The sequence below is a fragment of the Pseudophryne corroboree genome, chromosome 10 (assembly GCF_028390025.1).
Source record: "Pseudophryne corroboree isolate aPseCor3 chromosome 10, aPseCor3.hap2, whole genome shotgun sequence".
Lineage (NCBI taxonomy): Eukaryota > Metazoa > Chordata > Amphibia > Anura > Myobatrachidae > Pseudophryne > Pseudophryne corroboree.
The window spans coordinates 57,653,338-57,797,516 of NC_086453.1; the positions used below are offsets into that span (position 1 = coordinate 57,653,338).

Below are 144,179 nucleotides of genomic sequence, written 5' to 3' on the forward strand. Positions count from 1 at the left end.
ACCACGGTTAGGTGGTATATACAATTATGGACGGGCTGCCGAGTGCCGACACAGAGGTAGCCACAGCCGTGAACTACCGCACTGTACTGTGTCTGCTGCTAATATATAGACTGGTTGATAAAGAGATAGTATACTCGTAACTAGTATGTATGTATAAAGAAAGAAAAAAAAACCACGGTTAGGTGGTATATACAATTATGGACGGGCTGCCGAGTGCCGACACAGAGGTAGCCACAGCCGTGAACTACCGCACTGTACTGTGTCTGCTGCTAATATAGACTGGTTGATAAAGAGATAGTATACTCGTAACTAGTATGTATGTATAAAGAAAGAAAAAAAAACCACGGTTAGGTGGTATATACAATTATGGACGGGCTGCCGAGTGCCGACACAGAGGTAGCCACAGCCGTGAACTACCGCACTGTACTGTGTCTGCTGCTAATATATAGACTGGTTGATAAAGAGATAGTATACTCGTAACTAGTATGTATGTATAAAGAAAGAAAAAAAAACCACGGTTAGGTGGTATATACAATTATGGACGGGCTGCCGAGTGCCGACACAGAGGTAGCCACAGCCGTGAACTACCGCACTGTACTGTGTCTGCTGCTAATATAGACTGGTTGATAAAGAGATAGTATACTACTAATATTATATATACTGGTGGTCAGGTCACTGGTCACTAGTCACACTGGCAGTGGCACTCCTGCAGCAAAAGTGTGCACTGTTTAATTTTAATATAATATTATGTACTCCTGGCTCCTGCTATAACCTATAACTGGCACTGCAGTGCTCCCCAGTCTCCCCCACAATTATAAGCTGTGTGAGCTGAGCACAGTCAGATATATATATACATTGATGCAGCACACTGGGCTGAGCAGTGCACACAGATATGGTATGTGACTGAGTCACTGTGTGTATCGTTTTTTTCAGGCAGAGAACGGATATATTAAATAAAAAAACAACTGCACTGTCTGGTGGTCACTGTGGTCGTCAGTCACTAAACTCTGCACTCTCTTCTACAGTATCACAGCCTCAGGTCAATCTCTCTCTCTCTCTCTCTCTCTCTCAACCCTAATCTAAATGGAGAGGACGCCAGCCACGTCCTCTCCCTATCAATCTCAATGCACGTGTGAAAATGGCGGCGACGCGCGGCTCCTTATATAGAATCCGAGTCTCGCGAGAATCCGACAGCGTCATGATGACGTTCGGGCGCGCTCGGGTTAACCGAGCAAGGCGGGAGGATCCGAGTCTGCTCGGACCCGTGAAAAAAACATGAAGTTCGTGCGGGTTCGGATTCAGAGAAACCGAACCCGCTCATCTCTAACATCCACCTAGTGAAAGTGAGGATCCCCCAGCCCACCTGGATTCCCTGTGCTCCCATCACAAGTCACAATCAAGAGATTGCAGCTTGTGATTGGTTCCCCGGTTCAGCTACTGTCCGCCACCAATTAAAAGACTTTGGGGTCTATTCATGAAGCAGTGAAAAGAGTGGAGAAGTGAGCCTGTGGAGAGGTTGCCCACTTCTCCACACTTTTCACTGCTTCATGAATAGACCCCTATAAAGTGGGATCAGTACGAAATCCCGCTGGACGGGATCCCGGCGGTCGAAATACCGACACCGGAATCCCGACCAGCACAATCCCGACAGGGGTGGCGAGCGGAACACAGCCCCTTCCAAGCTCGCTGCGCTCGCCACGCTGCGGGCACGGTGCCTCGCTACGCTCAGCACACTATTTCTCTGACGTCCTAGTGGATGCTGGGACTCCGTAAGGACCATGGGGAATAGCGGCTCCGCAGGAGACAGGGCACAAGAATAAAAGCTTTTGGATCAGGTGGTGTGCACTGGCTCCTCCCCCTATGACCCTCCTCCAAGCCTCAGTTAGATTTTTGTGCCCGAACGAGAAGGGTGCAGGCTAGGTGGCTCTCCTGAGCTGCTTAGAATAAAAGTATATTTTAGGTTTTTTATTTTCAGTGAGTCCTGCTGGCAACAGGCTCACTGCATCGTGGGACTAAGGGGAGAGGAAACGGACTCACCTGCGTGCAGAGTGGATCGGGTTTCTTAGGCTACTGGACATTAGCTCCAGAGGGACGATCACAGGTTCAGCCTGGATGGGTCCCGGAGCCGCGCCGCCGGCCCCCTTACAGAGCCAGAAGAGCGAAGAGGTCCGGTGAAATCGGCGGCAGAAGACGATCCTGTCTTCAGACTAAGGTAGCGCACAGCACCGCAGCTGTGCGCCATTGCTCTCAGCACACTTCACACTCCGGTCACTGAGGGTGCAGGGCGCTGGGGGGGAGCGCCCTGAGACGCAATATAACAGATAATACCTTAGGTTGGCTAAAGAATACATCACATATAGCTCTTGGGCTATATGGATGTATTTTAACCCCTGCCATTTTTTACAGAAAAAGCGGGAGATAAGGACGTCGTGAAGGGGCGGAGCCTATCTCCTCAGCACACAAGCGCCATTTTCCCTCACAGCTCCGCTGGAAGGACGGCTCCCTGACTCTCCCCTGCAGACTTGCTACTGAATCAGGGTAAAAAAGAGAAGGGGGGGCACTATTGGCAGCTAAAAACTATATAAACAGCAGCTATAAGGGAATAACACTTATATAAGGTTATCCCTGTATATATATATAGCGCTTGGTGTGTGCTGGCAGACTCTCCCTCTGTCTCTCCAAAGGGCTTGTGGGGTCCTGTCCTTTATCAGAGCATTCCCGGTGTGTGTGCTGTGTGTCGGTACGTGTGTGTCGACATGTATGAGGAGGAAAATGATGTGGAGGCGGAGCAATTGCCTGGGTTAGTGATGTCATCTCCTAGGGAGTCGACACCTGACTGGATGATCGTATTTAAAGAATTAAGTGATAATGTCAGCACTTTGCAAAGAACGGTTGATGACATGAGACAGCCGGCAAATCAATTAGTGCCTGTCCAGGCGTCTCAGACACCGTCAGGGGCCCTAAAACGCCCGTTACCTCAGTGGGTCGACACAGACCCAGACACAGATACTGAGTCTAGTGTCGACGGTGAGGAGACAAACGTAATGTCCAGTAGGGCCACACGTTACATGATCACGGCAATGAAGGAAGCATTGAACATTTCTGACACTACAAGTACCACAAAGAAGGGTATTATGTGGGGTGTGAAAAAACTACCAATAGTTTTCCCTGAGTCAGATGAGTTAAATGAGGTGTGTGATAAAGCGTGGGTTTCCCCAGACAAAAAACTGCTAATTTCTAAAAAATTATTGGCACTATATCCTTTCCCGTTAGAGGTTAGGACACGTTGGGAAACACCCCCTAGGGTAGATAAGGCGCTCACACGTTTATCTAAACAAGTAGCGTTACCGTCTCCTGATACGGCCACCCTCAAAGAACCAGCAGATAGAAGGCTGGAAAATATTCTTAAAAGTATATACACACATACTGGTGTTATACTGCGACCAGCAATCGCTTCAGCCTGGATGTGCAGTGCTGGCGTCGCGTGGTCGGATTCCCTGACTGAAAATATTGATACCCTGGATAGGGACAATATACTGTTAACTATAGAGCATTTGAAGGATGCATTACTATATATGCGTGATGCACAGAGGGATATTTGCACCCTGGCATCAAGAGTAAGTGCTATGTCCATTTCTGCCAGAAGAGCGTTATGGACGCGACAGTGGTCAGGCGATGCGGATTCCAAACGACATATGGAAGTATTGCCGTATAAAGGGGAGGAGTTATTTGGGGCTGGTCTATCGGACCTGGTGGCCACGGCAACGGCTGGAAAATCCACCTTTTTACCCCAGGTCACTTCACATCAGCAGAAAAAGACACCGTCTTTTCAAACTCAGTCCTTTCGTTCCCATAAGTACAAGCGAGCTAAAGGCCATTCCTTCCTGCCCCGGGGCAGAGGAAGGGGAAAAAGACTGCACCATGCAGCCGCTTCCCAGGAGCAGAAGCCCTCCCCTGCTTCTGCCAAGTCTTCAGCATGACGCTGGGGCTTTACAAGCAGACTCAGACATGGTGGGGGCCCGTCTCAAGAATTTCAACGCGCAGTGGGCTCACTCGCAAGTGGACCCCTGGATTCTACAGGTGGTATCGCAGGGGTACAAACTGGAATTCGAGGCGTTTCCCCCTCGCCGGTTCCTGAAGTCTGCTCTACCAAAGTCTCCCTCCGACAGGGAGGCAGTTTTGGAAGCCATTCACAAGCTGTATTCCCAGCAGGTGATAATCAAGGTACCCCTCCTACAACAGGGAAAGGGGTATTATTCCACGCTGTTTGTGGTACCGAAGCCGGACGGCTCGGTGAGACCAATTTTAAATCTGAAATCCCTGAACACTTACATAAAGAGGTTCAAATTCAAGATGGAATCACTCAGAGCGGTGATAGCAAACCTGGAAGAAGGGGACTATTTGGTGTCTCTGGACATCAAGGATGCTTATCTCCACGTCCCAATCTACCCGTCTCACCAAGGGTACCTCAGGTTTGTAGTACAAAACTGTCATTATCAGTTTCAGACGCTGCCGTTTGGGTTGTCCACGGCACCTCGGGTCTTTACCAAGGTAATGGCCGAAATGATGATTCTTCTTCGAAGAAAAGGCATCTTAATTATCCCTTACTTGGACGATCTCCTGATAAGGGCAAGGTCCAGGGAACAGTTAGAAGTCGGAGTAGCACTATCTCAGGTAGTGTTACGTCAGCACGGGTGGATCCTAAATATTCCAAAATCGCAGCTGATTCCAACGACACGTCTACTGTTCCTAGGAATGATTCTGGACACAGTCCAGAAAAAGGTGTTTCTCCCGGAGGAGAAGGCCAGGGAGTTATCCGAGCTAGTCAGGAACCTCCTAAAACCAGGCCAGGTGTCAGTGCATCAGTGCACGAGGGTCCTGGGAAAAATGGTGGCTTCTTACGAAGCAATTCCATTCGGAAGATTCCATGCAAGAACGTTTCAGTGGGATCTACTGGACAAATGGTCCGGATCGCATCTTCAGATGCATCAGCGGATAACCCTGTCGACAAGGACAAGGGTGTCTCTTCTGTGGTGGCTGCAGAGTGCTCATCTACTAGAGGGCCGCAGATTTGGCATTCAGGATTGGGTCCTGGTGACCACGGACGCCAGCCTGAGAGGCTGGGGGGCAGTCACACAGGGAAAAAATTTCCAGGGCTTGTGGTCAAGCATGGAAACATCTCTTCATATAAACATTCTGGAACTAAGGGCCATTTACAATGCCCTAAGTCAAGCGAAACCCCTGCTTCAGGGTCAGGCGGTATTGATCCAATCGGACAACATCACGTCAGTCGCCCACGTAAACAGACAGGGCGGCACGAGAAGCAGGAGGGCAATGGCAGAAGCTGCAAGGATTCTTCGCTGGGCGGAAAATCATGTGATAGCTCTGTCAGCAGTGTTCATTCCGGGAGTGGACAACTGGGAAGCAGACTTCCTCAGCAGACACGACCTTCACCCGGGAGAGTGGGGACTTCACCCAGAAGTCTTCCACCTGATTGTAAACCGTTGGGAAAAACCAAAGGTGGACATGATGGCGTCACGTCTAAACAAAAAACTAGACAGATATTGCGCCAGGTCAAGGGACCCTCAGGCAATAGCGGTGGACGCTCTGGTGACACCGTGGGTGTACCAGTCAGTGTATGTGTTCCCTCCTCTGCCTCTCATACCAAAAGTACTGAGAATCATAAGAAGGAGAGGAGTAAGAACGATACTCGTGGTTCCGGATTGGCCAAGAAGGACTTGGTACCCGGAACTTCAAGAGATGCTCACGGAAGACCCGTGGCCTCTACCTCTAAGAAAGGACCTGCTCCAGCAGGGGCCTTGTCTGTTCCAAGACTTACCGCGGCTGCGTTTGACGGCATGGCGGTTGAACGCCGGATCCTGAAGGAAAAAGGCATTCCAGATGAAGTCATCCCTACCCTGGTCAAAGCCAGGAAGGATGTAACCGCAAAACATTATCACCGCATTTGGCGAAAATATGTTGCGTGGTGTGAGGCCAAGAAGGCCCCTACAGAGGAATTTCAACTGGGTCGTTTCCTCCATTTCCTGCAAACAGGACTGTCTATGGGCCTAAAATTAGGGTCCATTAAGGTTCAAATTTCGGCCCTGTCGATTTTCTTCCAAAAAGAACTGGCTTCAGTACCTGAAGTTCAGACATTTGTAAAAGGGGTACTGCATATACAACCTCCTTTTGTGCCTCCAGTGGCACCTTGGGATCTCAATGTTGTTTTGAGGTTCCTTAAGTCACATTGGTTTGAACCACTCACCACGGTGGACTTAAAATATCTCACATGGAAGGTGACGATGCTGTTAGCCCTGGCTTCAGCCAGGCGTGTGTCAGTATTGGCGGCTTTATCATATAAAAGCCCTTACTTAATTTTTCATTCTGACAGGGCAGAATTGAGGACTCGTCCTCAATTTCTCCCTAAGGTGGTTTCTGCTTTTCTCATGAACCAACCTATTGTGGTGCCTGCGGCTACTAGGGTCTTGGAGGACTCCAAGTTACTTGACGTTGTCAGGGCCCTGAAAATATATGTTTCCAGGACGGCTGGAGTCAGAAAGTCTGACTCGCTGTTTATCCTGTATGCACCCAACAAGCTGGGTGCTCCTGCTTCTAAGCAGACTATTGCTCGTTGGATTTGTAGTACAATTCAGCTTGCACATTCTGTGGCAGGCCTGCCACAGCCAAAATCTGTAAAAGCCCATTCCACAAGGAAAGTGGGCTCATCTTGGGCGGCTGCCCGAGGGGTCTCGGCTTTACAACTTTGCCGAGCAGCTACTTGGTCAGGGGCAAACACGTTTGCTAAATTCTACAAATTTGATACCCTGGCTGAGGAGGACCTGGAGTTCTCTCATTCGGTGCTGCAGAGTCATCCGCACTCTCCCGCCCGTTTGGGAGCTTTGGTATAATCCCCATGGTCCTTACGGAGTCCCAGCATCCACTAGGACGTCAGAGAAAATAAGATTTTACTTACCGATAAATCTATTTCTCGTAGTCCGTAGTGGATGCTGGGCGCCCATCCCAAGTGCGGATTGTCTGCAATACTTGTACATAGTTATTGTTAACTAAATCGGGTTATTGTTGTTGTGAGCCATCTTTTCAGAGGCTCCTTCGTTGTTATCATACTGTTAACTGGGTTCAGATCACAAGTTGTACGGTGTGATTGGTGTGGCTGGTATGAGTCTTACCCGGGATTCAATATCCTTCCTTATTATGTACGCTCGTCCGGGCACAGTATCCTGAGGCTTGGAGGAGGGTCATAGGGGGAGGAGCCAGTGCACACCACCTGATCCTAAAGCTTTTATTCTTGTGCCCTGTCTCCTGCGGAGCCGCTATTCCCCATGGTCCTTACGGAGTCCCAGCATCCACTACGGACTACGAGAAATAGATTTATCGGTAAGTAAAATCTTATTTTTATTCTCCCTCTATGGGTGTCGTGGACACCCATGGAGGAAGAATATGTTGGGATTGTGCCGGTCAGGATTCTGGTGTCGGTATTTTCGACCGCCGGGATTCCGTCCGGCGGGATCTTGACCGCATCCCTATAAAGAAACTCAATGGATTTGCTGGTTCCCTGTTACAGGAAACCATTCTTTCCAACTTGTTAGGTTGGAGAATTGGGACAAAATAGTATGAGATGGGCATGTGGTCACGAGTCTTTGGGACGTATCCATCACTTCCAGCATGTTGGACTGCAACCACCCACACCATGACAGGGCGTATTACGAAAAGAGGGAACCTGTGTGCAGTCTCCCGGTCCCCATCCTCTCTAGCGGGAGGCACAGATGAATAAGTAGACTCTGGCATGCGTAGGTCTCCAAGAACATGGTGTAATTACGTGTTTGTTCCCACCAGTGGGGATTATACTGGCACTATATCAATGTGAAGAATTAAAATAATAATAATAATAATAATAATGAGTGTTATGTCACGTTATGCAGAAGGTAAAAAAGAAATGTACAATTACTGCTTTCTCGAAGGATACATGACTGATGTGAATGTTACCCAGGCCGTTCCACTTTGTTTTGTGGGTATATTGGTTCCGTTATTTTTGTATGAGCCCCTGAAAGAAGAAAATGCAGTCATTTCACACGAAGGGAAAGCGGTTAAAATACAGCCAGTCTGGATCCCGACAGCAGGTGAAATGCCGCCACCGGAATACCGCCGACACAGGCTATTCTTCCTCTGTGGGTGTCCATGACACCCATAGAGGGAGAATATAACCTGTGGTGAGCACAGCCAGCCACCGTGCTGCAGTGCGGCAAGAGCAGCAAGCCCGCAAGGGGCTTTCTAGCACCCGCGCCTCTGCCGGCATTCTGACGGATGGTATCCCGTTGTCAGGATCATGACAGCTGGCATCCCATCCTCCGGCAAACAAATCATACGTATCCCACCAGGTGTGGTCACACACGCACCTCTGCCCCTGTGCCCATGGGGAAGCACTGCTGAGGAAGCTCTATTAATGAAGCCCTGCTGAAAAACACTGTTTGCTCACAAAACTCTTTGAAAGTTGTTTATTAGGTTAGATACAGTTTTCCAAAGTGTATCTAATTTAGTCTCATTTTAGCAGTTCTCTGCATGTACCGTGACCTCGCTGCTGCAACGTCGGCTATTTTACAATCCCAGGTGCCTATAGTTACAGCATTTGCATAAGAGCTCTAGAACCCGCATGCCACAGTACTCAATGGGACCTTCCCTCTGAAAAGAGAGCTTCTATATCCAGAATAAGGTCTGGCTGCCACCAAATACAGTGTGTGACTTATATTCCATGGCTGGCCAATTTGTGTACCGTAAATAAAATGCCATGTAGTCTAAGATGGCGTCAGACAATCCTTGTGCGATAGGTCAGGCTTACGTCCAGCACCCGCCCCTTTACAGACTGCTAATTGGATATACAGAGCCTGCACATAGACCTAGGTGCCCCCTTCTCATTCATTGCTATAAACAGCAGCAGAGAATAAATAGGGGCACTCAGGACACGTTTTCTCCTAAAATAGTCATACATCGGTTTTATCTGTCACGTTTACCTCATGAAATGCACAGATTTCCACAGTAATAAAACCACAGTCTCCTGTACAGCTGACCCACATTATTTTTGGCTTCGTTGGCATTCACCACTAACAGATCCTATAATAAAAGAAAAACAAAATAAATAGAAGAATAATACAAACATAGAATTAGCTGATGGGATCTTTTCCATCACATTTATAGAGGAAGACAGGAGCCTGTAAGGTTCCGTTCAGTCTGTATTTATTAAAAAACAAAATCTGGCAGAACAAAATTGTGCTTCTGGATGATAAAGGACATAAACGTCCACTCATCGGAGCCTATAACATAGCTGTAGTCAGGTCACAAGTTGTACCCGGGCCCCCTAACATGGGGAGCAGCCAGCAACATATAGGGGCCTGTGCACAGCTGGATCTTGCAATCTTTGTCTCTGTGCGCACACTGTAGTCGTGGACACCAGTCTACTGCGGATTCAGAGGCATCCCAGCCACATCTCCACTAACATCCAAATGGGCTGTGCCAAGGAGGCTAAAGGGCCCTACACACTTGCCGAGGTGCCCAACGGGTTTCTTCACTCCACCCCATCACCCGGCCCCATAGCCCTGCATGCTAATATGGACGAGATTGTCCATATTGGCTTGCATGTTTAAACGAGCTGGCACCAACAATGAACGAGTGCGGGGCCGCGCATCGTTCATCTCTGGTCCCTACACACTAAAAGATATGAACCGAGATCATTCATATCTTTCAGTGTAATTGACCAGTGTGTAGGGCCCATTAGTTTAGTGAGGGCATGTTGTAGCGTGGGCTATGCAGGGCTCCTGCTGATTTCAGGTGGGAAAGGGCAGCTATCTATGAGGTATAGGACGGTGCCATTGAGGCCTTGCCCGTCCACTATAAAAAGCGGCAATTTTTGGTATTATAAAGTGTGTGTTTGGGGGGAGGAGGGTCTTGAACATGCAATTGAAGGCCAATCATTTTCCAAACACAGCTTGTAACATTACAGAAGCTGATTGGTTGGTACTCTATTTCTCTCCAAGCTTTGATAAATCTCCTCCATAGTCACCAAGAATAGTGTGACCGGCATGGAATTTGGGATATCAGCCTAGCTAAATCCAGCCCCAGCTTAGTCTTTAGTTAGTAACAGGATGAACCTCTTTCTGTTTGCTGATGGAATAGGGAACACAGGGGGCCCTGATACAGAGTCAGGGGCATTACTGGTGTCAATGACGCCCCTCACCCATATCAGTCCTTATTTTGGTGTTTGTACCCCCTATATTTTATTTTTTTATAATTATTTCTTTATTGAGTCATCATGAGAAAGCAAGTATTAACATGTCAATAACAGTTGCCATTTGTTTTGAATAAACTTGGCGTCAGATAACATAACATACGTCAAAATAAATAAAACATTTACAGCATTCAATTATGGTGCATTAATTATGTTGATTTGTTTCAAAGTAAAGTCTACATCAAATCTACAAAGGTAATGTATTAGCCTCGAAGGGAGCCGCCAACAACCCCCTATATTTTAAATAGGAACAGTTCGCACATTTGGCGCACAGCCCAAAAGGGTGTGTGTTTTTGCTGGCAAGGGGCATGGCCACACAATAGTAACCCCAATTCCAATTACGCCACACAGTACTGCAACTTTATTCACATTTTATCATGCAACAGTGTCCATAATTTATATTACATCTCCCAGTAGTATCACTTTACCTTATAAACGTTACTATTCACAGTAGAGCCCCTTATTCACATCACATCACACTGAATTGCTCCTTATTCACATTACACCACACCCTATTGCTCTTTATTCACATTAGACGACACAGTAGAGCCCTTTCTATACGCAATGCCACATAGTAGAGCACCTTATACACATAATAACACACATTAGTAATGCATTTATACACAATTCCACACAGTAATGCCCCTTACACATATGAGGCACATTAATGTCCTTATAAACATAATGCGCCTTACACATTATGACAACCTTTATTAATGCCCTTTTACACATAATGTCCCTTACACATATGCTGCATATTATTAATGCCCTCATACACATAATGACACACATAGTGCCCCCTACACATTTGCTGCACATTATTAGTGCCCCTATACACATAATGACACACATATAGTAGTACCCTGTTACACATATGCCGCACATTATTAATGCCCTTATACACATAATGACACACATAGTGCCCCTTTACACATATGTTGCACATTATTAATGCATTTTTACATGACACACATAATGCTCCTTATACATATTCCGAACACTACTGCACAACCAACCCACTCACATGCACACAGCACTCACACTGCCACTAACACTGTGACCTCTGCCTCTGCTAACGTCGGGCACCTTTTTTTTTAAAGAAATGCATCTTATTTGCATTGCTATGGGGATAAAATGCACAAGCAGCTTCTGCTGATTAAACTGATATGCAGCATGCCTATATACTGTGTGAGACTGTGGCTGTATCTGCATATGAAATGCTACATACAGAATATAGGCATGCTGCATATCATTTTAATCAGCAGAAGCTGCTGATGCCCTAGGCATATCAAATGCCCTAGGCAATTGCCTAGTTTGCCTATGCCTATGGCCAGCTCGTGGGGGGGGGGGGGGGGGGATGTGCCGCTCACTTCGCACAGTGGTGAAGTGAGCGGCCTGCTAGATTGTGCTTGCATGCAGGCACAATCTAGAACCATCGATAGTGTCACGCAGGGCCGCGCATCGCTATGGGCATACACGCGGATAGATCCGTGCTTAACTTCTAAGCAGTCTAGTCAGATCGCTTAGAAATCTTAGAAATTAAGCACGGATCTCTCCGTGTGTACCCCCCTTAAGATTCTGTATCGCAATCTCTGTCATTCATTTTTGGAGCATGTACTGTGCGAATTCTCATATTTTCCAACCATACCTCATTTAGGGGGAGATTTATCAAATCTAGGATAGAGGAAGTGTAGAAGTGATGCAGAGGTGGACACAATGGTGATGTTGTCACAAACAGCCGAGCATAGGTCTGAGGTGGATTTAAGACAACGGTCATACAGTAGGTGCACATGTATGAAGCAGTGAAAAAAGAGGAGAAATGAGCCAGTGGAGAAGGTGCCCTTGGCAACCAACCAGCTTTGAAATAACATTCACCAAGTGCATTCTATAAAACTGTACAAAGCAGCTGGTGGGTTGCTATGGGCAACTTCTCCACTGGCTCACTTCTCTGCTCTTTCCACTGCTTAGTACATCTGCCCCTGTGGGAGGATTTTGACGCAGACTGATAGACAGGTGAGCGTTTGGGGGTGGTAACGGGTGTATATATTTGTTATTAAAAGGATATGGATTCAATATATTACAATGTACAGTATACCTTTAGTTACAACTCATACAGTAAGCAGTTAATACATACAGTTACATACAGTTACAGGCCAGCATACAATACCATTATCCTTAAGTTATATAAATTCGTCTTTCCATATCACTATCTCTCTCTCTCTCTCTCTGTAAAGAAATGCAGGAACTGGTCTGCCAGCAACTCCTTCATCCTCTGGTACCAAAAAAGCAACTTACTTCCTGTGTGGTCAGCAATGTGTTAGCTAGTTTCTGGGGGAGGGGACTCACTCATTCATGATGAGTCACTAGTCTCTTTGTATATGCTGAACAGGTTCAGCCTTGGGGACGTCCAAAGGGGCTAGCCTGAGCTTCCTGTCCACTACCTGTTTGGAATATCTATTGTTCTAATAAAAGTGATTTTAGCTTTTATACATTTAATCATAATTATTTGGTGCAATGTCCTACAACTTAATAACAAGTATCAAATGAATCTACACATTAATCTGCTTGCTTTAATACCAAATATGACAGGTGTATCTGGTTTCGTTCAAATAATACACATACATGACATTACTTCATTAGATAATTTTAAATCATCATGATGTCTGGCGCTTGATATTATTATAATTATGTACTGCATGAAATAAGTGTCAAATCCGTCTCTGTGGCATGTCCGTGTAAATGCGTGTGTTACCATATATTGCTGTGCTCGCTGCGCGTATTTGCAAGTATAGCGACTTATATGTGTGTAGTTTGTATGTTATTTTTATGTCATATTTTTGACTTCGACAATGCATTTTGCGGATTTCAGCATTCTACGCATGCGCAGTCGAATGAAAACGGTGACTGGGCAGGTTCCAAATCAGGCATTCACAAAAGGTGGTGATTGCAAGCACGCACAGATTGATCAGACAGGTCTTTCCGTGAAATGGGAATTCCTTGGCAGTAATTGGGCAGCACCCATGCAGACTCTCGGAACTGTTCCGTTTAGGTGGAGTGTCGCGGGCATCTGAGCCAACTTCAGTAGCGTGTGGACGGAGATGGGATACCTCAATCAGATGGATCCTTTGCACCCTGCATAATTCAGAGGTGGAAAATGAATAAAAAGGACCTAACTCAGAAAGCCATTATAGTACAGTTCTATGCATTACATCAGGGAACTGTAGTCAGCGGATAGAGTTTCAGTGCTGGCACGGCTCCCTGTTATACAGAGACTTTAATAATCCACACACAGCAACCTCAGCACATTCAAGTTCACATGACCGAACGAGGTCAAAGGAGGTTTAGAGAAAACAGCATCCTGATAGAAAATATAGTATGATGTGCAGCACTGCAAACTGAACAAGGGTGAAATATATTTCCGTAAAGGGTCTCATTCTGAGAAGTGGACGCTAACTACAGGCAATGCCGATATAACGCAGTGGAGCGATTCTATGCTACTGCACAAATTATTGTGAAAAACCCCTTTGGCGAATGCGTTACTCTGAGTGTAAGCCGAACCAACCTGGTTTTGCCGTGTATATGATTGTTACTTTAGAAAAAACAAAAACGACTTACACAAAACTCCCACAGCTCCGGAACTCGTGCGCTATTACGTTTAGCCGAAAGAGTGACTCTTCCTTCCACTTCCCTGGGAACTTTGTATGCTGAACAGGGCCGGGCCGAAGCGTACGCCGGGTACGCGGCTGCGTAGAGCGCCAGACTGAGGAGGGCGTTGCCAGTGGCATAATTACCGTGGGTGCACGCCACAGTCCTTGACTGTGACGGAAGCTGCAGGCAGGTGACGGGGTCCAGTTGGGACAATGCACTAAGTTTGTGTCTATTCTCCCTTCGAGAAAAGGACCAGGATGTGACAGAACGAGAGAGCAGAAGAGAACTTTCGCCCGTACAGCATTTTAATATTTTATACAGTCTCCGTTTGTTTTAGGGTATTTACTTTTACCTATGCAGCATTCTGGGGCTAATTCAGGTTGGATCGCAAATAGCGATCCAACCAAAATTTTTATGGTCGCCCCAAAGTGTGCATGTGCAGGGCCTGTACTGCGCCCGCGCCCGCATTTTCTGTGGGGGTTAGCAATGCTCCGTTTCCTAAGCAAAGATGGAGCGTTGGGGGTGTGGCGTCATAGAAATGGGGGCGTGGCATGATCGGGGCGGCTGCATGACGTCACACACAGCCGCTACGATCACATAGATGGCGGTGGCCCTATCTTTAGTGATCACTCTGAAATTGCGGTGCGACCTGGCGGATAGCATTTTGTGCGGCCTTGCCCTGCAGAATTGCAGTCCTTACTGAATCGGGTTCCGCTCAGCTCCCCACAGCATACCTCCCAACATGACCCTCTCCAGGAGGGACACAATGCTCTGCTTCTGGACTTCTCTCTTAATTTATGATTGCCGGCACCTGTGTTGAACAGGTTAATGGATAAGAAAGGTGTTTCACCACAGGTGAAGACAATCATAAATTAAGAGGAAAGTCCAGGAGCAGAGCATTCTGTCCCTCCTGGAGAGGATCATGTTGGGAGGTATGCCACAGGTTACTATTCCAAATAGTTGGTGACGTGACACATTGCATTATGGGCAAGGTCCTCTCCACAAAGGGTAACTAGACGCTTCCAAATGCAATGTACTAGGGTAATAACTCCCATGAGACTGTGCTGAGGGACTACAGTGTGGTATAATGTGTGGGGATTACAGTGTGGTATAATGTGTGGGGACTACAGTGTGGTATAATGTGTGGGGATTACAGTGGGGTATAATGTGTGGGGATTACAGTGTGGTATAATGTGTGGGGAATACACTGGGGTATAATGTGTGGGAATTACAGTAGGGTATAATGTGTGGGGAATACAGTGGGGTATAATGTGTGGGGATTAGAGTGTGGTATAATGGGTGGGGATTACAGTGGGGTATAATGGGTGGGGATTACAGTGTGGTATAATGGGTGGGGATTACAGTGGGGTATAATGTGTGGGGATTACAGTGTGGTATAATGTGTGGGGATTACAGTGTGGTATAATGGGTGGGGATTACAGTGGGGTATAATGGGTGGGGATTACAGTGTGGTATAATGGGTGGGGATTACAGTGGGGTATATAATGTGTGGAGATTACAGTGGGGTATAATGTGTGGGGACTACAGTAGGGTATAATGTGTGGGGAATACAGTGGGGTATAATGTGTGGGGATTACAGTGGGGTATAATGTGTGGGGACTACAGTAGGGTATAATGAGTGGGGAATACAGTGGGGTATAATGTGTGGGGATTACAGTGGGGTATAATGTGTGGGGACTACAGTAGGGTATAATGTGTGGGGAATACAGTGGGGTATAATGTGTGGGGATTACAGTGGGGTATAATGTGTGGGGACTACAGTAGGGTATAATGTGTGGGGGTTACAGTGGGGTATAATGTGTGGGGATTACAGTGCGGTATAATGTGTGGGGATTCTAGTGCGGTATAATGTGTGGGGAATACAGTGGGGTATAATGTGTGGTATAATGTGCAGGGATTACAGTGGGGTATAATGTGTGGAGACTACAGTGTGGTATAATGTGTGGGGATTACAGTGGGGTATAATGTGTGGGGATTACAGTGGGTTATAATGTGTGGAGGTTACAGTGCAGTATAATGTGTGGGGAATACAGTGGGGTATAATGTGTGGGGATTACAGTGGGGTATAATGTGTGGGGACTACAGTAGGGTATAATGTGTGGGGAATACAGTGGGGTATAATGTGTGGGGATTACAGTGGGGTATAATGTGTGGGGACTACAGTAGGGTATAATGTGTGGGGAATACAGTGGGGTATAATGTGTGGTGATTACAGTGGGGTATAATGTGTGGGGATTACAGTGTGGTATAATGTGTGGGGATTACAGTGTGGTATAATGGGTGGGGATTACAGTGGGGTATAATGGGTGGGGATTACAGTGTGGTATAATGTGTGGGGATTACAGTGGGGTATATAATGTGTGGGGACTACAGTAGGGTATAATGTGTGGGGTATAACGTGTGGGGATTACAGTGGGGTATAATGTGTGGGGACTACAGTAGGGTATAATGTGTGGGGAATACAGTGGGGTATAATGTGTGGGGATTACAGTGTGGTATAATGGGTGGGGATTACAGTGGGGTATAATGGGTGGGGATTACAGTGTGGTATAATGTGTGGGGATTACAGTGGGGTATATAATGTGTGGAGATTACAGTGTGGTATAATGTGTGGGGATTACAGTAAGGTATAATGTGTGGGGATTACAGTGGGGTATAATGTGTGGGGATTACAGTGGGGTATAATGTGTGGAGGTTACAGTGCGGTATAATGTGTGGGGAATACAGTGGGGTATAATGTGTGGGGATTACAGTGGGGTATAATGTGTGGGGAATACAGTGGGGTATAATGTGTGGGGATTACAGTGGGGTATAATGTGTGGGGACTACAGTAGGGTATAATGTGTGGGGTATAATGTGTGGGGATTACAGTGGGGTATAATGTGTGGGGATTACAGTGTGGTATAATGGGTGGGGATTACAGTGGGGTATAATGGGTGGGAATTACAGTGTGGTATAATGTGTGGGGATTACAGTGGGGTATATAATGTGTGGAGATTACAGTGTGGTATAATGTGTGGGGATTACAGTGGGGTATATAATGTGTAGAGATTACAGTGGGGTATAATGTGTGGGGACTACAGTGTGGTATAATGTGTGGTATAATGTGCAGGGATTACAGTGGGGTATAATGTGTGGGGACTACAGTGTGGTATAATGTGTGGGGATTACAGTGGGGTATAATGTGTAGGGATTACAGTGGGGTATTATGTGTGAGGACTACAGTGTGGTATAATGTGTGGGGATTACAGTGTGGAGATTACAGTGGGGTATAATGTGCAGGGATTACAGTGTGGTATAATGTGCGGGGAATACAGTGGGTCATAATGTGTGGGGACTACAGTGTGGTATAATGTGCAAGGATTACAGTGGGGATTACAGTGTGGTATAATGTGTGGGGATTACAGTGTGGTATAATGGGGGTAATTCCAAGTTGATCGCAGCAGGATTTTTGATAGCAATTGGGCAAAACCATGTGCACTGCAGGGGAGGCAGATATAACATGTGCAGAAAGAGTTAGATTTGGGTGGGTTATTTTATTTCTGTGCAGGATAAATACTGGCTGCTTTATTTTTACACTGCAATTTAGATTGCAGATTGAACACACCCCACCCAAATCTAACTCTGCACATGTTATATCTCCCCTGCAGTGCACATGGTTTTGCCCAATTGCTAACAAAAATCCTGCTGCGATCAATTTGGAATTACCCCCAATGTGTGGGGATTACAGTGGGGTATAATGTGTGGGGAATACAGTGGGGTATAATGTGAGGGGAATTACAGTGGGGTATAATGTGTGGGGATTACAGTGGGGTATAATGTGCGGGGACTACAGTGGGGTATAATGTGTGGGGATTACAGTGGGGTATAATGTGCGGGGACTACAGTGGGGTATAATGTGTGGGATTTACAGTGGGATATAATGTGTGGGGACTACAGTGTGGTATAATGTGCGGGGATTACAGTGGGGTATAATGTGTGGGGACTACAGTGTGGTATAATGTGTTGGGAATTACAGTGGGGTATAATGTGTGGGGATTACAGTGTGGTATAATGTGTGGAGATTACAGTGAGGTATAATGTGTGAGGACTACAGTGTGGTATAATGTGTGGGGATTACAGTGTGGAGATTACAGTGGGGTATAATGTGCAGGGATTACAGTGTGGTATAATGTGCGGGGAATACAGTGGGTCATAATGTGTGGGGACTACAGTGTGGTATAATGTGTGGGGACTACAGTGTGGTATGTGTGGGGATTACAGTGTGGTATAATGTGTGGGGATTACAGTGGGTCATAATGTGTGGGGAATACAGTGTGGTATAATGTGTGGGGACTACAGTGTGGTATAATGTGTGGGGATTACAGTGTGGTATAATGTGTGGGGACTACAGTGTGGTATAATGTGTGGGGATTACAGTGGGGTATAATGTGTGGGGATTACAGTGTGGTATAATGTGTGGGGAATACACTGGGGTATAATGTGTGGGAATTACAGTGGGGTATAATGTGGGGATTACAGTGGGGTATAATGTGTGGGGATTACAGTGGGGTATAATGTATGGGGACTACAGTGGGGTATAATGTGTGGGGATTACAGTGTGGTATAATGTGTGTGGGGAATACAGTGGGGTATAATGTGTGGGGATTACAGTGGGGTATAATGTGTGGGGATTACAGTGGGGTATAATGTGCGGGGACTACAGCGTGGTATAATGTGTGGGGATTACAGTGGGATATAATGTGTGGGGATTACAATGGGATATAATGTTTGGGCACTACAGTGTGGCGTAATGTTATACCCATAGCAATCAATTACTTAGTTTTCATTTAATTAACTGCACTAGAACAAATTTAAAGAAAAAAGTTATTTCTGCAGCGGTGTACACTGGTATTCCACAGGGAATGTGATGCTTACACCCGTAATGCCCCCTGTACCAGTGTCGCTTACACGTAACGACCCCTGTACCAGTGACGCCTACACGTAACGACCCCTGTAGCAGTGACACTTACACATGTAACGCCCCCTGTACCAGTGATGCTTATACATAACGCCCCCTATACCAGTGACGCTTACACGTAACGCCCCCTGTAGCAGTGATGCTTACACACGTAGCGTACTCTGTATCAATGACGCTTACACACATTATGCCACACAGTCACACATACACACACATACATACATACATACATACATACATCACACACATACACATCACACATTCAGTACATATACAGTACACAGATACTGTATATACACACACACAGGGGCGGATTGGGATGGAAAACCAGCCCGAGAAATTTCAGGAAGGAGCCCTAATGGGGGTGGAGTTTGTGGAGGGGGTGGGTTTTGTGGATGGCGGCTGAATACTGCCTCCGCGTAGAGCCTGATTTTGAGTCAGACATTGACACACAGACAGATGCAGACACGCAGACAGATGTTGACATGCAGACAGTGACACAATGACATTAACACACATATGCTGGATAGACATGGATAGTTGCTAAAAAACAGACGATGACACACAGACGTTGGCCTTCCCATGATGTATGTCCCTTAACTTTTAGGTCAAATTTCTTTCTTACAGTATGTCCAGAGGCAGATTGGCCAAAGGGTTCACAGGGAAGATTCCCGGTGGGCCGACACACCCGTGGGGCCTGTTTTGTTTGAGGACATGTGGTCCTTTTTATAGATATAATGAATAAGATGCAAAATAATTTGCATATATCAAAATGACTTTGCCACTTAGCCTGTGATTGCAGATGATCTAGTGTATGCTCTGTCTGCCTGCTTGGCTGACATATGATTGAGTGAATAGTGATTGGGATACGGTTGGTGTAATAAGCAAGAAAATATATCTTTCTAAAGAATTATATAGTTTCTCTAACGTCCTAGTGGATGCTGGGTACTCCGTAAGGACCATGGGGAAAAGACGCGCTCCGCAGGAGACTGGGCACTCTAAGAAAGATTTAGTACTACTGGTGTGCACTGGCTCCTCCCTCTATGCCCCTCCTCCAGACCTCAGTTAGAATCTGTGCCCGGAAGGAGCTGGGTGCATTTTAGTGAGCTCTCCTGAGCTTGCTATTAAGAAAGTATTTTAGTTAGGTTTTTTTTTTATTTTCAGAGAGCTTCTGCTGGCAACAGACTCTCTGCTACGTGGGACTGAGGGGAGAGAAGCAAACCTACTAACTGCGGCTAGGTTGCGCTTCTTAGGCTACTGGACACCATTAGCTCCAGAGGGATCGAACACAGGAACTTAACCTTGGTCGTCCGTTCCCGGAGCCGCGCCGCCGTCCCCCTCGCAGAGCCAGAAGACAGAAGCCGGCGGGTTGAAGCAAGAAGACGTCAAAATCGGCGGCAGAAGACTCCTGTCTTCATATGAGGTAGCGCACAGCACTGCAGCTGTGCGCCATTGCTCCCACACTAACCCACACACTCCGGTCACTGTAGGGTGCAGGGCGCAGGTGGGGGCGCCCTGGGCAGCAATTGAGTACCTTCTGGCAAAAGGCAGCATATATACAGCTGGGCACTGTAATATGCATGAGCCCCCGCCATTATTTTTACACAAAATCGCGGGACAGAAGCCCGCCGCTGAGGAGGCGGGGCTTCTTCCTCAGCACTCACCAGCGCCATTTTCTCTCCACAGCTCCGCTGAGAGGAAGCTCCCCAGGCTCTCCCCTGCAGACTCACGGTAGAAAGAGGGTAAAAAGAGAGGGGGGGCACATAAATTTAGCGCATTAATCATATATACAGCAGCTACTGGGTAAACACTAAGTTACTGTGTAATTCCTGGGTTATATAGCGCTGGGGTGTGTGCTGGCATACTCTCTCTCCAAAAGGCCTTGTGGGGGTCCTGTCCTAATATAGAGCATCCCCTGTGTGTGTGGTGTGTCGGTACGCTTGTGTCGACATGTTTGATGAGGAGGGCTATGTGGAGGCAGAGCAGGTGCAGATGAATGACGTGTCTCCGCCGACGGCGCCGACACCTGATTGGATGGATATGTGGAAGGTGTTAAATGATAATGTAAACTCCTTGCATAAAAGGTTGGATAAAGCTGATGCCTTGGGACAGTCGGGGTCTCAGCCCATGCCTGATCCTACAGCGCAGAGGCCGTCAGGGTCTCAGAAGCGCCCACTATCCCAAATTGTTGACACAGATATCGACACGGATTCTGACTCCAGTGTCGATGGCGATGATGCAAAATTGCAGCCTAAAATGGCTAAAGCCATCCGCTACATGATTATAGCAATGAAGGATGTATTGCACATATCAGAGGTAAACCCTGTCCCTGACAAGAGGGTTTATATGTTTGGGGAGAAAAAGCAAGAGGTGACTTTTCCCCCTTCACATGAGTTAAATGAGTTATGTGAAAAAGCGTGGGATTCCCCTGATAGGAAAGTGCTGATTTCCAAAAGGTTACTTATGGCGTACCCTTTTCCGCCAACGGACAGGATGCGCTGGGAATCCTCCCCTAGGGTAGACAAAGCTCTGACACGCTTATCTAAGAAGGTGGCCCTGCCGTCACAGGATACGGCCTCCCTAAAGGATCCTGCGGATCGGAAGCAGGAAAGTATCCTGAAGTCTGTTTATACACATTCAGGTACTCTACTGAGGCCGGCAATTGCGTCGGCCTGGATGTGTAGTGCGGTAGCAGCATGGACAGATAATCTGTCCGAGGAACTGGATACCTTGGACAAGGATACTATTTTACTGACCCTGGGGCATATAAAAGACGCTGTCCTATATATGAGGGATGCCCAGAGGGACATTTGCCTACTGGGCTCTAGAATAAATGCAATGTCAATTTCTGCCAGAAGGGTCCTGTGGACTCGGCAATGGACAGGTGATGCCGACTCCAAAAAGCACATGGAGGTTTTACCTTACTAGGGTGAGGATTTGTTTGGGGACGGTCTCTCTGACCTGGTTTCCACAGCTACGGCTGGGAAGTCAAATTTTTTGCCATATATTCCCTCATAGCCTAAGAAAGCACCGTATTACCAAATGCAGTCCTTTCGATCACAAAAAAAGCAAGAAAGTCAGAGGTGCATCCTTTCTTGCCAGAGGCAGGGGTAGAGGAAAGAAGCTGCACCATACAGCTAGTTCCCTGGAACAGAAGTCCTCCCCGGCTTCCGCTAAATCCACCGCATGACGCTGGGGCTCCACAGGTGGAGCCAGGAGAGGTGGGGGCGCGTCTCCGAAATTTCAGCCACCAGTGGGTTCGCTTACAGGTGGATCCCTGGGCTATACAGATTGTGTCTCAGGGATACAAGCTGGAATTCGAAGTGATGCCCCCTCACCGTTACCTCAAATCGGCCCTGCCAGCTTCCCCCATGGAAAGGGAGGTAGTGTTAGCGGCAATTCACAAGTTATATCTCCAGCAGGTGGTGGTAAAGGTTCCCCTCCTTCAACAGGGAAGGGGATACTATTCCACAATGTTTGTGGTACCGAAACCGGACGGTTCGATCAGACCCATATTGAATTTAAAGTCCCTGAACATTTATCTGAAAAGATTCAAGTTCAAAATGGAATCGCTCAGAGCGGTCATTGCAAGCCTGGAAGAGGGGGATTTTATGGTGTCTCTGGACATCAAGGATGCTTACTTGCATGTCCCCATTTATCCACCTCATCAGGAGTACCTCAGATTTGTGGTACAGGACTGTCATTACCAATTCCAGACGTTGCCGTTTGGGCTCTCCACGGCACCGAGAATATTTACCAAGGTAATGGCGGAAATGATGGTGCTCCTTCGAAAGCAAGGAGTCACAATTATCCCATACTTGGACGATCTCCTCATAAAGGCGAGGTCCAGAGAGCAGTTGCTGATCAGCGTAGCACACTCTCAGGAAGTGTTGCAACAGCACGGCTGGATTCTGAATATCCCAAAGTCGCAGCTGATTCCTACGACGCGTCTGCCCTTTCTGGGCATGATTCTGGACACAGACCAGAAGAAGGTGTTTCTCCCGGCGGAGAAGGCTCAGGAGCTCGTGACTCTAGTCAGAGACCTCTTAAAACCGAAGCAGGTGTCGGTGCATCACTGCACGCGAGTCCTGGGAAAGATGGTGGCATCATACGAAGCCATTCCCTTCGGCAGGTTCCATGCGAGGATCTTTCAGTGGGATCTGTTGGACAAGTGGTCCGGATCGCATCTTCAGATGCATCGGCTGATCACCCTATCTCCCAAGGCCAGGGTGTCTCTTCTGTGGTGGCTGCAGAGTGCTCACCTTCTCGAGGGCCGCAGGTTCGGCATACAGGACTGGGTCCTGGTGACCACGGATGCGAGCTTCCGAGGTTGGGGGGCAGTCACTCAGGGAAGAAACTTCCAAGGGTTGTGGTCAAGCCAGGAGGCTTGTCTGCACATAAATATCCTGGAACTAAGGGCCATATACAATGCCCTGAGTCAAGCGGAGCCTCTGCTTCGCAACCAACCGGTGCTGATTCAGTCAAACAACATCACCGCAGTGGCTCATGTAAACCGCCAGGGCGGCACAAGAAGCAGGGTGGCGATGGCAGAAGCCACCAGGATTCTTCGTTGGGCGGAGAATCACGTGCAAGCTCTGTCAGCAGTGTTCATTCCGGGAGTGGACGACTGGGAAGCAGACTTCCTCAGCAGGCACGACCTCCACCCGGGAGAGTGGGGACTTCATCAAGAAGTCTTCACGCAGATTACAAATCGATGGGAACTGCCACGGGTGGACATGATGGCATCCCGCCTCAACAAAAAGCTAAAAAGGTATTGCGCCAGGTCAAGGGACCCTCAGGCGATAGCTGTGGACGCACTGGTAACACCGTGGGTGTTCCAGTCGGTCTATGTATTTCCTCCTCTTCCTCTCATACCCAAGGTGCTGAGAATTGTAAGAAAAAGAGGAGTGAGAACAATACTCATTGTTCCGGATTGGCCAAGAAGGACTTGGTACCCGGAACTGCAAGAAATGCTCACAGAGGACCCATGGCCTCTGCCTCTCAGACAGGACCTGTTGCAACAGGGGCCCTGTCTATTCCAAGACTTACCGCGGCTGCGTTTGACTGCATGGCGGTTGAACGCCGGATCCTAGCAGAAAAAGGCATTCCGGATGAAGTTATTCCTACGCTGATAAAGGCTAGGAAGGACGTGACAGCAAAACACTATCACCGTATATGGCGAAAATATGTTGCTTGGTGTGAGGCCAGGAACGCCCCTACAGAGGAATTCCAGCTGGGCCGGTTCCTGCACTTCCTACAGTCTGGAGTGACTATGGGCTTGAAGTTGGGGTCCATAAAGGTCCAGATTTCAGCCCTATCCATTTTCTTTCAAAAAGAACTGGCTTCTCTTCCTGAGGTTCAGACGTTTGTTAAGGGAGTGCTGCATATTCAGCCCCCTTTTGTGCCTCCAGTGGCACCTTGGGATCTTAACATGGTGTTGAGTTTCCTGAAGTCACACTGGTTTGAGCCACTTAAGACCATGGAGTTAAAATTTCTCACGTGGAAGGTGGTAATGCTATTGGCCTTAGCTTCGGCTAGGCGTGTGTCAGAATTGGCGGCTTTGTCATGTAAAAGCCCCTATCTTGTTTTCCATGTGGACAGGGCAGACTTACGGACTCGTCCACAATTTCTGCCAAAGGTGGTGTCATCTTTTCATTTGAACCAACCTATTGTGGTGCCTACGGCTACTCGTGACTTGGAGGATTCCAAGTTGCTTGATGTAGTCAGGGCTTTGAAGATTTATGTGGCCAGAACGGCTGGAGTCAGGAAAACTGACTCGCTGTTTATCCTGTATGCATCCAACAAGCTGAGTGCTCCTGCTTCAAAGCAAACCATTGCTCGCTGGATCTGTAACACGATTCAGCAGGCTCATTCTGCGGCGGGATTGCCGCATCCAAAATCAATAAAGGCCCATTCCACAAGGAAAGTGGGCTCTTCTTGGGCGGCTGCCCGAAGGGTCTCGGCATTACAGCTTTGCCGAGCAGCTACTTGGTCGGGTTCAAACACCTTTGCAAAATTCTTTAAGTTTGATACCCTGGCTGAGGAGGACCTTGTGTATGCCCATTCGGTGCTGCAGAGTCATCCGCACTCTCCCGCCCGTTTGGGAGCTTTGGTATAATCCCCATGGTTCTTACGGAGTCCCCAGCATCCACTAGGACGTTAGAGAAAATAAGATTTTACTCACCGGTAAATCTATTTCTCGTAGTCCGTAGTGGATGCTGGGCGCCCGTCCCAAGTGCGGACTTTCTGCAATACGTGTATATAGTTATTGCTTAATAAAGGGTTATGTTATGTTGGCATCTGTGGTTGATGCTTGGTTGTTGTTCATACTGTTAACTGGGTATGTTATCACAAGTTATACGGTGTGATTGGTGTGGCTGTTATGAGTCTTACCCTGGATTCCAAAATCCTTTCCTTGTAATGTCAGCTCTTCCGGGCACAGTTTCCTTAACTGAGGTCTGGAGGAGGGGCATAGAGGGAGGAGCCAGTGCACAGTAGTACTAAATCTTTTTTTAGAGTGCCCAGTCTCCTGCGGAGCCCGTCTATTCCCCATGGTCCTTACGGAGTCCCCAGCATCCACTACGGACTACGAGAAATAGATTTACCGGTGAGTAAAATCTTATTTTCCTAAATTCTGAAGGTGTATCATATAATGTGCTCATAATATTTAATTTAATTTATTTTTAACTTCCCCCTTGATGCTGGACATGCCCACTATCTGGAAAGTCTTGGGGGGAGGGTGCTGCTGCCATGGCCCATGGCTAGACCTTACACCTCTGGTGCTGCCCATGTGGGGCCACTAGTACAAATTTTTCCAGGGCCTTTTTTTGTTCCCAATCCGCCCCTGAGTATGTCCCTTATCACCCTGCATGCTGTACACATATACTGCTGTTTATGTGACAACTCCAGTTCCCTGTCCTGCACACCCGGGTGTCTGCGCCTTCGGGGGGTGGGTGGGAGACACAGTGCAGCCTCCGGGTGGAAGAGCGGGGGATGCAGTGCAAGACACAGCCACAGGGTGGGAGAGCTGGATGGGGGGACACAGTGTAAGACACAGCTGCCAGGTGGGAGAGCGGTGGGGCTTTGGGAGAGAGACAGTGCAAGCCACAGCTGTCGGATAGAAAGGGGATGGGTGCCGCGGGCCGCCTGTTCACTGTAAACCAGTGTTTGATTCGGGGTAAGAAATAAAAATATCAGTTCTTGATGTGGTGGTATGACATAGCTTTGCATACTTCAAGCAATTACATATATAATATCTATATCTATATATATATATATATATCTATATATATATATATATATATATATATACTGGATATACACACACACATATAGCTCTGGTCAAATTGCACATTGAAAATATATGCAGTGGACAGGACACATGAGCAATGAGCAATTGATTTATACAACATGGGTTTCGTAGAGTTAACTCACCAAGCCCTGAAAACAGCAGAGCTCTGGAGCAGTAGCCTGTAGAGGGGAAGGGAGAAACCCGACTACAGAGAGCGGTTTCTGCTATCACTGATAGCAGAAGTCCGTGCAGGGAGAGCAACTTTTATGGCTGTTCATGTGCGAGCACAGGGGTTTCCAGGCTCCCCTGCATGCTGTGGCTGACTATGAGACCCACTGTGCGGCACAGACATCACTGCTGTGCGGAGACACTCCAAAGCTGCCGCCCTCCCTCTCTCTTCAGCCGCTCAGCACGGACAAGCAGCAGCGTGACAGCATGCGATACTGCCAGGAGGCGTACAGTAGAAGTGCTGCATCTCCCGGCTCTCGGCAGTGTCCGCTAGCCGGCTGGCGCCACTGCCAGGCGCCCTCTGAAGTTTCCGGCGCCTGGAGCTTGCACTCTACTGGAACCACCCTCCCTACGCCCTTGTCTATATACATACATATCTATATGTAGTGTTACTAGTCCAGTGCAGTTTTATTGTTTATCTGTAATAACTTCTGCATTGTACCTGTGACTGAGTGTGCCTGTAGCTGCTACGTGGATTCCATTCTTGTGTATCACACGTACTGCTATCACTATTTCTGTTGCGTGGTACACTGGGCTCCACAAGGAATAACATCGGGGTGTAGAGTAGGATCTTGATCGGAGGTACCAACAGGCTCAAAGCTTTGACTGTTCCCAAGATGCATAGCGCCGCCTCCTCTATAACCCCGCCTCCGTGCACAGGAGCTCAGTTTTGTATTTGGTGCCTTGCAGTAAGCAGGCAGTCAACAGGGTGGCTGCTCCTGCAGCCCTAAAGAAAAAGCTATTTCCGAAGGAAAGAAAATCTGAAGACTTCAAGGGCTGCAGCAGTGTCTGGATGTCATTCAGACATCCCCTGCTGCAGCTCCATCACTCCCCCAGCGGCGCTGTATACTCCCGTGCCTTGGTTGCTGGGTAATTACAGCAGAGGCTCCGGTGTTCTTCTGGTTAGTCACACACACGCCGCTGTCCTCCCGGATCGCGTGGCCGCATATAGGGGGAGGTAAGGGGGTCTCTTTGGCCTGCTGTAATTGCGATCCGGCGCGGTCGGTGGGAGGTGGGCCGCGCGCGCTGGCATGGACACTGCAAGGGTCAGGGGCTCCACTAGCCACCAGGGCACTGGGCACAGGTCGGTTTTCTTCATAAAACCGTTTTGTTTGACAGCCCGCAGTGCCTGGTGGGGAAGCCAGCATGGGGGATAAGGCCTGACCTGTAGCCCCTCCCTCAGCCCCAGGGCGCCATTTAGGCAAATGTTCCCGCCCTGGAGCTGCATCTCTCTCCCTCACTCTCTGTCAGCCGACATTACACAGAGCTGCGCTGTTCCTGGGACTGTTTGGGCAAATCCTCCTCTGTAAAGCCGCCTGCACGTCAGCGCTGTGCATTTTACAGGACACTTAAGTATTCTACCTGTCAGAGGACATTGTTAGTTAAGAAAGAGTGCATACAGTCAGGGTTGTGTGGTATAAATACCCTGTGATATACACCTAGTATTTGCTGTGTTTTGCTTTATTTACTGATATACTACTGTGTATTTCTCTGACATCCTAGTGGATGCTGGGTACTCCGTAAGGACCATGGGGTATAGACGGGCTCCGCAGGAGACTGGGCACTCTTAAAAGAAAGATTAGGTACTATATCTGGTGTGCACTGGCTCCTCCCTCTATGCCCCTCCTCCAGACCTCAGTTAGTATCTGTGCCCGGCCAGAGCTGGATGCACCTAGTGGGCTCTCCTGAGCTTCCTAGAAAAGAAAGTATTTGTTAGGTTTTTTATTTTCAGTGAGATCTGCGGGCAACAGACTCACTGCTACGTGGGACTGAGGGGAGAGAAGCGAACCTACCTGCTTGCAGCTAGCTTGTGCTTCTTAGGCTACTGGACACCATTAGCTCCAGAGGGATCGAACACAGGCCCAGTCCTCGGTCGTCCGGTCCCGGAGCCGCGCCGCCGTTCCCCTTGCAGAGCCAGAAGAACGAAGAGAAGTTGAAAATCGGCGGCTGAAGACTCCGGTCTTCATTAAGGTAGCGCACAGCACTGCAGCTGTGCGCCATTGCTCCCTTAGCACACCACACACTCCGGTCACTGATGGGTGCAGGGCACTGGGGGGGGGGGCGCCCTGGGCAGCAATTAGATTACCTTACTTGGCGAAAAGCACATAATACAGTCTGATAAACTGTATATGTGCATTAACCCCCGCCATTAAAGTATATAAAAGGACAGAAGCCCGCCGCTGAGGGGGCCGGGCCTTCTTCCTCAGCACACCGGCGCCATTTTCTCTTCACAGCTCAGCTGGAAGGAAGTTCCCCAGGCTCTCCCCTGCAGTATCCTGGTACACAAAGGGTAAAAAAGAGAGGGGGGGGGGGGCACATAAATTTAGGCGCAAAACTGTGTATATAAGCTGCTATAGGGGAAAAATCACTCAGTATAGTGTACATCCCTGTATTATATAGCGCTGTGGTGTGTGCTGGCATACTCTCTCTCTGTCTCTCCAAAGGGCCTGGTGGGGGAACTGTCTTCAAATAGAGCATCCCGTGTGTGTGGTGTGTCGGTACGCGTGTGTCGACATGTCTGAGGTAAAAGGCTCCTCTAAGGAGGTGATAGAGCGGATATGTGTGTGGGAGGGTGTCTCCGTCGACAACGCCGACACCTGTTTGGATATGTGTAAGTGCTGAGGTAAAATTATTGCACAAAAGGTTAGGGAACAGAAAGGAAATCTACCCTGGTCTGTCCCTATGTCACAGAGTCCTTCATAGTCTCTCTATGTTCACTATCCAAAATAACAAAGTATCGACACGGAGTTTAACTCCACTGTCGACTACGATAATGCAAAGTTACAGCCAAGAGGGCTAAAAGATATTCAATATATGATTATTGGAATAAAAGATGATTTGCATATCACTGATGACTCATCTGTCCCTGACACGAGGGGAAGAATGCTGAGGTAAATTTCCCTCCTTTCATGAGGAAAAAGAGCGGGAATCTCCAGACAAGAGACGGCAGCTTCCCACAAGAGAATTCTCAGGCTGTATCCTTTCCCTACTAGGGCCAGGATGTGTTGAGAATCTTCCCCTTGGGTATCCTGTTTGCACTAGCTATTCTCAGGGATCCTGCAGATAGTGTGCACATTCTAGTATACTACCCAGACCGACGATTGTGTCGGCATGGGTTTATAGCGCTGTGGCAGCGTGGACAGTTACCTTATCAGCAGAGATTGAGACCCTAGTATGCATATAAATATTTTAAGATGCTGTCTTAAGTGATAGATATATAATTATAAAGCATGCCCAAAGGGACATGAGTATACTGGGTCCTAGAGACAAAATCTATGTCGATTTCTGCTTGACGTGTCCTGTAGAATATACATTGGACAGATGATGCCGACTTAAGAGGCATATGGAAGGCTGAGGATTGTGTGGAGAAAGGTTCTCGGGCCTGGTCTCCACAGCTATAGCTGGTAATTCTGATATTTTGCCTTATATTCCTGCACAGCCTAGGAAAGCACGACATTATTAAATGCAGCTTTTTGAATAAATAAACAAGAAAGTCTGAGGTGCGTCCTTTCTTGTCAGAGCCGGGGGTAGAGGAAAGAAGCTGTACAACACAGCTAGTCCCCAGGAAGAGAAGTCCTCTCCGGCCTCTACAAAAATCCACCGCATGTCGCTGGGGCTCCACAGGCGGAGCTAGGCCCGGTGGGGACACGCCTTCGTAAGTTCAGCCACAAGTGGGTTCACTCCCTGTTAGATCCCTGGGCAATAGAAATTGTATCGCAGGGATACAGGCTGGACTGTGAGAAGATGCCCCCTCACCGAGGACCCGGCGGGCTTCCCCCCAAGAGAGGGAGCCAGTGCTAACTGCAATTCGTAAATTGTATCTTCAACAGGTGGTGGTCAAGGGTCCCCTCCTTCAACAAGAGGGTGTTATTATTCGACCATGTTATAATCCCGAAACCAGACGGTTCGGTTAGACCCATATTGTATTAAAATCCCTGAACATATACCTGAAAAGGTTCAGGTTCAAGATGGAATCGCTAAGAGCGGTCATTGCAAGCCTGAAATGAATCGGGACATAAGGGATGCATACCTTCGTGTCCCCATTTATCCACCTCATCAGGCGTACCTCAGAATTGTGGTACGGGATTGTCATTACCAATTTCACCAAGGTAATGGCGGATATGATGGTGCTCCTGCGGAAGCAAGGTGTCACTATTATCACATACTTGGATGATCTCCTCATAAAAGCGAGATCAAGAGGGCAGTTGCTGGACAGCGTATCACCTTCTCTGGAAGTGAAACGGCAACACGACTGGATTCTATATATTCCGAAGTCGCAGTTGGTTCCTACAGCTCATCTGCCTCGCCTAGGCATGATCCTAGACACAGACCAGAAGAGGGTATATCTCCCGATAGAGAGAGCTCATGACACTGGTCAGGAATCCATTGAAAACCAAAACAGGTGTCAGTGCATCACTGCACTCGAGTCCTGGGAAGGATGATGGCATCATACGAGGCCATCCCCTTCGGCTGGTTCCATGCAAGGACAATGGAACTTACTGGACAAGTGGTCCGGATCACATCTTCAGATGCATCGGTTAATCACCCTATCCCCCAGGGCCAGGGTGTCTCTCCTGTGGTGGCTGCGGACAACGCCCTAAGTCAAGCGGAGTTCCTGCTTCGCGACCAACCGGTTCTGATCCAGTCAGACCGCAGGGGCTCATGTAAACCGCCAGGGCGGCACAAGTAGCAGGGTGGCGAGGGTAGAAGCCGCCAGAATTCTTCGCTGGGCGGAGAATCAAGTAAGCGCACTGTCAGCAGTATTCATTCCGGGAGTGGACACGACCTCCACCCGGGAATGTGGTGACTTCATCAGGAAGTCTTCACGCAGTTTTGCAAATTGATGGAAACTGCCTCGGGTGGACTACATGGCGTCCCACCTCAATAAAAAGATTAAAAAAGGTTTTACGCTGGGTCAAGGGACTCTCAGGCGATAGCTGTGGTCGCACTAGTAACACCGTGGGTGTTCCAGTCGGTCTATATATTCCCTCCTCTTCCTCTCAGACCCAAGGGCTGAGAATTGTAATAAACGGAGGAGTGTGAACAATATTCTTTGCTCCGGATTGGCCAAGAAGGACTCGGTACCCGGAACTGCAAGAAACTGCAAGAAATGCTCTCAGAGGACCCATGGCCTCTGCCTCTCAGTCAGGACATGTTGCAACAGGGACCCTGTCTGATCCAAGACTTACCGCGGCTGCGTTGGGACGGCATGGCGGTTGAACGCCGGATCCTAGCGGAAAAGGGCATTCCGGATGCAGTTATTCCTACGCTGATAAAGGCTAGGAAAGACGTGACAGCAAGACTTTTTCACTGTATATGGCGAAAATAGGTTGCTTGGTGTGTGGCCGGGAAGGCCCTACAGAGGAATTCCAGGGGGGTCGATTCCTGCACTTCCTACAGTCAGGAGTGACTATGGGCCTAAAATTAGGATCCATAAAGGCCAAGATTTCGGCCCTATCCCTTTTTCTCTCAAAAGAACTGGCTTCACTGCCTGAAGTTCGGACGTTGTTACAGGGGTGCTGCATATTCAGCCCCTTTTGTGCCTCCAGTAGCACCTTGGGATCTTAACATGTGTTGGATTCCAAAAATACCACTGGTTTGAGCCACTTAAGACCGTGGAGCTAAAATATCTCACGTGGAAAGTGGTCATGCTTTTGACCTTAGCTTGGACTAGGCGTGCATCAGAATTGGCGGCTTTGTCATGTAAAAGCCCATATCTGATCTTCCATATGGAAAGGGCAGAATGGAGGACTCGTCCCCAATTTCTCCCTAAGGTGGTATCATCGTTTCATTTGAACCAACCTATTGTGGTGCCTGCGGCTACTAGGGACTTGGAGGATCCCAAGTTGCTAGACGTAGTCCGGGCCCTGAAACTTTATGTTTCCAGGACGGCTAGAGTCAGAAAAACTGACTCGCTATTTATCCTGCATGCACCCAACAAGCTGGGTGCTCCTGCTTCAAAGCAGACTATTGCTCGCTGGATCTGTAGCACGATTCAGCTTGCACATTCTGCGGCTGGACTGCCGCATCCTAAATTAGTAAAAGCCCATTCCACGAGGAAGGTGGGCTCTTCTTGGGCGGCTGCCCGAGGGGTCTCGGCTTTACAACTTTGCCGAGCTGCTACTTCTTGGTCGGGTTCAAACACATTTGCAAAATTCTACAAGTTTGATACCCTGGCTGAGGAGGACCTTGAGTTTGCTCATTCGGTGCTGCAGAGTCATCCGCACTCTCCCGCCCGTTTGGGAGCTTTGGTATAATCCCCATGGTCCTTACGGAGTCCCCAGCATCCACTAGGACGTCAGAGAAAATAAGAATTTACTCACCGGTAATTCTATTTCTCGTAGTCCGTAGTGGATGCTGGGAGCCCATCCCAAGTGCGGACTCTCTGCAATACATGTATATAGTTATTGCTTAACTAAAGGGTTATTGTATGAGCCATCTGTTGAGAGAGGCTCAGTTATTGTTCATACTGTTAACTGGGTATAGTTATCACGTGTTGTACGGTGTGATTGGTGTGGCTGGTATGAGTCTTACCCTGGATTCCAAATCCTTTCCTAGTAATGTCAGCTCTTCCGGGCACAGTTTCCCTAACTGAGGTCTGGAGGAGGGGCATAGAGGGAGGAGCCAGTGCACACCAGATATAGTACCTAATCTTTCTTTTAAGAGTGCCCAGTCTCCTGCGGAGCCCGTCTATACCCCATGGTCCTTACAGAGTACCCAGCATCCACTACGGACTACGAGAAATAGAATTACCGGTGAGTAAATTCTTATTTTCTCTTACGTCCTAGAGGATGCTGGGGACTCCGTAAGCACCATGGGGTATAGACGGGCTCCGCAGGAGACATGGGCACCTAAAAGAACTTTCTAGTATGGTGTGCACTGGCTCCTCCCTCTATGCCCCTCCTCCAGACCTCAGTTAGATCCTGTGCCCAGAGGAGATAGGGTGCATTACAGGAGCTCTCCTGAGTTTTCTGTAAAAAGAATTTTGTTAGGTTTTTTATTTTCAGGGAGTTCTGCTGGCAACAGACTCCCTGCATCGTGGGACTGAGGGGAGAGAAGCAGACCCACTTCTTAAGAGTTAAGGGCTCTGCTTCTTAGGCTACTGGACACCATTAGCTCCAGAGGGAGTCGGAACACAGGTCTCACCCTGGGGTTCGTCCCGGAGCCGCGCCGCCGTCCTCCTCACAGATGGCGGGAAAAAAGAAGCCGGGTGAGTATGACAGATCATAAGAAGACGTCAGGCGGCAGAAGACTTCAGATCTTCATGAGGTAAGCGCGCAGCAGGTAGCTGTGCGCCATTGCTCCCACATTTACACACACACATGGCACTGATGGGTGCAGGGCGCGCGGGGGGGGGGGGGGGGGGCGCCCTGGGCAGCAATAAACCTAGTTTTTAGGCAAGAAGCATGTAGTTAGGCTGCGGGGCAGTAAACTACGAATCCCCGCCATTTTTTTCAAAATCTCGAGCGGGACCGAAGCCTGCCGCGCAAGGGGGCGGAGCTTGATCCCTCAGCACTAACCAGCGCCATTTTCTCCACAGAGGCTGCAGAGAACGCTGGCTCCCCGGACTCTCCCCTGCTGAGCATCAGAGGGTTGAAAATAAGAGAGGGGGGCACATATTTAAAGCGCAGAGAGTGGGGAAATCTGTATACATTTATATGTAAAAGCACTATCTGTTTTTTTTTCCCCTGGGTCAGTTGGCGCTGGTGTGTGCTGGCATACTCTCTCTCTGTCTCTCCAAAGGGCCTTCTTTGGGGAATTGTCCCCTTATAGTTATATCCCAGTGTGTGTGTGGGGTGTCGGTACGTGTGTCGGCATGTCTGAAACGGAAGGCTTATCCAAAGTGGAGGTGGAACAGATGAGTGGTGTGTCTCAGTCGGCGGTGCCGACTCAGGATTGGATAAATATGTGGCATATGTTAAATGCTAGTGTAGCTTCACTGCATGAAAGACTGGACAAAGCAGAGTCCAGAGCGTCGGCAGGTAATCAATCTACAGATTGTACCGACTCACAGGACCCGTCAGGGTCTCAGAAACGTCCCTTCTCACAAATAAGGGACACAGATACCGACACGGACTCTGATTCCAGTGTCGACTATGATGAAGCAAGGTTGCACCCCAGGGTGACAAAAAGTATTCAGTGCATGATTATTGCAATAAAAGATGTGTTACATATCACTGATGAGCCCTCGGTGCCCGACACGAGGATACACATGTTTAAGGGAAAGAAACAGGTTATAAACTTTCCTCCTTCCCATGAAATTAATGAGTTATGTGAAAAAGCTTGGGAAACTCCAGATAAGAAACTACAGATTCCCAAAAGGGTTCTTATGGCGTACCCTTTCCCTACACAGTACAGGGTACATTGGGAATCCTCTCCCACAGTGGACAAAGCCTTAACACGCCTTTCCAAGAGGGTGGCGCTACCGTCCCCTGACACAGCGGCCCTCAAGAACCCTGCGGACCGCAGGCAAGAGACTACACTAAAGTCTATCTACACTCATACTGGTACTTTGCTTAGACCGGCAATTGCGTCGGCATGGGTATGTAGTGCAGTAGCAGCTTGGACAGATACACTGTCAGCTGACCTTGATACCCTAGAGAGGGATACAATTTTGTTAACATTAGCTCATATTAAGGACGCAGTCTTATATATGAGGGACGCTCAAAGAGACATTGGTTTACTGGGTTCAAGAGCCAATGCTATGGCTATTTCGGCAAGAAGAGCCTTGTGGATCCGCCAATGGCTTGGGGGATGCAGACTCAAAAAGGCATATGGAGGTTTTACCTTACAAAGGTGATGTATTGTTTGGGGACGGCCTCGCGGACCTGATCTCTACAGCTACCGCGGGTAAGTCGACCTTTTTACCTTTTGTTCCCCAACAGCAAATGAAACCCCCACAATATCAGATGCAGTCCTTTCGGTCGCATAGATCCAGAAGAGGTCGGGGCTCCTCTTTCCTCGCCAGAGGTAAGGGTAGAGGCAAGAGGACACCTGCTGAGGCTGGTTCCCAAGAGCGGAAGTCCTCCCCGGCTTCCGCTAAGTCCACCGCATGATGCTCCGCTCGGGTGGGGGCACGCCTTCGACTATTCAGCCAAGTCTGGGTTCAGTCAGATGTGGACCCTTGGGTGATAGAAATAGTCTCCCAGGGCTACAAGCTGGAATTCGAAGAGGTGCCCCCACGCCGATTTTTAAGTCGGCCTTACCAGCTTCTACTCCAGAGCAGGAAGTAGTGCTAGCTGCAATTCAAACGCTGTGTCAACAGCGAGTGATTATCAGGGTTCTCCTGAGCCAACAGGGAAAAGGGTATTATTCAACCCTATTTGTGGTCCCGAAGCCGGATGGTTCGGTCAGGCCCATTTTAAACCTAAAATCCCTGAACCTGTACCTGAAAAGATTCAAATTCAAGATGGAATCGTTCCGAGCGGTGATAGCCTGCCTGGAAGGGGGGGGATTTAATGGTGTCACTGGACATAAAGGATGCTTACCTTCATGTCCCCATATATCCCTCTCATCAGGAGTACCTGAGATTCGCGGTACAGGATTGTCATTACCAGTTTCAGACGTTACCGTTTGGGCTGTCCACGGCCCCGAGGATTTTCACCAAGATAATGGCGGAAATTATGGTGATCCTGCGCAAGCGAGGAGTCACAATTATCCCATACTTGGACGATCTCCTGATAAAAGCGAGATCAAGAGAGCAATTACTGGAGAACGTGACACTCTCTCAGAGAGTGCTTCAGCAACATGGGTGGATTCTCAATCTACCAAAGTCACAGTTGGTTCCGATAACTCGACTAGCCTTCCTTGGCATGATACTGGACATGGAACAAAAGAAAGTTTTCCTCCCGTTGGAAAAAGTCCAGGACCTCCAGAACATGGTCCGAGAACTACTGAAGCCGAAAAGAGTGTCGGCTCATCAATGCACTCGGGTTCTGGGGAAAATGGTGGCAACTTACGAGGCCATTCCCTTCGGCAGGTTCCATGCAAGGACATTTCAATGGGATCTTCTGGACAAATGGTCCGGGTCCCATCTACAATTACATCAAAAAATAACACTGTCCCCCAGGGCCAGGGTGTCTCTTCTATGGTGGCTGCAAAGTGCTCACCTTCTAGAGGGTCGCAGGTTCGGCATTCAGGACTGGATCCTGGTAACCACGGACGCGAGCCTCCGAGGATGGGGAGCAGTCACCCAAGGATGAAATTTTCAGGGACTATGGTCAGACCAGGAGTCCTGTCTACACATCAACGTGTTGGAGCTAAGGGCCATATACAATGTCCTTCGACAAGCGGAGATTCTTCTTCGCAACCTAGCGGTTCTGATTCAATCAGCAGTAGCTCAGGTGAACCGCCAAGGCGGGACAAGAAGCAGAGTCGCGATGGCGGAAGCCACCAGGATTCTTCGCTGGGCGGAAAATCACGTAAGCGCTCTGTCAGCTGTCTTAATTCCGGGAGTGGACAACTGGGAAGCAGACTTCCTCAGCAGACACGATCTCCATCCAGGAGAGTGGGGACTTCATCAAGAAGTCTTTACAGAGATAACGGATCTCTGGGGAGTTCCTCAAATAGACATAATGGCGTCACGCCTCAACAAGAAGCTTCGGAGGTATTGTGCCAGGTCCCGGGACCCTCAGGCAATAGCAGTAGACGCTCTGGTAACACCATGGGTATTCCAGTCGGTCTACGTGTTTCCTCCTCTTCCTCTCATCACAAAAGTGTTGAGGATCATAAATCGAAAAAGAGTACAAACAATACTCATTGTTCCAGACTGGCCTCGAAGGGCCTGGTACTCAGATCTTCAGGAGATGCTCACGGAAGATCCCTGGCCTCTTCCTCTAAGGGAAGACCTGTTACAGCAGGGGCCCTGCATGTTCCAAGACTTACCGCGGTTACGTTTTTGACGGCATGGCGGTTGAACGCCGGATCCTAGCGGAGAAGGGTATTCCGGAGGAGGTCATACCTACTCTAATAAAGGCTAGGAAGGAGGTGACGGTAAAACATTATCACCGTATCTGGCGAAAATATGTCTCTTGGTGTGAAACCAAGAATGCTCCTACGGAAGATTTCCATCTGGGTCGTTTTCTCCACTTCCTACAGACAGGAGTGGATATGGGCCTAAAGTTAGGCTCTGTTAAAGTACAGATTTCGGCCTTGTCAATATTCTTTCAGAAGGAATTGGCTTCTCTCCCAGAAGTCCAGACGTTTGTAAAAGGAGTACTACACATCCAGCCTCCTTTTGTGCCCCCTGTGGCACCATGGGACCTGAACGTGGTGTTGCAGTTCCTTAAATCACACTGGTTTGAACCCCTTTAAACGGTGGAGTTGAAATTTCTCACCTGGAAGGTGGTCATGTTGTTAGCCTTGGCATCTGCGAGGCGTGTGTCAGAATTGGCGGCCTTGTCTTACGAGAGCTCTTACTTGATTTTTCACGTAGATAGAGCGGAATTGAGGACTCGTCCTCAATTTTTACCCAAGGTGGTGTCTTCATTTCATATGAACCAACCTATTGTGGTGCCTGTGGCTACGAGTGACTTGGAGGATTCCATGTCCCTGGATGTAGTCAGGGCCTTAAAAATTTATGTAGCCAGGACGGCTAGGATTAGGAAAACATATGCATTGTTTGTCCTGTATGCTGCCAACAAGATTGGCGCGCCTGCTTCGAAGCAGACTATTGCTCGCTGGATCTGTAACACGATTCAGCAGGCTTATGTTACGGCTGGATTGCCGTTACCGCATTCACTAAAGGCCCATTCCACTAGGAAGGTGGGCTCTTCTTGGGCGGCTGCCCGGGGCGTCTCGGCACTACAGCTTTGCCGAGCAGCAACTTGGTTGGGGTCAAACACTTTTGCTAAATTCTACAAGTTTGATACCCTGGCTGATGAGGACCTAGCATTTGCTCAGTCGGTGCTGCAGAGTCATCCGCACTCTCCCGCCCGATTGGGAGCTTTGGTATAAACCCCATGGTCCTTACGGAGTCCCCAGCATCCTCTAGGACGTAAGAGATAATAAGATTTTAAACCTACCGGTAAATATTTTTCTCCTAGTCCGTAGAGGATGCTGGGCGCCCGTCCCAGTGCAGAAAATCTGCAAGGCTTGTATATAGTTATTGCTTACATAAGGGTTATGTTACAGTTAGACTCGGTCTTGAACCGGTACTGTTGTTTGTTCATAGTGTTAACTGGTTATGTGTATTCCAGGTTATATGGTATGATTGGTGTGGGCTGGTATGAATCTTGCCCTTAGATTAACAAAATCCTTTCCTCGTGTTGTCCATCTCCTCTGGGCACAGTTCTCTAGCTGAGGTCTGGAGGAGGGGCATAGAGGGAGGAGCCAGTGCACACCATACTAGAAAGTTCTTTTAGGTGCCCATGTCTCCTGCGGAGCCCGTCTATACCCCATGGTTCTTACGGAGTCCCCAGCATCCTCTACGGACTAGGAGAAAAAGATTTACCGGTAGGTTTAAAATCTTATTTTCTCATACGTCCTAGAGGATGCTGGGGACGACATCAAAACCATGGGGTATAGACGGAATCCGCAGGAGACATGGGCACTCCAAAGACTTTTCATTGGGTGTGAACTGGCTCCTCCCTCTATGCCCCTCCTCCAGACCTCAGTTTTAGAAATGTGCCCAGGTCGAGTGGATGCACTCTGAGGAGCTCTACTGAGTTTCTCTGAAAAGACTTATGTTAGGTTTTTTATTTTCAGGGAGATCTGCTGGCATCAGACTCCCTGCTTCGTGGGACTGAGGGGGCAGAAGTAGAACCAACTTCCTCAGAGTTTCATGGCTCTGCTTCTGGCTGACAGGACACCATTAGCTCCTGAAGGGAACTGAACGCTAGCCGTGTGTAGATGCTCACTCCCACAGCACGCCGTCACCCCCCTCACAGAGCCAGAAGTCAGAAGACAGGTGAGTATGAGAAGAATGATCTTCAATCAAGTAAGTGACGGCTGAGGTGCGGCACGGCTGGCGGGAGCGCAGCGCGCTATTGCTGCCCACACACACACAGGCACTGCAGGGTGCAGGGCGAGGGGGGGGGGGGGGAGAGGGGGCGCCCTGGGCAGCAAGAAAAATACCTCAAACTGGCTAAAAGGGGGCATAAGATGCCCAGGCACAGCCTTACCCCCGCCAGTATAAATATTATGAAACGTTTCTGAGGTAAAACGGGTGGAGCCTCTTCCTCAGGCAGCCAGCACACTACTCAGCGCCATTTTCTCTCTCTCCTCAGGCTGCAGAGAACACACTGGTCCTCTACTCCACTTCTGACAAGTACAGGGTGCTATAAAGGGGGGGCACAAAGCGATTGTGGTTCATTTGATAGTGTATATTACTATTTAAAAGCGCTTTTGGGCTGTGGACATACTGTGTTCACAGGCAATACTGGCGCTGGGTTTGTGAACTGGCTGCTCCTATCCTGTGTCCCTCTGACAGATTTTACTGTGGTTCTGTCCCCAAAATAAGTCCCAGTGTGTCTGTGAGTGTGGTGTACACGTGTGAGGCATGTCTGAGGCAGGGAGTTCCTCCCCGGAGGAAGCCATTTTAGGGACACAGAGTTGTAATGTGGTGGCGCTACCGGCACACCAAGAGCCTGCATGGGTGAAAGAGCTACGTGACAGTATGCATCTGATTAACCGTAGATTGGATAAGTCTGAATCTAAGGCTGCATGCTGGAGAAAATCTGTGTGCTGTTATTCCTTATGCGGGCGGCCCCTTTGGGTCACATTAGAGACCATTTGCAAATGTTGTAAACACTGATACCGACACGGATTCTGATTCTTGTGTCGACAATAGTGAATCCAGAGAGACAGATCATAAATTGGCAAAAAGTATACAATATATGATTGTGGCTATAAGGGACGTGTTGGAGGTTACAGAAAGCACTCCTGTACCTCAGGAGAAAGCTTATTTATGTAAGGAAAAGAAATCCAAAGTCACGTTCCCTCCTTCACACGAACTAAATGCTCTGTTTGAAGGGATGTGGGTGAATCCTGATAAAAAATTTAGTATTCCCAAAAGGATTCACATAGCTTATCCTTTCCCGGTTGAAGAAAGGAAAAAAATGGGAGTCACCCCCTGTGTTAGACAGTGCACTTTCCAGGTTGACAAAGAAGGTAATTCTCCCTGCTCCTGGCATGGCTTCTCTTAAAGAGCCGGCAGACCGCAAAATGGAAACGACATTGAAATCCATTTATGTTACCAATGGTACACTGCTCAGGCCCACTATTGCCTGCGCATGGGTGAGTTACGCTATTGAAAAATGGTCAGAAAGCGTGTCATCAGAAATTGACACGATTGATAAAGATGAGATACTCTTTAAGTTAGGGAATATCAAGGACGCTGCCGCCTACATGCTGGAAGCAATGAAGGATATTGGACTCTTGAGTTCACAAGCCGCTACTGTGGCAGTATCGGCTAGGCGGGCGTTATGGATTCGCCAGTGGAACGCGGATGCAGATTCCAAAAGAAACATGGAGGCTCTCCCATATGAAGGTGAGGCCTTATTTGGCGATGGCCTGGATGCATTAGTCTCGGCGGCTACCGCAGGTAAGTCAACACTTTTGCCCTCTGCGCCTGCACCGGCAAAAAAGACCTATCACCCGCAAATGCAGTCCTTTTGGCCCAATAAATACAAAAAGACGAGAGGTTCCCCCTTCTTTGCAGGATGAGGAAGGGGAAAGAAGACCACACCGGCTCCAGGTTCCCAAGAGCAAAAGTCTACCCCTAATTCTGCCAAATCCCTAGCATGACGCTGGTACTCCCTTGCGGGAGGCCGCTCGGGTGGGGGCACGTCTCAAACGCTTCAGCCAGGATTGGATTCTGTCTGGCCTGGACCCCTGGGTGTTGCAAATAGTATCCCAGGGATACAAACTAGAGTTTCAAGACATTCCCCCATGCCGATTTTTCAAATCGACCTTGCCAGTTTCTTCGCCAGAGAGAGAAGCAGTAGCAGTGGCAATCCAAAAAATTATGTCAAGACCAGGTCATAGTCCTGGTACCGTTGTCACAACAAGGGCGGGGTTTTTATTCAAGCCTTTTTGTTGTTCCGAAGCCGGACGGCTCGGTCAGACCTATCCTAAATCTAAAAAATCTGAATTTCTTCCTGAAAAGGTTCAAGTTGAAGATGGAATCACTTCGGGCGGTGATTGCCAGTCTGGAGGAGGGGGACTACTTGGTGTCGGTGGACATAAAGGATGCTTACCTGCATGTTCCCATTTATCCTCCTCACCAGTCTTATCTGAGATTCGCGATTCAGGATTGCCATTACCAATTCCAGACGTTACCATTCGGTCTCTCCACGGCGCCGAGGGTATTCATCAAGGTGATGGCGGAGATGATGGTCCTCCTTCGTCAGAAAGGAGTCAATATAATCCCTTATCTGGACGACCTCCTGATAAAGGCGAGATCCAGGGAGCAGTTATTACAAAACATATCCCTCTCCCTGTCAATACTCCAACAACACGGGTGGATCATAAATTACCCAAAGTCACAGTTGGAACCGATGACAAGGTTGTCTTTCCTCGGGATGATTCTGGACACAGAAGTTCAGGGAGTATTTCTTCCACTGGAAAAGGCTCTGGAAATCCAGAAAATGGTAAAACAGATATTGAAACCATCAAGTGTGTCGATCCATCAGTGCATTCGGTTGTTGGGGAAGATGGTGGCGGCCTACGAGGCCATACAGTTTGGCAGGTTCCATGCCAGAGTATTCCAGTGGGACCTGCTGGACAAGTGGTCGGGGTCACACCTACACATGCACAGAAAGATAATCCTGTCGTCAAAAACCAGGATTTCGCTCCTGTGGTGGTTGCACAGCTCTCACCTGCTAGAGGGACACAGGTTCGGCATTCAGGACTGGGTCCTAGTAACCACGGATGCAAGTCTCCGAGGCTGGGGAGCAGTCTCTCAGGGAGAAAACTTCCAGAGACGTTGGTCACATCAGGAAGCCTGCCTTCATATAAACGTGCTGGAGCTAAGAGCCATTTACAATGGCCTTCAACAAGCGGTACATCTTCTTCAAGACCATCCCGTGCAGATCTAGGCGGACAATGTAACAGCAGTTGCATACATAAACAGGCAGGGTGGAATGAAAAGCAGAGCGGCAATGGCAGAGGCGAAAAAAATTATCCGCTGGGCAGAAAAACATCTACAAGCTCTGTCGGCAATATTCATTCCGGGAGTAGACAACTGGGAAGCAGACTTACTCAGCAGACACAATCTCCATCCAGGACAGTGGGGCCTCCACCAAGAAGTCTTCGCAGAGGTGACAAGTCTTTGGGGAGTTCCTCAAATAGACATGATGGCGTCTCGTCTCAACAAGAAGCTTCAGAGATACTGTTCCAGGTCGAGAGACCCTCAAGCAGTAGCAGTGGATGCACTGGTGACCCAGTGGGTGTTTCCGTCAGTGTATGTTTTCCCTCCACTTCCGCTGATCCCAAAAGTACTCAGGATCAAAAGAAAGACAAGGGTTCGAGCAATCTTCATTGCTCCAGACTGGCCAAGAAGGGCTTGGTACCCAGATCTTCAGCAGTTACTCATAGGAGATCCTCGGCGTCTTCCTCGTCGGGAGGACCTGCTGCAGCAGGGTCCGTGTGTGTACCAAGACTTACCGCGGCTATGTTTGACGGCATGGCTGTTGAGCGCCGTATCCTAGCCAGGAAGGGTATTCCTAAGAAGGTCATCCCCACCCTTATTTAGGCCAGAAAGGGAGTGACATCAAAACATTACCACCGTATTTGGAGAAAATATGTGTCTTGGTGTGAATCCAAGAAAGCTCCTACGGAAGAGTTTCACTTAGGACGTTTTCTTCATTTCTCTAACGTCCTAAGTGGATGCTGGGGACTCCGTAAGGACCATGGGGAATAGCGGCTCCGCAGGAGACTGGGCACATCTAAAGAAAGCTTTAGGACTATCTGGTGTGCACTGGCTCCTCCCCCTATGACCCTCCTCCAAGCCTCAGTTAGATCTCTGTGCCCGAACGAGAAGGGTGCACACTAGGGGCTCTCCTGAGCTTCTTAGTGAAAGTTTTAGTTTAGGTTTTTTATTTTCAGTGAGACCTGCTGGCAACAGGCTCACTGCATCGAGGGACTAAGGGGAGAAGAAGCGAACTCACCTGCGTGCAGAGTGGATTGGGCTTCTTAGGCTACTGGACATTAGCTCCAGAGGGACGATCACAGGCCCAGCTTGGATGGGTCCCAGAGCCGCGCCGCCGGCCCCCTTACAGAGCCAGAAGGCAGAAGAGGTCCGGAAAATCGGCGGCAGAAGACGTCCTGTCTTCAACAAGGTAGCGCACAGCACTGCGGCTGTGCGCCAATGCTCTCAGCACACTTCACACTTCGGTCACTGAGGGTGCAGGACGCTGGGGGGGGGGGCGCCCTGAGACGCAATAAAAACACCTTGGATGGCAAAAAATGCATCACATATAGCTCCTGGGCTATATGGATGCATTTAACCCCTGCCAGAATACATAGAAAAACGGGAGATAAGGCCGCCGATAAGGGGGCGGAGCCTATCTCCTCAGCACACTGGCGCCATTTTCCCTCACAGCTCCGTTGGAGGGAAGCTCCCTGGCTCTCCCCTGCAGTCACTACACTACAGAAAGGGTTAAAAAAGAGAGGGGGGCACTAATTAGGCGCAGTATTAACTATACAGCAGCTATAAGGGGAAAAACACTTATATAAGGTTATCCCTGTATATATATAGCGCTCTGTGTGTGCTGGCAAACTCTCCCTCTGTCTCCCCAAAGGGCTAGTGGGGTCCTGTCCTCTATCAGAGCATTCCCTGTGTGTGTGCTGTATGTCGGTACTTTTGTGTCGACATGTATGAGGAGAAAAATGATGTGGAGACGGAGCAGATTGCCTGTAATAGTGATGTCACCCCCTAGGGGGTCGACACCTGAGTGGATGAACTGTTGGAAGGAATTACGTGACAGTGTCAGCTCTGTATAAAAGACAGTGGTTGACATGAGACAGCCGGCTACTCAGCTTGTGCCTGTCCAGACGTCTCATAGGCCGTCAGGGGCTCTAAAGCGCCCGTTACCTCAGATGGCAGATATAGACGCCGACACGGATACTGACTCCAGTGTCGACGGTGAAGAGACGAATGTGACTTCCAGTAGGGCCACACGTTACATGATTGAGGCAATGAAAAATGTTTTACACATTTCTGATAATACGAGTACCACCAAAAAAAAGGGGTATTATGTTCGGTGAGGAAAAACTACCTGTAGTTTTCCTGAATCTGAGAAATTAAATGAGGTGTGTGATGATGCGTGGGTTTCCCCCGATAACAACTGATAATTTCTAAATGTTATTGGCATTATATCCTTTCCCGCCAGAGGTTAGGGTGCGTTGGGAAACACCCCCTAGGGTGGATAAAGCGCTCACACGCTTGTAAGGGCTCTACCTTCACCTGAGATGGCCGCCCTTAAGGATCCTGCTGATAGAAAGCAGGAGGGTATCCTAAAAGGTATTTACACACATACTGGTGTTATACTGCGACCAGCAATCGCCTCAGCCTGGATGTGCAGTGCTGGGTTGGCGTGGTCGGATTCCCTGACTGAAAATATTGATACCCTAGATAGGGACAGTATATTTTTGCCTATAGAGCATTTAAAAGATGCATTTCTATATATGCGTGATGCACAGCGGAATAATTGCCGACTGGCATCAAGTCTAAGCGCGTTGTCCATTTCTACCAGTAGAGGGTTATGGACACGTCAGTGGTCAGGTGATGCGTATTCCAAACGGCATTTGGAAGTATTGCTTTATTAAGGGGAGGAGTTATTTGGGGTCGGTCTTTCAGACCTGGTGGCCACGGCAACAGCTGGGAATTCCACGTTTGTACCCCAGGTCGCCTCTCAACATGAGAAGACGCCGTATTATCAGGCGCAGTCTTTTCGTGGACAAGCGGGCAAAAGGTTCCTCATTTCTGCCCCGTGACAGAGGGAGAGGAAAAAGGCTGCAGAAATCAGCCAGTTCCCAGGAACAGAAACCCTCTCCCGCCTCTGCCAAGCCCTCAGTATACGCTGGGGTTTTACAAGCAGAATCAGGCACGGTGGGGGGCCCGTCTCAATGAATTTCAGCGCGCAGTGGGCTCACTCGCAAGTAGACCCCTGGATCCTTCAGGTGATATCTCAGGGGTACAAATTAGAATTCGAGACGTCTCCCCCTCGCCGTTTCCTAAAGTCGGCTTTACCGATGTCTCCTTCTGACAGGGAGACAGTTTTGGAAGCCATTCACAAGCTGTATTCCCAGCAGGTGATAATCAAGATACCCCTCCTGCAACAGGGAACGGGGTATTATTCCACACTGTTGTGGTACCGAAGCATGACGGCTCGGTAAGACCGATTCTAAATCTAAAATCTTTGAACACTTACATACAGAGGTTCAAATTCAAGATTAAGTCACTCAGAGCAGTGATTGCGAACCTGGAAGAAGGGGACTACATGATGTCTCGGGACATCAAGGATGCTTACCTTCATGTCAAAAATTTACCCTTCTCACCAAGGGTACCTCAGGTTTATGGTACAGAACTGTCACTATCAGTTCAGACGCTGCCGTATGGATGGTCCACGGCACCCCGGGTCTTTACCAAGGTAATGGCCGAAATGATGATATTCCTTCGAAGGAATTGAATTTTAGTTATCCCTTACTTGGACAATTCCCTGATAAGGGTAAGATCCAGGGAACAGTTGGAGGTCGGTGTAGCACTATCTCAGGTAGTGTTGCGGCAGCACGATTGGATTCTCAATATTCCAAAATCGCACCTGGTTCCGACGACTTGTCTTCTGTTCCTAGGGATGATCCTGGACACAGTCCAGAAAAAGGTGTTTCTCCCGGAGGAGAAAGCCAGGGAGTTATCCGAGCTAGTCAGGAACCTCCTAAAACCGAGCCAAGTCTCAGTGCATCAATGCACAAGGGTTCTGGGTAAAATGGTAGCTTCCTACGAAGCAATCCCATTCGACAGATTCCACGCAAGAACTTTCCAGTGGGACCTGCTGGACAAATGGTCCGGGTCGCATCTTCAGATGCATCAGCGGATAGCCCTGTCACCAAGGACAAGGGTGTCCCTCCTGTGGTGGTTGCAGAGTGCTCATCTTCTAGAGGGCCGCAGATTAGGCATTCAGGACTGGGTCCTGGTGACCACGGATGCCAGCCTGCGAGGCTGGGGAGCAGTCACACAGGGAAGGAATATCCAGGGCTTATGGTCAAGCCTGGAGACATCACTTCACATAAATATCCTGAAGCTAAGGGACATTTACAATGCTCTAAGCTTAGCAAGACCTCTGCTTCAAGGTCAGCCGGTGTTGATCCAGTCGGACAACATCACGGCAGTCACCCACGTAAACAGACAGGGTGGCACAAGAAGCAGGAGGGCAATGGCAGAAGCTGCAAGGATTCTTCGCTGGGCGGAAAATCATGTGATAGCACTGTCAGCAGTATTCATTCCGGGAGTGGACAACTGGGAAGCAGACTTCCTCAGCACGACCTCCACCCGGGAGAGTGGGGACTTCACCCAGAAGTCTTCCACATGATTAAAAACTCGACAGGTATTGCGCCAGGTCCAGGGACCCTCAGGCAATAAGCTGTAGACGCTCTGGTAACACCGTGGGTGTACCAGTCAGGGTATGTGTTCCCTCCTCTGCCTCTCATACCCAAGGTACTGAGATTGATAAGATGGAGAGGAGTAAGCACTATATTCGTGGTTCCGGATTGGCCAAGAAGGACTTGGTAACCGGAACTTCAAGAGATGCTCACGGAGGATCCGTGGCCTCTACCTCTAAGAAGGGACCTGCTCCAGCAAGGACCCTGTCTGTTCCAAGACTTACCGCGGCTGCGTTTGACGGCATGGCGGTTGAACGCCGGATCCTGAAGGAAAAAAGGCATTCCGGATGAAGTCATCCCTATCCTGATCAAAGCCAGGAAGGATGTAACCGCAAAAACATTATCACCGCAATTGGCGAAAATATGTTGCGTGGTGCGAGGCCAGTAAGGCGCGACGGAGGAAATTCAACTGGGTCGATTCCTACATTTCCTGCAAACAGGAGTGTCTATGGGCCTGAAATTGGGGTCCATTAAGGTTCAAATTTCGGCCCTGTCAATTTTCTTCCAAAAAGAACTAGCTTCAGTCCCTGAAGTTCAGACGTTTGTAAAAGGGGTAATGCATATACAGCCTCCTTTTGTGCCTCCAGTGGCACTTTGGGATCTCAATGTAGTTTTGGGTTCCAAAAGTCACATTGGTTTGAACCACTTAAATCTGTGGAGTTAAAATATCTCACATGAAAAGTGGTCATGCTGTTGGCCCTGGCCTGGGCCAGGCGCGTGTCAGAATTGGCGGCTTTATCCTGAAAAAGCCCTTATCTGATTTTCCATTCGGACAGGGCGGAATTGAGGACTCGTCCTCAGTCTCTCCCCAAGGTGGTTTCAGCGTTTCACCTGAACCAACCTATTTGTGGTGCCTGCGGCTACTAGGGACTTGGAGGCCTCCAAGTTGCTAGACGTTGTCAGTGCCCTGAAAATATATGTTTCCAGGACGGCTGGAGTCAGGAAATCTGACTCGCTGTTTATCCTGTATGCACCCAACAAGCTGGGTGCTCCTGCTTCTAAGCAGACTATTGCTCGTTGGATTTGTAGTACAATTCAGCTTGCACATTCTGTGGCAGGCCTGCCACAGCCAAAAATCTGTAAATGCCCACTCCACAAGGAAGGTGGGCTCATCTTGGGCGGCTGCCCGAGGGGTCTCGGCTTTACAACTTTGCCGAGCAGCTACTTGGTCAGGAGCAAATACGTTTGTAAAATTCTACAAAATTGATATCCTGGCTGAGGAGGACCTGGAGTTCTCTCATTTGGTGCTGCAGAGTCATCCGCACTCTCCCGCCCGTTTGGGAGCTTTGGTATAATCCCCATGGTCCTTACGGAGTCCCCAGCATCCACTTAGGACGTTAGAGAAAATAAGAATTTACTTACCGATAATTCTATTTCTCATAGTCCGTAGTGGATGCTGGGCGCCCATCCCAAGTGCGGATTGTCTGCAATACTTGTACATAGTTATTGTTACAAAATTCGGGTTATTATTGTTGTAAACAATCTTTCAGAGGCTCCTCTGTTATCATGCTGTTAACTGGGTTCAGATCACAGGTTATACGGTGTGATTGGTGTGGCTGGTATGAGTCTTACCCGGGATTCAAAATCCTTCCTTATTGTGTACGCTCGTCCGGGCACAGTATCCTAACTGAGGCTTGGAGGAGGGTCATAGGGGGAGGAGCCAGTGCACACCAGATAGTCCTAAAGCTTTCTTTAGATGTGCCCAGTCTCCTGCGGAGCCGCTATTCCCCATGGTCCTTACGGAGTCCCCAGCATCCACTACGGACTATGAGAAATAGAATTATCGGTAAGTAAATTCTTATTTTTTTGCAGGATGGTGTGGAGACGGGCATACGATTGGGATCAATCAAGGTCCAAATTTCGGCCTTGTCAGTGTTCTTATAAAAACAATTGGCCTCTCTTCCAGAGGTTCAGACCTTCGTGAAAGGGGTTCTGCACATCCAGCCTCCATTCGTGCCTCCAGTGGCACCAAGGGACCTTAACGTGGTATTGCAGTTTCTTCAAGCGGATTGGTTTGAGCCTCTACAAAGATAGAGTTGAAGTTTCTCACTTGGAAAGTGGTGATGCTTTTGGCATTGGCATCCGCAAGGCGGGTGTCTGAATTGGGGGCCTTGTCTCACAAGAGCTCTTACCTGATTTTCCATGAAGATAGGGCAGAGTTGCGGACTCGCCAACATTTTCTTCCAAGGGTGGTTTCTGCTTTTCACATAAACCAACCTATTGTGGTGCCATTAGTTACTGACACATTCACTGATTCAAAGTCTCTAGATGTGATTAGAGCTTTGAAAATCTATGTTGCTAGAACAGCTCGTATACGGAAAACAGAGGCTCTGTTTGTCCTGTATGAGCACAACAAGATTGGCTGTCCTTCTTCCAAGCAGACTATTGCACGTTGGATTAGAAATACGATTCAGCAAGCTCATACTACGGCTGGATTGCCGTTACCGACGTCGGTAAAGGCCCACTCCACTAGGAAGGTGGGCTCATCCTGGGCGGCTGCCCGGGGGGTCTCGGCATTACAACTTTGCCGAGCAGCTACTTGGTCAGGGTCAAACACATTTGCTAAGTTCTATAAGTTTGACACCTTGGCCGATGAGGACCTAAAGTTTGGTCAATCGGTGCTGCAGGGTCATCCGCACTCTCCCGCCCGTACTGGAGCTTTGGTATAGACCCCATGGTCTTGATGTCGTCCACAGCATCCTCTAGGACGTATGAGAAAATAGGATTTTGATAACCTACCGGTAAATCCTTTTCTCCTAGTCCGTAGAGGATGCTGGGCGCCCGTCCCAGTGCGTACTTTACCTGCAGTTTAGTTATTACAGTTACACAAGTTGTGTTATCTTGGTTTCAGCATGTTGCTGCAGTTAGATAACTTCACAAATAATATGTCTCTTGGCGCTAATACTGTTAATTAAATAAATCACTGAGAGAGGATAGCCGTGACGGGAGAAAATACCACTGAGGACACGCTCATACAGTCACCAGCTCACCAACCGTCAGCAACTGCACCCCATCGGGCGTGTATTGGAAGGCGCACACGGCAATCAGACTGTGGAGGACGGAGACGTCCGGTGCCTCCTAGCTGATTCCTTCCTAACACGTCACTAACTTGCCGTGGGAGTAGCTGTCTCATCCATTCATTTATAAGAGGACTGTGGTGAGCTCATTAATATCTTTCCGTGGCTTGATTGAGCGTATACACACACATTGGTGTGATAATTTCTAATCATCATACAGCAATTAATATATGAATACTATTCAGAACCTGCACCAGGACAGTATTAAGCCTCCGTGTGGGGTTTAAAGGACGCGAGGTTCCAGTCTAAATATGTCCTATTTTTCCACAAGTTAATATGTGGTTTTTCTTTTAACAGTGCACTGTTTTGATCTTAGATAATTGATCCACCTCTATTTAAGTACTATCTATTGAATTGAGATACATATGTGTTTTAAGTACTTGGAGAGATATATGTAGTAGGATAGGATGTAGAATTGATGAAGTACAATTTATGTTTTAACGATATATTAAATTTGTGGTGTGATTGGCACTATTTAGTGCAAATTTTATATTAAAAAATAATATTTTTATGTGTCAGCACTCATCTTATTTAAACCGTAAAAATATCTATATTAGCGCAAAGTGAACTAGTTTAATTAAAGTGTTGCTGCAATTAGTTCATGCCTGTTAGCGTGTGTTATGTTGAATGCCATGTGTGCAGCATGGTTGAGGGTGTGAGTTGGTAGATATCTCACCACTAGTTAAGTAATTCCTTTCCTCGAAATGTCAGTCTCCCTGGGCACAGTTCCTACAACTGAGGTCTGGAGGGAGGAGCCAGTTCACACCCAATGAAAAGTCTGTGGAGTGCCCATGTCTCCTGCGGATCCCGTCTATACCCCATGGTCTTGATGTCGTCCCCAGCATCCTCTATGGACTAGGAGAAAAGGATTTACCGGTAGGTTATCAAAATCCTATTTTTTCTCTGTGATTTCTGGTCACCATATATCTCTTGGATTCCCGATTTGTGCTGATAACACTACACTCTTGCTAGATATAGTGCTGCTAATATTGCACTATTTTGCCTGATATTGAGCTTCTCATTATGTCAGCTGCAAGGGGCAATGGAACTGGGGCTTATCCCACATTGAGAGGAGGTGACGCTGCAGACACATTTGAGGAAAAGATGGCAGCAGAGAGTTCAGGTTCTGGGGGTTCTTTGCCCCCCAGTGGGTTTGTAGCAACGGGGGTCCATAATGACCCGCCCTGGGCTACCTTTTCCACGTTATTAAATACGCTGGTAACTAAACTTATGCCTTCTGTAGGACCACCTATGCCAGTACAGCAGTTTATGGTCCCTGCAGTCAATCCGCCATGGGCAGATCAGATCTCATCTCAGTTACAGCACTTGAACCAATCACTGACTAAAAAGAAGTCTAACTCTCACCCGCCTAAGACTAAGGCGTCTTCTTAACGGGCCGCTACTTCCTCACACTCCACCACTGTTCCAGACACTTCCTCTGATGAAGATGGCGCATACACTGACCCCACAGACACTGACTCTGATGCTACAGATGGGGAGGGACGGTCACAGGTGGATGTCCCTGATTTGATTGAGGCTATCAGGCTGATTCTTCAAATTTCTGATGAACCGAAACCTGAGCCTGTGTCTAAAAATACGGACAGATTTAAACGTAAGAAATCCAGGAACAAAATTCACGCTGCATAAGAAAATGTTGGCTCGCTATCCTCTCTCTGCGGAGCTATGTAAAAATTGGGAAACTCCTCCGCCTGTAGATTCCCAGGTTGCAAGACTGGTAGTTTCCTCAGCTCTGCTAGTGACTACCGTCACCTCTCTGAAGGAACCGACGGCTAGACGTGTGGAGGGTTGTTTAAAGGACGATTTACACCCTAACAGGGGCTGTGCATAGGCCAACCATTGCAGCGACATGGGCTGCTGAAGCTGTTGAAGCATGGACTCAGGAGCTGGAGGCGAAGCTACCTTCCAACGCTTCTGATCATGCTAAACAATGTCTCTCATATATTACCATGGCTTCTCATTATCTTAAGGAGGCATCTTCCGATGCCGGGGTGCTGGCGGCCAAGGCTGCGACTACGTCCATCTTAGCTCGATGTATCCTTTGGTTGAGATCCTGGTCTGTGGATCTGGATTCTAAGAAAACCCTGGAGGTACTTCCTTTCAAGGGAGACATTCTTTTCAGAGAAGACTTCAATAAGATCGTGGCTGACTTTAGCTTCTGATAAAACAGCTTGCCTACTGAGTATGGCACCTTCAGCGCTGAAGGCTAAAAGTACCTTCTCTCGCTCCTTTCATCCTCCAGGAAGGCAAAAGGTCAGGCGTACCCGAAAAACAAGCTTGTACTTCCAAACCTGCTAAGCTCAGATCCAAGCGGGCGTGGGCTGCCCGTCAGCCTGCTTCCAAAACAGACAAGCCTGCCGCATGATGGGGCTGGCCTCCCTCTGGGGGATCCCATGGTGGGGGGCCGACTTCTAGGGTTTACCCAGGAATGGTTGAAGACCACTTCTGATGCCTGGGTACGGGAAGACGTCACTCGAGGTTACGCCGTATCCTTCAAGAATCATCCCCCTCATCGATTTTGCCTGACAGACGTCCCTTCAGATCCGGTGAAGGCAAAATCTCTTCATTCGGTGGTGCAGTCCCTCCTGGACATGGGAGTGGTAGTACAGGTGCCTCTGGCTCAGAGAGGCAAGGGGTACTATTCACCGCTGTTTCTAGTCCCGAAACCGAACGGGTCCTCGCGGCCCATTCTCAATCTCAAGTCTTTGGACAAGTATGTGAGGGTCTCCAAGTTTCGAATGGAAACTCTATGCTCTATTGTTCTGGCCTTGGAGCCTGGGGACTATATGGTCTCCCTGGACATACAGGATGCCTACCTGCATATTCCTATTGCAATGTTACATCAGCAGTACCTGTGGTTTGCGGTGGGCAACCTTCATTACCAGTTTCGGGCGTTACCCTTTGGCTTGGCCACGGCTCCGCGGGTATTCACCAAAGTCAAGGCGGTAATGACGGCTGTGCTACGCCGTCAGGGGATCAGGATCCGTCCGTATCTAGATGACTTACTGATCCTGGCAGACTCCCCAGAAATTCTCCTACGTCATTTGGATGTGACAATCCAGTTTATGCAAACTCACGGGTGGCTCATCAACTGGAAGAAATCTTCCCTGGTCCCTGCTAAGAGCATGGTACACCTGGTGACATTGTTGTATACTCACAACCAGCGGTTGTTCTTGTCTCCGGAGAAGATCCTGAAACTTCAGGACAAGAGTCAATGCTTCCTATTTTGTCCGCAAGTGTCGATACATTCGGCAATGCAAGTGCTAGGTCTCATGGTGTCGGCCTTAGACATGGTGGAGTACGCTCAATTCCATTCCCGCCCTCTACAGAAGTTGATTCTGGCCAAGTGGGATGGCCTGCCTCACCGGATCAGGTCTCAAATGATCTCCTTGTCTCCAGAGGTCCGTCTATCACTGAGCTGGTGGCTTCAGGACCACCGATTGAGCGGGGGTCGTCCCTTCTGGATCTCCAACTGGGTCCTTCTGACAACGGATGCCAGTCTGAGGGGTTGGGGCGTGGTGTTGGAGCAACACTCCCTTCAGGGCTGGTGGACCAAGGAGGAGTCTCTCCTCCCGATAAACATTCTGAAACTGCGGGCGGTGTTCAATGCACTGAACTTGGCCCAGCATTTGATACATAACAGACCTGTTCAAGTACAATCGGACAATGCCACCACAGTGGCGTACATAAAAATCAGGGCGGCACTCGAAGCCGCATGGCGATGAGGGAAGTATCAAGGATTCTTCAATGGGTGGAACGCCATCTGCCAGCCATATCGGCAGTGTTCATTCAGGGAGGCCTCAACTGGGAATCGGACTTTCTCAGTCGTTAGGACGTACACACTAGAGAGTGGAGCCTCCATCCAGAAGTATTTCAACTCCTTGTGGACAAGTGGGGCCTTCCTGATGTGGACTTGATGGCGTCTCGACACAATCACAAGTTTCTGGTCTTTGGAGCAAGGAGAAGGGATCCTCAAGCGGCGTTCGTAGACGCATTGGCAATCCCATGGAGCTTTCAGCTGCCATATGTGTTCCCTCCGGTGTCAATGCTGCCCAGAGTACTAAGTAAGTTCAAACAAGAAGGAGGAATCCTGCTTCTGATCGCTCCGACGTGGCCCAGACGGCACTGGTTCTCAGATCTACAGGGTCTCTCGATAGAGCGACCCTCCTACTTCCACAACGACAAGACCTCCTCGTTCAGGACCGTTGTGTTTACCAGGATTTGGCCCGACTGGGTTTGACAGCGTGGCTCTTGAAGCTTCCGTCTTGAGGGCCAAGGTTTTTTCTGAGGCTGTCATTCATACTATGTTGAAGGCCCGTAAGCCAGCTTCTGCTCGGATTTATCATAGGGTCTGGAATTCTTACTTTGCTTGGTGCGCGTCTAATAACCATGACGTTTACAAGTTTAGTACGGCCAAACTTTTGGCCTTCCTACAACAGGGCCTGGACTTAAGCCTTCGTTTGGCATCCCTCAACGTTCACATTTCTGCCTTGTCGGTATGGTTTCAGAGAAAGATTGCTACCCTGCCTGATGTTCATACTTTCACTCAGGGGGTGTTACGGATTCAACCTCCTTATGTACCACCAGTGGCCCCTTGGGATTTGTAAGTGGCTCTGGAGGCCTTGCAAGAGTATCCGTTTGAACCTCTTGCGTCTGCAGACCTTAAGTGGCTTTCCCTTAAGCGGTTTTGTGTATGCTACGTGGTTTCCGTGCTCAGCAATCGCTTAGTGCAAACGTCCTAATAATTTACAATTACATACTAATAATACACAGTGCTACATACACACATAAACTTTCCTCTCTTGTCAATCTATATATAGGGGCAGTGTCTCTTGGTATCTGTATGAAGTGCAACAAGTCTGCATACATCTAAACACGATCAGTGATTTTTAAGGGTTATTCATATGTCCAGCACAAGCATAATTTAATTCTATGTGGCACAAGAATTAACTACTGCTAATTTATATTGTATATTAAATACCTATATACACAGATAATGCAAGATTAAACAGTTTTATTTATCCTGCATACCTACCAGCTAATTCAGAACATTAAAAAACGATACATAATAAGCACGGAGAGTGGGTATAAAGTGCTGCTGTGTGACACTGATCCGATACAAATTAACAAAAACTGAGCTCCTGTGTACGAAGGCGGGGTTATAGAGGAGGCGGCACTGTGCTTCTTGGGAACAGTCAAAGCTTTGAGCCTGTTGGTGCCTTGGATCAAGATCCTACTCTACACCCCGATGTTATTCTTTGTGAAGCCCAGTGTACCTCGCAGAAAGAGATTTAACAACGGTAAGTTCTTACCATAAATCTCGTTATTCTGTACTCTGGGGGGCCAAGTGCGTCAGGGTCTCATGTAATATATAGTGCTACACAGGGTATACTGTTTTGTATTATTCACTGTGTTTTTCAGTCACCTCACACCGCTTAAAACCTCTGTTTGTGCTCTGTATGTACTGTCAGTGTCACATAACACAGGGGGTTATTTGCAGGTTTTGTATTTGTCTGGCTATATTGTACTGTTCCGTCCTAAGGCTACATTCCCTATAATGTCTGCTACACAGGGTGGGAAATCCGCAGATGCTCGTGCATCATGCAGTGCTGGCACCAAGGATTTACCTGAGGGAGAAGTTTCAGCTGAGGGTTCAGGCACTGGGTGCCAGACTCCTTCAAGTCAGCTCGCAGGCCAGTCAGGACCACCTTGGGCAGCGTTTTCAAGCGTTGTCCCTGTAGTTAATCCGCCCTGGGCAGATACTCGGTCTAACCAGTCACAACTATTAAATCAATCTTTGGTTAAACAAAAGTCTACCCTACGCCCTTCTGGGGCCAAGGGGTCCTCTAAGCAGGCCATTTCTTCCTCACAATCCACCAATATTTTGGATGATTCTTCTGATGAGGATGGGGATTATACCAGGGACGTGCAGTCAGGGGAGGCAGAGCCCCTTCACACCCCCCCTTGTCATTCTCCAATGAAAATAGCTGGTTTTCCACTGATCTGTGGTATAACACAGATCAGTGGAAATATCTGCTATTTTCATTGGGGTATGAATTAGCAGCACTCCCCCGCACATAGGGGGTAATTCAGAGTTGATCGCAGCAGCAAATTTGTTAACAGTTGGGCAAAACCATGTGCACTGCAGGGGGGACAGAAACAACATGTGGAGAGAGAGTTAGATTTGGGTGGGGTGTGTTCAAACTGAAATCTAAATTGCAGTGTAAAATATTAAAGCAGCCAGTATTTACCATGCACAGAAACAAAATAAACCACCCACATCTAACTCTCTCTGCAAATGTTTTAACTGCCCCACCAGCAGTGCACATGGTTTTGCCCAACTGCTAACAAATTTGCTGCTGCGATCAACTCTGAATTACCCCCATAGACAGAAACAGAGGAGAGGCAGTGAAATCTCTGCCTATCCCCGGCACCAGAATCTGCTTGGAGCTGGGGGCAGAGTTGGGGGTGGGGCCGCACCTCATGCAGTTTCACTGCATTGAAAAAAGTGCCAGTGGAGGCAGCTCTGACATGCGTGCCTTGACATGGGCTCAAGGCACGCCCCCACAATGATGTAGAATATGTATGGCCACCTGCTGTCAGTGTAACTGCTGAGTGGAGTGCAGTACTTCTGGGTGCCACTAGATGCCCCCATCTCCATTTGTGCCACAGTCAACCCTGGGCCTGCTGATGACAGTCGCTGAGCAGAGGGATGGCATGCAGCTCAGAGAGGCAGGACCTGACTCAGGGAAATTCCAGAGATCCCACTAAGAAGGGTCAGTATCTTTCTTTCTTTCTTTCTTTCTTTCTTTCTTTCTTTCTTTCTTTCTTTCTTTCTTTCTTTCATTCTTTCTTTCTTTCTATCTTTCTTTCTCTCTCTCTCTCTAGGGAGTCTATCTATCTATCTATCTATCTATCTATCTATCTATCTATCTATCTATCTATCTATCTATCTATCTATCTATCTATCTATCTATCTAGTGAACAATAGCCCGGCACTCAGTAATGGATATAATTGCTTGTTGCTGCGGTGCCCTCCATAGCGCCAACTGCTTGGGCCAATATAGACATGTAGAAAGACAGCGGCATTCAATGCAGACTTGATGAAGTTTTAAATGACAACTTTATTAGTCCAACAACATTTCGGGGATACACCCGTCATTCACAAACGCCTGTCCCTGATGGTGTATCCCCGAAACGCCGTTGGAGTAATAAAGTTGTCATTTAAAACGTCATCAAGTCTGCATCGAGTTCCGCTGTCTGTCTGTCTGTCTGTCTGTCTGTCTGTCTGTCTGTCTGTCTGTCTATCTATCTATATATATATATATATATATATATATATATATAGCATGTAATGTCCGGCACTCCACACAAGCAGCAAAAGCAATTCGCCGGGTGCCCTCCTCTTGTTGAGTAAATATGCAGAGAGTTACAGGCGGCACTCACGGACTCACTCACAAAAGACCGGGGACCCCCAAGTCTGCTTACAACGTTTCGGATTTATTATCCTTCGTCAGGTAACAATAAACAAGGCATAAAAGCTTACCTTTATACCAAAGTGCAAAACGTGAGAGTGTGATCGGTGCACGGCTCCCCCCTGTATTTCCACTGACGTCATCACAATTAGACGGCGCCGGGCGGAAGCAGGAACACTGAGCTACGTGAAGTCAATCACCATGGAAACTGTATACAAATCATATTACAGTAGTTACAGACACACAGCACCAAGGGTTCAGTGACAGCATTATGCAAATAACAAAGTGTCATCAAAACACGATGCTGAAGTTAGCTTCTTATTCGGCCAGCTTCTTATTCACTTCTTATTCACTTCTTATTCGAGCTCCAGCTTCTTATTCAAAAAATTTAGTTTTAAAAGGGTTAGCTAGTCTTGGGCCATAAATTTGACACCTGAAAATAAGAAGCTAACTTCAGCCTCGTCATCAAAACTCATAAAAAGCAATTCAAGGAGAGCATTTAATTTAGGCTATGCGGGGCAATCGTGTTCAGAAGGTGGATCCATTTAGCTTCACACTATAACAGTGCTCTGGCTCTATCACCCCCCCTTCTATCTTCACTGATATGGTCTAACATTTTATAACGCAGAGACCCTGACCCTGATTAACCAGATTTATCTGAACGTAAATTACTTCCCTGTTATACAAGGGGTAAAAATATCAGGGACTATGTTGTCCATGCAGACATAACGGGAGCATCTAGCAGTAGCACTGAGCATTTTATGACTAGGAAACCTGGCAACTACAAGTGCCTTGGATGTACAACCTGTTCCTATTTGGAGACTGGGGATTACATTGTACATCCACATACTGGTAGAAGAATTAAACTGAGACATGTGCTCACCTGCTCTAGTAAATACGTTATCTATTGTATTAAATGCCCCTGCAGCTTGTATTATATAGGGAAGACTGTTTGCCAGTTTAAAGAACAGATGGCTCAGCATCGCAGTGCCATCAAGCAATCCTTAGAGGGCAAGAATGTCGACCAGCCGGTCGCCAAACACTTCAAGACCCGAGGGCACACTCTATCATCTCTGCGTTATAAAATGTTAGACCATATCAGTGAAGCTAGAAGCGGGGGTGATAGAGCCAGAGCACTTTTACAGTGTGAAGCTAAATGGATCCACCTTCTGAACACAATTGCCCCGCATGGCCTAAATGAAATGCTCTCCTTGAATTGCTTTCTATGAATCATGATGACACTTTGTTATTTGCATAATGCTGTCACTGAACCCTTGGTGCTGTGTGTCTGTAACCGCTGTAATATGATTTGTATACAGTTTCCATGGTGATTGATTTCACGTAGCTCAGTGTTCCTGCTTCCGCCCGGCGCCGTCTGATTGTGATGACGTCAGCGGAAATACAGGGGGGAGCCGTGCACCGATCACACTCTCACGTTTTGCACTTTGGTATAAAGGTAAGCTTTTATGCCTTGTTTATTGTTACCTTACGAAGGATAATAAATCCGAAACGTTGTAAGCAGACTTAGGGGTCCCCGGTCTTTTGTGAGTGACTCCGTGAGTGCCCCCCCCCTTATAATTCCTGCGTATGCACCTGGGAGAAGAGGGCAGCTGGCAGCAGCCGGCATGTAGATAGATGCTAGGGAGAAGTGCTGAGTGGGGAGCCGGGTTGGTCAGCAGCCCGCTGTTCAGAGAGACTCACTGAGGCCACTTGGTCAGGGGTTCATTGTTCTCTAGCCTCTTGAAGTGAGACCCAGCATGAAAGCAGCCAGGCAGTACAGGTGCAGAGAGTCAGGGATGCATCTGCAGGTATGCAGGGAGAATAGTGATTCTTTGTCACTGATGCTAGCCAGTGCCTCCCTAGCCATTGACCTCACCGCACGTCACTGGATTATACTGATCCGTCAGACACTGATACAGCTGCTTCTGATGAGGAATCTACAACCAAGGTTGATGTCCCTGACCTAGTGGAGGCTATCAAGCTAAATTCTCCAGATTGATGATGATATTGAGCCTCCTGCTACGTATAAGGAACCTGATAAGTTTAAACGTCAGAAGGTTGCTGAAGTAGTTTTACCACATTCTGACCTTTTAATTGACATACGTCAGGAATCCGGGTCATCTCCAGGAAATAAATTTTCCCTGTCTAAAAAGATGCTAGCTCGTTATCCTATCCCTGCGGAATTGAGTAACAAGTGTGAAACTCCACCGCCGGTGGACTCCTATGTCACCCATCTAGAGGTGTCCTCTACTCAGGCCCGGTGGGGGACGGGGGGGGGGGCAAAGGGGACACCTGCAACGGGGCCTGAAGCTCAGGGGGGCCACAAGGATCATGACCACAAAAAACGGGGCTGTAGTACCTAATTATGTTTTTAAAATCATGCACTCCTGCCACCCGCAAATTAAGAACAAAAAACTATTTCTCTTATGTCCTAGAGGATGCTGGGGACTCTGTAAGGACCATGGGGTATAGACGGGCTCCGCAGGAGACATGGGCACTCTAAAGACTTTAGGATAGAATGGGTGTGCACTGGCTCCTCCCTCTATGCCCCTCCTCCAGACCTCAGTTAGATCCTGTGCCCAGAGGCGACTGGATGCACTGCAGGGGAGCCCTCCTGAGTTTCTCTGAAAAAGACTTTTGTTAGGTTTTTTATTTTCAGGAAGCACTGCTGGCAACAAGCTCCCTGCATCGTGGAACTGAGGGGAGAGAAGCAGACCTACTTAAATGATAGGCTCTGCTTCTTAGGCTACTGGACACCATTAGCTCCAGAGGGAGTCGGAACGCAGGTCTCACCCTCGCCGTTCGTCCCGGAGCCGCACTGCCGTCCTCCTCACAGAGCCGGAAGATAGAAGCCGGGTGAGTATGAGAAGAAAGAAGACTTCAAAGGCGGCAGAAGACTTCATGATCTTCACTGAGGTAACGCGCAGCGTTACCGCTGCGCGCCATTGCTCCCAACACACACACACACAGAAGGCACTGTACGGGTGCAGGGCGCAGGGGGCCAGTGGCGCACCCAGGGGGGGTTTCCGAGCACCCAGAAACCCACCTCCACTTAAAAAAAAAATAGTTTTTCTCTAACGTCCTAGTGGATGCTGGGGACTCCGTAAGGACCATGGGGAATAGCGGCTCCGCAGGAGACTGGGCACAGCTAAGAAAGAATTAGGACTACCTGGTGTGCACTGGCTCCTCCCACTATGACCCTCCTCCAGACTTCAGTTAGAATCCTGTGCCCGGCCGAGCTGGATGCACACTAGGGGCTCTCCTGAGCTCCTAGAAAGATAGTATATGTTAGGTTTTTTATTTTACAGTGAGATCTGCTGGCAACAGACTCACTGCAGCGAGGGACTAAGGGGAGAAGAAGCGAACCTACCTAACTGGTGGTAGCTTGGGCTTCTTAGGCTACTGGACACCATTAGCTCCAGAGGGATCGACCGCATGGAACCGGCCATTGGTGTTTGGTCCCGGAGCCGCGCCGCCGGCCCCCTTACAGAGCCAGAAGCAAGAAGAAATCCGGAAAATCGGCGGCAGAAGACATCAGTCTTCACCAAGGTAGCGCACAGCACTGCAGCTGTGCGCCATTGCTCCTCATACACACTTCACACTCCGGTCACTGAGGGTGCAGGGCGCTGGGGGGGGGCGCCCTGAGAAGCAATAAATACACCTTGGCTGGCAAATATATCACAATATATAGCCCCAGAGGCTATATATGTGATAAATACCCCTGCCAGAATCCATAAAAAAGTGGGAGAAAAGTCCGTGAAAAAGGGGCGGAGCTATCTTCCTCAGCACACTGGCGCCATTTTCTCTTCACAGTGCAGCTGGAAGACAGCTCCCCAGGCTCTCCCCTGTAGTTTTCAGGCTCAAAGGGTTAAAAAGAGAGGGGGGGCACAAAATTTAGGTGCAATATTGTTTATACAAGCAGCTATTGGGGGAAAAATCACTCAGTTATAGTGTTAATCCCTGCATTATATAGCGCTCTGGTGTGTGCTGGCATACTCTCTCTCTGTCTCCCCAAAGGACTTTGTGGGGTCCTGTCCTCAGTCAGAGCATTCCCTGTGTGTGTGCTGTGTGTCGGTACGGCTGTGTCGACATGTGGGATGAGGAAGGTTACGTGGAGGTGGAGCAGAGGCCGATAAATGGGATGTCGTCCCCTGTGGGGCCGACACCAGAGTGGATGGATAGGTGGAAGGTATTAAACGACAATGTCAACTCCTTACAAGGCTGGATGACGTAAAACAGCTGTGGGACAGCCGGCTTCTCAGCCCGCGCCTGCCCAGGCGTCTCAAAGGCCATCAGGGGCTCAAAAAAGCGCCCGTTACCTCAGATGGCAGACACAGATGTCGACACAGAGTCTGACTCCAGTGTCGACGAGATTGAGACATATACACAATCCACTAGGAACATCCGTTACATGATCTCGGCAATAAAAAAAAAAATGTGTTACGCATTTCTGACATGAACCCAAGTACCACATAAAAGGGGTTTTATTTTTGGGGAGAAAAAGCAGCCAGTGTTTTGTTCCCCCATCAAATGAATGAATGAAGTGTGTAAAGTAGCGTGGGTTCCCCCAATAAGAAACTGGTAATTTCTAAAAAGTTACTGATGGCGTACCCTTTCTCGCCAGAGGATAGGTCACGTTGGGAGATATCCCTTAGGGTGGATAAGGCGCTCACACGTTTGTCAAAAAAGGTGGCACTGCCGTCTTAGGATACGGCCACCTTGAAGGAGCCTGCTGATAAAAAGCAGGAGACTATCCTGAAGTCTGTATATACACACTCAGGTTATATACTGAGACCTGCAATCGCCTCAGCATAAATAGTGCTGCTGCAGCTTGGTCTGATACCCTGTCAGATAATATTAATACTCTAAGACAGGGAAAATAGTTTGCTAACATAGAGCATATTAAAGACGTTGTCTTATATATAAAGGATGCACAGAGGGATATTTGCCGGCTGGCATCCAGAATTAATGCAATGTCCATTCTGCCAGGAGGGTATTAGAAACCCGGCAGTGGACAGGTGATGCTGCCTATAAAAGGCACATGGAGATTCTGCCTTATAAGGGTGAGGAATTGTTGGGGATGGTCTCTGGGACCTCGTATCCACAGCAACAGCTGGGTAGAATTTTTTTTTTACCTCAGGTTTCCTCACAGCCTAAGAAAGCAGCGTATTTTCAGGTACAGTCCTTTCGGCTTCAGAAAAGCAAGCGGGTCAAAGGCGCTTCCTTTCTGCACAGAGACAAGGGAAGAAGGAAAAAGCTGCACCAGCAGCCAGTTCCCAGGATCAAAAATCTTCCCCCGCTTCCTCTGAGTCCACCGATTGACGTTGGGGCTCCACAGGTGGAGACAGGTGCGGTAGGGGCGCGTCTCGGGAACTTCAGGGACCAGTGGGTTTGCCCACAGGTGGATCCCTAGGTTCTGCAAATAGTATCACAGGGATACAGGCTGGAGTTCGAGGCGACTCCCCCTCGCCGTTACCTCACCTCAGCCTTGCCTGCTGCCCTCGGAGAAAGGTAGTACTGGCGGCAATTCACAAGCTGCACTTCCAGCAGGTGAAATCTAGGTACCCCTCCTTCAGCAAGGCCGGGGTTACTATTCCAAAATGTTGTGGTACCGAAACCAGACGGTTCGGTGAGACCCATTCTAAAAATTAAAAGCCTTGAACACTTATATACGAAGGTTCAAGTTCGAAATGAAATCGCTCAGGGCGATTATTGCAAGCCTGGAGGGTATCACTGGACATCAAGGATGCTTACCTGCATGTCCCTATTTACCCTTTTCACCAGGAGTACCTCAAAATTGTGGTACAGGATTGTCATTACCAATTCCAGACGTTGCCGTTGGTCTGTCCCCGGCACGAGGAATTTACCAAGGTAATGGCCGAAATAATTATCCCGTACTTGGACGATCTCCTTATAAAGGCGAGGTCCAGGGAGCAGTTGTTCGGCGGAGTAGCACTATCTCGGGAAGTGCTACAACAGCACGGCTGAATTCTGAATATTCCAAAGTCGCAGCTGGTTCCTACGACGCGTCTACTGTTCCTGAGTATGGTTCTGGAACAGGATAAAAAGGGTTTCTCCCGGAGGAGAAGTCCAAGGAGTTGTCGTCTCTAGACAGAGACCTCCTAATACGTATACAGGTGTCGGTGCATCAATGCACGCGAGCCCTGGGAAGGATGGTAGCTTCTTACGAAGAAATTCCATTCGCCAGGTCCCATTCAAGGATTTTCCAGTGGGATCTGTTGGACAAGTGGTCCGGGTCGCATCTTCAGATGCGTCGGCGGATAACCCTGTCTCCAAGGGCCAGGGTGTCATTGTTGTGGTGGCTGCAGAGTGTTCATCTTCTAGGGGGCCGCAGATTCGGCATACAGGACTGGCTCCTGGTGACCACGGATGCCAGCCTTCGAGGCTGGGGGGCAGTCACACAGGGAAGAAACTTCCAAGGCTATGGAAAAGTCAGGAGACTTCCCTACACATAAATATTCTGGAACTAAGGGCCATTTACAATGCCCTAAGTCAGGCTAGACCCCTGCTTCAACACCGGCCGGTGCTGATCCAGTCAGACAACATCACGGCGGTCGCTCATGTACACGACAGGGCGGCACAAGAAGCAGGATGGCGATGGCAGAAGCCACAAGGATTCTCCGATGGGCGGAAAATCATGTGTTAGCACTGTCAGCAGTGTTCATTCCCGGAGTGGACAACTGAGAAGCAGACTTTCTCAGAAGACACGACCTCCACCCGGGAGAGTGGGGACTTCATCCAGAAGTCTTCCAAATGATTGTACACCGTTGGGAAAGGCCACAGGTGGACATGATGGCGTCCCGCCTCAACTAAAAGTTACAAAGATATTGCGCCAGGTCAAGGACCCTCAGGCGATAGCTGTGGACGCTCTGGTAACACCGTGGGTGTACCAGTCGGTGTATGTGTTCCCTTCTCTGCCTCTCTTACCCAGGGTAATGAGAATAATAAGAAGGAGAGGAGTAAGAACTATACTCATTGTTCCGGGTTGGCCAAGAAGAGCTTGGTAACCAGAACTCCAAGAAATGATCTCAGAGGACCTATGGCCTCTGCCGCTCAGACAGGACCTGCTGCAGCAGGGGGCCTGTCGGTTTCAAGACGTACCGCGGCTGCGTTGACGGCATGGCGGTTGAACGCCGGATCCTGAAGGAAAAGGGAATTCCGGAGGAAGTTATCCCTACGCTATTTAAAGCTAGGAAAGAAGTGAACGCTAACCATTATCACCGCATATGGCGGAAATATGTTGCGTACTGTGAGGCCAGGAAGGCCCCAAAGGAGAAATTTCAGCTAGGTCGATTTCTGCACTTCCTACAGTCAGAGGTGACTATGGGCCTACAATTGGGTTCCATTAAGGTCCAGATTTCGGCTCTATCGATTTTCTTCCAAAATGGAACTGGCTTCACTGCCTGAAGTTCAGACATTTGTCAAGGGAGTGCTGCATATTCAGCCTCCTTTTGTGCCTCCAGTGGCACCGTGGGACCTCAACGTGGTGTTGGGTTTCCTAAAGTCACATTGGTTTGAGCCACTCAAAACCGTGGATTTAAAATATCTCACGTGGAAAGTGGTCATGCTTTTGGCCTTGGCTTCGGCAAGGCGGGTGGCAGAATTGGCGGCTTTGTCATGCAAAAGCCCCTATTTGATTTTCCATATGGATAGGGCAGAATTGAGGACTAGTCCCCAGTTTCTTCCTAAGGTGGTATCAGCTTTTCACTTGAACCAACCTATCGTGGTGCCTGCGGCTACTAGGGACTTGGAGGACTCCAAGTTACTGGACGTAGTCAGGGCCTTGAAAATTTATGTTTCCAGGACGGCTGGAGTCAGGAAGACTGACTCGCTATTTATCCTGTATGCACCAAACAAGATGGGTGCTCCTGCTTCAAAGCAGACTATTGCTCGCTGGATTTGTAGCACAATTCAGCTTGCGCATTCTGTGGCTGGCCTGCCGCAGCCTAAATCTGTAAAAGCCCATTCCACGAGGAAAGTGGGCTCTTCTTGGGCGGCTGCCCGAGGGGTCTCGGCTTTACAACTTTGCCGAGCTGCTACTTGGTCAGGGGCAAACACGTTTGCAAAATTCTACAAATTTGATACCCTGGCTGAGGAGGACCTTGAGTTCTCTCATTCGGTGCTGCAGAGTCATCCGCACTCTCCCGCCCGTTTGGGAGCTTTGGTATAATCCCCATGGTCCTTACGGAGTCCCCAGCATCCACTAGGACGTTAGAGAAAATAAGATTTTACTCACTGGTAAATCTATTTCTCGTAGTCCGTAGTGGATGCTGGGCGCCCGTCCCAAGTGCGGACTGTCTGCAATACTTGTATATAGTTATTGTTAACTAAAAGGGTTATGGTTGAGCCATCTGTTGAGAGGCTCTGTTATGTTCATACTGTTAACTGGGTATAATATCATGAGTTATACGGTGTGATTGGTGTGGCTGGTATGAGTCTTACCCGGGATTCAAAATCCTTTCCTTATTGTGTCAGCTCTTCCGGGCACAGTATCCTTACTGAAGTCTGGAGGAGGGTCATAGTGGGAGGAGCCAGTGCACACCAGGTAGTCCTAATTCTTTCTTAGCTGTGCCCAGTCTCCTGCGGAGCCGCTATTCCCCATGGTCCTTACGGAGTCCCCAGCATCCACTACGGACTACGAGAGATAGATTTACCGGTGAGTAAAATCTTATTATTATTTTTTAGCTGCTAGAGTATTATTAATGGCTGTCTAGCGTCTTCTGCAGCCTGCTTTCTTCCTGGTGGCACTTGTAAGTGCAATAAAAGTTTACTTTATTTTAATTATAGCACATATATATCCATGTGCATACATATATTCACATGTATATACATACATACATATAAACACACACACACACACACACACACACACACACACACACACACATATGATATATATACATGTGTATATAATATGAGCGGATTCGGTTTTACTCGGTTCTCAAAACCGAATCTTATTGGCTATCCAAAACACGTGACATCAGTGAGCCAATAAGATTCGGTTTTGAGAACCGAGTAAAACCGAATCCGCTCATTATACGTGTACTGTATGTGTGTGTATATATATATATATATATATGCATGTTTAATATGCTATGTATATGTGTATGTGTATATGTATGTGTGTGTGTATATATATATATATATATATATACACACGGTATATATATGGGGTGGTCTTCAGTATGCCGACTGACGGGATCCCGGCGCTCAGTATACCGGCGCTGGGATCCCGACAGCCGGCATACCGACAATTGTTCTCCCTCGTGGGGGTCCACGATCCCCCTGGAGGGAGAATAAAATAGCGTGGTGCGCATAGCGTGCCACAGTGCCTGTAGCATGGCGAGCGCAGCGGGGCTCATTTGCGCTCGCCACACTGTCGGAAAGCCGGCGGTCGGGCTCCCGGCGCCGGTATGCTGGTCGCCGGGAGCCTGTCCGCCGGCATACCATAGTGAACCCTATATATGTGTAGATATGTATATATATATATTATATATATATGTATATACACACACACACACACACACACACACAGACACACTAATTTTACGGATCCAGCATATACTGGGTCACCGCAGTCCCCACCCCCGTGATTGGCTCCACCCAGTTCTGGAAACCCCCCCATGCAAATCCTGCGTTTGCCACTGGGAGGGGGCGGCGCCCTGGGCAGCAATTATTACCTCATAAACAGCACTGGCACAGATATTAGATACTGCTGAGGCAATATAGATATATATTATAAAACCCCCGCCAGTATAAAGAAATTGAGCGGGACCGAAGCCCGCCGTCGAGGGGGCGGGGCTTGATCCTCCAGCACTAACCAGCGCCAGACTCCCCTGCTGAACAATAACAGGGGACAAAAACGAGGGGGGGGGGGGGGCACATTTATTTGGTGCAGATTGTACATATATTTATATATATATAAAGCGCTATTTAGGCTGGGACCGTGTTTTCAGCATATTGTGGCGCTGGGTGTGTGCTGGCTTTCTCTCTCTCTGTCTCTCCAAAGGGCCTTATTGTGGGTCAGTCCCCATATTTATTTATCCCAGTGTGTGTGGGGGTGTCAGTACGTGCGTGTCGACATGTCTGAAGCGGAAGGCTCGTCTTGGGAGGTAGCGGAGCAGATGGTGGTGGTGTCTCCGTCGGCACAGCCGACACCTGATTGGGTGGACATGTGGAATGTTTTGAATGATAATGTGGCTTTATTACAGATTGGACAAAGCATAGTCCAAAGACAAGCAGGGAATTAACCCATGGCTTTTACTGTGTCCCAGGACCCTTCAGGGTCCCATAAATGTCCCTTTACCCAGTTAGCAGACATTGATACCGACACGGATTCCGACTTCAGTCTACTAGGATGATGCAAGGTTGCACCCATGGGTCGCAACAGTATTCAATATAGGTTTATTGCAATAAACGTTGTTTTGCATATCACAGAGGACTCCTCTGTCCCTGACACGAGGGTCTGCATATTTGAAGAAAAATAACCTAACTCATCTCATGGGCTGACCGTGTTATTTAAAACTACTTGGGAGACTCCTGACATTAGACTGCAGGTTCCCAAGGGTATTATTATGGCGTATCCTTTCTCCTCAAAGGACAGGTTACGGTGGGAATCCTCGCCCACGCTGGACAAGGCGCTAACGCCCTGGTCCAAGAAGGTAGCATTACCGTCCCCTGATACGGTGGCCCTATAGGATCCTGCGGATAGTAAGCAGGAATCTACCTTAAAATACATTTTATGCGACTGCTGTAGCCCTATTTAGACCTGCAGTAGCGTCGGCATGGGTAGGTAACGCAATTACAGCTTGGGCTGGTAACTTGTCGTCTAACATTGACACCCTAGATAAAGATAGTATGGTTTTGGTCTTAGGTCACATCAAGGACGCAGCACTATATATGAGAGAGGCAGCGAGAAATATTGGGTGTTTGGGTTCAAAGGCTAAGGCCATGGCAGGTTCTGCTAGTAGGTCCCTGCGGACCCATCAATGGACAGGTGATGCTGACTCAGAGAGTCATTTGTAAACTTTACCTAGCAAGGGTGAAGTTTTATTTGGGGAGGGTCTCGCGGACCTGGTTTTCACAGCTACCGCGGGTAAGTCGTCTTTTTTTGCCTTATGCTCCCCCACAGCAAAAGGAAACACCCTAATAACAGATGCAGTCCTTGCGGTCACGTAAGTTCAGAAAGGGGTGTGGCTTTATTTCCTCGCCAAAGGTAGAGGTAGAGGGAAAAGATCGCCGGCTACGGCCAGTTCACAGAAAAATTGTCCTCCCCGACATCTACCACATCCATCAAAGAGGTGCTTCCACACCGATTTTCAAATCGGCCTTGCCAGCTACTTCCCCGGAGAGGAAAGTAGTTTTGGCAGCCATACTAAAGCTGGGTCAACAGCAGGTGTTTATCATGGTTCCCCTAGTGCAACAGGGAAAAGGGTTTTATTCAGCCCTATTTGTGGTCCCGGAGCCGGATGGCTCGGTCAGACCAATTCTGAATCTAAAATCCCTAAACCTACATTTAAAGAGGATCAGATTCAAGATGGAATCTCTCAAGGCAAGGATATCCAGCCAGGAAAGGGGGGGATTTTATGGTGTCACTAGACATAAAGGATGCATACCTTCATGTCCCCATATATCCTCATCGGGCGTACCTAAGGTTCGCTGTACAGGATTGACATTACCAGTTTCAGACGTTGCCGTTGGGGCTTTCTACGGGCCCGGAATTTCACCAAGGTAATGGCAGAAATAATGGTGCTCCTGCACAAACAAGGGGTCACAAGTATCGCATACTTGGACGATCTCCTGATAACAGCGAGTTCAGGGGAACAGTTATTAAAGACAGTGTCTCTCTCCCTGAGAGTACTACAACAGCACAGCTGGATTCCAAATTTACCAAGGTAGCAGTGGGTTCCGACAACTCGGTTGTATTTTTTTGGGCTGATTCTGGATACAGAAAAACGGAGGGGTTAAAGCCTATAAGAGTGTCAGTCCATCAATGCACTCGAGTACTGGGAAAAATGGTGGCGACCTACGAGGCCATCCCCTTCGGCAGGTTTCATGCGAGGACTTTTCAGTGGGACCTTCTGGGCAAGTGGTCCGGGTCCCATCTTCAAATACATCAGAAAATAACCCTGTCGCCCAGGGCCAGGGTGTCTCTCCTGTGGTGGCTGCAGAGTGCTCACCTTCTAGAGGGTCGCAGGTTCGGCATTCAAGACTGGGTTCTGGTGACCACGGACGCGAGCCTCCGAGGATGAGGAGTAGTCACACAAGGAAGGAATTTTCAGGGACTATGGTCAAGCCAGGAGGCTTGTCTACACATCAACATACTGGAATTGAGGGCCATATACAACGGCCTACGACAAGCGGAGAATCTTCTTCGCGACCTACCGGTTCTGATTCAATCAGACAAAGTCACAGCCGTGGCTCATGTAAACCGCCAAGGCGGGACAAGGAGCAAAGTGGCAATGGCAGAAGCCACAAGGATTCTGCGCTGGGCAGAAAATCACGTAAGCGCTCTGTCAGCGGTATTCATTCCGGGAGTGGACAACTGGGAAGTAGACTTCCTCAGCAGACACGATCTCCATCCAGGAGAGTGGGGGACTTCATCAAGGAGTTTTTGCAGAGATAACAAGTCTTTGCGGACTTCCTCAAATAGACATGATGGCGTCACGCCTCAACAAGAAGCTTCGGAGGTATTGTGCCAGGTCAAGGGACCCGCAGGCAGTAGCGGTGGACGCCCTGGTGACACCATGGATGTTTCAGTCGGTCTATGTGTACCCTCCTCTTCCTCTCATCTCAAAAATATTGAGAATCATAAGACGAAAAAGAGTGCAGACAATACTCATTGTTCCAGATTGGCCTCAAAGGGCCTGGTATTCAGATCTTCAGGAGATGCTCACAGAAGATCCTTGGCCTCTTCCTCTTAGGGAGGACCTGTTGCAGCAGGGGCCCTGCGTGTTCCAAGACTTACCGCGGTTACGTTTGACGGCAGGGCGGTTGAACAAATCCTAGCTGGGAAGGGTATTCCGGAAGAAGTCATCCCTACTCTGATAAAGGCTAGGAAGGAGGTGACGGCGAAACATTATCACCGTATCTGGAGGAAGTATGTTTCTTGGTGTGAAGCCAAGAATGCTCCTACAGAAGACTTCCACTTGGGCCGTTTTCTCCACTTTCTACAGACTGGAGTGGATATGGGCCTAAAGTTAGGCTCCATTAAGGTGCAGATTTCGTCCCTTTCTATATTTTCCAGAAAGAATCGGCTTCTCTCACAGAAGTCCAGACTTTTGTAAAGGGAGTGCTGCACATCCAGCCTCCTTTTGTGCCCCCAGTGGCACCATGGGACCTTAACGTGGTGTTACGGTTCCTAAAATCTCACTGGTTTGAGCCTCTTCAAACTGTTGAGTTAAAATTTCTCACTTGGAAGGTGGTCATGTTGTTGGCCTTGGCATCTGCAAGGCGGGTGTCCGAATTGGCGGCCTTGTCTCATAAGCGCCCCTATCTCATTTTCCATGTGGATAGAGCAGAGTTGAGGACTCGTCCTCAATTTTTACCTAAGGTGGTGTCATCATTTCATATGAACCAACCTATTATGGTGCCTGTGGCTACGGGAGACTTGGAGGATTCCAAATCCCTTGATGTAGTCAGGGCCTTAAAAATTTACGTAGCCAGGACGGCTCGGATTAGGAAAACAGAAGCTCTGTTTGTCCTGTATGCAGCCAACAAGGTTGGCGCTCCTGCTTCTAAGCAGACTATTGCTCGCTGGATCTGTAACACGATTCAGCAGGCTCATTCTACGGCTGGATTGCCGGTACCAAATTCGGTAAAGGCCCATTCCACTGGGAAGGTGGGCTCTTCTTGGGCGGCTGCCCGAGGCGTCTCGGCGTTACAGCTTTGCCGAGCGGCTACTTGGTCGGGTTCAAACACTTTTGCAAAATTCTACAAGTTTGATACCCTGGCTGATGAGTACCTCATGTTTGCTCAGTCGGTGCTGCAGAGTCAACCGCACTCTCCTGCCCGGTTTGGAGCTTTGGTATAACCCCCATGGTCCTTACGGAGTCCCCAGCATCCTCTAGGATGTAAGAGAAAATAAGATTTTAAACCTACCGGTAAATCTTTTTCTCCTAGTCCGTAGAGGATGCTGGGCGCCCGTCCCAGTGCGGACGAAATTCTGCAAGACTTGTATATAGTTGTTGCTTACATAAGGGTTATGTTACAGTTAAGATCAGTCGTTGGCTGATGCTGTTTTGTTTCACACTGTTAACTGGTTGCATATATTCCAGGTTATACAGTGTGGATGGTGTGGGCTGGTATGAATCTTGCCCTTAGATTAACAAAAATCCTTTCCTTGTACTGTCAGTCTCCTCTGGGCACAGTTTCTCTAACTGAGGTCTGGAGGAGGGGCATAGAGGGAGGAGCCAGTGCACACCCATTCTATCCTAAAGTCTTTAAAGTGCCCATGTCTCCTGCGGAGCCCGTCTATACCCCATGGTCCTTACAGAGTCCCCAGCATCCTCTACGGACTAGGAGAAAAAGATTTACCGGTAGGTTCAAAATCTTATATTACAATTACAAGCGCGCAAACCCCCCCCACCCCCACCCCATTACCCAGTCACTTGGTCCAGTACCTTGCGTTGCCGTTGTGACGCTGGACTCTGGACTGGAGCTGCCACCACGGACGACATTCCCCTGACCCCCAGACTTTGTAGCTTCACAGGTACGTGGGAGAAATCACACAGGTATGCCACTGCTCTCGGTATAGAGAAGCCGCTGCCCACGGTGTGAGGAAGCCGCCGGCTTCACCTTATGCCCTGTCCTTCCCTAATAATATCCCTTATAAAAGCCTCATTCCCCCCCTCCCCTGGTGCCTGTCACACAGGATTGTATATAGGTATAATATATAGTGTGTATGTATATATGTGTGTATGCGTGGCAGTGGCGCACCCAGGGGGGGTTTCCGAGTACCCAGAAACCCCCCTCCACTAAAAAAAAAAAAAAAAAAAAAAAAATATTTTTTTTTTTTTTTTAGCTGCATGAGTATTATTAATGACTGTCTAGCGTCCTCTGCAGCCTGCTGTCTTCCTGGTGGCACTTGCAAGTGCAATAAAAGTTTACTTTATTTTAATTATAGTACATATATATCCATGTGCCTACATATATACACATGTATATGCATACATACATATAAACACACACACACACACACACACACATATGATATATATATATACATGTGTATATATATGTGTACTGTATGTGTGTGTATATATATATATATATATATATATATATATATATATGTATGTTTAATATGCTATGTATATGTGTATATGGGTTCACTACGATCTCCCGGCGACCAGCATACCGGCGCCGGGAGGCCGGCCGCCGGCTTACCAACAGTGTGGCGAGCGCAAATGAGCCCCTTGCGGGCTCGCTGCGCTCGCCACGCTACGCGCGCCACACTATTCTATTCTCCCTCCAGGGGGGTCGTGGACCCCCACGAGGGAGAATAAGTGTCGGTATGCCGGCGGTCAGGCTCCCGGCGCCGGTATGCTGGTCGCCGGGAGCCCGACTGCCGGCATACTGAAGACCACCCGTGTATATGTATGTGTGTGTGTATGTATATATATATATATATATGTGTGTGTGTGTGTGTGTAGATATATATATATGTGTGTGTGTAGATATATATATATATATATATATATATATATACACACACACACACACACAAACACACTAGTTTTACGGACCCAGCATATACTGGATCACCTCAGTCCCCACCCCCGTGATTGTCTCCGCCCAGTTCTGGAAACCCCCCCATGCAAATCCTGCGTTTGCCACTGCGTGTGTATGTATGTGTATATATATATATATATATATATATCTGTGTGTCACACACACACACACACACACACACACACACACACACATTCTGCAGATAAAAGGCGGCACTCCTGAGACGTTCAAATCAGTGACATAAAGCGAATGTTTATTCAAAGTTTTGGGGTCAAGCTCCCATCAGTCATCAGGATAATAGAATACAGTGTACAGTAGTGCCGCCTCTCATCTGCAGAGTGTATACCTGGGGCACATGCCCTAATGAGGAGGTCACCGGGACAAGTAACATCTGTTGGAGGATATGTTTGAGTGCCGGTTCATTTGCATTTTACATATATATATTTATTTTTAACCACCCTCTGCTTTAAAAGTAGGGGGTTGAGGGGGCCCCAGAGATACCTGTACTGGGCCCCAAAATTTATATTGCCGGTCCTGCCTCTACTCTACCTGTCACCACCACCACCTCCCTGAAGGAACTGACGGATAAGCGTGTGGAGGGATGCCTGCAGTCTATTTACACTCTTACCGGTGCTGTACATAGACCCACTATGGCAGCCTCTTAGGCTACAAAAGGAATTGAAGCATGGGTTCAGGCAATTAAGGATGAGTGACTTCAGGATTTTTCTGACACTGCCAGACAATATCTGTCGTATATTACTACAGCCTCCCACTATATTCAGGATGCAGGCGTGATGGCGGCCAAAGCGTCTACTACGTCTATCCTGGCTCACCGGATTCTGTGGTTGAGGTCCTGGAAGGTGGATCTGTACTCTAAGAAGACCTTGGAGGTGCTTCCTTTTAAGGGAGACATACTATTTGGGGAGGAGCTGAACAAGATTGTGACTGACTTGGCGACGGCCAAGACTGCGTTTCTCCCAAGTACTAATCCTTCTGCTCCGAAGGCTAAGAGTACTACTTCTCGTTCCTTTTGACCTCCAGGTAAAGCAAAAGGTCAGGTGTACCCAAGACAGGCTCGTGCTTCAAAAACCACTAAGCCCAAATCTAAACAATCTTGGGCCGCCCGTCAGCCTGCTTCCAAACAAGACAAGCCTGCTGCATAACGGTGCGGGCCTCCCACTGGTGGACCCCAGGGTGGAAGGCCGACTTCTGCAGTTCGCCCAGGCCTGGTTAAAGACCACTTCGGACGACTGGGTGTGGGAAGTTGTCTCTGATGGGTACGCAATCTCTTTCAAAAGGCGTCCCCCTCGCCAGTTTTGCACGACGGTTATCCCTTCGGATCCGTTGAAAGCGCAAACCCTACACTTGGTTGTACAATCCCTCCTGAACACAGGAATGGTAGTGTCGGTACCTCTGTCTCGGAGAGGCAGGGGATACTATTCGACCCTGTTTCTATAGGCTGGAAGGACATAGGTTCCGGCCTATACTCAACCTCAAATCTTTGAACACATTTGTGAGAGTATCCAAATTCCGTATGGAAACTCTGCACTCTATTGTACTGGCCATGAGCCCAATGACTATATGGTATCCCTGGACATATGCTTGCCTGCATATACCTATTGCCACGTCGCAAGAGCAATAGCTGCGGTTTGCTATTGGCAACCTACGGCTCCTCGGATCTTCACTAAGGTCATGGCGGTAATGACGGCCATTCTCCGCCATCAGGGTATCAGGATCCTGCCGTATCTGGACGACTTGCTGATCCTGGCAAACTCCCCGGAGGTTCACCTCAGTCATCTGGACCTGACTGTCCAATTCCTATAAGCCCATGGGTGGCTCATCAACTGGAAAAAGTCCTCGCTGGTCCCTGCTCGGAGCATGGTGCACCTGGGGGCACTGCTGGACACACACAACCAACGATTGTTCTTGTCTCCAGAGAAGGTCCTGAAACTTCAGGACAGGATCAGATGATCCCTCTCTCGACCAAGAGTGTCGATACACTCGGCGATGCAAGTACTAGGCCTCATGGTGCTGGCTTTCGACATGGTAGAGTACACTCAATTTCATTCCTGTCCTCTGCAGAGGTTAATCCTTTCCAAGTGGGATGACCTGCCTCATCGGATCAGGTCTCAAATGATTCCCTTGACTCCGGAGGTTCGTCTGTCACTGAGCTGGTGGCTGCAGGATCAACAGTTGAGAAGGGGCCATCCCTTCTGGATTTCCAACTGGGTCCTCCTAACGACGGATGCCAGCCTGAGGGTTGGAGCAACACTCTCTCCAGGTTCTCCTCCCGATAAACATTCTGGAACTGTGGGCAGTGTTCAATGCATTGACACTTGCCCTGCCTCTGGTACAGAACAGGCCTGTTCAAGTACAATCAGACAACGCCACCATGGTGGCGTATATAAATCATCAAGGCGGCACTCGAAGCTGCATGGCAATGATGGAAGTGTAAAAAATCCTTCAATGGGCGGAACGCCATCTGCCAGCAATATAGGCAGTGTTCATTCCGGGGGTCCTCAACTGGGAAGCGGACTTCATCAGGACGTACACGCCGGAGAGTGGAGTCTACATCCAGAAGTCTTTCAACTCTTAGTGGACAAGTGGGGCCTACCAGCTGTAGACCTGATGGCGTCTCGACACAATCACAAAGTTCCGGTCTTCGTAGCAAGGACAAGGGATCCTCAAGCAGCGTTCGTGGATGCACTGGCAATTCCATGGAACTTTCGGCTGCCATACGTGTTCCCTCCGGTGTCACTTCTGCCCAGGGTACTACAGAAGTTCAAGCAAGAAGGAGAAATACTACTTCTCGTCTCCAGCGTGGCCCAGACGGCATTGGTTCTCAGACTTGCAGGGTCTCTCGATAGAGCGTCCTCTTCTACTTCCACAACACCCAGACCTCCTCGTTCAGGGCCCTTGTGTCTACCGGGGCCTGGTCAGACTGGCTTTGATGGCGTGGCTCTTGAAGCTTCACTCCTGAGAGCCAAAGGATTCTCTGAGGTGGTCATTCTAACTATGTTAACAGCCCGTAAACCAGCTTCAGCTCGGATTTATTACAAGGTCTGGCATTCTTACTTCACATGGTGTGCACAAAGAATTACGATGCTTCCAAATTTAGTACTTCCAGACTTTTGGCTTTTCTGCAACAAGGCCTGGATTTAGGCCTTCGTCTGGTCTCCCTCAAGGTTAATATATCTGCCTTGTTGGTGCGTCTCTTCCTGACGTTCATACCTTCACTCAGGGTGTTTTACGGATTCAACCTCCCTATGTTCCTCCTGTGGCTCCATGGGATCTGTCTGTTGTTCTGAATGCCCTACAAGAGTCTCCATTTGAACCTCTTGAGTCTGTGGACCTTAAATACCTTACGCTTACGGTTGTTTTTCTGTTGGCTATTGCCTATGCTAGGAGGGTGTCGGACTTAGGCACTTTGTCCTGTCGCCCACCCTTTCTGATTTTTCACCAAGACTGGGCGGTTCTTCGAACTCGCCCAGATTATTTGCCTAAGGTGGTATCATCTTTTCACCTTAACCAGGAGATTATGGTTCCGGCATTCATCTCTTCTGGTTTGTCCTCCAAAGAGCGATCTTTGGATGTGGTACGGGCTCTCTGTATTTATGTGGAAAAGGCTGCCTCTATCAGGAGGTCAGAGTCCCTTTTTGTACTTTTTGGTTTTCACAAACGTGGCTGGCCTGCGAATAAGCAAACCTTGGCCAGATGGATTAGAATGGTGGTTGCACAAGCTTATGCGCAGGCTGGGCTCCCAGCTTCTGCTGCTATCAAGGCCCATTCTACTTGGTCTGTTGGACCTTCTTGGGCGGCCCGCCTTGGCGCGTCCGCAGAACAATTGTGCAAGGCGGCTACGTGGTCCTCAGTGAACACGTTCATTAGGTTCTATGCCTTTGATACTTCCGCCTCCCAGGATGCTTCCTTTGGACGCCGGGTTCTTGAGCCCGCTACTGTGTGTCCCCTCCCATGAGGAATTGCTTTAGGACATCCCCGTTGTTATTCCCTGTGGAATACCAGTGTACCCCGCTGCAGAAAAGGAGATTTATGGTAGACTTACCATTGTTAAATCTTTCTGCGAAGTACACTGGTTTCCACAGGGCGCCCACCCTGACGCACTTAGCTTCTTTGGGTTTGCATGGCATTAGCCGCTGGTCCCTTCTCCTGTCGTGAGAATGTAGGTCTATGTGACTAACATCTACCGTCTCTCTTACCTGCTACTGCATTGGACTGGTTAACGAAACTGAGCTCCAGTGCCTGGAGGCGGGGCTATAGAGGAGGCGGTGCAGTGCATCCTGGGAACAGTCAAAGCTTTAGGCTGTTGGTGCCTCGGATCAAGATCCAACTCTACACCCCAATGTTATTCCCTGTGGAAACCAGTGTACCTCGCAGAAAGAGATTTAACGATGGTAAATCTACCATAAATCTCCTTTTTAAGACTAAACTAAACTATGGGGGTGATGTACTAAGCAGTGAAACCTGCGGAGAAGTGAGCCAGTGGAGAAGTTGCCCATGGCAACCAATCAGCTGCTCTGTATAATTTTACTGTATGCAAATTATAATTGTTACTTCAATGCTGATTGGTTGCCATAGGCAACTAATCCACTGGCTCACTTCTCCACTCTTTTCACTGTTTAGTACATCTCCCCCTAAATGTTCCCACATTAGTTTGGTAGGAACCTTATATCACTGCTTCTATCATGGCAAAATGTGCATAAGTGGCTTTACTGTGGTGTACGTAACATGTATAAGCGGCTCTACTGCAGGGTAACGCATATATAAGTGAATTGGTACTATTATGTGGCCACACCCCTTCCCCCAAGAAGCCACACCCCTATATAGTCGCTTACCAGAAAAATTAGACTCAGGCCGGCCCTGATGTTGAACCTATTTGCGGGGTGGCACCCCCTTCCTTAATAGTGAAAAATGATTTGATATAGATATATATACATGCACACACATTTTATAACTATTAGAAGTATATCTACAGGGGGTGATATTTTATATTTGCTGATTTAAAAGAGAAATTTCCAGTGCAGTGACAATCTATATTACACGCTGGTTGGTTGGTACTTTATCTCCATCCATTTTATCTCTCTCCAAGGCTTAGTAAATAGACCCCGCGGCTATCAGCACTTCCTTTCTCTATTTTGATTGTTATAACTAGTTCATGTGACCTTTATTTGGAATTGTTTGGTTTCAATAGATATAATGGGGCTGATTCTTTGTACAGATGCAGATAGCGAGTTCTAGCGGGTGTGGTTCGTTTTATCGACAGTGTCTAGGTCGACAATGTTTAGGTCGACCACTATAGGTTGACAGTCACTAGGTCGACATGGATGGAAGGTCGACAGGGTTTCTAGGTCGACATGTGCTAGGTCGACAGGTCTAAAGGTCGACATGAGGAAATTTTATTTTTTTTTGGTGTCGTTTTCTTCGTAGAGTGACCGGGATTCCAAATTAGTGCACCGCGTCCCCTCGCATGGCTCGCTTCGCCCGCCATGCTTCGGGCATGGTGCCTTCGCTCCGCTACCGCTTCGCTCGGCACACTTTACCGTTCCAATCGTAGTCCACGTGGATCGTTAAGTATGAAAAAGTCCAAAAAAAATAAAAATGTGAAAAACTCATGTCGACCTTTAGACCTGTCGACCTAGCACATGTCGACCTAGAAACCATGTCGACCTTCCATCCATGTCGACCTAGTGACTGTCGACCTATAGTGGTCGACCTAAACATTGTCGACCTAGACACTGTCGATCTTCAGACCGGATCCCGTTCTAGCATACAGCATATGCGCAGAAGCGTATTTACAATTTTGTGTATCTCCATCGGGATCTTTGCTGGATCTCGTTTGTGTGAAGTGGGAGGTTCAGTGCGGGAACTGGGTGGTGACAATGTGATTGCAAAGATCTCTTCTGTCTGCAAAGACCTGTTCCGTGCGAATGGAGGAGGGAAGCCTGTCTCAGACGGATTTCTCCCACCTTACATGTGGCTGGTGCAAGTGGCCATACTAATGATGGAATAATAGTGGGTGGAGCATTTTTCTCGGCTTGAAGCCGCACAGATCCTCGCGTTACCGTTACTGAAACTCGTATTAGTATAAGGTAGTAAATCTGGGTTTGCATCTGGCTTTGAATAAGCCCCTATAATTTTAATGAGTCCCAATTGTAAGGCACAATGGAATATGCTGGCACTAAATATGTAAATGTTAATAAATTATAGAGAGTTCATTTTGCAAGCACATGGGTAATCCCTGGGACCCAGTGTTCACCAGTTCTAGGAGGTTCTAAGAGCACACCCTGCAGCTGTACCGTTTTAGCCGGTACAGTACCATTTTTAAATGGTATGTACTGGCCAAAGAGGGGCTGTACCGTTTGTACCCTGCAGGGGCTGGCTGGCAACTTTCAACCTGGGGGGCAGACTCAAGCAAGCGGCCCAGCTTTTCACAGGGAATCTGCAGTCAGGTGGCCCTGGAACACTTAAATTGCACTGGCCCGGGGGGCAAATGGTACCCTGCCCCCCTGCCCAGCCAGCCCCTGGCACCCTGTCAGCGCGCTGCTCAGTGACAGGCTGCTCACTCCGTGGCTCTCTGCAGCTAATGTGCCAGTGCGCTGCCTCCAGCCCCTCAGCGCTGGGGAACTGAAGCAGCGCTGACTCGTCTCACCCCCCCTTTCCCCGTGGTCATGCCCCCTTTCCCGTGGTCACACCCCCAAGTGCACCATTTGTAAACAGAAAATATTACCGGGTATGTAAGAGTGTAGAGACGGGTGGAAAGGCCTCTGTCTGGTCAGTCCAATGCTTCCTCTAGCTTGGATAAGCTTACCATACTATCCCTTTAAACCAGGACACTAATGACTTACACAGGTTCTATGACTGGCTGATGGTGTGGTAAGTCTAAGCATGGTAGACTATGGGGGGAATTAATTTATATGCAAGGATTATCGAGATAAAAAACCTTGCGTAACTTGTGCCCAGTTTGGGATTACCACAGGTATGATACTCACCTGTCTGTCTGGTGGTCTCTGCGGCTACCAGTGGTCTCCTCTCCATCTTTATACTGGGTGGGGGGGCTGATGGGAGATGTAGTTTTATACTACTATACATCCCAGCATGCCTGAGGAGCAGAGAGTGACAACAGAGCCTACCCCCTTAGAGAGAGAAGTGGGTGCAGCCATTGCTGGTGCTAGATCCGCATGGCTGAGAAGAGCATATGGGGAAGGCGACACAGCATATGTTAATCCAGTACATCTGCCACACGGGGGCCTGTTTATCACATTGGTATTTTACATGCATTTGGAAAGTTATAATATAACACTAAGGGGGTGTGTTACTTATCTCTACTTTGGGGTGTATTCAATAACTGTCGGAAGCTGCTGTCTTGTCGGAAAGACGGCAGCTTCCGACAGAAATAGGGTTCCAACCTATTCAATAGGGGGTGATTTTTTCCGACAAGTTGGGAATTCCCGACTTGTCGGAAAACACGTGGATCGGCGGAATAGCCGCCGATCCACGTGCTTCTGTCGGAGATGGGGCCAAATCCGACAGGTTTTGGCCCCCCCTTTCCGGAAAACTCAATCCAACTTGAAAACAAGTCGGATTGAGGTGAGGAGACAAGCGGTGCTGCGGGTGGCTGGGGGAGCTGAGATCGACGGCCGGTGGGGGGAGCTGGCTGCGGGGGGACATGTCTGCGGTGTCGGGGGAAGGCGCTGCAGGGAGAGAGGTGCCTGGCTGTCCCCCGTAGGAGGAGGTGGCGCTTGGGCATGATCATCTCCAAGCACCACCTCCTGTAGCGTCACCAACCTGGCAACATGTCAGGTTAGGCTGCATGTCTGAAAGGGGTCTCAAGGCGGGTCGCACCTGTGTACAATTTCCCCGGTGCGACCCGGCTCTGCCAATCTGAAAGGGGTATTACTGAGTACTGTATTATCGAGGATTGACCACTGTCAGGACAGTATTTTAAAGGGACTGTGACCTCAAAGTGTACTTTCCTTGTGTGTGCCTCATGATGTAGTAGAATGTATATGCTGCATAGAATTATATTATCCCAGAAGCCGTAGCAAAGTCATTCATTTGTTCCTTTTATATCTCTGCTTGCTCTCTCCCATATTTCCAACCCCTTTCTGGCCTGGCCCCAACCCAGTAACATCATACCTCACCCCCAATTTTATTATTTCATTACATGTATCCAATAAGCCACGAGCCACACTACTGTACTGCGAGAAGATTATCAGGCCTGAAACAGGTGACGTCCGGGAGGAGGCTGAGCTACAGGAGGTGCGGGGAGAGGAAGGTCCAGGTGCAATCATTCCGTTGAGGGGGATTATGATGATGGGATTCAAAGCTAGGGCCGTACTAGGTGTGTGCCGATGGTGCCTTGCACCCCCAGCCCCCCCCACGTGCATGACAGATATCTCTAGTTACTGTTCCTGTCACTATGAGTCCCAGCGGGGGCGCCGCCTGTCTCCCGCTGCCGCCTCTACAAGGGACTCAGAACGTTGCATTCCCACCCGCACTGCCGCTATCTCAGGCAGTCACTGGTCTCTGAGTCCCGCCGGCGTCTGTCTCCCACCGCCTGCCTCCCGCCGACGGTGCAGTCTCTGCAAGGGACTCGGGAGCGCTGCCGCAACCACCAGCTCCCGGGTCTCTGCCTCCTCTGCTATTGACAGCCTGCCCTGGATGCCGAATTGCAGGTCACAGGTGAGGGTGAGTATCTCTCACTCTCATAAAAGGGTCACTGCCTGCCATAATGTGTAAAAAAAAAGGGGGACTGCCTGCCATAATGTGTAAAAAAGGGTCACTGCCTGCCATAATGTGTAAAAAAAAGGGGGACTGCCTGCCATAATGTGTAAAAAAGGGGGACTGCCTGCCATAATGTGTAAAATAGGGGACTCTTCCTGCTTAATGTGTAAAAAGGGGGACTCTGCTGCTGTAATGTGTACAAAAAAAGGGGGACACTGCCTGCCGTAATGTGTAAAAGGGGGACTCTACCTGCCTAATGTGTAAAAGGGAGCTCTACCTGCCTGATTTGTAAAAGGGGGACCCTACCTGTCATGCTGTGTAAAATGGGACTCTGCCTGATGTAATGTGTGAAAGTGAACTGTCTGCCGTACTGTGTAAAAGGGGGCTCTGAGTTGAGGTGATTGAGGGGGATATGATGATATGGGGGAAATTGTGGTTACATAACACCCCTAACCATAAAGGGCAGACTGGATGGGTTAGACACACCAATGGCACTTGATAGACACACCCCTGGCACTTGCTAGACACACCGCTGGCACTTGCTAGACACACCACTGTCACTAGCTAGACACACCCCTGGCAGGTGCTAGACACACCCCCTGGCACTTGCTAGACACACCGCTGGCACTTGCTAGACACACCCCTGGCACTTGCTAGACACACCGCTGGCACTTGCTAGACACACCCCTGGCAGGTGCTAGATGCACCCCCTGGCACTTGCTAGAAACACTCCTGGCAGGTGCTAGACACACCCCTGGCACTTGCTAGAAACACCCCTGGCAGGTGCTAGACACACCCCTGGCACTTGCTAGAAACACCCCTGGCAGGTGCTAGACACACCGCTGGCACTTGCTAGAAACACCCCTGGCAGGTGCTAGACACACCCCTGGCAGGTGCTAGACACACCCCTGGCACGTGCTAGACACACCCCTGGCACTTGCTAGACACACCCCTGGCACTTGCTAGACACACCCCTGGCACTTGTGATACACACCCCCTAAGCATAGAATATCCCTCTGTACATTTCCCTGGTTGTACGCCCCCTAATGAAAAGTGCTGCACGAACCAACGCTCTGACATTTCAGTAGAGTAAGCAAATATGAGATTAGCAATGGGATTGTACTAAATGGTTACAGTATAGTACAGCATAGAGCAGAGGTTCTCAAACTCGGTTCTCGGGAGCCCACACAGTGCATGTTTTGCAGGTCTCCTCACAGAATCGCAAGTGAAATAATTAGCTCCACCTGTGGACCTTTTAAAATGTGTCAGTGAGTAATTAATACACCTGTGCACCTGCTGGGTTACCTGCAAAACATGCACTGTGTGGGTTCCCGAGGACCGAGTTTGAGAACCTCTGGCATAGAGGCTAGGTAACCGGGCACTTCTGCGCCCTGCTCTGCACCCTGGTCCCCCAGCACATATAACATTATGAAATCACAGAAGACTGGGCCGGGAGCAGGTAGCTGAGCGCCAGACGTGTCCTAAGGGCTCACCGTGCAGCGATCCAGGCAGCAGGGTACAGTTCTATTAAACAAGTAAAAAGACAAATACATGGTAAAACCTGTGAACAGCTGCAGCCCTACAGGTGGTGCGGCCGATATGTGGCTGGAGGTAAAGCGTTGCCACCCCTCCCCCATGGTCCCAGCTGTGTGCATTCAAAGTGAAGGACCCAGCTATGCTCCATCAACTGGCCCCTATGTAAATGTTCCCATATGAACCAGCTATGTAATGCTTTGCCTTTAAGGTGCATTTGAAAAGGATCAGAGCATTTATCACTCATCCCTGTCGTTACAATGGCCCTAGCTTTGAAGTTAAATCAACCTGCAGCCAATTAGATCACTAGGTTGCTGACAGCAATACAGAGTATTTAAGGTCATGATGCGACAAGGGAAATGTAAGCAAATAGTAGACCACACACTTGAATTTATCAAGGGCCATTGTTACTTGCCATGTCAGAACAGATACACATTGTCATAAAGTGCTGGTTATTTCTCATACGTCCTAGAGGATGCTGGGGTCACATCAAGAACCATGGGGTATAGACGGGATCCGCAGGAGACATGGGCACTAAGACTTTCAAAGGGGGGGTGAACTGGCTCCTCCCTCTATGCCCCTCCTCCAGACTCCAGTTTAGAATCTGTGCCCAGGCAGACTGGATGCACTCTGAGGAGCTCTACTGAGTTTCTCAGAAAATACTTTATGTTAGGTTTTTTATTTTCAGGGAGTACTGCTGGCAACCAGTCTCCCTGCTTCGTGGGACTTAGGTGAGAGAAGTCAGACCTACTTCTGTGAGTTTCAAGGCTCTGCTTCTTTGGCTACAGGACACCATTAGCTCCTGAGAGTTTGATCACTAGGTACGCCTAGGGGCTCATTCGAGCCGGCCATCACCCCCCTTGCAGAGCCAGAAGTCAGAAGACAGGTGAGTAGAAGAAAAGAAGACTTCAGTGACGGCTTTGAGGTACCGCACAGCGATCGCAGGCTGCGCGCCATGCTCCGACTACACAGCGGCACTACAGGGTGCGGGAGGGGGTGGGGGGGGCGCCCTGGGCAGCATATCTAACCTCCATAACTACCTGGCAAGAGCGGACATAGTGCCAGGGCACTGTCCGGACCCCCGCCAGTATAAAAATTTATTTAAACAGAACGGGTCTGAAGCGCGCCATTACGGGGGTGGAGCTTAGCCCTCACAGCACACAGCCCGGCGCCATTTTCTCTACACAAGGCTGCAGAGACGCTGGTCCTTCCTCACACTGCTGCATAAGTATCACGGTGAAAAACGGGGGGGGGGGGGGGGGAGCACAGTTATTTTGGTGCATTATATGTAAATTATAAAAGCGCTGCAGGTCTGGGGCATTTTCTGTGGTGTTTCATAACTCCTTCTGTGTCTCTCTGACAGGCTTTACTGTGCGTCTGTCCCCTATAGGCCCAGTGTGTCTACGTGTGTTGGGTGCACGTGTGTCGGCATGTCTGAGGCGGAGGGCTCTTCCCAGGAGGAGACTATGTTAGGGACACAAACGGCTGTGGGAGTGACCCTGTCGGCACCGCCGACACCTGATTGGGTGAATGTTTTGAGTGCTTTGAATGCTAATGTGGCTCTGATAAATAAGAGATTGGATAAATCTGAGTCTCAGAACCAGGCATGGAAGAAATCCGTAGAGGATGTGTTGTTTCAAGTCCAGACCCCCTCGGGGTCACAAAAACGTTCATTTGCCCAGCTGGCAGACACGGATACCGACAGGGACACGGACACTGACTCAAGTGTCGACTATAGTGATGCCAGATTAAATCCAAAACTGGCTAAGAGCATTCAGTACATGATTGTGGCAATAAAAGACATTTCTCATACGTCCTAGAGGATGCTGGGGACGACATCAAGACCATGGGGTATAGACGGGATCCGCAGGAGACATGGGCACTCTAAAGACTTTTCATTGGGTGTGAACTGGCTCCTCCCTCTATGCCCCTCTTCCAGACCTCAGTTTTAGAAATGTGCCCAGGTCGACTGGATGCACTCTGAGGAGCTCTACTGAGTTTCTCTGAAAAGACTAATGTTAGGTTTTTTATTTTCAGGGAGATCTGCTGGCATCATACTCCCTGCTTCGTGGGACTGAGGGGGCAGAAGCAGAACCAACTTCCTCAGAGTTTCATGGCTCTGCTTCTGGCTGACAGGACACCATTAGCTCCTGAAGGGAACTGAACGCTAGCCGTGTCTAGATGCTCACTCCCACAGCACGCCGTCACCCCCCTCACAGAGCCAGAAGTCAGAAGACAGGTGAGTATGAGAAGATTGAACTTCTATCAAGTAAGTGACGGCTGAGGTACGACGCGGATGGCGGGAGCGCAGCGCGCCATTGCTGCCCACACACACAGGTACTGCATGGTGCTCCCCCTGGGCAGCAAAATACCTCTATAAATTGTCTAATAGGGGGCATAAGATGCCCAGGCACAGCCCGACCCCTGCCAGTATAAATATTACAAACAGTCTCTGAGGTAAAAAGGGCGGAGCTTCTTCCTCAGGCAGCCAGCACACTGCTCAGCATCATTTTCTCTCTCTCTCCTCAGGCTGCTATAGCTGGTCCTCCTCCACTTCTGACTACAAGTATTCAGGGTGTAAATAAGGGGGACACAAAGCGATTGTGGTGCTTTACAAATGTGTTTTACTGTGTAAAGAGCGCTGCATATCAGTGGGCATTCTGTGTTCACAGACATTAAATACAGGCGCTGGGGTTGTGAGGTGGCTGCTCCTATACTGTGTCCCTCTGACAGATTTTACTCTGTCCCCAAATAAGTCCCAGTGTGTCTGTGAGTGCTGTACAAGTGTGAGGCATGTCTGAGGCAGGGAGTTCCTCCCCGGAGGAAGCCATTTTAGGGACACAGAGGAGGAAGCCATTTTAGGGACACAGAGTTGTAATGTGGTGGCGCTACCAGCACACCAAGAGCCTGCATTGGTGAAAGAGCTACGTGACAGTATGCATCTGATTAACCGTAGATTGGATAAGTCTGAATCTTAGGGGCCCTATACACTAGCCGATCCGCCGCCGAGCTGCCCGACGGCGGATACGGCCGACGAGCGACCCGGCGGCGGGGTGGGGGGGGGGGCAGTGACGGGGGGAGTGAAGTTTCTTCACTCCCCCCGTCACGCGGCTGCATTGAAGTGCAGGCAAATATGGACGAGATCGTCCATATTGGCCTGCATGCACAGCCGACGGGAGACCAGCGATGAACGAGCGCGGGGACGCGCATCGTTCATCGCTGGAGTCTCCACACTGAAAGATATGAACGAGTTCTCGTTCATTTATGAACGAGATCGTTCATATCTTTCAGAAAATCGGCCAGTGTGTAGGGCCTATAAGGCTGCATGCTGGAGAAAATCTGTGGAAGATGTGATTTTTCAGGATGCTGTTATTCCTTATGCGGGCGGCCCCTCTGGGTCACATAAAAGACCATTTGCAAATGTTGTAAACACTGATACCGACACGGATTCTGATTCTTGTGTCGATGATAGTGAATCCAGAGAGATAGATCATAAATTGGCAAAAAGTATACATTATATGATTGTGGCAATAAGGGACGTGTTGGAGGTTACAGAAAGCACTCCTGTACCTCAGGAGAAAGCTTATTTATGTAAGGAAAAGAAATCCAAAGTCACGTTCCCTCCTTCACACAAACTAAATGCTTTGTTTGAAGGGATGTGGGTGAATCCTGATAAAAAAAAATTGTATTCCCAAAAGGATTCACATAGCTTATCCTTTCCCGGTTGAAGACAGGAAAAAATGGGAGTCACCCCCTGTGTTAGACAGTGCACTTTCCAGGTTGACAAAGAAGGTAATTCTCCCTGCTCCTGGCACGGCTTCTCTTAAAGAGCCGGCAGACCGCAAAATGGAAACAACATTGAAATCCATTTATGTTACCAATGGTACACTGCTCAGGCCCACTATTGCCTGCGCGTGGGTGAGTCGCGCTATTGAAAAATGGTCAGAAAGCGTGTCATCAGAAATTGACATGATTGATAAAGATGAGATACTCCTTAAGTTAGGGAATATCAAGGATGCTGCCGCCTACATACTGGAAGCAATGAAGGATATTGGACTCTTGAGTTCACAAACCGCTACCATGGCAGTATCGGCTAGGCGGGCCTTATGGATTCACCAGTGGAACGCGGATGCAGATTCCAAAAGAAAAATGGAGGCTCTCCCATATAAAGGTGAGGCCTTATTTGGCGATGGACTGGATGCGTTAGTCTCGGCGGCTACAGCAGGTAAGTCAACATTTTTGCCCTCTGTGACTGCACCGGCAAAAAAGACCTATCACCCGCAAATGCAATCCTTTTGGCCCAATAAATACAACAAGACGAGAGGTTTCCCCTTCTTTGCAGGTAGGGGAAGGGGAAAGAAGCCCACACCGGCTCCAGGTTCCCAAGAGCAAAAGTCTACCCCTAATTCTGCCAAATCCCCAGCATGACGCTGGAACTCCCTTGCGGGAGGCCGCTCGGGTGGGGGCACGTCTCAAACTCTTCAGCCAGGATTGGATTCTATCTGGCCTGGACCCCTGGGTGTTGCAAATAGTATCCCAGGGATACAAACTAGAGTTTCAAGACGTTCCCCCATGCCGATTTTTCAAATCGACCTTGCCAGCTTCTCCGCCAAAGAGAGAAGCAGTAACAGCGGCAATCCAAAAATGATGTCAAGACCAGGTCATAGTCCTGGTACCGTTGTCACAACAGGGGCGGGGTTTTTATTCAAGCCTCTTTGTTGTTTTCCGAAGCCGGACGCCTCGGTCAGACCGATCTTAAATCTAAAAGATCTGAATTTCTTCCTGAAAAGGTTCAAGTTCAAGATGGAATCACTTCGGTGATTGCCAGTCTGGAGGAGGGGGACTACTTGGTGTCGGTGGACATAAAGGATGCTTACCTGCATGTTCCCATTTATCCTCCTCACCAGGCTTATCTGAGATTCGCGATTCAGGATTGCCATTACCAATTCCAGACGTTACCTTTCGGTCTCTCCACGGCGCTGAGGGTATTCACCAAGATGATGGCGGAGATGATGGTCCTGCTTCGTCAGAAAGGAGTCAATATAATCCCTTATCTGGACGACCTCCTGATAAAGGCGAGATCCAGGGATCAGTTATTACAAAACACATCCCTCTCCCTGTCAATACTCCAACAACACGGGTGGATCATAAATTACTCAAAGTCACAGTTGGAACCGATGACAAGGTTGTCTTTCCTCGGGATGATTCTGGACACAGAAGTTCAGAGAGTATTTCTTCCGCTGGAAAAGGCTCTGGAAATCCAGAAAATGGTAAAACAGATATTGAAACCATCAAGTGTGTCGATCCATCAGTGCATTCGGTTGTTGGGGAAGATGGTGGCGGCCTACGAGGCCATACAGTTTGGCAGGTTCCATGCCAGAGTATTCCAGTGGGACCTGTTGGACAAATGGTCAGGGTCACACCTACACATGCACAGAAAGATAATCCTGTCGTCAAAAACCAGGATTTCGCTCCTGTGGTGGTTGCACAGCTCTCACCTGCTAGAGGGACGCAGGTTCGGGATTCAGGACTGGGTCTTAGTAACCACAGATGCAAGTCTCCGAGGCTGGGGAGCAGTCTCTCAGGGAGAAAACTTCCAGGTACGTTGGTCACAACAGGAAGCCTGCCTTCACATAAACGTTCTGGAGCTAAGAGCCATTTACAACGGCCTTCAACAAGTGGTACATCTTCTTCAAGACCGTCCCGTGCAGATCCAGGCGGACAATGTAACAGCAGTCGCATACATAAACAGGCAGGGCGGAACGAAAAGCAGAGCGGCAATGGCAGGGGCGACAAAAATCCTCCGCTGGGCAGAAAAACATCTACAAGCTCTGTCGGCAATATTCATTCCGGGAGTAGACAACTGGGAAGCAGACTTCCTCAGCAGACACGATCTCCATCCAGGAGAGTGGGGCCTCCACCAAGAAGTCTTCGCAGAGGTGACAAGTCTTTGGGGATTTCCTCAAATAGACATTATGGCGTCTCGTCTCAACAAGAAGCTTCAGAGATACTGTTCCAGGTCGAGAGACCATCAAGCAGTAGCAGTGGATGCACTGGTGACCCAGTGGGTGTTTCCGTTAGTGTATGTTTTCCCTCCACTTCCGCTGATCCCAAAAGTACTCAGGATCATAAGAAAGACAATGGTTCGAGCAATCTTCATTGCCCCAGACTGGCCAAGAAGGGCTTGGTAACCAGATCTTCAGCAGTTACTCATAGGAGATCCTCGGCCTCTTCCTCCTCGGGAGGACATGCTGCAGCAGAGGCCGTGTGTGTACCAAGACTTACCGCGGCTACGTTTGACGGCATGGCTGTTGAGCGCCGTATCCTAGCCAGGAAGGGTATTCCTAATGAGGTCATCCCCACCCTTATTCAGGCCAGAAAGGGAGTAACGTCAAAACATTACCACTGTAGGACGTTTTCTCCATTTTTTGCAGGATGGTGTGGAGGCGGGCCTACGATTGGGATCAATCAAGGTCCAGATTTCGGCCTTGTCAGTGTTCTTCCAAAAACAATTGGCCTCTCTTCCAGAGGTTCAGACCTTCGTGAAAGGGGTTCTGCACATCCAGCCTCCATTCGTGCCTCCAGTGGCACCATGGGGCCTTAACGTGGCATTGCAGTTCCTTCAATCGGATTGGTTTGAGCCTCTACAAAAGATAGAGTTGAAGTTTCTCACTTGGAAAGTGGTGATGCTTTTGGCATTGGCATCCGCAAGGCGGGTGTCTGAATTGGGGGCCTTGTCTCACAAGAGCCCTTACCTGATTTTCCATGAAGATAGGGCAGAGTTGCGAACTCGACAACATTTTCTTCCTAAGGTGGTTTCTGCTTTTCACATAAACCAACCTATTGTGGTGCCAGTAGTTACTGACACACTCACTGATGTGGTTAGAGCTTTGAAAATGTATGTTGCTAGAACAGCTCGTATACGGAAAACAGAGGCTCTGTTTGTTCTGTATGATAACAACAAGATTGGCTGTCCTGCTTCTGTTACGCACACCAGTGCTAACAGGAGTATACCGGTGTATGAACAGAGAGGGAAGCGAAGCAAACGAACTCACAGACAGTATAACATAACATACACAGGAGGTGATGGAATAACTAATAAACACAAAGTGAACGGAGAAGCCCAAAGGCTCAGGAATTGGGTGTCTCCCTAGTGTCAGGAATGCTCAGATGGAATAGAGCGGACAATGAGGCGATGTGTAGTGATTTAACATGTGGAGCACCTGAAATGATGTTGCTAAGAGCAACAGAGAAAACCCCAAAGGGTTACCAACGGGTGTGGGAATAAACTCCTTGGTCAGAGATAGAAATATAGACACAAGGAGAGTATCCACAATCCTAACCCCCACTTGCAGGGCACAGGTTCAGCTTACTGCTACTAAACTGACACCTGGACGCCCTGCACAGTGAGGGAGGATTAAGCAAGCAGGTCTGAGAGTACAGCCGCAAACCTGCTGGGTTCACAGAATAGCAAAAGAACCCCAGCAGGTCAAACAACTGACTCCAGTCTTACTGCTAGGTCCGGATTGGCAGAATGAAGTACCGAATCCCAAGGCCTATTCGCAGTAAGCAACAAGTAAATACAAAGTCACACAGTACTAGCTAACTCTCTGGAACTGACTAACAAACAAAGATTCAGCAGCATTTGCCTAGCCTGAGAGGATGGTTTATATAGCAGGTGCTGTCCACGCCCCACTCAGACCTCACAGACTGTGAGCACAAAACCAGCGCCGGATTCCCTGCCGTGCACAGAGCCTGTAACCACTACACAGTAAAAACCCGGACCGGAGTATCAGCTGCGCTCAGGTTACTTCGCTAACACTTGCCTCCCGGTTGCCATGGCGACGTGGCAGCACAGAGCAGGAGATCCTAACAGTACCCCCTTTCTGACGAGGGGTCAAAGAACCCCTACCACCGGGTTTATCGGGGAACTGCGAGAAGAAAGAGCGTATCAGTCTGGGGGCATGAAGATCACAACTGCGCACCCACGACCGCTCCTCCGGGCCATACCCCTTCCAGTGCACCAAAAATGACAGCCGACCCCGAACCATCTTGGAGTCAAGAACCCTTTCAACCACAAACTCCCTCTGACCCCGTATCAGAAGAGGAGAAGGTCTTCCACTGGAAGAAGGATTATTAACCGCCAGTTTTAAAAGGGAACAATTAAATGTTTTATTGATACCCAATGAACGGGGCAGATCTAACTGAAATGCCACCGGATTGATAACCCTGGTGATCTTATAAGGGCCGATGAACCGGGGGCCAAACTTATGAGATGGCTGTCTCAACTTCAAATTCTTGGTGGACAACCAGACGAAGTCTCCTAATTTGAAGCTGCAGGGTCTTCTCCGCTTATCAAAAACCCTTTTGGTCACTAATGACACAGACACAAGGGCTTTCTTCACTCTCCTCCAAATACCCCTAAGGACCGAAACAACAGAGGAACCACCAGACGTGGAATCCAGGGGGTCAAAAGAATTGGCCTTAGGATGATGCCCATACACACAAAGGAAGGGAGAGATCCCTGTAGCAGAGTGAGCCGCGTTGTTATAGGCAAACTCCGCCATGGACAGATGAGCAACCCAGTCAGTATGACACTTGGAGACATAACACCTGAGGAACTGCTCCAAGGACTGGTTCACCCTCTCAGTCTGCCCATTAGACTGTGGATGGTAGCCTGACGACAAGCTCACAGAAATCTGGAGATCAAAACAAAATACCCTCCAGAATTTGGCCACAAACTGGGATCCACGGTCAGAGACCACATCAAGTGTTAACCCGTGGAGGCGCACAACATGCTGCATAAATAACTCACAGGCGTCTGGCCGATGGCAACCCAACCAGTGGAACGAAATGCGCCATCTTCGAAAACCTGTCAACGACAACCCAAATGGCTGTCATCCCCGAGGATTTGGGCAAGTCCACCACAAAATCCATGGAAATGTGGGTCCATGGCTTAGACGGAATAGAGAGTGGATGTAATGGGCCGACAGGAACCCCTCTAGGAGTTTTATTTTGGGCACAAACGTCACATGCCCGAACCCACTGATGCACATCCCTAGCCACCGAGGGCCACCACACCGCCCTAGACAGCAACTCCCGAGTTCTGGCAATACCCGGATGCCCTGCCGACCTCTTGGCATGGAATTCCAGGAACACTCGCTGTCTTAACCTAGGAGGCACAAACAAGAGACCTACCGGAAGGTCTGGAGGAGCCTGCTCCTGTGCTCTAAGGACTAATGACAAGAGGTCCTGGGTAATGCCCACTTTAATACATGATGGGGACACAATGGGCAATGGCTCCTCGGCGGTCTCTTGAACTGGAGCAAAACTCTGCGAGAGCGCATCAGCCTTGATGTTTTTTGACCCAGGGCGATATGTTATCAAAAAATTAAAGCGAGCAAAAAACCAAAGCCCATCGTGCCTGCCTGGCATTGAGCCGCTTCGCTGACTCTAAATATGCCAGATTCTTATGGTCGGTGAGAATTGAGACCACAAACTTAGCCCCCTCAAGCCAGTGTCTCCACTCCCCGAGTGCATCCTTTATAGCCAACAATTCCCGGTTACCCACATCATAATTCATCTCGGCAGACGAAAATTTACGGGAAAAGTAAGCACATGGATGAAGGCGATGATCAGACACCCCCATCTGAGAGAGCACTGCCCCAATACCTATCTCAGAGGCATCCACTTCTACCACAAAAGGACGCTCTGGATCTGGGTGTCGCAGCACCTTGGCCGAGACAAATGCCCTTTTGAGACGGGCAAAGGCCGCTTTGGCCTCACAAGACCAGTGAGCAACATCCGCCCCTTTCTTAGTGAGTGCCACCAAGGGGGCCACTATAGATGAAAATCCAGCGATAAACCGTCTATAAAAATTCGCAAAGCCCAGAAAACGCTGAAGCGCCTTCAAACTAGTGGGCTGCACCCAATCCAGGACTGCCTGTACCTTAGAACCCTCCATTTGGAAACCTTCTGAGGAGATAATATACCCTAGAAATGCGATTTGCTGGACTTCAAACTCGCACTTCTCCAGCTTCGCCCCAAGCTGGTGGTCTCTGAGTTTCTAGAGGACTAAGCGTACATGCTTCCGATGTTCCTCCAGGGAATGAGAGAAGATTAGGATGTCATCTAGATAAACAACTAAGAATCTATCCAAATATTCCCTGAGCACATCGTTCATGAATTCCTGGAAGACTGCCGGGGCATTAGAGAGCCCAAAAGGCATCACCAAATATTCATAATGCCCTGAGTGGGTATTAAAGGCAGTCTTCCATTCATCCCCCTCTCTTATTCGGATTAGATTGTAAGCACCGCGTAGGTCAATCTTAGAAAAAATGGTGGCAGTACGAAGCTGGTCAAACAAAACCGAAATGAGAGGCAGTGGGTACGAGTTTTTAATCGTGATACGATTCAATTCCCTGAAGTCGATGCAGGGTCGCAACGAACCGTCCTTTTTACCCACGAAAAAGAACCCCGACGCAACTGGGGACTGTGAGGGTCTGATAAATCCCTTAGCCAAGTTCTCCTGAATGTACTCTGCCATAGCCTGAGTCTCAGGACGTGACAGGGAGTACAACCTGCTCTTGGGAAGCTTAGCATCCGGCAACAAATCAATGGCACAGTCATAGGGGCGATGGGGAGGTAGTACCTCCGCAACTTTTTTGGAGAACACATCCTCAAAATCTGCATAGCATCCTGGCAATCCTGGCAAACTTAGCTGCGAGAGCCTGACTGGAAGGCTCAAGCACCTCCTGAAACAATCACTACCCCAACTAAGAATCTCCCCAGAGACCCAGTCAAATTGAGGGTTATGGGCCCTTAACCAGGGTAACCCCAAAACCAATGGGGCAAAAGAACAGACAGTCACATAAAAAGACAATTTTTCAGAGTGTGTGGCTCCAATAAACAAAGGAATTTGGCTGGTGCAGGAGGTAATTTTACCCTGGGACAATGGTTCCCCGTTTAACCCACAGATCTCAATCTCTGATGCCAAAGGTACTGAGGGAACAGAGTGTTCCAGGGCGAATTGACGGTCCATGAAACCCCATCGGCCCCACTGTCAACAAAGGCCTCAGTCTTGACAGTTTGACCGAGGATCTCCAAAGTCACCGGAATGAGAAAAGTCTTTTTAGGAAATTCTGACTTCTGGCCTGACAGGATATTTCCCATCACCCTCAGACCCTGAAGTTTTCCGGTTTTTCTGGGCATGATACTACAACATGACCTTTATTCCCACAGTACAAACACAAACCCTGCTGTCTCCTCCGCGTCTTCTCACGCGAGGAGAGGCGGGTAGCCCCAATCTGCATAGGCTCCTCGGAATATTCCTCAGAGTCTGAGGTTCCCTTGGGAAAAAAGGAAACTGCGGTCTCCCTTTCAAGCCTACGCTCTCTCAGCCGTCTATCCACCCGGATGGATAACTGCATGAGCTGATCTAAGCTATCAGGCGAGGGATATTGTACCAGTTGGTCCTTTATCTGGTCAGAAAGGCCCCTTCGGTACTGGTTTCTCAGGGCTGGGTCATTCCACTGGGTATCATGAGCCAACCTCCGAAACTCCGTACTATAAACCTCAGCTGGCCGTCGCCCTTGCTTAAGAACCGTAATCTGAGCCTCGGCTGAAGCCATCTTGTCAGGGTCATCATACAAAATGCCCAGTGCCGTTAAAAAAGCATCAACACTTTTAAGCGACGGACAGTCAGGCTGTAACCCATATGCCCAGACCTGTGGGTCTCCTTGTAGCAAGGAAATCACCATGCCCACCCGCTGAATCTCCGACCCAGAAGACTGGGACATAAGCCTGAAATATAGCTTACAGCTCTCCTTGAAACAAAAGAACTGCGAGCGATCTCCAGAAAAACGATCCGGGAGATTTACTTTCGGCTCCTTAACCCCTGAACTTGCCGCTGCTGCTGCGGGAGCTCCGCTAGCGGCCTGCGGGGTGTTCATTTTAATGGACATCTCATTAAATTGTCGAGTCAGGACCTGCACCTGATCGACCACCTGTTGCAAAGTATTTTGAGGGGTATGCTCCATATTCCCACAAAATTTCAACAGGAGTAGGGCTGCTGAATATGTTACGCACACCAGTGCTAACAGGAGTATACCGGTGTATGAACAGAGAGGGAAGCGAAGCAAACGAACTCACAGACAGTATAACATAACATACACAGGAGGTGATGGAATAACTAATAAACACAAAGTGAATGGAGAAGCCTAAAGGCTCAGGAATTGGGTGTCTCCCTAGTGTCAGGAATGCTCAGATGGAATAGAGCGGACAATGAAGCGATGTGTAGTGATTTAACATGTGGAGCACCTGAAATGATGTTGCTAAGAGCAACAGAGAAAACCCCAAAGGGTTACCAACGGGTGTGGGAATAAACTCCTTGGTCAGAGATAGAAATATAGACACAAGGAGAGTATCCACAATCCTAACCCCCACTTGCAGGGCACAGGTTCAGCTTACTGCCACTAAACTGACACCTGGACGCCCTGCACAGTGAGGGAGGATTAAGCAAGCAGGTCTGAGAGTACAGCCGCAAACCTGCTGGGTTCACAGAATAGCAAAAGAACCCCAGCAGGTCAAACAACTGACTCCAGTCTTACTGCTAGGTCCGAATTGGCAGAATGAAGTACCGAATCCCAAGGCCTATTCGCAGTAAGCAACAAGTAAATACAAAGTCACACAGTACTAGCTAACTCTCTGGAACTGACTAACAAACAAAGATTCAGCAGCATTTGCCTAGCCTGAGAGGATGGTTTATATAGCAGGTGCTGTCCACGCCCCACTCAGACCTCACAGACTGTGAGCACAAAACCAGCGCCGGATTCCCTGCCGTGCACAGAGCCTGTAACCACTACACAGTAAAAACCCGGACCGGAGTATCAGCTGCGCTCAGGTTACTTCGCTAACACTTGCCTCCCGGTTGCCATGGCGACGTGGCAGCACAGAGCAGGAGATCCTAACAGCTTCCAAGCAGACTATTGCACTTTGGATTAGCAATACGATTCAGCAAGCTCATACTACGGCTGGATTGCCGTTACCGACGTCGGTAAAGGCCCACTCCACTAGGAAGGAGGGCTCATCCTGGACGGCTGCCCGGGGGATCTCGGCATTACAACTTTGCCGAGCAGCTACTTGGTCAGGGTCAAACACATTTGCTAAGTTCTACAAGTTTGACACCTTGGCCGATGAGGACCTAAAGTTTGGTCAATCGGTGCTGCAGGGTCATCCGCACACTCTCCTGCCCGTACTGGAGCTTTGGTATAGACCCCATGGTCTTGATGTCATCCCAGCATCCTCTAGGACGTATAAGAAAATAGGATTTTGATAACCTACCGATAAATCCTTTTCTCCTAGTCCGTAGAGGATGCTGGGCGCCCTTCCCAGTGCGTACTTTACCTGCAGTTTAGTTATTACAGTTACACAAGTTGTGTTATCTTGGTTTCATCATGTTGCTGCAATTATTTCATGCCTGTTGGCGTGTGTTAAATTGAATGCCATGTGTGCGGCATGGTTGAGGGTGTGAGTTGGTAGATATCTCACCGCTAGTTAAGTAATTCCTTTCCTCGAAATGTCAGTCTCCCTGGGCACAGTTCTTACAACTGAGGTCTGGAGGAGGGGCATAGAGGGAGGAGCCAGTTCACACCCAATGAAAAGTCTTTGGAGTGCCCATGTCTCCTGCGGATCCCGTCTATACCCCATGGTCTTGATGTCGTCCCCAGCATCCTCTACGGACTAGGAGAAAAGGATTTACCGGTAGGTTATCAAAATCCTATTATTACATATCACTGAGGACCCTACTGTTCCCGATACTAGGGTCTGTATGTATAAAGGAAAGAAACCTGAGGTAACATTTCCTCCCTCTCATGAACTGAACACGCTTTGTGAAAAGGTTTGGGAAAATCCTGACAAAAAGTTTCATATTCCCAAAAGGATTCCAGTGGCTTATACGTTTCCCTCTGGGGATAGGGAAAAATGGGAGTCACCTCCCATTATGGACAAAGCTCTATCACGGCTGTCCAAAAAGGTGGCTCTTCCGTCCCCTGACACGGCAGCCCTAAAGGATCCTGTGGATCGTAGGCAGGAAAATACATTGAAATCCATTTATGTCACCACGGGTATTCTACTCAGACCAGCCATTGCATCTGCGTGGGTGAGTAGTGCTATCGAAAAATGGTCAGATAACGTGTCATCTGAAATAGATACCCTGGATAGGGATAGCGTTCTTTTGACACTGGGTTATATCAGGGACGCTGCAGTCTACCTAAAGGAAGCTGCGAGGGATTTTGGCCTCTTGGGATCACGGGCCAATGCCATGGCAGTCTCAGCTAGGAGAGCATTGTGGATTCATCAATGGAATGCTGATGCTGACTCAAAGAAAGCTATGGAGTCTCTACCGTATAAAGGTGATGTATTGTTTGGTGACGGCCTCGCTGATTTGGTATCTACGGCTACCGCGGGTAAGTCATCATTTTTACCTTATGTGCCTGCACCACAAAAGAAAGCACACCACTATCAGATGCAGTCCTTTCGGCCCAATAAATACAGAAAAGGCTGAGGGTCTTCCTTCCTTGCTACTAGAGGAAAGGGAAAGGTAAACGATCACCGGCCGTGGCCGGTTCCCAGGAGCAGAAGTCCTCCCCGGCTTCTGCCAAATCCACCGCATGACGCTGGGGCTCCTCTGCGGGAGTCCGCACCGGTGGGGTCACGTCTCAGGCTCTTCAGTCAGTTCTGGGCTCGTTCGGCCCTGGACCCATGGGTTTTAGAAATAGTGTCCCAGGGGTACAAACTGGAGTTTCAAGACGTTCCCGCTCACCGATTTTTCAAATCGGCCTTACCAGTTTCTCTTCCGGACAGGGAGGTGGTATGCGCCGCAATACAAAAATTGTGTCACAATCAAGTCATTGTCAGGGTTCCCCCGTCGCAACAGGGAGAAGGCTTTTATTCAAGCCTGTTCGTGGTCCCGAAGCCAGACGGCTCAGTCAGACCAATCCTGAACCTCAAATCCCTCAATTTCTACCTGAGAAAATTCAAATTCAAGATGGAATCTCTCTGGGCAGTGATCTCCAGTCTGGAGGAGGGTGATTTTATGGTGTCAGTAGACATAAAGGATGCCTACTTACATGTTCCCATTTATCCTCCACATCAGGCTTACCTGAGGTTTGCAGTTCAGGATTGTCATTACCAATTTCAAACGTTGCCGTTTGGTCTGTCCACGGCTCCGAGTGTTTTCACCAAAGTAATGGCCGAAATGATGGTTCTCCTGCACAAACAAGAAGTCACAATTATCCCGTACTTGGACGATCTCCTGATAAAGGCGAGATCCAGGGACCAATTACTGCAGAACATTACGCTCTCCCTGACAATTCTGCAGCAACATGGTTGGCTCCTAAACTTGCCAAAATCACAGTTGGTTCCGACAAGACGGTTGTCGTTTTTGGGAATGATTCTGGACACAGAATTACAGAGAATTTTTCTTCCAGTGGAAAAGGCTCTGGAAATTCAGAACCTGGTCAAACAAATTCTGAAACCAGCAAGAGTATCGATCCATCAATGCACTCGGTTGCTGGGGAAGATGGTGGCAGCCTACGAGGCCATTCAGTTTGGCAGATTCCATGCCAGAGTGTTTCAGTGGGACCTGTTGGACAAGTGGTCCGGGTCCCATCTGCACATGCACCGAAGGATAATCCTGTCTTCTAAGACCAGAATCTCACTCCTGTAATGGCTGCACAGCTCTCACCTCCTAGAGGAACGCAGGTTCGGGATCCAGGACTGGATCCTAGTGACCACGGGTGCGAGTCTCCGAGGCTGGGGAGCAGTCACACAGGGGGAAATCTTCCAGGGAAGATGGTCAAGCCAGGAAATTTGTCTACACATAAACGTTCTGGAGTTAAGGGCCATTTACAACGGCCTTCTGCAAGCGGAACATCTTCTTCGCAATCGGCCCGTCTTGATTCAGTCGGACAACATAACAGCAGTAGCGTACATAAACCGCCAGGGCGGAACAAAGAGCAGAGCGGCAATGGCAGAGGCCACAAAGGTTCTCCGCTGGGCGGAAAGGCATACAAACGCTCTGTCAGCGATCTTCATTCCAGGAGTGAACAACTGGGAAGCAGACTACCTCAGCAGACACGATCTCCATCCAGGAGAGTGGGGTCTTCATCAAGAGGTCTTTGCAGAAGTGACAAGTCTTTAGGGAATTCCTCAAATAGACATGATGGCGTCTCGCCTCAACAAGAAACTTCAGAGATATTGTTCCAGGTTGAGAGACCCTCAAGCAATAGCAGTGGACGCCCTAGTGACGCCGTGGGTGTTTCAGTCGGTGTATGTGTTTCCTCCGCTTCCACTCGTTCCAAAAGTGATAAAGATCATAAGACGAACAAAGGTTCAAGCGATCCTCATTGTTCCAGACTGGCCAAGGAGGGCTTGGTATCCAGATCGTCAGGAATTACTCATGGAAGATCCCTGGCCTCTTCCTCTGAGGGAGGATCTGTTACAGCAGGGGCTGTGCGTGTTCCAAGACTTACCGCGACTTCGTTTGACGGCTTGGCGGTTGAACGCCGGCTCCTAGCCCGAAAGGGTATTCCCAAGGAAGTCATCCCCACTCTTATACAGGCCAGAAAAGGAGTAACGTCTAAACATTACTACCGTATTTGGAGAAAATACGTGTCTTGGTGTGATTCCAGGAAGGCTCCTACGGAACAATTTCAGTTAGGACGTTTTCTCCATTTTCTACAAGCTGGGGTGGATGCGGGCCTAAAGTTGGGCTCAATTAAAGTACAGATTTCAGCCTTATCGGTTTTCTTCCAAAAACAATTGGCCTCCCTTCCAGAAGTTCAGACTTTCGTGAAAGGCGTGTTGCACATCCAACCTCCCTTTGTGCACCCAGTGGCACCGTGGGATCTTAACGTGGTGTTGCAATTCCTTCAATCTCATTGGTTTGAACCTTTACAGAAGGTAGAGTTGAAATTCCTCACTTGGAAAGTGGTCATGCTGTTGGCCTTGGCATCCGCAAGGCGGGTGTCTGAATTAGCGGCCTTGTCTCACAAGAGCCCTTATTTGATCTTCCATGAAGACAGAGCAGAGTTGAGGACTCGTCAGCAGTTTCTGCCGAAAGTGGTTTCGTCGTTCCACTTGAACCAACCTATTGTGGTGCCAGTGGCTGCTGGAATCAAAGTTTCTCGATGTAGTCAGAGCTTTGATAATTTATGTCGCCAGAATGGCTCAGTTTAGGAAAACGGAGGCTCTGTTTGTCCTGTATGCTCACAACAAGATTGGGGCTCCTGCTTCCAAGTAGACTATTGCGCGCTGGATCTGTCATACGATTCAGCATGCTCATTCTACGGCTGGATTGCCGTTACCGAAATCGGTGAAGGTCCATTCTACCAGAAAGGTGGGCTCGTCCTGGGCGGCTGCCCGGGGGGTCTCGGCATTACAACTTTGCCGAGCGGCCACTTGGTCAGGTTCAAACACCTTTGCGAAGTTCTACAAGTTTGATACCCTGGCTGATGAGGACCTCATGTTTGGTCAATCAGTGCTGCAGAGTCATCCGCACTCTCCCGCCCGTTCCAGAGCTTTGGTATAACCCCATGGTTCTTGATGTGACCCCAGCATCCTCTAGGACGTATGAGAAAATAGGATTTTAATACCTACCGGTAAATCCTTTTCTCTTAGTCCGTAGAGGATGCTGGGCGCCCGTCCCGGTGCGTACTGTATCTGCAGTTTTTTGTTACGTTTCAACACGTTGTGTTACGTTTTTAGTCAGCCTATTGCTGACGTTGTTCACGCTGTTGACTTGCGTTATGTTAAATGCCTTGTTGTACAGCGTGTTTGAGGTGTGAGCTGGTATGTATCTCACCTTAGTAAAATAAATCCTTTTCCTCGAAATGTAGGTATTAAAATCCTATTTTTGCCATCCACAATGCAAAATGTATTACTCAGATGCCTAAAACACAAATTGTGATACACAGCGATTACTGATCCCTAAGCTGCTGCATTCTCTAGGCTGGTATGTTAATGTACTCCCGACAAAAAGTCAACCCTAGTGTGTGTGTGGTGGGTACAGTGCATCCGGAAAGTATTCACAGCGCCTCACTTTTTCCACATTTTGTTATGTTACAGCCTTATTCCAAAATGGAATAAATTAATTTCTCATACGTCCTAGAGGATGCTGGGGACCACATCAAGACCATCGGGTATAGGCGGTTCCGCAGGAGCCATGGGCACTCTTAAGACTTTTCAATGGGTGTGAACTGGCTCCTCCCCCTATGCCCCTCCTCCAGACCTCAGTTTTAGAAATGTGCCCAGGCAGACTGGATACACTCTGAGGAGCTCTACTGAGTTTCTCAGAAAAGACTTGTTAGGTTTTTTATTTTCAGGGAGATCTGCTGGCAACAGACTCCCTGCTTCATGGGACTGAGGGGGCAGAAGCAGAACCAACTTCCTAAAGAGTTTCATGGCTCTGCTTCTGGCTGACAGGACACCATTAGCTCCTGAAGGGAACTGAACGCTAGCCGTGTCTAGATGCTCACTCCCACAGCACCCCGTCACCCCCCTCGCAGAGCCAGAAGTCAGAAGACAGGTGAGTATGAGAATAATGAACTTCTATCAAGTAAGTGACGGCTGAGGTCCGACGCGGCTGGCGGGAGCGCAGAGAGATAGATCATAAATTGGCGAAAAGTATACAATATATGATTGTGGCTATAAGGGACGTGTTGGAGGTTACAGAAACCACTCCAGTACCTCAGGAAAAGGCTTATTTTTATAAGGAAAAGAAATCCAAAGTCACGTTCCCTACTTCACACGAACTAAATGTTCTCTTTGATGGGATGTGGGTGAATCCTGATAAGAAATTTCGTATTCCCAAAAGGATTCAGATGGCTTACTCTTTCCTGGCTGAGGACAGAAAAAAATGGGAATCACCCCCTGTGTTAGACAGTGCACTTTCCAGGTCGACAAAGAAGGTAATTCTCCCTGCACCTGGCACGGCTTCACTTAAAGAGCCGGCAGACCGTAAAATGGAAACGACATTGAAATCCATTTATGTTGCCAATGGTACGCTGCTCAGTCCCACAATTGCCTGCGCGTGGGTGAGTCGCGCTATTGAAAAATGGTCAGAAAGCGTGTCATCAGAAATTGACACAATTGATAAAGATGAGATACTCCTTAAGTTAGGGAATATCAAGGACGCTGCCGCCTACATGCTGGAAGCAATGAAGGATATTGGACTCTTGAGTTCACAAGCCGCTACCATGGCAGTGTCGGCTAGGCGGGCGTTGTGGATTCGCCAGTGGAACGCGGATGCAGATTCCAAAAGAAACATGGAGGCTCTCCCATATAAAGGTGAGGCCTTATTTGGCAATGGCCTGGATGCGTTAGTCTCAACGGCTACCGCAGGTAAGTCGACATTTTTGCCCTCTGCGCCTGCACCGGCAAAAAAGACCTATCACCCGCACATGCAGTCCTTTCGGCCCAATAAATACAGAAAGACGAGAGGTTCCCCCTTCTTTACAGGTAGGGAGAGGGGAAGGGGAAAGAAGTCTACAGCGGCTCCTGGTTCCCAAGAGCAGAAGTCTACCCCTACCCCTGCCAAATCCTCATCATGACGCTGGAACTCCCTTGTGGGAGGGTGGGGGCATGTCTCAAACTGTTCAGCCAAGGTTGGATTCCGTCTGGTCTGGATCCCTGGGTGTTGCACATAGTATCCCAGGGATACAAGCAGGAGTTTCAAGACGTTCCCCCATGCCGATTTTTCAAATTGACCTTGCCAGTTTCTCCGCCAAAAATTATGTCAGGACCAGGTAACGTTGTCACAAGAAGGATGGGATTTCTATTCAAGCCTCTTTGTTGTTCCGAAGCCGGACGGCTCGGTCAGACCGATCCTAAACCTAAAAGATCTGAATTGCTACCTGAAAAAGTTCAAGTTCAAGATGGAATCACTTCGGGCGGTGATTTCCAGTCTGGAGGAGGGGGACTACTTGATGTCGGTGGACATAAAGGATGCTTACCTGCATGTTCCCATTTACCCCCCTCACCAGGCGTACCTGAGATTCGCGGTTCAGGATTGCCATTACCAATTCCAGACGTTACCTTTTGGCCTCTCCACAGCGCCGAGGGTATTCACCAAGGTGATGGCGGAGATGATGATCCTCCTCCGTCAGAAAGGAGTCAATATAATTCCTTATCTGGACGATCTCCTGATAAAGGCGAGATCCACTCTCTCTGTCGATACTCCAACAACACGGGTGGATCATAAATTATCCAAAGTCACAGTTGGAACCAACGACAAGGTTGTCTTTCCTCGGGATGATTCTGGACACGGAAGTTCAGAGAGTATTTCTTCCGGTGGAAAAGGCTCTGGAAATACAGAAAATGGTAAAACAGATACTGAAACCATCCTGTGTGTCGATCCATCAGTGCATTCGGTTGTTGGGGAAGATGGTGGCGGCCTACGAGGCCATACAGTTTGGCAGGTTCCATGCCAGAGTATTCCAGTGGGACCTGTTGGACAAGTGGTCGGGGTCACACCTGCACATGCACCGAAAGATAATCCTGTTGTCAAAAAACAGGATTTCGCTCCTGTGGTGGTTGCACAGCTCTCACCTACTAGAGGGATGCAGGTTCGGGATTCAGGACTGGATCCTAGTGACCACGGGTGCGAGTCTCCGAGGCTGGGGAGCAGTCACACAGGGGGAAATCTTCCAGGGAAGATGGTCAAGCCAGAAAATTGGTAACCACGGATGCAAGTCTCCGAGGCTGAGGAGCTGTCACTCAGGGAGAAAACTTCCAAGGACATTGGTCACGCCAGGAAGCCTGCCTTCACATAAATGTGCTGGAGCTGAGAGCCATTTACAACGGCCTTCAACAAGCGGTAGATCTTCTTCAAGACCGTCCCGTGCAGATCCAGGCAGACAGTGTAACAGCAGTCGCGTAGATAAACAGGCAGGGCGGAACGAAAAGCAGAGCAGCAATGGCAGAGGCGACAAAAAATCCACCCCTGGGCAGAAAAACATCTACGAGCTCTGTCGGCAATATTCATTCCCGGGAGTAGACAACTGGGAAGCAGACTTCCTCAGCAGACATGATCTCCATCCAGTAGAGTGGGGCCTCCACCAAGAAGTCTTCGCAGAGGTGACAAGTCTTTGGGGAGTTCCTCAAGTAGACATGATGGCATCTTGCCTCAACAAGAAGCTTCAGAGATACTGTTCCAGGTCGAGAGACCCTCAAGCAGTAGCAGTGGATGCACTAGTGATCCAGTGGGTTTTCCCGTCAGTATATGTCTTCCCTCCACTTCCGCTGATCCCAAAGGTACTCAGGATCATAAGAAAAACAAGGGTTCGAGCAATCTTCATTGCCCCAGACTGGCCAAGGAGGACTTGGTACCCAGATCTTCAAGAGTTGCTCATAGAAGATCCTCTGCTTCTTCCTCTTCGCGAGGACCTGCTGCAGCAGGGGCCATACGTGTACCAAGACTTACCGCTGCTACGTTTGACGGCATGGCTGTTGAGCGCCGGATCCTAGCCAGGAAGGGTATTCCCAAGGAAGTCATCCCCACTCTTAGGCCAGGAAAGGGGTAACGTTGAAACATTACCACCGTATTTGGAGAAAATATGTGTCTTGATGTGAATCCAAGAAGGCTCCTACGGAAGAGTTTCACTTAGGACGTTTCCTCCATTTTCCACAGGCTGGTGTGGAAGCAGGCCTCCGATTGGGATCAATCAATGTCCAGATTTCGGCCTTGTCAGTGTTCTTCCAAAAACAATTGTGTGACCCGCCAATAGTGGTCTGAAAGGGGTATTAAATATAAATAATATAAACCCGATGATAAAAATGGATCACTTATTATGTATTTATTTGATTTCAGAATGAGTCAGATTATCTCCGAAAAGCATTATAGAGCATTTTGGACATCCCTATTTACCAATGAAATAACTGGCAGATTCACACTGCCATAATTTTGAGAACTTCTGTCTCATATTCTAAGTCACCGACTATAATAATTATGCCTTAGTTTAATATGACAGCATTCAATAAGCTACTTATAAATGGTCTTCTTCATAAACCAGCTAGGAAAAGGAAGATTCATAGAATTTTGACAGCAGATAAGAAACACTTGGCCCATCTAGTCTGCCCTAAACACATGATTTTTTTTTGTTGGGAGCCAAATGACCTACCAGTATATTTTTGGATTGTGGGACGAAACCGGAGTACCCAGAGGAAACCCCCACGCAAGCACGGGGAGACTATACAAACCCCACACAGTTAGGGCTATGGATGAATGACTGCGGAGCAGTTTTTGTGACACATTACAAATATGTTTTGGGTTTACTATATATCTATGTCTATATAGCTTTACATTATTCTGCAGTTCCACTGCGTGCCTGCGGTACATACTGTGTATGTCCAACTACAGTGTCACTGCCCAGCTGCCTCTATCAGTTTGCCAGTGAACAGTTTAGCACAAGAATTCATGTTTGAATTTTGACGTTCTGGCGCCACCTGGTGTAGTGTTAGTAGAACTTAGCTGTATTGGAATTCTGTATGTATGACCTAGCATGCCAAATATGTTTTCTCTAAATGAAATGGCATTTTAATCCAAATATTAAATTAGCAACATATTATATCATGTTTATCAACGGCATCCTCATGCTTCAGATTACGAAATCAAAACTACTAAACTTCTCTTAACAGTACACATCATAGAAGTTCATAGAAGTTCACAAAAAGGGCAGCACGGATGGTGTAATGGTTAGCATTACTGCCTCATAGCACTGAGGTCATGGATTCGATTCCCACGTGGCCCTGTGTGGCGTTTGTATATTCTCCCCGTACTTGCGTGGGTTTCCTCTGGTGACTCCGGTGTCCTCCCACAATCCAAAAATATACTGGTAGGTTAATTGGCTCCAAAAAAATTAAAAATAACCCTAGTGAATGTGTCTGTGTGTGCATGTGATAGGGAATATAGATTGTAAGCTCCACTGGGGCAGGGACTGATGAGAATGGCAAAATATTCTCTGTAACGTGCTGCGGAATATGTGTGCGCTATCTAAGTAACTGGTAATAAATTAAATACTGTACATTTAAATCATAGACATGGAGGCTTTACATGTGTCAGTGCATCTTATGGTTCGTCCAGCTATAAATCATTAGCATGTGTATTAGTGTACCCTAGGAGTAACAAGTGTGAGCGTAAACTAATGGTGAGTGGTACCTCCTACCCCTGGTGCCAGTATTTGTTTTGCAGGGTGCCGTATCTTAGAGAGCCGTCCAGAGCATTCTTTGGACTTTCCAGTTGCTATTGCAAAGCTGTCCAGTCTTTTCCTGTCTCACCTTGCTTACGCCCCGCAGATATAACGGGGTGTAGTAGGGTATGCCGGCGGCCGGGCTCCCGGTGGTCAGCATACTGGCGCTGGAATCCTGACCGCCGGCATACCGACAGCTGGGCGAGCGCAAATGAGCACCTTGCGAGCCCGCTGCGCTGCGGTATACTTTGCGCCGGGATCCTGACAGCCGGCAAACTGAAGACCACCCGATATAACGTAGAGATGGGGCTTGAAGTGTTGTAATAAATGCTACAGTCGCATTACCCTTTTTGTACACAGTCTAACGATGACGTGACTTATGCACAGCACAGAATGGTTTCATGACAACTATTAATAAATTCAAATAGCATTTACTATAGAGAATGTAATTGAGGACAATTAAAAATTAGATATAGAATCTAATATTTACCCTTTATAGGTGACATAGAAATTCTTCCTGCCACAGTCCAAATGAACGTATCAAGTAATGCGAGTCTGCAACGCCGTATAATACAACAGCCACGGTAAAGCTATAAGTACTGAACTATTAGCAGAGGGGTGAATAATTGTTTCACATATACTATTAAATAGTACATGTGACTGATAAAGAGGTGGAAGCAAAGTTGAGTTTGTATGCAGTGGAGCAATTTGTCGTCACTGCGCATGTGCTGCATTGGTCTTGCAACAGCGCTTACTGTAAGGAGCTAATTCAGAGATGTACGCAAAGCAACGGTCGCAGTAAGCTGTGTGGGGGTGGTGACAGGAAGGGTTTTACAAAATGTGGGTGTGTCGGCCCCATATTGTAGGCGTGCCCAGGCCAGTGGTACATTTTCCGACGTAGATTTACTGGCCTCTGCAGAGTGGTTTCAGAGCCCAGTAGATGACTGATGATCATGCACAGTGATCTGATGCTACGGCTTTGGATGCAGCAGCGGATTACAAAAGCCTGCAGGAGGTGTCTATTTAAACAAGACTCCTCCTTTGGGATTAGCATATTATTGCACAGCTACTGCACACAAAGACGCAGCAGTTATGCAGTAGCATCTATCTACGAATCAGGCCCTGTGATGGCCATTCCATGACCTTGGACTATTCCTCAGAGGTAGTTCTGACATAGCCCGGAGATATATTGTGGGGCAGTATCTTGCTGTAGAATTAATCCTTGACCAACTAGACATAGTTGCCAGTCACTCTGTGCAAGTCCCTGACTCAGGATCCAGCAATAGAGTCCCAGGATATCATGCTTCCTCCTCCGTGTTTGACAGTTGGTGTCACAGAGGTTTATGTACTAAGGAGCAGCTTGTGAAAACCGCTACTTCCTGCATGTTTAAGGCCAAAATGTAAGTGGCAATTACATAGCAAAACATGGGGTGTATTACTATTAAGCTATGAAAAGCATTGTTCTTTTACATTTTGGGCTTAAAGACACCAGGAAATGGCATTTTTTACAAACTCCCGTTTAGTAATTTAACCAAGGACGGGGATTAAGGTTGGAGCGCGTGGAGTAACCCGTCCCGTATTCATTCGGACTCTGGTGGACTGCTAATCCCAGTGTGACTAGCATCTAGAATCTCACAGGGGAGGGGGTGCTGCTGCTGCTGGAGTCTGATGCTCTGAATCAGTGGTTGGTCCCTCCTCCTACAGGACCAGCCACCTGTTGGCTGCTGTGCTGCAAAGAAGAGTAAGCATTCCGAGGGGGCCCGCCCCCTTCCGATTTCTCTACCCAGCTGTCTGTTTCTCTTCTACTCCTCCCACAGAACGGGTCCTGCGCATGCGCAAATGACCAAAAATCGGTACTTTGCAATGATTGGCGCAGGTGCATAGCGCCTGGATAGCCCACATGAAGAGGACACATTTACTAATTTTCTCAAATTATAGATTGTAATACTGCCTCTAGAAACTAAAGTGGTTCTTTGTGCAGATGTGTACTGGACATTAGTAAAAGAGTTAGCATTCACTTATTTGAAAAAAGTTGCGGTTCCCAATTTTACATTTACTATAATAAATACTGTTATTACTGTTTTGTGAGCGAATGGGTGATTCTATTCATTAATGCTTAGATTACTAACAAATGGAATAAAGTTGCCCTTCCATCCCATATTAATTATAGATTATCCTGCTTGCTATTATAAAATATTTTCTCTTACGTCCTAGAGGATGCTGGGGTCCACATTAGTACCATGGGGTATAGACGGGTCCACTAGGAGCCACTGGCACTTTAAGAATTTGAGAGTGTGGGCTGGCTCCTCCCTCTATGCCCCTCCTACCAGACTCAGTTTAGAAAATGTGCCCGGAGGAGCCGGTCACAGCTAGGCGAGCTCCTAGAGCTTCTTTAGTTTTATTTTTTTCTAAGAGTTAGTTTAGGCACAGGGAGGCTGCTGGCAACACCCTCCCTGCTTCGTGGGACTAAAGGGGGGAGTAGTGGCCGCCCTGAGGGGTCCGAGCCACTATCTCCGCTGACAGGACACTGAGCTCCTGAGGGTGCTGATCAGTAGCCGACCCAGGCGACCGCTCGCTTCCGTAGCGTGCCGCCACCCCCTTACAGAGCCAGAAGACTTTGGTGGCGAGTGAGTCACCAGCCCCCCTGCAAGCTTTAAGCCGGTGTGAAGATGGCGGCAACAAGGTAGGGCTCAGCGGTACATAGTGTGGCACTGTGAGGGGCGCCCTGAGCCAGCGCCTATGCCCTACACTGGTCAGCAAGCCTGTCAGGGTCCCCGGATCGCTACCAGCAGAAATCCTCAGGCCAGTATAATATAATGAAGAGCAGGAAGCAGCGCCATGTTCGGGGGGGGGGGAGGGGGAGCAGAGCTTCTCCTCAGAGCGGACCCAGTAGCATTCAGCGCCATTTTCCTGCCTGAAGTTCCTGTACACAGACACTGACAGGGAGAGGCATCCCTCCAAGCAACTCCAGCTATCCTGTGCGGTAACAGGGGGATGTAGAAAGGGGGGGGGGGGGGGAAGAGGCTGTGTAAAGTCTGTGTAGTCTATTAAGGTACACAGATAGTGCTCATAGTTTTATAGTTCTACCTCAAAAAGTGTGTGGGTTGGCTCCAATCTCTGTCTCTCTCTGTGGCATACTTGGGGGGGGGGGGGGGGGGGGGGTTGGCAGGGCCGTCTTAACAGCAGTGTGGGCCCCTGGGCACAACAATGCACTGGGGCCCCTACCTATCCTCCAGCGGTATGGGCTGGGGGTGCTATCAGCGGCAGCTTTGATGTCCCGTGGGCGGTAGGGGGTGTTCTATCTTCAGCACAGCATGTAGGACCTGGAGCAGTAATTTCTGCTAATTAATCCTTTACTGAACAGATGCGGCGGAGGGAACACTAAACTGTATAAGGGGGCATTGGGCTGAATGAAGGGGCCCTGGTACATGACTTCCAGGGTTGTAGGGGGTTTTTAATACGCAGGGGAGGGGCAGATAGTGGAGTGGGCTTAATATTCACCATTTTCCGGTGGGAGGGCAGCTTGCTTGACTGCAGATATCTCCAGTTCCTGGAAATAGATTTCTTAGCTTTGATGGGATAAAAACACTAGAGAGTTCCACCTTTCAGGAGGTTCTGGGGACTTGGGGATCAGAGTTCAGAAGCCAGAGCAATCCACCAATGACCATATAAAACTGCATACCAGGCATGTGGAGCTGGAGCAGGGACCAGCTGCTGGAAGGCTGATATCTCTGGTTATGGGCATAGTAGAGACAAGCTGCCAGTGTTCACCAAAAAGGGAGAGTCCCAGCTTTTGGAGTATACCTTCAGAAAAACTATAAGTCAAACAGAATCCGAGATATCTGTCTGGGAAGAGCAATTAACAGGCTTGGATGGGGACCACTGCTTTGAAGTCGGATATCTCTGGTTCCCCTGGCCCGATTTTAAAAAATCTGGTACCCCTGGAAAGAGGGGACCCTCAGATATCAGCCTAGGGCCCTTATACTCCTGGGGCCCTTGGGCAAGTGCCCATTGAGCCCATACGAAAAGACGGCCCTGGGGGTTGGCTCCAATCTCTGTGTCTCTCTGTGGCATGCTTGGGGGGAAACTGTGTCGGACATTTCCCTGTGTGTGTGTGTGTGGGTGTTTATTATCTCACATAGCCATATCTAGGGACTCTGTGTCATATGCTGCAGAAGAGGTTTCCTCTCAGGAAGTATCCATTCCAATTACACAGGATTGTAACGCTTTATCTCAGATCCCTATTGTTGAACCTGAGTGGTTAACTTCTATTGAAGGGATAATCTCTCAGACTCTACTAGTGTAGCTAATACTGAGACTGAAACTCAGGTGTTGAAGGAGTTTATGGCAGTTTGGTCAGGTTCTGTTCCTATTCCTGTAAAATCCCCCTAGCATGTTCCCCCAGAAACGTGCACTTGCCCAAATTATGCAAGATGACACGGATACAGATTCTGATACTGCAGACGGTGATGGGGATGTGCTGAGGGGGTCGGCATCCCTTGCTAAGGGGGTGCAACTCATGATTGAGGCCATTAGAGATGTGTTAAACATTAATGATACAACACCTGAGCAGGTTGAGGAGGCTTAATTCACTGACAATAAGAAAGCCTCGCTAACCTTCCCTGCGTCTAAGGAATTAAACACTATATTTGAAAAATCTTGGAAAAACCCGGAGAAAAAATTCCAGATCCCAAAAAGGGTTCTGGTTGCTTTTCCCTTCCCTGAGGAAGATAGGAAAAATTGGGAAAACCCACCCATTGTTGACGCTTCTGTTTCCAGACTGTCTAAAAAGGTGGTTTTACCTGTCCCTGGATTAACCTCGTTAAAAGTACCGGCTGATCATAAGATTGACACTACGCTCAAATCCATTTACACTGCTTCAGGAGTGGCGTTAAGGCCCACTATTGCTTGTGCATGAATTTATAAAGCCATAGTAAAGGGGTCAGGCATATTACTAGAGGATTTGGATACAGAAGTGACATTGAATTGTTTTCTGCAGGGTTCATAGTGGAATCCATGAAGGACATGGGTACGCTGACTGCACGGATATCTTCCATGTCGGTCTCAGCCCACAGGGGACTCTGGCTATGCCAATGGTCTGCAGATGCGGAATCCAGGATATGGTGGAGAACCTACCCTACACAGGTCAGGCTCTATTTGGGGAAGCGTTGGATGCGTGGATTTCCACGGCAACCGCGGGTAAGTCACCTTTCCTTCCCTCTGCTACACCTTCTACGAAGAATCCATTTTCTTTAGCTGTGCCGCAGTCCTTTCGGACCGCTAAAACAAAAAAGTCCAAGCCTCCTACCACTTTCTTCAGAGGTGGTCGTGCAAAATCCAAAACGCCTGCACCCGCAGGCTCCCAGGACCAGGGACCTGATTCTGGTTCCTCAAAATCCTCAGCATGACGGTGGACCGCAAAGCCTAGAGGACGGGCTGGTGGGTGCGAGACTCAGACGTTTCAGACACGCCTGGATGTCGTCCGGCCTGGATCCCTGGGTACAGGATATTGTGTCCCAGGGGTACAGACTGGAGTTTCAAGAACTCCTGCCTCACCGATTCTTCAAATCAGGCTTGCCAGCTTTGCTGACAGACAGGGCTATCCTACAGGAAGCCTTCCTAAAATTGGAAAAGTCACAGGTCATTGTTCCAGTTCCACCTCATATGCAAAACAAGGGTTATTATTCAAACCTTTTTGTGGTACCGAAACCGGATGGTTCGGTCAGACCAATTTTGAACTTGAAATCATTGAATCCTTCCCTGAGGGTGTTAAAATTCAAAATGGAGTCTTTCAGAGCAGTGATTTCAGGTCTGGAGGAGGGAGAGTTTCTGGTTTCCCTGGATATCAAGGATGCGTACCTCCACATTCCGATTTGGCTGTCTCAAAAGGCTTATCTCAGATTTGCACTGTTAGACAGTCACTATCAATTTCAGGCACTGCCATTCGGCCTCTCTACAGCACCGAGGGTGCTCACCAAGGTGATGGCAGAGATGATGGTTCTCCTCTGCAGAAAGGGGGTGAACATAATCCCATATCTGGACGATCTGCTGATAAAGGCATCATCCAGGGAGACGTTGTTGCTGTCCATTGTTCTCACGACTCATCTTCTCAGGGAACACGGTTGGATCCTGAACCTTCCAAAATCACAAATGATCCTCGACACGGAAGTGCAGAGGGTGTTTCTGCTGGAGGAAAAAGCGTTGGTGATTCAAACAATGGTCCGGGACGTCCTGAAGCCAGCCCGGGTATCAGTTCATCAGTGCATTCGCCTTCTGGGGAAGATGGTGGCCTCTTACGAGGCTCTACAGTACGGAAGGTTTCATGCTCAGGCCTTCCAAATGGATCTCCTGGACAAGTGGTCGGGATCTCATCTACACATGCACCAGAGAATACGTCTGTCGCCGAAAGCCAGGATTTCACTCCTCTGGTGGCTGCAACTACCTCACCTGCTGGAGGGCCGCAGGTTCAGGATTCAGGACTGGATCCTTCTAACCACGGATGTAAGTCTCCGGGGCTGGGGCGCAGTCACTCAGGGGGAAACCTTTCAAGGAAGGTGGTCAAGCCCGGAATCCAGCCTTCCAATAAACATTCTGGAATTAAGAGCCGTCTACAACGGTCTTCTCCAAGTGGCCCATCTTCTGCGAGATCGAGCCATTCAAGTGCAGTCAGACAATGTAACGACGGTGGCTTACATAAACTGACAGGGCAGAACGAAGAGCAGAGCTGCAACGTCAGAGGTAATGAGAACCATCCTCTGGGCAGAAAAAACACGCGTTGGCGCTGTCAGCAATCTTCATTCCAGGAGTAGACAACTGGGAAGCGGACTTCTTCAGCAGACACGATCTCCATCCAGGAGAGTGGGGACTCCATCCGGAGGTGTTCAAGGAGGTAACAGATCTTTGGGGTGTACCTCAAATGGACATAATGGCCTCTCGTCTCAACAAGAAGCTTCGGCGGTATTGTTCCAGGTCGAGGGACCCACAAGCCGTGGCGGTGGACGCCCTAGTGACTCCGTGGGTGTTCCAGTCGGTGTACGTGTTTCCCCTACTTCCACTCATTCCAAGAGTTCTAAAAACTCATATGGAGAAAAAGAGTTCAGGCAATCCTCATTGCTCTGGACTGGCCAAGAAAGCCTTGGTACGCGGATCTTCTGGATCTACTGCTAGAAGAGCCGAGGCCTCCTCCTCTTCGGGAGGACCTGCTGCAGCAGGGGCCATTCGCTTATCAAGACTTACCGCGGCTACGTTTGACAGCATGGAGGTGGAATGCCAGATATTAGCTCGGAAGGGCATTCCGAACAAGGTTATTCCTACCCTGATACAGGCTAGGACAGGAGTAATGTCTAAACATTACCATCGTATTTGGAAAAAATATGTATCTTGGTGCGAGTCCAAGAAGTTTCCTATGGTGGAGTTTCAACTGGGATGGTTTCTCCTCTTCCTGCAAGCAGGTGTGGATATGGGCCTGCGGTTGGGATCCGTGAAGGTCCAGATTTCGGCCCTATCCATTTTCTTCCAGAAACAGTTGGCTTCCCTCCCTGAGGTTCAGACTTTTCTCAAAGGGGTTCTGCACATCCAGACTCCCTTTGTGCCGCCTACGGCGCCCTAGGATCTTAACGTGGTGTTACAGTTCCTCCACTCGGATCGGTTCGAACCTCTACCGGCGGTTGAGGTAAAATTTCTCTGGTGGAAGGCTGTCAATTTGTTGGCCTTAGCTTCTGCTAGACGTGTGTCGGAGTTGGGGGCTTTGTCTTGTAAGAGTTCCTGTAGATAAAAAAAAAGTTCACCAATAGCGCAAGAAACAAATGTTCAAAAATAGAGAAAAATAAAATATTCCTTACATGAAAATATAGACAGATCACAACATGAGTTTCTTCTCTTTAGGGCTGTAACACACACTCCGGTTTTTCCCAGATGGCAAAAAGCCGGACAAACTTTGTCCGGCTTTTTGCCATCCGGGAGAAATCGGCAGAGTCTGTCACACAGGACGGCTTTGAGCCGTGTGTGATGCTGTGCGCATGCGCAGTATTAGACACGGGTTGGGAAAAAAACGTTGTGTGTGAAAGCTCCCCTTCACACACACGGTTTACTGGCTGCAAAGACGGCCAGGCGCCCGCCCGGCAGCCGGACCTTCCAGTGGTGAGACCCGTCTGCAACCCGGCAGCCGGGCCGGGACCGTGCCGTGTGTAAGGACACATTGCGCTGCATGTGTCTTTACATCACGGCAGCGGTTTAAAGCCGGCCGGGTGTTTGCCGGGCAGCGCCAGCCGCCTCGTGTGTTTCGGCCCTTAGATTCCTTTCAAAATCCTAGAAGGAACATGGCTGATAATTCACTTACAGTCTCTTATTACCGAAGTTTCCTTCTTTTCCATAACAAGCGTACAATTGTTAGGATTTAAGATGCTAAGACCAGATGATGAACGGTCAATCAGACACTTCACGTTTCAGTATCTCAAAAAGAGAAAAGAACATAGTGCAATACAGCCGGATAAAATAAAAAATACAAATTTATTGCAGTACGTTTGTTTCCTCACCGTCGACACTGGAGTCAGTGTCCGTGTCTGGGTCTGTGTCGACCATCTGAGGTAACGGGCGCTTTAGAGCCCCTGACGGTGTTTGAGACGCCTGGACAGGTATTAACTGTTTTTCCGGCTGTCTCATGTCGTCAACAGTCTTTTGTAAAGTGCTGACGCTATCACGTAATTCCTTCCAAAAGACCATCCAGTCAGGTGTCGACTCCCTAGGGGGTGACATCACTATTACAGGCAATTGCTCCGCCTCCATACCATTTTCCTCCTCATACATGTCGACACAACGTACCGACACACAGCACACACACAGGGAATGCTCTGATAGCGGACAGGACCCCACTAGCCCTTTGGGGAGACAGAGGGAGAGTTTGCCAGCACACACCAGAGCGCTATATATATACAGGGATAACCTTATATAAGTGTTTTTCCCTTATATAGCTGCTGTATTTATTAATCTGCCAAATTAGTGCCCCCCCTCTCTTGTTTTACCCTGTTTCTGTAGTGCAGGACTGCAGGGGAGAGCCAGGGAGCTTCCCTCCAACGGAGCTGTGAGGGAAAATGGCGCTTGTGTGCTGAGGAGATAGGCTCCGCCCCCTTCTCGGCGGCCTTTCTCCCGCTTTTTTTAAGGAAAAACTGGCAGGGGTTAAATGCATCCATATAGCCCAGGAGCTATATGTGATGTATTTTTAGCCATCTAAGGTGTTTTTATTGCGTCTCAGGGCGCGCCCCCCCAGCGCCCTGCACCCTCAGTGACCGGAGTGTGAAGTGTGCTGAGAGCAATAGCGCACAGCTGCGGTGCTGTGCGCTACCTTATTGAAGACAGGACGTCTTCTGCCGCCGATTTCCCGGATCTCTTCTGTCTTCTGGCTCTGTAAGGGGGCCGGCGGCGCGGCTCTGGGACCCATCCATGGCTGGGCCTGTGATCGTCCCTCTGGAGCTAATGTCCAGTAGCCTAAGAAGCCCAATCCACTCTGCACGCAGGTGAGTTCGCTTCTTCTCCACTTAGTCCCTCGGTGCAGTGAGCCTGTTGCCAGCAGGACTCACTGAAAATAAAAAACCTAATTTAAACTTTTACTCTAAGCAGCTCAGGAGAGCCACCTAGTATGCACCCTTCTCGTTCGGGCACAAAAATCTAACTGAGGCTTGGAGGAGGGTCATAGGGGGAGGAGCCAGTGCACACCAGGTAGTCCTAAAGCTTTTACTTTTGTGCCCAGTCTCCTGCGGAGCCGCTATTCCCCATGGTCCTTACGGAGTTCCCAGCATCCACTAGGACGTCAGAGAAATAGATGATAAAAAGCATGTATAACCACTAGAGTGGGTAGGACATCATCGCAGGCAGAAGTGAAGTTACTCTCCCAGATCTCATATGGGACTGCAGATCAGAGCTCCGGAAAAACTGAACTACCAAGCGGGCATCAACATCAACCAGGGATCGTCCTTGAGTCACCACGCCTAAAGCTTTTCGGACAGAAGTCCTTCATCAGAGGCATCTGCAATACATTTGTATTTTTTATTTTATCCGGCTGCATTGCACTATGGGGGTAATTCCAAGTTGATCGCAGCAGGATTTTTGATAGCAATTGGGCAAAACCATGGCCCTCATTCCGAGTTGTTCGCTCGGTAAAAATCTTCGCATCGCAGCGATTTTCCGCTTAATGCGCATGCGCAATGTCCGCACTGCGACTGCGCCAAGTAAATTTGCTGTGTAGTTAGGAATTTTACTCACGGCTTCTTCATCGTTCTGGCAATCGTAATGTGATTGACAGGAAATGGGTGTTACTGGATGGAAACAGGCCGTTTTATGGGCGTGTGGGAAAAAACGCTACAGTTTCCGGAAAAAAACGCAGGAGTGGCCGGAGAAACGGAGGAGTGTCTGGGCGAACGCTGGGTGTGTTTGTGACGTCAAACCAGGAACGACAAGCACTGAACTGATCGCAGATGCCGAGTAAGTCTCGAGCTACTCAGAAACTGCTACGAGGTGTGTAATCGCAATATTGCGAATACATCGTTCGCAATTTTAAGATGCTAAGATTCACTCCCAGTAGGCGGCGGCTTAGCATGAGCAAATCTGCTAAAATCCGCTTGCGAGCGAACAACTCGGAATGAGGGCCCATGTGCACTGCAGGGGAGGCAGATATAACATGTGCAGAAAGAGTTAGATTTGGGTGGGTTATTTATTTCTGTGCAGGATAAATACTGGCTGCTTTATTTTTACACTGCAAATTAGATTGCAGATTGAACACACCCCACCCAAATCTAACTCTCTCTGCATATGTTATATCTGCCTCCCCTGCAGTGGTTTTGCCCAATTGCTAACAAAATTCCTGCTGCGATCAACTTGGAATTACCCCCTATGTTCTTTTCTCTTTTTGAGATACTGAAAAGTGAAGTGTCTGTCTGACCGTTCATCATCTGGTCTTAGCATCTTAAGTTCTAACAATTGTATGCTTGTTATGGAAAAGAAGAAAATTCTTCGGTAATAAGAGACTGTAAGTGAATTATCAGCCGTGTTCCTTCTGGGATTTTAAAAGGACTCTAAAGAGAAGAATCTCATGTTGTGATCTATCTATATTTTCATGTATGGAATATTTTCTGTTTTTTTTTCTCTATTTTTGAACATTTGTTTCTTGTGCTATTGGTGAACCATTTTTTGTCTACTGTATACATTCATAGACCGGTGAAGGGTCCTATTGATCACCAGAGCTGCACTGGAACTAGTTGGCGCTATTGCAAATCAGTTTGTATTTTCTTTGTAAGAGCCCCTACTTGATCTTCCATGAGGATAGAGCTGAGCTCCGGACACGTCAGCAGTTCCTTCCGAAGTTTGTGTCGGTATTTCATATCAACCAACCTATTGTGGGGCCAGTTGCTACTGACTCCTTAATTTCATCAAAGTCCTTGTATGTTGTAAGGTCTCTGAAAATCTATGTGAAGAGGACTGCTCGTTACAGAAAATCAGACTCTCTGTTTGTCCTGTATGATCCCAAGAAACTTGGGTGTCCTGCTTCTAAGCAGACGATCTCTCGCTGGATCAGGTTCACTATCCAGCATGCGTATGCTACAGCAGGATTGCCGCGTCCTACGTCTGTTAAGGGTCACTCTACTCGTATGGTGGGTCCTTCCTGGGTGGCTGCCTGGGGTGTCTTGGCTTTACAGCTTTGCCGAGTGGCTACTTGGTCTGGGTTGAACACGTTTGCAAAGTTCTACAAGTTCGATACTTTGGCCGCTGAGGACCTGGAGTTTGGTCAATCAGTACTGCAGGAGCCTCCGCGCTCCCCCCCCCCCCCCCCCCCATTCTGGGAGCTTTGGTACATCCACATGGTACTAATGTGGACCTTAGCATCCTCTAGGACGTAAGAGAAAATAGGATGTTAATTACCTACCAGTAAATCCTCGTAGTCCATAGAGGATGCTGGGCGCCCGCCCAGCGCTTCGTGATCCTGCAGTGGTTACTTAGTTCAGTACTGCTTAGTTCTTGGATAAGTACTGTTTTGTTACTTGGTTAAGTAATATTGTTCAGCTGTTGCTGATGTTTCAAGCTGGTTAGCTTGGTTTGCCTTATATGTGTGAGCTGGTGTAAATCTCGCCTCTATCTATGTAAAATCCTTCTCTCGAAGTATGTCCGTCTCCTCGGGCACAGTTTCTAGACTGAGTCTGGTAGGAGGGGCATAGAGGGAGGAGCCAGCCCACACTTTCAAACTCTTAAAGATCAGTGGCTCCTAGTGGATCCGTCTATATCCCATGGTACTAATGTGGACCCCAGCATCCTCTACGCACTACGAGAAAAGGATTTACCAGTAGGTAATTAAAATCCTATTATTTTAGTTCCTACTATTGCCATATTGTGTATATTCTGCTTATATTTTTCACTCCATATAAAGGCATTGGTATGATTGGGGAAGGGGGACATCAATTTGAGAAGCCACATCCCTGATTACACTCTAGCAATGAAAGTGGCATGATACCCTCCATACAGAGCTGGACTAGGATCCCATAGGATGCTAGGTGAGGTACTGGATTGGGTCGTGTGTGTGTGTGTGTGTGTGTGTGTGTGTGTGTGTGTGTGTGTGTGTGTGTGTGTGTGTGTGTGTGTGTGTGTGTGTGTGTGTGTGTGTGTGTGTGTGTGTGTGTGTGTGTGTATGTGTTATTATCCTCTAATATCTGTCTTTTACTTTTCAGGTGTTTTTCTTGAAGATGGTTTGTTTGTAGACTCCCATCATCTGTTCTACAGCATAATTGGAGCATCATAAGTTTCCTACCAAGCACATCATCCCTGAGCCATGGCAGTGATTAGTATTGCGCAATGCGTGCTACTAAGTGCAAGTATGTGTATACACAGTATGGTACATCTGAATGACACTAACAAGGCTTATATACCCTATGAACAAGAAATCATTGAATTCGTCTGTGGACTGCCAATCCAGCATGGTCTTCTCAAGGACGAGGAGCGTCACCACACCAGGCCGCCAAGGAGTGCTGGGACGCGCTGATAAACAACTCACACCATGGCGTCAGCTGAGATGATGGCATCACATTCGACCCACAGAAGACAGGAGCTGCCTTTTTCTGTTACCAAACTGGAAAAGTCCACTGAATTTTTTTTTTTTTTTTAAAGGCCTTGTCATAAAAAAGATCAGTAGCCAGTTATAAAGGATTTAGAAAGTGACCCAAATCTGTGCCTATATCACAGGTTTCTCCAAGTTAAAAAAAACAAAAAAACTATCATAAGGAATATTACTGTCACACTGTGGAACATTATTGTGTGACTTACCTCTGCCAACTGTTCTACAGGTCAGGATTCATGTTGACCCTGTCTGAGAACCTGATGCTCTGACATCACGATCTGGGAGTTTGTCAGCTGACTGCATTCCTCCAGTTGGATTGCTCCTCCATTAGGTGATCCTATCAGCCAATAAAAGACTTGCAGTTTCTATAGTGTTCACTCTAGGAATTTTTTAGGGCAGGGTGCTGACCTTGGGGAGGGCACATTTTTGATTCGGGAGGGCACATTTTAATTTAGAAGGGCAAAATGATGTACATACTGTAATATGTATGCAGGTGTATTAAACTGGCAGCACATTGTATCTTATAAACCATCCTGGGACACCTTCGCTTCAATCTGACAGCACATATTAAGTTAAATGTGCTGTCAGATTGAAGCGAAGGTGTCCCAGAATGGTTTATATAACATTCATGTGCTGCCAGTTTATTTATTAAGTGTCTCAATAGGGTTTATATAGTTCATTAAACTATATAAACTCTATTGAGACACTTCAGAATATATCAGGGCCGTTTAGAAACTGGGAGCTCTCCAGGGTAAACAAGCAGGGGATATCCTCTCACATCTGAAGCCTAATAGGTTACATCAGTTATTAGATTGTATAAAGGGTGTATGATTTCCCAATGCTATCATAATGTTTTCTGCAGCTACAGATACATTGCCAAAAACTGTATGGCCATTAGGAAAAAATAAAATAAACAGTCACCATTGTCTCCAGTAGAAGAAACCAGCAGTTTGTTAGGACTTAGATCTCTTACACATTAATTTGTAATTCATAGGTAATGTGTCACAATAAGATTAGTTGAGTGCTGCCAGATTAAAACTAAAGGGGCACCAGGCGACCTATATATAGTAGGATAAATAGCTTAGTGTGGCAGCACTAGTCTTATATGATGTTTGTGTGTCAATACAACTTACTGGGGGCTGATGCTGCAGGAGTGATCGCACTGGTGTCCCCCCTCACACATCGCGGAACTGGATGAAAATGGGCGCCACACTGATCCTACCCGGCGTCCTCTTATATAGGGTCATGTACACAGAGGAGGGCTGGGTTTGCCTCGGCGGGAGAGGCAAACCCAGCCCTCCTCATCTCACCAGCAGCCTACAGTATTGCAGAGAGCTGTGAGCGCAACAAGCCTGAAGCAGCGGCGGGAGGAGTGACAGCGCGGCGGGGAGGAGTGGCAGCGTGGTGGAGAGGAGTGACATGTGACGGGGAGGAGTGACAGCGCGGCGGAGAGGAGTGACAGATGCGGCGGGGAGGAGTGACAGATGAGGCAGGGAGGAGTGATAGTGCGGCGGAGAGGAGTGACAGATGCGGCAGGGAGGAGTGATAGCGCGGCGGAGAGGAGTGACAGATGCGGCAGGGAGGAGTGATAGCGCGGCGGAGAGGAGTGACAGATGCGGCGGGGAGGAGTGACAGCACGGCGCGGCGCGGCAGTCCTTTACTAATTAGCAGGGCGGGCACAAACTGGCAGGGCGCGTTTCAGACACTCAGAAAAGGGGCAGGGCGCAGCGCCCCGCAAAAGGAAGCTAGAGTGAACACTAGTTTCTATGTATTCCCTGTGAGGACTCCCACTGATTGCCAGAGCAAAGAAAAGCATTGCCTAGTGCAGTGGATAACAAACCTTTTTAAATCATGGTGCCCTAGAGTATCAGTATTTTTTTCACGACACCCCTAGGCCAAATGTTTCTAAGAAATATTACATTTCGTAAATTGTGTTTATATGTTAGGTTCAGTTTTGTGGTGAGAGACAGGATTTGCTTCTGTTTGTCCACATAGGTTATGGTTGGAGGCCACCAGCACTATTTTGTCTATTACATTGACCATAAACAATTTCAATTGGTCCTAGACCACCAATCTAAGGCCTCCCTGCAAGTGTCTAAAGGCACCCCAGGGTGCCACGGCACACAGTTTGAGAACCACTGGCCTGGTGTGTTGTCTGTGTGAGACAAGCGGCTTCACTGGCTCTTGTCGCAGAAAGCTATACTTATGTCCTGGATACAGTTTTACAGACACCGTATACCTGTTTCCTGTCTCATAGTCCTGCTTCAGTTCCTTGGTTTATTCCGTAAATCTTACAAAACCAGTCTGCAGATTACTAAAGTTTATACAAGTACTGTATCTGTTCCTTGTGAGCGGTGGATCCTCCCTGGATAATCCTCTACCTGTGAGTGTCACCTGTGTCACCAGTGTGCAGTGTCTAGTTCACACCTATTAGCCACTGACTGGCTTAGTGCATTCTGTAGTCTGCTGCAAGAAGGTCCTGAGTCTGGTCTGCAGTTAACCCCTGTATTCCCAGCATTACAGACTAACTTCCAGTGTCATGAGACTTCAGTTTTTCTACTAGCCACAGTTCAAGCATCTGTAACTCAGACTCAGGGGTATATTTACTAATGTTCCATCTTGGGTTCGATTTTATGGTCAATTTAAATCGACTGAAATTGAATCAAATTGAACTTCTAAATCACTCATCAAATCCCTCATTTATTAAGATATGATTTGGCATTCGATTTTAAAATCCGGTGTTGTTCGATTTTGAGAAGTGATTTTGTGTTCGGTTTGGGAAATCCCTTTCAAAATCCTCTATAAAATCGAAAGCCAATTGAATGCAAAATCGAAAATAACTTCCTCATTCATTCCTATATATCACATGCAAGAAGCTGCCGTGGTTCTTCTAATTCTGGTTTGCGTACATCTCCGATGGTGGGGCTCCGGTGCTGGATTGCATACTTCTTCGATGGTGGAATACCTGCGCATGCACTGGAGCTGTTCTGTCCATGTGTAGAAAGGGTCCTGCATCGGCGCATGCAGTGCCCCCAAGCCGCAGTCTGTCTCTGTTTGGGGGAGGGTAATCAAAAGATGCAGGAACTGCACTGCGTCCATCTCTGAATGATGCCCCTAATTCCTACACCGACATGTGAGCCACGTGTTTGGGTCTCTTTTTATTAGCACTGGGTTAAGCCAACTCCTAGTATGGGAAAGTTTATATTCCATCCAAAATCCATGATAGATTGCTCTGGGCCAAAACTATGGACACTGCTGGCCAGACCCAAGTGACAGAACCCAGTCTGGGTCTGATGAATGTGATGAAGAGATTCGACATGACACAAGCATTTATGCAACAACATTTGGCTGATTGTTTCATCGTGGCGTCTTAGTCTTCAAGAATTTTTTCAGATTCAGTTAACCCATGTCTACATCCACTCCCTTCCGAAGAATTTACAGGTAATCTGCAATTAAATAACTCAGTTGAAGAGACCACGTCTCACAATCGCTTGCAGACCGCCATTCATCAAGTGCGCTGAATCCTGAGTGACTTGGAATTCTTCGGCAGATGTTAGATCAGCTGCAAAATTTAATTTGCTTTCCAATATTATCCTGATTTTACCAGCATTCTTTGGAAATTCATCTGATACAGTTAAGACTTCCACTTAAGATACAGAGACCAAGGAGTTTGCTGGGTTAGATGTCTCAAGAACTAAGATCTCTCCATCTGTTCAAAAAAGCATAAGTATAGGAGGTTCCCACAGCCCAATCTGCCTGTAGCTGAACGCCAGCGGTGCTAAGAATTTCAACTCTGTGTTTATTGTGGGAGTTCGGATCACTTCGTTAAAGACTGTTGTCTTTGCAAATCAAGAAATGGTGACAAGTCTCAGTGTCACAGTATTCATGTCAACAAACCATCTTGAGTGTCACCTTCAGTTCCCGCTTCCACAATTCTGGATAGAAGTGCCAAGGAAGTTGCTGAAATTCAGGCTTGGGGTCTGGTGACAAGAACACCATATGCCAGGTTTGGGAACCAAAAGAGAATGTTTAAATCTCTCATAAGCAGAGAGAGGTCTGATTCTGGAGCCTCAAGAGAGGTATCCGATGTTCCAGCCCCAGCAGGGGTATCAGATGTTTCAGCCCCAGCAGGGGTATCAGAAATTTCAGCCTCAAGAGAGGTGTCCGACTGTAGGCTGCCACACTTCCGGGTTTTGCCTTCCACTGTGGAACGCAAACCAGAAGCTCCCAACCCCACCATCATTGTGCGGTGTCACCTCTCTCAGTCAATGCCGCCTGCTGTCAGCCCCCTGTCTTTGTGGAATGTCTTGGGCTGTCCCTTGTTATGGGCCATCCCCTGGAGCTGCGGGAGGTGAGGTGGACCACGCAGGGATTAGAGAGGTGTGTGCAGCAGCTGTATAACTGGGACAGAGTAGGAGCCTGAGGAGTGGGACACGGGTGACAGGAGCTCTCCTGTCATACTCATTCTGGCTGTGCATGCTGTGTAGGGCTGCTGTCAGTAGAGGGGGACAGCAGCCAGGACCCATTAGCTGCGGAGAGGTGACCCCGGAGTGGAGGTGATTCTTGTTCGGCTTACTTCTTCCTTTCCCATCCTGCCAACGTATTCCCACTATTACTCCTGCCCTGCCCCAGCTCTACACAATTATTCTAATCCTTCTCCTGCTTTCCACTATTACTCCCATTCTGGTCCTGCTTTCCTCTATTACTCCCATTCTGGTCCTGCTTTCCTCTATTACTCCCATTCTGGTCCTGCTTTCCTCTATTACTCCCATCCTGCCAACTTTATTCTCACCATTCCTCCCACCCTACCCCCAGCTTTCCACTATTACTCCCATCCTGCCCCTTGCTTTCCACTATTACTCCCATTCTGGTCCTGCTCTCCTCTATTACTCCCATCCTGCCAACTTTATTCTCACCATTTCTCCCACCCTACCCCCAGCTTTCCACTATTACTCCCATTCTGCCCCCTGCTTTCCACTATTACTCCCATCCTGCCAACTTATTCTCACCATTACTCCCACCCTACCCCCAACTTTCCACTATTACTCCCATTCTGGTCCTGCTTTCCACTATTACTCCCATTCTGGTCCTGCTTTCCTCTATTACTCCCATTCTGGTCCTGCTTTCCACTATTACTTCCATTCTGGTCCTGCTTTCCTCTATTACTCCCATCCTGCCAACTTTATTCTCACCATTTCTCCCACCCTATCCCCAGCTTTCCGCTATTACTCCCATTCTGCCCCCTGCTTTCCACTATTACTCCCATCCTGCCAACTTATTCTCACCATTACTCCCACCCTATCCCCAGCTTTCCGCTAGTACTCCCATCCTGCCCCCTGTTTTCCGCTATTACTCCCTATTCTGCTCTGAACTACTAGAAATGTGAGTGGACCCTTGTATTTTGGTTCTAACTCATAATCGTGTTTTGGTTTTGGCAAAAACACCCTCAAATGTTTGGGTTTGGATTTGGTTTTCGGTCCAGTTTATAAATCGATAAAGAAATTGTTTAATATCGATAAAATTGTTAAATATCATGGTTAAATATCGATAAAAATTGATAAACACAGCTAAAATCATGTTATTTTTGCAATCCAAAACCTGACATTTGAATTTAAAATCCAAATTCCGAATCATGGGCAGATCCGAACTGGGACTCCGTTCAGATCAGATCTCCTTGCATTACTACTAGTTCCATTATGCCTGCGCTTCCCACTACTACTCCCATCCTGCCCGCTGCTTCCCATTATTAGTCCCATCCTGCCCCCTTATCCACTACTACTACTACAACTCCCATCCTTCCCCCGATCCATAATACTACTACACCATCCGGCCTCCCTGCAACCCACTAAACTACTCTCATCCTGACCTCAGTGGTGGCAAAGTGTATGGAGCATGTGCTCCAGGTGCTAGCTCTAGTGGGGGTGATTGGCTAACCAACCCTACCCTCTGGCCTCACAGTACAGCACCCACCCTAACCACCATCCCACTTCTGCAACATACCAGTGCATTATCAACCCTACCATTATTTTCTAGTGTGTTTTATTGTTTTCTGTAGGGGGCAATGTGTTTGGGGTTTTTTGTCTGTTGGGCCAATGTGTTTTTTTTCCACTGGGGACCAATGTTTCTGATTTTTAGTCTATGCAGGGCAAATGTGTTATATTTTTTTTCCTGTGGTGACCAATGTGTTTTGTTTTGTGTTTTTCTGTGTGGGGCCTTTTTTTTTTTCTTGTGGAGGCAAATGTGTTTTTTTTTTTTTTTGTGTGGGCCAATGTGTTTTTTTCTGATGGGACCAATATTTTTTTTCCAGCGGGGGCCAGTGTATTTTATTTTTTCTTGTGGGGGCCAATGTGTTTTGTTTTGTTCTTGTGTGTCAGAGCTTTGAAAATCTATGTCGCCAGAACGGCGCAGATTAGGAAACCAGAGGCTCTGTTTGTCCTGTGGGCTCCCAACAAGATTGGGGCTCCTGCTTCCAAGCAGACTATTGCGCGCTGGATCTGTACTACGATTCAGAAGGCTCATTCTATGGCAGGATTGCCGTTACCGAAATCGGTGAAAGCCTATTTTACCAGAAAGGTGGGCTCATCCAGGGCGGCTGCCCGAGGGGTCTCGGCATTACAGCTTTGCCGAGCTGCTACTTGGTCGGGTTCAAACACCTTTGCGAAGTTTTACAAGTTTGATACCTTGGCTGAGGAGGACCTCTTGTTTGGTCAATCGGTGCTGCAGAGTCATCCGCACTCTCCCGCCCGTTCTAGAGCTTTGGCATAAACCCCATGGTTCTTGAAGCATCCCCAGCATCCTCTAGGACGTATGAGAAAATAGGATTTTAATACCTACCGGTAAATCCTTTTCTCTTAGTCCGTAGAGGATGCTGGGCACCCGTCCCAGTGCGGGCTGTATCTGCAGTTATTGGTTATGATTGTACACATGTTGTGTTGAGTTCAGTCAGTCTGTGGCTGATGTTATTCATGCCGTTGCATGCGTTGTTGTTGAATGCCATGTTGTACGGCGTGGTTGAGGTGTGAGCTAGTATATATCTCAACCTTAGTTTAAAAATTAAATAAATCCTTTTCCTCGAAATGTCCGTCTCCCTGGGCACAGTTCCTATAACTGGAGTCTGGAGGAGGGGCATAGAGGGAGGAGCCAGTCCACACCCCTTTGAAAGTCTTAAAGTGCCCATGTCTCCTGCGGATCCCGTCTATACCCCATGGTTCTTGAAGCATCCTCTATGGACTAAGAGAAAAGGATTTACCGGTAGGTATTAAAATCCTATTTTTCCACTACTTAATTAGAGTTAGAACACTGCTGATTGGCATTCTCAATTGCTTCGATATCTTTTTATATCCCTTTCCTGTTTTATAGAGTTCAATTACCTTTTCCCGCAGATCCTTTGACAATTCTTTTGCTTTCCCCATGACTCAGAATCCAGACACGTCAGTGCAGCACTGGATGAAAGATGCAAGGGTCTTTCAGGAGTCCAGAAACTCACTGACCTTTTATACACACACACTGATTACAAGCAAACAGATCACAGGTGAGGATGGTTACCTTTAGTAGCCATTCAAATCCGTTTGTGTCAACTTGTGTGCATGTTATCAGGCCAAAATCTCCAGGGTATGTAAACTTTTGATCAGGGTCATTTGGGTAGTTTCTGTTGTCATTATGATTTTAAAAAAGAGTAAACACAGTTGTTTGACAATAAATGGCTTCACCCAACCACTAACCATGAGTGAAAGAAAAGTTTGTGAGTTATCATTCATATTGTCTGACAAATGGCCAGAAAATCACAAATTCTGCTAGGGTATGTAAACTTATGAGCACAACTGTACCTAGCAAAAAGTGTAGACATGCTCTATCTGGCGCAAAATGTATAACATGCTCTACCTGGCGCAGTGTGTATTGGAGGTTCTACTTGGTGCAATGTGTATAAGCAGCACTACTGTGTGGTGTGGTGTAATGTGAATTGGCACTGTTATGTGGCCACACCCCTTCCCCATGAAGCCACGACCCTAAATTTTGGTGCGCGTCTACGGCACGCACTTTCCATCCCTGCATTTAGTCAGGCCTTCTGAGCAGTAATCCCACCCAGTTGACAGGCTCTACCCCCTCAACAGCCCCCCCCCCCCCCCCCAGCCCCCCTTCCCCCTATTAGGGCTGCTTCTATTAATTTCCCAGGCTGGTTTTCGATCCCAATCCGCCCCTGGACATGGGTCAGCGCTTTCATCCTCTTTTTCTTTAGTAGTGACCACATTCCTGAGCCCGACACAAATATGATCAGCTACAGGCATCAGCGTTACATCCATCTGCAGAACATTGCCACAAGAAGGGGAGGATGGTGGATGTCCTGAAGGTAAGAGACATGGAACATGAGTGACATCAGAATACAGACATGTTACTATAAACTGCGACCTATGTACCATCCTGTTACACCCTGATCCTATACTGTCTTATTCCTGTCCCTCTACCATATTCCTCTATCTTACCATATGTCCTTTCTTATCCTGCTTGTAGAACATCTCGTATCTGCTGCACCAGTAACTACAGCTGATGCTATTCCCTCCCCCATAGCCTGTGTTACTGTACTCGGGTGTGGTACAGAAATCTACAGTAATTACACAGACTGTCATTAGGTTGACCCCATATGGTCGACATGGGAAAGGTAGATGGTAAAAAAGGTCAACAAGGAAATGGTCGACGCAAAAAGGGTTGAAACATGTTTTTTAAAGTTTTTCATGTGTACATTTCTATGTTTCATCATACGTGACCACAATTATTGTAAATGTATACCCGTGTGGGCCCGCCAGGCTTCAGGCAAGGGTTACTATTCCCAATCGTAGTCCATGTGGATGGTAAATCGCGCACAAGTTTAAAAATATGTGAAAACCCCCCAAAAACGTGTCGACCATATATGTGTCAACCATTGTCATGTCTTTTAAACCTGTTGACCTTTTGTACATGACAACCTTAAGCACTGTCTACCTTTCACCTGCCGACCTTTGACCCTGTTGACCACATCGTGTTGATCTACTGACTGTTTACTTAGACACTGTCTATGTATACATCGGAACAGCATGGGGGGGGGGGGGGGGGGGGGCAGCACAGATAGCGTAATGCTCAGTATTACTGCCTCATGGCACTGAGGTCATGAATTCAATTCCCACCATTGCCTTGTGTGGAGTTTGTATATTCTCCTTGTGCTTGCGTGGGTTTCCACCGGGTACTCCGGTCTCCTCCCACATTAAAAAAATAAACTAATAGGTTAATTGGCTCCCAACACAAAACGAACCCTAGCGTGTGTGTGCGTGTGTACATGTGGTAAGGAATATAGGGGGGAATTCAGAGTTGACAGTAGATGTGCTTAATTTAGCACATCTACGATCATTTACTCTGACATGCGGGGGGACGCCCAGCACAGGGCTAGTCCCACCTGCATGTCCGGCCCTACCCGCCCTCCCCCCCTGCTCGGGTACAAAAGCATCGCACGGCGGCAATGCTTTTGTAGCAGGCGAGTAACTGGGAGCTACCCACCATATTCCAGGTCGCAGCAGCTGCGTATGACGTCACGCAGCCGCCACAGCCCGTCCCCCAACGGTACGGACATGCCTCTGTTGTCCGGACCGCGCCCCGCCAACGGCGTTCTAACGCCGTTGGCACACCCCCTCCCGCCCTGCGAACGCCTCTGCCTGTCAATCAGGCAGATGCGATCGCAGCCAGTGAGATGTTGATAGCTGATAGCATCTCACTGGGCTCCACAAAGTAATTCAGACTGCGATTGCAGCCACAGCAGGGATCCAGTCTGAATTACCCCTATAGATTATAAAGCTCCACTGGGGGCAGGGACTGATGTGAATGGACAAATATTCTCTGTACAGCGCTGCGGAATATGTGTGCGCTATATAAATAACTGGTAATAAATAATAATAACCAATTCTACTCCCCTTGCTCTACTAATTCCATCTTTTCCTACCAGCAGGGGGAAGTGGAGAGAGCCCATTCTCCATCTATATGCACCACTGATCGTGCGTATTAATCTGTTATTTACTCAGGAGGGGGGTGCAGGAGGGCGGGCATCATGGTCACTTGTATCACTGTATCTGAGGACTCTCCCTATGATAGGATGGATGTTATACAGCAATATTTACTGTCATAAAATGTATGAGCTGACGCTGCGTCGGACTGGGGCATGATTAGCAAAAATTGCTGGTGTTATAGAATTGCTGGCATTATATAAGTAAATGTTAATAAAATAAATAAGCAGCACAGTGAGCTACAGTGGTGTCTGCAAAATTCCAATAGAGAGAAATCAACTTCATACATTTGTATAAGTTGAAACTAAATGTTATATATATCATCTATATCTTAAATATTTTGCATCTAAATGACTTCTTCGAAAGTAAAATAACAATAATATAGTAATAATAATAGTATTATATAACATTCTGTGTATGCACTTACCTAGATCGAAGCAAATGTAAGTTTTTTCTTATCGCCTTTTCTGTCTTTCTTTGTCTCCTCTATTGCCTCTCTACCTACCTGTCTTCTCTCACTCTCCTCTCTCTACCTACCTGTCTTCTCTCACTCTCCTCTCTCTACCTACCTGTCTTCTCTCACTCTCCTCTCTCTACCTACCTGTCTTCTCTCACTCTCCTCTCTCTACCTACCTGTCTTCTCTCACTCTCCTCTCTCTACCTACCTGTCTTCTCTCCATCGCCTCTCTCTACCTACCTGTCTTCTCTCACTCTCCTCTCTCTACCTACCTGTCTTCTCTCACTCTCCTCTCTCTACCTACCTGTCTTCTCTCACTCTCCTCTCTACCTACCTGTCTTCTCTCACTCTCCTCTCTCTACCTACCTGTCTTCTCTCACCTTTCCTTTCTCTACCTACCTGTTTTCTCTCTCCTTTCTCTACCTACCTGTCTTCTCTCACTTTCCTCTCTACCTACCTGTCTTCTCTCACTCTCCTCTCTCTACCTACCTGTCTTCTCTCACTCTCCTTTCTACCTACCTGTCTTCTCTCACTCTCTTCTCTCTACCTACCTGTCTTCTCTCACTCTCCTCTCTCTACCTACGTGTCTTCTGTCACTCTCCTCTCTCTACCTACGTGTCTTCTGTCACTCTCCTCTCTCTACCTACCTGTCTTCTCTCACTCTCCTCTCTCTACCTACCTGTCTTCTCTCACTCTCTTCTCTCTACCTACCTGTCTTCTCTCACTCTCCTCTCTCTACCTACCTGTCTTCTCTCACTCTCCTCTCTCTACCTACCTGTCTACTCTCACTCTCTTCTCTACCTACCTGTCTTCTCTCACTCTCTTCTCTCTACCTACCTGTCTTCTCTCACTCTCCTCTCTCTACCTACCTGTCTTCTCACTTTCCTTTCTCTACCTACCTGTCTTCTCTCTCCTTTCTCTACCTACCTGTCTTCTCTCACTCTCTTCTCTCTACCTACCTGTCTTCTCTCACTCTCCTCTCTACCTACCTGTCTTCTCTCACTCTCCTCTCTCTACCTACCTGTCTTCTCTCACTTTCCTTTCTCTACCTACCTGTCTTCTCTCTCCTTTCCCTACCTACCTGTCTTCTCTCACTTTCCTCTCTACCTACCTGTCTTCTCTCACTCTCCTCTCTCTACCTACCTGTCTTCTCTCACTCTCCTCTCTACCTGCCTGTCTTCTCTCACTCTCCTCTCTCTACCTACCTGTCTTCTCTCACTCTCCTCTCTCTACCTACGTGTCTTCTCTCACTCTCCTCTCTCTACCTACCTGTCTTCTCTCACTCTCTTCTCTCTACCTACCTGTCTTCTCTCACTCTCCTCTCTCTACCTACCTGTCTTCTCTCACTCTCCTCTCTCTACCTACCTGTCTTCTCTCACTTTCCTTTCTCTACCTACCTGTCTTCTCTCACTCTCCTCTCTCTAGCTACCTGTCTTCTCTCACTCTCTTCTCTCTACCTACCTGTCTTCTCTCACTGTCCTCTCTACCTACCTGTCTTCTCTCACTCTCCTCTCTCTACCTACCTGTCTTCTCTCACTGTCCTCTCTACCTACCTGTCTTCTCTCACTCTCTTCTCTCTACCTACATGTCTTCTCTCACTCTCCTCTCTCTACCTACCTGTCTTCTCTCACTCTCCTCTCTCTACCTACCTGTCTTCTCTCACTCTCCTCTCTCTACCTACCTGTCTTCTCTCTCTTTCCTTTCTCTACCTACCTGCCTTCTCTCTCCTTTCTCTACCTACCTGTCTTCTCTCACTCTCCTCTCTCTACCTACCTGTCTTCTCTCACTCTCCTCTCTACCTGCCTGTCTTCTCTCACTCTCCTCTCTCTACCTACCTGTCTTCTCTCACTTTCCTTTCTCTACCTACCTGTCTTCTCTCAACTTTCTCTACCTACCTGTCTTCTCTCACTTTCCTCTCTACCTACCTGTCTTCTATCACTCTCCTCTCTCTACCTACCTGTCTTCTCTCACTCTCCTCTCTACCTACCTGTCTTCTCTCACTCTCCTCTCTCTACCTACGTGTCTTCTCTCACTCTCCTCTCTCTACCTACGTGTCTTCTGTCACTCTCCTCTCTCTACCTACCTGTCTTCTCTCACTCTCTTCTCTCTACCTACCTGTCTTCTCTCACTCTCCTCTCTCTACCTACCTGTCTTCTCTCACTCTCTTCTCTCTACCTATCTGTCTTCTCTCACTTTCCTTTCTCTACCTACCTGTCTTCTCTCACTCTCCTCTCTCTACCTACCTGTCTTCTCTCACTCTCTTCTCTCTACCTATCTGTCTTCTCTCACTTTCCTTTCTCTACCTACCTGTCTTCTCTCACTCTCCTCTCTCTACCTACCTGTCTTCTCTCACTCTCTTCTCTCTACCTACCTGTCTTCTCTCACTGTCCTCTCTACCTACCTGTCTTCTCTCACTCTCTTCTCTCTACCTACCTGTCTTCTCTCACTCTCCTCTCTCTACCTACATGTCTTCTCTCACTCTCCTCTCTCTACCTACCTGTCTTCTCTCACTCTCCTCTCTCCTCCTACCTGTCTTCTCTCACTTTCCTTTCTCTACCTACCTGTCGTCTCTCTCCTTTCTCTACCTACCTGTCTTCTCTCACTCTCCTCTCTCTACCTACCTGTCTTCTCTCACTCTCTTCTCTCTACCTACCTGTCTTCTCTCACTCTCCTCTCTACCTTCCTGTCTTCTCTCACTCTCCTCTCTCTACCTACCTGTCTTCTCTCACTTTCCTTTCTCTACCTACCTGTCTTCTCTCACTTTCCTTTCTCTACCTACCTGTCTTCTCTCACTCTCCTCTCTCTACCTACCTGTCTTCTCTCACTCTCTTCTCTCTACCTGCCTGTCTTCTCTCACTCTCCTCTCTCTACCTACGTGTCTTCTGTCACTCTCCTCTCTCTACCTACGTGTCTTCTGTCACTCTCCTCTCTCTACCTACCTGTCTTCTCTCACTCTCTTCTCTCTACCTACCTGTCTTCTCTCACTCTCCTCTCTCTACCTACCTATCTTCTCTCACTCTCCTCTCTCTACCTACCTGTCTTCTCTCACTCTCCTCTCTCTACCTACCTGTCTTACTCTCCTCTCTCTACCTACCTGTCTTCTCTCACTCTCTTCTCTCTACCTACCTGTCTTCTCTCACTCCCCTCTCTACCTACCTGTCTTCTCTCACTCTCCTCTCTCTACCTACCTGTCTTCTCTCACTCTCCTCTCTCTACCTACCTGTCTTCTCTCACTCTCCTCTCTCTACCTACCTGCCTTCTCTCACTGTCCTCTCTTTACCTACCTGTCTTCTCTCGCTCTCTCCGTGCTCTCCTCTCTCGCTCTCTCCCTCCTCTTGCGCTATCACTCTAGAATATGACTTTAGGTGTGCAACATTTTTGCTTAAAAGCTCATACCCCTTATTTCATATTAAAAGTTTATTGTTCTTAAAAAGTACTTCCCACTTATCTTTACTTAGTGTGATTCTTACGTAATTACAGCTAATGTACGCTCCCCTGGGACCGGCCATCCTCTCAGCTGTGCAGTGATCCGCTTACTCAATGCTGGTGCTCCTGGATGCCCCCAAAACACCGACCAGGAAATGAGAAAGATGATGCCCACAGACACAGGAGCAAAGCTAACATTAAACATAACTGCTTGGTGACCCGCCCCATTGACAGCCATCTGCTCCCTTTCATCAGACCCTCGTTCCTCTAATACCTGCTCAGATTCGCCAGCACCACAATAAAATAAAAGCCTTGATGTAGAGCTGGATAGAGAGTTCGGGGGGTCCGGAGCACAGAAGACAGTCAGTATATCTACACCCAGATATCTCTACAGGGAGCCTTCCAGTGAGCCATCCACAATGTATTGGGTCTTCCAGTATCTATACAATATATATGGTGCATTCCAGGATCTGCAGAACAATACACAGAGCCTTCTAATGATCCCAGCACAATACACGGAGACTTCCAGTGACCACAACACAGTGCAGGGATCCATCAAGTGATCACAGCACAATACATGGAGTATTCTAGTGACAATACATATGTCAAATACTTTTGAGAAACCGGATGTTGTGGAGACCTCCTTCCAGTTGCAGCTTTCTATGACCTCCTTCCGACTGTGCTTCTTCAGGGGTGATCCCGGATACAGAAAGCAGTAGCCTCAATAACTGTATACAAAGTAACTGATTGTGTCAACATAGGGGCAAACACTTAAAAGGATTTATTTATAGTTAACTCCACTACAGAAACGGGAATTCACTTCCGGCCACGTGGCCTGATAGTGATACCAGAGAGCCCTATGCATTTCCTAAAAGACAGCAGCACAGGAATCTGCCTTGAGGAAGAGCCATAGGGCTCCAAATGCGTTGGGATTCCTGTGCTTGCTGCAATCTTCACCAAGGACCTTGTGCTACCACCCGTGGAATAATCCCAGGAGCCAGAAGCAGGGTACAATTCCTGGGACACCTGCGGCTCCTTCATCCACTGCTGGGTATGCAATTTTAACATTGTAAGCTCTGCATATGCGTCGTTATTTTATTACTACTCTTGTGTGCTATAAGAACATAGCCTCAAGTACAGGATGCTTGTCCATCCAATCACAAACTGTGAACATCTGTACATATCAGTGTATGCATCGTTGTTTTTACTTTGTGGCTTGTTTATATTATATGTATTATGTGTCATTCAGTATACTTTATCAATTTTTATTAAATCATATTTTATTATAGTATTTCAAAATTATTTCCATTGCCCATTTCTCTGACGTCCTAGTGGATGCTGGGTACTCCGTAAGGACCATGGGGGTATAGACGGGCTCCGCAGGAGACTGGGCACTCTTAAAAGAAAGATTAGGTACTATATCTGGTGTTGCCTGGCTCCTCCCTCTATGCCCCTCCTCCAGACCTCAGTTAGTATCTGTGCCCGGCCAGAGCTGGATGCACCCTAGGGGCTCTCCTGAGCTTCCTAGAAAAGAAAGTATTTGTTAGGTTTTTTATTTTCAGTGAGATCTGCTGGCAACAGACTCACTGCTACGTGGGACTGAGGGGAGAGAAGCGAACCTACCTGCTTGCAGCTAGCTTGGGCTTCTAAGGCTACTGGACACCGTTAGCTCCAGAGGGATCGAACACAGGCCCAGTCATCGGTCGTCCGGTCCCGGATCCGCGCCGCCGTCCCCCTTGCAGAGCCAGAAGAACGAAGAGAAGTTGAAAATCGGCGGCTGAAGACTCCGGTCTTCATTAAGGTAGCGCACAGCACTGCAGCTGTGCGCCATTGCTCCCTTAGCACACCACACACTCTGGTCACTGATGGGTGCAGGGCGCTGGGGGGGGGGCGCCCTGGGCAGCAATTAGATTACCTTACTTGGCGAAAAGCACATAATACAGTCTGATAAACTGTATATGTGCATTAACCCCCGCCATTAAAGTACATAAAAGGACAGAAGCCCGCCGCTGAGGGGGCCAGGCCTTTTTCCTCAGCACACCGGCGCCATTTTCTCTTCACAGCTCAGCTGGAAGGAAGCTCCCCAGGCTCTCCCCTGCAGTATCCTGGTACACAAAGGGTAAAAAAGAGAGGGGGGGCACATAAATTTAGGCGCAAAACTGTGTATATAAGCTGCTATAGGGGAAAAATCACTCAGTATAGTGTACATCCCTGTATTATATAGCGCTGTGGTGTGTGCTGGCATACTCTCTCTCTGTCTCTCCAAAGGGCCTGGTGGGGGAACTGTCTTCAAATAGAGCATCCCCGTGTGTGTGGTGTGTCGGTACGCGTGTGTCGACATGTCTGAGGTAAAAGGCTCCTCTAAGGAGGTGATAGAGCGGATAAGTGTGTGGCAGGGTGTCTCCGTCAACAACGCTGACACCTGTTTGGATATGTGTAAGTGCTGAGGTAAAATTATTGCACAAAAGGTTAGGGAACAGAAAGGAAATCTACCCTGGTCTGTCCCTATGTCACAGAGTCCTTCAGAGTCTCTCTATGTTCACTATCCAAAATAACAAAGTATCGACACGGAGTTTAACTCCACTGTCGACTACGATAATGCAAAGCTACAGCCAAGAGGGCTAAAAGATATTCAATATATGATTATTGGAATAAAAGATGATTTGCATATCACTGATGACTCATCTGTCCCTGACACGAGAGTACACATGTTAAGGGGAAGAATGCTGAGGTAAATTTCCCTCCTCTCATGAGGAAAAAGAGCGGGAATCTCCAGACAAGAGACGGCAGCTTCCCACAAGAGAATTCTCAGGCTGTATCCTTTCCCCACTAGGGCCAGGATGTGTTGAGAATCTTCCCCTTGGGTGTCCTGTTTGCACTAGCTATTCTCAGGGATCCTGCAGATAGCGTGCACATTCTAGCATACTACCCAGACCGGCGATTGTGTCGGCATGGGTTTATAGCGCTGTGGCAGCGTGGACAGGTACCTTATCAGCAGAGATTGAGACCCTAGTATGCATATAAATATTTTAATATGCTGTCTTAAGTGATAGATATATAATTATAAAGCATGCCCAAAGGGACATGAGTATACTGGGTCCTAGAGACAAAAGCTATGTCGATTTCTGCTTGACGTGTCCTGTAGAATATACATTGGACAGATGATGCCGACTTAAGAGGCATATGGAAGGCTGAGGATTGTGTGGAGAAAGGTTCTCGGGCCTGGTCTCCACAGTTATAGCTGGTAATTCTGATATTTTGCCTTATATTCCTGCACAGCCTAGGAAAGCACGACATTATTAAATGCAGCTTTTCGAATAAAGAAACAAGAAAGTCTGAGGTGCGTCCTTTCTTGTCAGAGCCGGGGGCAGAGGAAAGAAGCTGTACAACACAGCTAGTCCCCAGGAACAGAAGTCCTCCCCGGCCTCTACAAAAATCCACTGCATGTCGCTGGGGCTCCACAGGCGGAGCTAGGCCCGGTGGGGACACGCCTTCGTAAGTTCAGCCACAAGTGGGTTCACTCCCTGTTAGATCCCTGGGCAATAGAAATTGTATCGCAGGGATACAGGCTGGACTGTGAGAAGATGCCCCCTCACCGAGGACCCGGCGGGCTTCCCCCCAAGAGAGGGAGCCAGTGTTAACTGCAATTCGTAAATTGTATCTTCAACAGGTGGTGGTCAAGGGTCCCCTCCTTCAACAAGAGGGTGTTATTATTCGACCATGTTATAATCCCGAAACCAGACGGTTCGGTTAGACCCATATTGAATTAAAATCCCTGAACATATACCTGAAAAGGTTCAGGTTCAAGATGGAATCGCTAAGAGCGGTCATTGCATGCCTGAAATGAATCGGGACATAAGGGATGCATACCTTCGTGTCCCCATTTATCCACCTCATCAGGCGTACCTCAGAATTGCGGTACGGGATTGTCATTACCAATTTCACCAAGGTAATGGAAGGAAGCAAGGTGTCACTATTATCACATACTTGGATGATCTCCTCATAAAAGCAAGATCAAGAGAGCAGTTGCTGGATAGCGTATCACCTTCTCTGGAAACGGCAACACGACTGGATTCTATATATTCCAAAATCGCAGTTAGTTCCTACAGCTCATCTGCCTCGCCTAGGCATGATCCTAGACACAGACCAGAAGAGGGTTTATCTCCCGATAGAGAGAGCTCAGGAGCTCATGACACTGGTCAGGAATCCATTGAAAACCAAAACAGGTGTCAGTGCATCACTGCACTCGAGTCCTGGGAAGGATGATGGCATCATACGAGGCCATCCCCTTCGGCTGGTTCCATGCAAGGACAATGGAACTTACTGGACAAGTGGTCCGGATCACATCTTCAGATGCATCGGTTAATCACCCTATCCCCCAGGGCCAGGGTGTCTCTCCTGTGGTGGCTGCGGAGTGCTCACCTTCTCGAGGGCCGCAGATTCGGCATTCAGGACTGGGTCCTGGTGACCACGGATGCAAGCCTCCGAGGGTGGGGGGCAGTTACACAGGGAAGAAAATTCCAAGGTTTGTGGTCAAGCCGACAGACTTGCCTTCACATCAATATCCTGGAACTAAGGGCCATATACAACGCCCTAAGTCAAGCGGAGTTCCTGCTTCGCGACCAACCGGTTCTGATCCAGTCAGACCGCAGGGGCTCATGTAAACCGCCAGGGCGGCACAAGGAGCAGGGTGGCGAGGGTAGAAGCCACCAGAATTCTTCGCTGGGCGGAGAATCAAGTAAGCGCACTGTCAGCAGTGTTCATTCCGGGAGTGGACACGACCTCCACCCGGGAAATTGGTGACTTCATCAGGAAGTCTTCACGCAGTTTTGCAAATTGATGGAAACTGCCTCAGGTGGACTACATGGCGTCCCACCTCAATAAAAAGATAAAAACGGTTTTACGCTGGGTCAAGGGACTCTCAGGCGATAGCTGTGGTCGCACTAGTAACACCGTGGGTGTTCCAGTCGGTCTATATATTCCCTCCTCTTCCTCTCAGACCCAAGGGCTGAGAATTGTAATAAACGGAGGAGTGTGAACAATATTCTTTGCTCCGGATTGGCCAAGAAGGACTCGGTACCCGGAACTGCAAGAAATGCTCTCAGAGGACCCATGGCCTCTGCCTCTCAGTCAGGACATGTTGCAACAGGGACACTGTCTGATCCAAGACTTACCGCGGCTGCGTTGGACGGCATGGCGGTTGGACGCCGGATCCTAGCGGAAAAGGGCATTCCGGATGCAGTTATTCCTACGCTGATAAAGGCTAGGAAAGACGTGACAGCAAGACTTTTTCACTATATATGGCGAAAATAGGTTGCTTGGTGTGTGGCCGGGAAGGCCCTACAGAGGAATTCCAGGGGGGTCGATTCCTGCACTTCCTACAGTCAGGAGTGACTATGGGCCTAAAATTAGGATCCATAAAGGCCAAGATTTCGTCCCTATCCCTTTTTCTCTCAAAAAGAACTGGCTTCACTGCCTGAAGTTCGGACGTTGTTACAGGGGTGCTGCATATTCAGCCCCTTTTGTGCCTCCAGTGGCACCTTGGGATCTTAACGTGTGTTGGATTCCTAAAATCCCACTGGTTTGAGCCACTTAAGACCGTGGAGCTAAAATATCTCACGTGGAAAGTGGTCATGCTTTTGGCCTTAGCTTGGACTAGGCGTGTGTCAGAATTGGCGGCTTTGTCATGTAAAAGCCCATATCTGATCTTCCATATGGAAAGGGCAGAATGGAGGACTCGTCCCCAATTTCTCCCTAAGGTGGTATCATCGTTTCATTTGAACCAACGTATTGTGGTGCCTGCGGCTACTAGGGACTTGGAGGATTCCAAGTTGCTGGACGTAGTCCGGGCCCTGAAACTTTATGTTTCCAGGACGGCTAGAGTCAGAAAAACTGACTCGCTATTTATCCTGCATGCACCCAACAAGCTGGGTGCTCCTGCTTCAAAGCAGACTATTGCTCGCTGGATCTGTAGCACCATTCAGCTTGCACATTCTGCGGCTGGACTGCCGCATCCTAAATCAGTAAAAGCCCATTCCACGAGGAAGGTGGGCTCTTCTTGGGCGGCTGCCCGAGGGGTCTCGGCTTTACAACTTTGCGGAGCTGCTACTTGGTCGGGTTCAAACACTTTTGCAAAATTCTACAAGTTTGATACCCTGGCTGAGGAGGACCTTGAGTTTGCTCATTCGGTGCTGCAGAGTCATCCGCACTCTCCCGACCGTTTGGGAGCTTTGGTATAATCCCCATGGTCCTTACGGAGTACCCAGCATCCACTAGGACGTCAGAGAAAATAAGAATTTACTCACCGGTAATTCTATTTCTCGTAGTCCGTAGTGGATGCTGGGAGCCCGTCCCAAGTGCGGACTCTCTGCAATACATGTATATAGTTAATAATAAAGGGTTATTGTATGAGCCATCTGTTGAGAGAGGCTCAGTTATTGTTCATACTGTTAACTGGGTATAATATCACGAGTTATACGGTGTGATTGGTGTGGCTGGTATGAGTCTTACCCGGGATTCCAAATCCTTTCCTAGTAATGTCAGCTCTTCCGGGCACAGTTTCCCTAACTGAGGTCTGGAGGAGGGGCATAGAGGGAGGAGCCAGTGCACACCAGATATAGTACCTAATCTTTCTTTTAAAAGTGCCCAGTCTCCTGCGGAGCCCGTCTATACCCCCATGGTCCTTACGGAGTACCCAGCATCCACTACGGACTACGAGAAATAGAATTACCGGTGAGTAAATTCTTATTTTCTTCCGCCTAGCGCCAAGGGTGTACACCATATTTCACTACAGATTTCATTTCCTAGGCTAACTTGGGACACCCTGAGTATATACCTAGACTGCTTAGTTAGATAGCACCCTAGAGGTATATTCAGTCCTGCAACAATCGGTCACCATTACTGTACCCAGTATTTTTGCTTCATGGCATTACATCTTTCTCCCAAGCTGTCAGCCCGTGTCCCATATGGTATTGCACCTCTGAGGAAGCCGATGATTGGAGGTGGAGAAATGTCAGCTCTTCCGGGCACAGTTTCCCTAACTGAGGTCTGGAGGAGGGGCATAGAGGGAGGAGCCAGTGCACACCAGATATAGTACCTAATCTTTCTTTTAAGAGTGCCCAGTCTCCTGCGGAGCCCGTCTATACCCCCATGGTCCTTACGGAGTACCCAGCATCCACTACGGACTACGAGAAATAGAATTACCGGTGAGTAAATTCTTATTTTCTTCCGCCTAGCGCCAAGGGTGTACACCATATTTCACTACAGATTTCATTTCCTAGGCTAACTTGGGACACCCTGAGTATATACCTAGACTGCTTAGTTAGATAGCACCCTAGAGGTATATTCAGTCCTGCAACAATCGGTCACCATTACTGTACCCAGTATTTTTGCTTCATGGCATTACATCTTTCTCCCAAGCTGTCAGCCTGTATCCCATATGGTATTGCACCTCTGAGGAAGCCGATGATTGGAGGTGGAGAAATGCGTTGAGACCCTGCCGCCTGTTTGCATTCCGGATCACGGCACATAGGATCCCTGTATGTCTCAAAGAGGGTATGCAGTGGGAGTTGCTGCTGTATTCATTTCATAGAGACTGTTTCCACATATTTACTGCTAAGTAAGTATCTGCCCCGGTCCCCCGGCGGATGGCTCTGTGCACACTTCCCTGGTGCAGTGCACTGAGGGTTAAACCTACCAAATATCTGCCCTCACCGCTGGGGCTCCGACAGCATGCAGCAACGCAACTCGGCTGCCCTCTACTGTAGTGCTGGGGATCCAGAACCTTAGCTCCCAGTCCCAGCGGATGGTACACACAGCCATGCAACCCCCGGGACTAAGTCATGGCAGCAGTGGCTCCTGGTACATAGCCCCTCCTTGGTGCAGCACACGAAGGGTTTAACCAGCAGCATCGCCGCTGGAGGTGGTCCGGGGCTGCAGCACATTCAGAAAACTGTACATTTAATAAGCAAACAATATATCCAAAATTAGTGCCTAGCGCTAATAAGTCTCTTTAAAGATGGCACAACGGCCCAGGGTTACGCCCTTCAGTGCCATGGCTGCCATCTTGGCTACATGGGGAAGCGGGGGAGAGCCAGCAATGGACTGGGACCCAGCCGCAGTCACTGAGAAATAAATCCAACACTGTTGCATCTCCCAAACACTAAAGAAATAACATACACAGGCCACTTAGACAAACCAAGAAACGTAAACCCAAACACTACGCCCATGCTCACACAAACACAATTCTGATATATCATCAATACAGGACCCTATGATAGCAGAAAACAAGTAACGCACAAACTATATGCAACAACTAATCAAATGATGGCACAAGATAGCACTTTAGGTCTTGCAGATATTTAGAAAGATCCTTCTCTATACACGAGATAGAGACATAGGTGTAATTGTAATAGACTGCTACCTGCAGGCATTGGCGAGAGTGATGTTTTAAAGTGACAATCATTTGAACAAACCTGGTTATGCCTTTAAAATGATTGCCCCCTTAAAACATCAGACAGACTCGTTGGAATCCCGCCTGTAAGTCTCAGGCGATTACATTTCCCCCATAGAGTACAAGCACATAGCAATAACATCATTCGGACAAGGTTGGCATAACATTCATAGAGACAAACCAGCCACAACACGAAATAGGACACATAACACATACAGTACACCATAGATCACAACACATAAGGGGGGAATTCAAATGTTTGAAAAGTCGGTTGGGTGGCTGTTTTTTCCTGTCTATTAGATAGTAAAAACCAGACTCCCAACTGACTTTTCAAACATTTGAATCTCCACCAAGGTAAACTAAACAAAGATACAACGCAAGAGACAACATGAGGACGAGATGTTTTAGATCTAGGGGCAGGAATGCAAGCCTGACAAACCCTTAGGCAACACCTCAAACCCAACAGGGAAAACAGGAAACTGAAAGAACAAGAAGGGGATATAAAATAACCACACCCCATGACACGAACAAACACACTATCACAGACAGAGTCGGCCATTTTCAGCCTTGGTTCCACCACCCTCTCCGACGCACTCAAGTGAAAGGTATTCTTTGACTTATGCTGGGTACACACTGTCCGATATATCGTGGGCACTTCGGCTGGGTGTGTACCAGTGATATGTCTGTGAATGATGTCATTGACAGACATATTGAGTCGGCCCTGCAGCACAGCCAGTGGTCAGTATATCTGCAGATATATCAGCGCATCGCGCTGTGTATGCGTACACTTGCTGCAGAGGCTGTCGGTGACTGACATCACAACTGGGTGAGCACATTTAAATGCATGCCCAGTTGTGACGTCAGGCAGGTCACATCGGGCCAACGATTGGTAAGTGTGTATGCACTTACCAATCCTCAGATAGGTCAGTGGATCAACCGGACAGCTGATCCGTCATCTTAGTGTGTACTCAGCATTACAGGCATTCATCCACAAACAAATATTTCATTAAGACTGTACAATACCGGTAAAACTGGTACAATACAGGGATCCCTACAGTGACCTTGGCACAATACAGTGAGACTTCTGGATCAGAAAGATGTCCCTTTACTACTTTTATAAATTTCCTTCACTTGCAGCACAACTGTGAGTGCACATTCCTAAGTTATTCTTGCCAGAGGAGTGTATCTTCATTTAATTAGTATCCGGATTATGGGGGTAATTCCAAGTTGATCGCAGCAGGAACTTTGTTAGCAGTTGGGCAAAACCATGTGCACTGCAGGGGAGGCAGATTTAACATGTGCAGAGAGAGTTAGATTTGGGTGGGGTGTGTTCAATCTGCAATCTAAATTGCAGTGTAAAAATAAAGCAGCCAGTATTTACCCTGCACATAAACAAAATAACCCACCCAAATCTAACTCTCTCTGCAAATGTTATATCTGCCTCCCCTGCAGTGCACATGGTTTTGCCCAACTGCTAAAAAATGTCCTGCTGCGATCAACTCGGAATTACCCCCTATGTACACTCACTGGTTAAAAAAACACAGATTTTTTTGTTTTTTAATGAACCTGTCTGTATGTGTGATGCTTGCTTATGATATATACAGTACTGTGCAAACGTTTTAGGCAGGTGTGGAAAAAATGCTGCATAGTTAGAATGCTTTTAAAAATAGAAGTGTTAATAGTTTATTTTTATTAATGAACAAAATGCAGAGTGAATGAAGAAAGCTAAACCAAATCAATATTGTGACCACCCTTTGCCTTTAAAGCAGCATCAATTCTTCTAGGTACACTTGCACACAGTTTTTGAAAGAACTCAGCAGGGAGGTTGTTCCA

General features: G+C 48.3%; 1 long non-coding RNA gene across 2 annotated transcripts; it reads left to right on the forward strand.

The window, feature by feature from the left end:
• The first annotated feature begins 56,555 nt into the window (after positions 1–56,555).
• Positions 56,556–120,352, forward strand: LOC134967006 (uncharacterized). 2 transcript variants are annotated; one of them, XR_010188765.1, is made up of 3 exons: positions 107,394–107,474; positions 119,303–119,426; positions 119,601–120,352. It is a non-coding gene; the product is annotated as an uncharacterized LOC134967006 (long non-coding RNA). The 2 variants fall into 2 exon arrangements; XR_010188764.1 differs by lacking the exons at positions 107,394–107,474; positions 119,303–119,426 and adding an exon at positions 56,556–56,917.
• The last annotated feature ends 23,827 nt before the right edge of the window (positions 120,353–144,179 follow it).